Source organism: Melanaphis sacchari, unplaced genomic scaffold (genome assembly GCF_002803265.2).
Source record: "Melanaphis sacchari strain LSU unplaced genomic scaffold, SCAv2.0 Contig8_pilon_pilon, whole genome shotgun sequence".
Taxonomy (NCBI): domain Eukaryota; kingdom Metazoa; phylum Arthropoda; class Insecta; order Hemiptera; family Aphididae; genus Melanaphis; species Melanaphis sacchari.
Window position 1 is genome coordinate 5,845,235 of NW_020271635.1, and position 144,179 is coordinate 5,989,413.

The 144,179-nt window shown below is 27.1% G+C and overlaps 4 protein-coding genes across 6 annotated transcripts in view; 3 read left to right on the forward strand and 1 right to left on the reverse strand.

Annotated features, from left to right (window-relative positions):
• Positions 1-16,318: 16,318 nt before the first annotated feature.
• LOC112602522 (endoplasmic reticulum resident protein 44) lies at positions 16,319-20,449 on the forward strand. Its single transcript, XM_025350629.1, has 7 exons — positions 16,319-16,604; positions 16,678-16,750; positions 17,205-17,360; positions 18,895-19,073; positions 19,139-19,254; positions 19,321-19,616; positions 19,696-20,449. The coding sequence occupies exons 1-7, from the start codon at positions 16,545-16,547 to the stop codon at positions 20,043-20,045; spliced, it is 1,230 nt and encodes a 409-aa protein (XP_025206414.1). The 5' UTR covers positions 16,319-16,544; the 3' UTR covers positions 20,046-20,449.
• A 4,197-nt stretch (positions 20,450-24,646) lies between these two features.
• Positions 24,647-26,265, forward strand: LOC112602610 (BTB/POZ domain-containing adapter for CUL3-mediated RhoA degradation protein 3-like). The gene is made up of 5 exons (XM_025350781.1): positions 24,647-24,913; positions 25,028-25,287; positions 25,374-25,426; positions 25,498-25,705; positions 25,784-26,265. Exons 1-5 carry the CDS (start codon positions 24,739-24,741, stop codon positions 25,982-25,984), a joined length of 897 nt encoding a protein of 298 aa, XP_025206566.1. The 5' UTR covers positions 24,647-24,738; the 3' UTR covers positions 25,985-26,265.
• A 3,969-nt stretch (positions 26,266-30,234) lies between these two features.
• LOC112602475 (superoxide dismutase [Cu-Zn]-like) lies at positions 30,235-106,988 on the reverse strand. Its single transcript, XM_025350568.1, has 5 exons — positions 106,857-106,988; positions 72,281-72,365; positions 63,511-63,713; positions 44,846-45,096; positions 30,235-30,838 (listed from the first exon to the last, which is right to left on the reverse strand). The coding sequence occupies exons 2-5, from the start codon at positions 72,360-72,362 to the stop codon at positions 30,721-30,723; spliced, it is 654 nt and encodes a 217-aa protein (XP_025206353.1). The 5' UTR covers positions 72,363-72,365; positions 106,857-106,988; the 3' UTR covers positions 30,235-30,720.
• Positions 106,989-130,466: 23,478 nt separating this feature from the next.
• LOC112602709 overlaps positions 130,467-144,179 on the forward strand; it is a 35,333-nt gene continuing 21,620 nt past the window's right edge. For all 3 annotated transcript variants that reach the window (XM_025350934.1, XM_025350932.1, XM_025350933.1), the window contains exon 1: positions 130,467-130,639. The gene's annotated coding sequence lies outside the window, so the exon portion shown is untranslated. The remainder of the gene's footprint in view (positions 130,640-144,179) is intronic.

Consider the following 144,179-nt stretch of genomic DNA (forward strand, 5'->3'; position numbering starts at 1 on the left):
AGAACTTTTACACAAGTTTTAGTATAGTTTTTCGGAAATATATAAAAACATTATAAAGACAGGGGCTATTGTTTTATTTGTTATACTATATAGGTATTATACAAAAACGTTAGGAGTGATATTGAAAATCTCAGAATATTGTTAGCACCCGGGAATATTGAATGATTTTAAATAATCACTTCAATAGTTTTAAACTTCAGTGAAACAAATAATAACGAATCTCTTTTGAGTTTTATTTGTAAAAAGTTTCTTATCTACAAAATTATGTATTCAATTTGACTACAATAAAATGTGTTTCTAAACAAAAAATATGTAATATTATATTTGAACTGTTTTGATCATTATGAATTTTCAGTCACAAAAAAATCGAAATTGATCCTATTCTAGTCATTTTAATGTTTCAAACTTTTGATTTCTTGATTTTTCGTAGTCAACACAAAATATCATAGTATATATGCAAATAAAATAATCTACTTAAACAATACCATCAATAAAAAAGGTGAAAAATATTTAGAATGTGCTGCACTACCATTAGATTAAAATTAAATACTATAATATTTATTTTATTAGCCTAAAGCTCGATTGCACAAATACTCCCGACAATATCATGTGAAAATTATTAAGCAACAAAACCACACACAACCGTGAAATGCATTGTATTGTACATGACTTTACTTGATTAATAAATATATTTTAGTATTGGCTGTGGGATTTGGCCCAAATCACTGGACCAAAACCAAAACTAATTTCCACGTACTTGGCAACAAACCCGCTATAGCTCTACCCATGACGTGTATAAGTCGCAGAAGAAATTTGACATTTTAGAAATAATATTAGCACTCGACTTGAAAAAGGGTTATTTTCTTATATCACTATGCTCAGCATACAGCATGTAAAATAAAAGTGTAAATAAATATAGGAATATATGTTCTGCCATTTGTTGTTAGATGCTGTGTTCAATACTCGGTGACAAAAAAGACACCATGTTAATAATAATATTATATATGTTGTTAAGACTCTCGACCTATGCAGTACCATTAAAAAGATGGTGAAAACTATATTTTATACCTATATAATATATGTCTGAGTTTAAACCGGAAATAATCGATTCACTTATACGACACTTATCACTTGCGTTGTATGATAATAACATTACACCATCACATTAATATTAACATTAACACATTGTGCTCAGATCTTGAGAAAGTGCAATAAGTGAAAATTACCCATCGTGATCGCATATAGAAAAACTACTGTTTGCATCTATACTTTTAATAGAGGTAATTTTTAAACAGCTGACCGTTAAAAATATCCATGTCTAATTACTTATTCAGAAAAGTAAAATTATTTTTACTCATTCTACCATTTAACTTAAAATTTGTGAAACACGACACAGCTCCATCTACCATGTAACCAATACACTTAATAGAATTCTATGACAAAATATTTACGAAAAACTTCGACAACTATTTTATTGTTTAAATAGTTCACTTACATTTATAACTATTTTATGTTTAACATTGTTTCAATTGTGTAACGGAAAAGAGAGAATCTCATCTACGCACACTATTATTTCACAAACCTACAGTAGTGTAAAGCTATGAAGTACTCCAATTTAACAATGCCTCGTATTTTTGTTTAATCTTCAATTTGCCACTATTAAATAATTACGCATTAAATATGCATAGTTACTATGCAATAGTTTAAAAAAATAATAATATTTTACACTAAAATTTAGTTTATTAATATATTTTTATAACAAAAAATATGAGTAATTCTAAATTCTAATAGGTATAATCTATACCAATTTATGTTTTAGTTATTGTATTTGGAAATGAATAATTTAAATTAAATTCAAATATACATTCCAATAAATTTAAATTTAAATTAAAAACCAAAAGAAATTCGTTCAATTGAATAATAGGTTTCAAAACGTGTCATTGAGTAAGTTACTTTAATAAACGTGTTAAATTAAAATTCGATGATATATCATTGTATACAAAAAAAAAAAAAATTCTAAGCAGAAACACTCTGATAACCTATATTTTTAAAATTATTTTATATTTTTATAGTAGTAATACAATAGGGTTGTACTATTTTTTGCCTAAAAAAAAAACAGATAAGTATACTCAACTCAAGACTTAAGGTAATATATAATTTAATCATGGTTATATTTTATTTATAATCATCAGATGAAAAATAATAGATAAGTAATATAGAAAAAGATATTATTTAACATTATAAGCTAATAAGCTATAAGTTATTACTATTAAGTAGATACTGACAGACGAACATACCATATACAATTGAATGCTGTTTAAGTTTATCATATATAAAGATACATCAATTAAAATTGGTTTAATTATTTTAAAATACAATTGTATATAATAAATTAATAAATAATATTATAATGTTAACAAAATGTTTCAAATTCCTATAAATAAAATTTTATGAATTATAAACAAAATAACTGAATTATTATTTTTTTTTATTTAAATATACTATTGCATAATAATTTAAACTTCAAACGCTCATAAAAATGAATCTAGCTTTGCAAAACTTTTTTTTTTTAATTCCAGTAAGAACAACTTGATAGAAATTTTTTCAACATTTTTGACTAAGCTAAACATTTTTATCAGCATTTATAGAAAAAAACTTAAAACATTATATAGAAGGAGGTATTTGTTGTACAGTTGAAGTAGAATATACCTTGTCATTGAATAAGCCACTGTTATCAATATACTAAATTCGAATTCAATGATAAATTATTGCATTCAAAAAAACTGAATGGAGATAATCTGTCATCGTAAATTACTAAGTATATTTTATCATAATATTATGTTTATATTTCTATTGTAAAAATTTATTTTACTATTAATATTACGATATAATAGGCTATAACTTAAATTTAATCTAAATATATTGAAAATTTCATTACACAAAATGTAGAGGCAGCAGCCTAACTCGGTGAAACAAAGATTATCATAAACATTGAGCTAACACGAGACAAAATAGATATTCAACAGGCAATAATTCTATTTTTATTCATTCCTTTTAATTTTATAAAATTCATAAATACATAACCTTTTTACACATTCAAATGTAATTTTAATAAAAAATCGTCATATTTCCATGATACACTGTATATACAACTCTTATATAAAACAACCAATTTATAGAAATAGCACATGAAATAGCTAAAAAGGCAACTAAAAAACCTGCGTTAGTATAAAATATCACAACATATTCATACACAAAACACCTAATAAATCTAAATTTATATAAATTATGCCAGCAACAATGGAGTCTAGTTGATAACAACAAACTTAGAAAAATAAAATCAACTACCTTCCTTTATGAACACAACAAATTACTCCTATGTAAGCTATAAATAATTACAAATACTAACTACTAAGAATTGGCCACACCAACCTAATACACAAGCACCCGAAGACTGAAAAAGAACAACCTCTCTATGACTAATGCGTCACACCAAATAGGTACAGTCAAACATATTTTTACCGAATGTCTTAAATACCAAGGATTCTGAATGAAACTCGTTCAAGTCGTACAGCCTATATAAATATTTTGTACAAAATCCAGAAACTATCACTCTGCTCACAAAATGTTTACATTTATCGGAATTATACTATTTAACTTAGGCTATCATTACTTTAAAATACCTTTACTACTTATTTTGTATAACTATATCACTTATGTTAAACAACGAATTTAAATTGTAATACCTTAAATTTATAAAACACTAATAACCTTGCTGTTGATACGTATTTACATATAGAAAAAACAGCCATTTGTATATTCAAATATAAAAATGCATTTATAAAGATAATATAAATTTAAAAGTTAAACTACCTATGAATCATTTGTTTTCAAAACTTCAGTCAGTAAAATAATGGCATTGTAAGTTTCCAGTGTTTTGTGATTTTTTTTTTTTTAATTTTTTTGCAAAATTAGTAAAGATCGGTTTTTTAGAAACAAAACCAAACGTAAATTAAGTTTACCAAGGAAAAACATCTAAAAAAAATGTGTAATCAATGTAGAAAAAGAATTATAGATAATAATTGCAATGATCAGATGATTATACAAAAAAATACAAATTTAGAATAATATTCATATTGTGACAATTAAAAATGTTTCTCTTTTTTTTTTATTGTAACAGGAAAAAATACACATTTGCCAGTATCTGAATATTTTTTTATAGATAATAACAATACAAAAGTTACAACTTTCACTAGATGAATAAAATTGCTTCTACTTCGGTAAACTCAAAGTTATTTACTGAAGTATTGTTTGAAGAAAAAAATAATAAAATAATTTATTCATTTTATGGTCTGGATGGAAGAAATTTAGTCAATATTAGATATATTTTTGAATCTATTCGGTCATTAAAACACCAATCAGGGTCTGATTATATATTTCATGACTTGAAGTTTACTAAAGAAAAGATAATTCTTTTTGTAGTAATTTTTGCTTTACTTGCAAAATGTGTGGCTCAAAATAAAATATTAATAGTAAAAATACGAGTACATCTAATAATATAAAAATAAATGTTAATATGTCTATTGTTTCTGCTATTGTAAATACAGACTAAAGATATAATTAACTAGAAGAATTTGCTGTAACTTTAAATACACCGATAATTTCTAATAGAAGTTACCAAAAATTGCATTCAAAAGTATTTCATTATACCTAGTACCTACAAAATGGGTTTAAAAAAATTGCATTAAAAGAAGGTAGACAAGCAGTGGAAAAAGATGGTATAGACTATAGATACATCGACGTCCTAAAATAGCTGTTGTGCCTAGAATAAACGATCATATTCAACCAATTATAACATAGTATGTATCTGATATCGCAAGTGTAATTTATAAAATTCAAATAAATAATAAAAATAATTATTATTTTTTGGGTTTCAAATACACTTATATTATTAGAGCAATCACTAAAAAAGTTGTTTTTTACAGCGTAAGAATAAATTTTATTGTGTTTTTTTTTCGGTTAGGTTATGTTAAGTTAGCTCGTCACTTACATATAGCTAAACTAAATAAACACCATTGTATGAAAAAAAAAGTTGAATACAAAAACCATTTATTGTGACATTACATTAACCGATTACGAGATTTGATAAACAAACGGAAAAACTCAAAAGGTAAGTCAATATCAGGTTATCTCAGAAAAAATATTCAAACCCATCTGTTGCGATTACAATACGCTGTCACCGAAGCTATAAAATATAATCGAAAACCAAACAAATATACCATAGATACCCGATTAATGATTCTAAAATCATATTTGATAATTGGACCAAATCACGTATTTCAATTCACACTAACTGTAGATAGAATAGATATTTCTTATATGATCTAAAAAAAATTAATATCATTGAATATGAATAGTATATATTATATAATTAATAAATGTATTAAGTAAATATAGGTATATTTTATAAAGAAGTGATGTAGCCAGGGCTAAGATTTTTCTATCTTATGACTTTTTTTTTTTAGGTAAACCACTGATGTGTAAAAATTGATCATATTTATTTAATATTGTAGCTAGAGATAATCTTGTCGGTGAACTAAAATGATTCGAATTTTGGGATGATATTACGCATACTAGAAATTTTCTGATCTACCACACGGAAAGTCTTACGTATATTAATGTCTTATGTATTTTAATATTAACACGATAGAACTTTATAATTCTATCTTGGTCAAATCTATTGACGAAAAACAAATCAACTTTTTTTTATTAAAACTTAAAACGTATTTTATTTGTTTATTTTGTAACAATTCATTACATTCATGTTACATGATGGTTTAAAAATAGTAATAGTATGTAATATTAATTTTCTTTTAATATTTATCTTGTTTACTTTTTAATTTTAAACACAAAATGTTCAGGTCGTCGTGTATTGCGGTAGTTACAGCATGCAATAAAATATCAATATCTGAAAGTCAAATAAAAATGTTGGAAATGGGAATAAAAAAGCAACATCAATGTGATGAATGATATATTGAAAAAAAAATGGTTAGTACCTATTATATTTGTTTATTATTATATGTATTTGTCAGGTGCAGATCTAAATATTTAAAATACTATGTACTATATATATATTATTTAGTTAGAAAATAAAATATTAAATGTTATACTTTATAATTAATTTCTATTAATATAAATAATATACATAAATACAACATCTATCTAAAATTTAGATTTTAAACTACCTGCTATATTATATTATTTATGAATTATGATTTATAATTTATATTAGTTAATTTAATATTTTAAATATTGACAGAATTATACCATCCATTTTTGGGAAAATTGTAAAATACGTGATAAAACAATACATATTAAAACAGTGAATGATATTTTATTTGGCACATTTACTGAAAATTCCGCCACTAAATATGGAACTGTCAATGTAGTAAATCCTTAAAGAACAATTAGAAGACTTCCTAAAGCAAAAATTACAACGTGCTAGTTTGATTGTTGATAACAATATATCATTTAAAGCAGCCTCTCCTGACGGAATACTAGATAATGAATCTTTAGTTGAAATCAAGTGTTTAACTAGTGCCAAACAACTTGTACCCGAAGTTACTATAAACAATGGAAAAATTAAATGATGTTATATTATTAATGATTGGCAATTGTATTTAAAACGCAACGATAATTATATTATGGAGTGCAGGGTCAACTGCATATTAATCAAAAGACTTATTACTATTTTTATGTATGAACTCCAAAAGGTAAATAAAAATTATTTAAATTAATTATTTAAAATATACAAGTAAAAACTTATTTTTGCAAGTTTAACGCATAAAAATATAACATTGAGATGACAACATTTGATTAGAGAAGACCTAATGCAAAAAATCTATAATATTTTTATTTATTATACACCCATGAATATATAAACATATTTGTTATTACTTCTTCGTTTACTCTAAATCGTACGTGTCGTAATTCGTGTTCATTTCATTGTTTTACCTATGTCAATTTATCAATACCTATAATAATTTAAATTCATATAAGTTTATTATAAATATTACGAAAAGTATATTTTAAATTTAAAAAAAAAAATTGAGATAAATTTTAAATAATATAAAACGTTATATTTCAATAAAAGTATAAGAAATTTGTAATTATTATATCATCAAAATAGATGTCCGTATAAATTCTGTAACACATAATATTATACCATAAAAATCAAAGTGTACAACTACTATAACTGTTTATTTTGGTAACAATCGTAGTTTTAAGTACTATTTATATCTTGGTCGATGGTGAACGATAATGATTACTGGTAAAGTTGTAACACACATTAATGGTCATTTACTACTTACACATAGACTCATCCTAAATATACGTGCCATATTAATTGCCTAAATATTACTCCTTATAACATGCTACACTTTAGTCCTCTTATAACAAAATACTATACATTTAAAAGTCTATTAATAACTCAAATATAGAAAAAATTATATCATGTGTATAAAATACTAATATAAGGTGCATTTAGTGAAAATTTAAATTATGATCATGCTTTTCAATTACCTAACAATTAAATAAGATTTTGTTGAAAACTGATTTTGTATAAAAATTCCAGTTTTTCCAATTGTAAAAAAAAAGTAGGAAATTTTACTTTTAACTTACTAAAATATCAACTAGATTTACTTTCCTACCATTAAATATATATTGAAGTTCAAAATCATATCATTTATCGTGGCCTAAAATGTGATGAAAAATACAAAAATAAATAAATTAAAAACACATATCAGTGTTAAGACCAATACATCAAATGCAGAGATTCACTCTGCAGATTTTAAAAGCAAACAATTTATATATTTTTAAAACGATACTACGTCTTCCAAAGTATCAACTAGATCTAATTTATTAAAAACTACCCCTAAAACAAAAAAATTCAAGCATTTTCACTCTAAAAATGATAACAAAAAACAATTTAAATAAACACAAAATTGTATAGCCATATTTATTACTATACCTACGTTCATTGCTCCACTTAGAATCTAAAATAGATAACATAGACAGTTATTCAATTCTCAGGGATTTATTAAGTTACTCTTCTAACTCTATGTATTATATACTATACATTTTAATCAACTAATTTGTTATACATAATGAAATAATTATAATTTATACTTCAATCTTCGTCTATAATAATTTGAATGCAAATAATGTAGTTGTTATAATCAACAAATTATGTTTATAGAATGAATATTATTATGATATACTAACTTAATGCAATATCTATACTCTGCTGTCTAAAATACAATCCTTCATTTGACATAGAAATCAATTATTTGTACCAGTAAAATAATAAGTTTTAATTAAATATAAATATTAATTTGTATTAACAATAAATACACAAGCTTTTTTTTGTTTTTAATTCAATTTAATCATTTTTAGGTAAAAGCAGCAATTTTTATACAGAATTATTTTATTTATTATGAAATCATCAAAAACCCCTCACTAACGGTAGATACACCGACCCTTTCTGAAAATCGTCACTAACAGACTAAAAAAAAAAAAAATATATAGTGTCTGAAAACCATTTAATTTAAATTATTTTTATTTTTAGGTATAACCACAAACTAAGTGTCACTCAACAGTGACATCTTACACACACAATCACAATTTTGTTCCCCTCTTCTTATTGCAAATAATTGTAAATATATATCTATTATTCTAATTTAGCAGGCTAGTAATTAGTAAATAAATATGACTTGTAAGATATAAACAAATAACAATTAGAATATTTTAATGTTCCAAGATTTTCTACTAATATTTATTTGAAAGATACATATTTTATACAATTTATATTTTTATTTAAAATATATCAACAGTTAACAAATTATTACATGTTAGTACAAGTTTGATGATTTTTTACTTTTTGTAAGATCATTTGAGAAAAAATGTGTCATAGTGAATGTCAATAAATATTAGATTAAATAATTTATAAGATAAACGTTTGTGACTTATGTGCAATTATTACTTTTCGACGGAAAAGTTTTAAGTATCATCCAAAAGAAAAGGTAAGTACCTACGCCTTAAAGCATGAATCATAAATATCTATTTTTGTTTTAGTCCTAATATAAAGCTGTAGATTTCTACAAACACTTTTATAATTGCTTACAAACCCATCAAATTCCATTGATAAAGAACCTCTACGTCTACACTGAAACTATACCGGGAAACCGAGCATCGTCTAAGAAGGAACGTGCCGCGACTTGTTATAAATAATAAAAAAAAAAAAAACAACGAAGTTCTAGACTCTAGATATCGTTAATTTTCAGCAAAGTGTCATCGATGGGTGATTTCTTGATTTAAAATATTCATGTTACCTACTATTATAATAACACATATACTTATTGTGCTACGTTGTACAGATTGTGTATATCAAATTTTAAAATAAAAAAAAGTCCCTACCAACCGGTTTCTTTAGATGTTATAAGTTTCATATTATGAACATATTCGAATTTGCTATTTATCCATTCTTAAATGCGCATTTTAAATACCTACTTATTAACATACTGAATAAACATTTACTATTGTAGTACTGTAAGTTATATAAACTTTTTACAAAGAGAATTGATTTTAAGTTTCACTATATTTGTAAGTAAAAAGCAACTGAAATATTTATTTTTGACATTAGCAATAAATACTAAAAAAATCAAATTGCTGCAATGTTAAGTTAAAATAAATAACATTTTTAACCTAACCTAATAATTTTTTCCGCGTAAATTTTAGTATATTTTTCTAAAATCATAAAATTATTTTATTTTTAATATTTTTAAATGTTGTAATCCCCACGCGAACTGCCCGATATTGCGCACGCATTTTCGGATGATGCTCTCTATTATACTTATATTTTAAACCGAAAAATGTCGCTTCTGTTTCACTTGGCGGTTTATCTAAATCACTCTATACCAATAAACAATTTACTATTTATGCAAACTACGCCATTACTTACACTTATATCACTTAGTCTTTTTTTTTCTTTTTTTTTTCTTTTTTTTATTAAGAAAATATTACAATCTGTATACATAATACAATAAGTAAAAATGTCTGAACAATAAGTTACAACGCATGAATATCGTGCATGAAGAAGGAGACCATTGACACCACTTCAAAAAAAAAGAAAATAAATAAAATTGAAAACTAAATTTGTGCTAAGATGAGTTAGAGAAGGTCTCTAGCCCAGCTTCTTTTGAGTCGACGTAATGGGTTAATAGGGTTAGAGGGATTATGGAGATTAGATATTAGAGGGTTAGGATGGTTTTGTGTGTCCCTGTGGAATTTTTTAAAATAGCAAGAAGCAAGTTCAGGAAATGTTAGAATTCTTAGGTCTTTGTGGAGAGATTGGTTACTAACATACCATGGTGCTCCTGTTATTATTCTTAGGTTAATTGATTGAAAGGATTGAAGGATAGAGATATTTGATTTTTTCGCGGATCCCCAAATTTGAATACCGTATGTCAATTGCTTTTTTAGGTAGATGTTTGATAATTTTATTAGTGATTAGGTCGTGACCGGGAGACTTGTTATTTTGTAATTTTTTTATTAAAAAAAGAATTTCTGATGGGGAGGTGTGTTTGGTTGGAAGAGCCATAAGACAAGGAGTATCTAGTGATTCGGTAATACGTCTTGTGTGATCTACAATGTTTATGTCTGAGTGGGGACAGAAGTTGTTAGCAAGGTGAGTTGCAAATAAATTCGCTTTTTCAGAGTTAGATATGGCTAGGGTGTTATTTGGATCGCGTAAGGGGGGAGGGGAGGGTGATACTTTTTTTCCTTGAGTATGTTTTTAGTGGCTTTCCATAAAGACTTATTATTATTTGTGAGTGAATTTATATAGTGTTGATATGATTCAGTATTATATTTGTATAGAAGATTTTTCAAGTTGCAGGAGAGACGATTGTAGGTGGATTTATCACTTGGAAGGTGTGTGCGTTGCCATCTAGCTCGAGCACGGCGCTTTTCTGTTAATAATTGAGATAAGTATAGAGGGAGATTATCTTGTTTAGTTTTGGGGGAATGAGTATAGGAGGCTCTTGTTGCAGAATTTTTAATAATATCGGTTAGAGATAGTACTGCGTTATCAATATCAGTATGATTTTTAAGTGAGATATTAAGAGAGACTTGGGATTCTACGGACTCACTGAAGATCTGCCAGTTGATTTTTCCAGGGGTCAGGGTAGGATAAGTTGTTTTAAGTGTGACGTGATCATTTAAAGATAGTAATACTGGAGTGTGATCAGATGAAAGATCGCTTAGGTTGGAGATATTTCGATTGATATGGTTTGGTAAGTTGGTTATGAAGAAATCTAAGATATCAGGCTGTCTATTTTGATGGGTGGCCAGTAAGTAGGGTTAGGGGGAGAGAGGAATTTTAGGTTTTTATTTTGTATAACATTATGTAGTATTCGACCTCTGGTATTGGTAATTCTAGAGCCCCATTAGGTGTGTTTGCAGTTAAAGTCATCACCAATTAGATAATTATTCCCAATGGAAAGAAGATAGTTCGTAAGTTCGTTAGAGTTAAGTTTTGCTTGAGGAGGAAAGTATGCAGAAGAAATAATCGTTGGAATGTGGTTTAAGATTATTTTTATATTAGTTGCTTGAATAGAGTTGCTCTGGTAAGAAGGTAGAGTAGTGTTTGAGGTTTGATTTTATTATAATTGCTGATCCTGCATGAGCGTTACCACTTGGGTGATCGCAATGGTATGTTATATATCCAGGAAGTTTGAATGAGGAGTTTAAGGTAAGATGTGCTTCGCTTATAAGGATAATATCAACGTGAGAGAGCTGTAGAAAAGCTTTAAGTTCATTTTTTTGTTGGTTTAGACCATTGGCATTCCATAAGAGGATGGATAGTGATTGTTGGATATTTAAGCTAGTTGGCATTTGATTGGGATAGGAGTTTAGTGATAACAGTGGTTAGTAAAGAGATTAAGGGATTAATCAATGATTTAAAGTCTTCCAGGAAAGAAATTAGTTTGAGTGAAATTTGATCAGAGTTATCACTAGGGCTCGGAAGTTATAGGAGTTAAAAAAGGCAAAATATGCACAAAAAAATTGTAAAATATGCATGAAAATATGTTAAATATGCAAAATAAAATTTATTAAATATGCAAAAAAATGTACTACGTATATACAAAAAAAAATATTTTTTATGTTTTGGCTTGTATTTTGTGTTTGGTGGATTGTAATTTTTTCAATCTAAAAATATACATAGAATAAAAGTTATTTGAAAAATTATATTAATTTTTTTTTTAATTCATTAAACATATAGATTATTGTAACCGTCATACCCGTAAATGTATTGCATTGAATAACCAGAGCTTTTTTGATATTTTCTATCTCAAACGAACGACGGTTGTCTGTAAGTACATTTTTGTAGCGCGAAAAACTTCTTTCAATATCCGATGAAGTTATGGGTGCGTATTTAAAGTGTGCCAAGTCATTCCCATTTAAGTCTTCTGGTAGTCCTTCCATTGACGTTGCTTCACCAGTTAAAATGCTTGATATTTTTTTTAAATCATTAAAACCACAGTTTTTTTCCAAAACATTTTTTAATTTTTCTTTGATTGCAGTGCCTGCAACCTAACCATTAGGTGTGTGGGGAGTGATATTCGGATCTTTGGTTGCTTGAGCATATGATTTGGATTGAGAATTCGAATTTGAAGTGGTGTTTACATAAATGGGCTGTACATTATTTGTATTATTTTGTTGAGAATCCGAAGTTGTTTGAGTTTTCTTGGGATTACGAGGTAATTGAATTTCTTTATGTTTGGGACAACCTCGATAGTTTGCTGGATGGTTACCCTGACAAAGCGCACACTTGGCGGGTTGATCGGTGGGTTTTTGGCAGGAATCTGATAGGTGAAGTTCGCCACATCGAACGCATTTGGGTGTGTAATTGCAGTAAGCTTTTGTGTGGCCGTATTCTTGGCACCGAAGGCATTGGACTAAGTGACGTTTAACTCGAGGTTCTTCTATTTTAATTTTAGTGTAGCATAGGTATTCGATTTTGAAGATATCTTTATTGTTTATGGCTGGTTCTAGATCTATGAAGAATAATGGGAGTGGGACCTTAGTGTTATATTGTAGAACGTTTGTTACGTTTCTAGCGATGTGGCCGAGATCAAGTAACTCTTTTTTAATATCATCAAGAGGGGTTGTGTGATGTAAGTTTCTGATTACAATTCTATAGGCTCGATCTTGTTTTGATTGATAAGTATGATAGTCCGCTTTGTTGAATTTTAGAAATTTTATTACTTCTCTGTACGAGTTTAGTGATGTAGTTAGGAATTTAACTCCATTGGTGGAGCTCTTACAAGTGAATGGTTCGCCTTTTGTTAATGATTTAATTTGAGAGCAAAATGATTTGAAGTCATTTACTAGATTAATAAAGATTGGTGGAGGAGGTTTACTCTCAGAATGTTCTAGAATGTCTCCATTAGGGTCGTTATCTTTGGTTTCAGAAGAGTCATTGTTTTGATCGTCGAGGTTTGGTGGACTGAATAGAGAAAAGCGATTTGGCGTTACGAATTGTTTAGTTACTTTCGGTGAATGATTAGGTGAGTACTGACGTTTATGATTATTTTGAGTTTTCCAATCGTCGTTGGAGTTGGTTTCTGATGAAAAAACTGATGAATCATTTGGCACGCTCTGTATGCGTGACTTTTGGATAATGAGTGGAGATACAGTTTTATTATTTTTATTATTAGGCATTTTAGGTAATAGCACTGATTAGGACCGTAGTGGTACGGTCGCGTGTTGGTCAATAAAGAGTATAATGCGATAAGGCGTTAGTCCCGATCGCGGCGAGTCTTATATTTAGGTATTATACATTACCCGACGGTACTATATAGTACCGCGATGAGCGCTGGAAGCGATAGCAATTCGATACAGTACACACGCTATCGAGAGCTGATAAAAGCGGAGCGCGTGGCAATTAACGTGTGGACTGTACGACGTCTAAACACGAACTCCTATTAATTATTATACTTATATTTTAAACCGAAAAATGTCGCTTCTGTTTCACTTGGCGGTTTATCTAAATCACTCTATACCAATAAACAATTTACTATTTATACAAACTACGCCATTACTTACACTTATATCACTTAATCTTTTATTTCTTCTTAATCTTAAATAATAAAAAAAAATAATAATAATAACAATAATAAAACTCATACCATTACCTAACAATCAATAATTAGACAATTACAATGAATTACGTTTCTACCAACATTCATTTTTGAATTGCAACAAAACAACAAATAAAAATTCCCGTTCTTCCTTAATTTTATGATTATTTTTCCAATTATTTTGAAACATATTGGGAATTTTTATGTACCTAAATATACACATTCGAAGCCGCTTATTAGAAACACGAATAATTGATACAATCGCGTTATTGAAACAAAATGTCTCGGGACGGATCGGACGTGGACGTACATTAGAACTTAGAACATTGAAAATAAATCGGGTTATTGAAACATCACATTGGTTATTTGAAACGATTTGGAGAAAGTTGGTTGACATATAGACCGATTATCCGGCGATAACTAATGTTTTTTTATCTTTGCTGTCGTTACGTTTATTTTTACTGTACTTAGTACTTTATCGTAAGAATGCTCTTTCTGTACGACTGTACGTACCGGCCGTACTGTTTGTAGTTTAGCTCCATCTTGTGTACGTAAAGATTATTAGTGTTTCGTTTTTCTAAAAATCAAAAATGTCTAAACGCTAAGATTTTAGCCAATTTTCGTGCGGCCAATCGTGGTTTGAAACTCATTAGACCAATTTGCTAGCCCAATACTGATATTATCAATGCGGACGAAACTAGGCTTTATTTTAGAGCTCTACCTGAACACACATACGCACTCAAAATAAGTGACAAGCCAAAAGGGCAATATTACTCGTATGAAAATATGGTCATGGAGTTACTCGACACAAAAAAAACAAATTACGATTGATAAATATTTTAAATAATATCGTAAATATATATACATTTGTACATACTTTTTTAAATTATACAATATAGATACATACATACATACATTTTTCGCGTACCTATTATTCATTTTTTTTTTCAATCGCTTATTAGAAACAATCGGTTAATCGACACATTTCACCTGTGTTTCTAATAAGCGGCTTTTACTGTACTTAATATGTAATACATCTTATACGTGATATTCTATTTATAAATGTAGTCTGTTTGTCCAAGCGATGTCACGTGTGGTAAATTATTGTAATAGAAGTACCTCTTGGTCTCTTTTATTATCATTAAAAATACATCCACGGTAGATTCAACCATAAGGATTTGAGAAAAAAAATATACGTGATAACTGATATCTAAGGTTAAAATAAAAATAAAATAGGTACCTACTTCTACTGTTGAAGACTCGTGGTTTTATTTATTTACTTATATTATTTAATATAACGTATATATTATAGGCACATTAATACATTAGGTATCTACTTACCTACCGACCAGCTATGATGTCTACCGATATTTTTCTTTTATACATACCTATATAAAATTATTATGTGTAGTCATGGATTATATAGATATAATAAGATTAGTACCTAAATAAAAAAATTCTTTATACGTCTATGATGGATTATGAACAATGACTGAGGAAGAAGAAAGATTTTATTTTGTAAATTGTAACGGTAGGTAGATAGGTACTTGCAAATGTACACGTGACATATTATTCATTACAAATAATAAAAATAACTAAATAATTATGAAAAATGAAGATATGAGACCCTCCAAAAATGTTACCCTACTTATGGTTCGTTAACACGTAGCATAATTCATAATTTTATTTCAATTTACTTTATTACAAACGTCATTTGAAAATAAAAATATGTTACCTATTAATAATTTATTATATTAACTATTATTATCCGTGTTACCAATAATTACCATTGATTATGTACAACACCTAATGATATAATACTATAATAGTTATTATGTCACAGAATAGATGAAAAATGAAAACTAATAACAATTTAATTTATTCTATGGTCTTGTAAGTTGTAAACTTGTAATGATATAACTGACAGTGACAACTGTATAAGATTATGATTTTAGTGATTTAAGATTTTACTACTTTGTTATACCTATTGGCTATTGTCCTAGTCTTTGTTATAGTTTCTCAGATTGTCGCATTTTTTTCCACGGTTCCATTATCAATCTCATGGAATAAACCGACGTATCGTAATCAACGAACATTCGCCGGATGACGTCTAATAGTTTTTATGATAGCTTCAAATTTTAAGTATCATTTAACATATTATTCTCTAAATTTCTCATCCGTATTCCATAGCGCATTGTTCGTAATTCACCATCAAGTAGAAGACTTGTTTGTCGTCATTTCCACAGTCTATACTTCATAAGAAATTGCGTTTATTCTCTTGCAAAAGAAATAAAGATTTAGTCTATACCCTGATGTTACCTCAAGCATAGTTTTCAAAATACCATGAATCAAAATTATTGGAGAATATTTGCTAAACAATTGTTCCTGCTTATTTTTTCATTTGTGAGTATACCAACTAAGTTAAGCATAATCGTTTAATTTATGTATATAATTGTCTTACGGATTGTATTTTTAGGCTTATCTGTTCTACAATCCAGTAACCAGTAATGCTGTTAAACTCCACAGCCAAAATGTTGACATGACATTGGGTAATTATTAATGAATTTGTTAATATTGTTTTGATTGCGAACATCATTAGTTAAAAATGCATTAAATAATAATAACTTCATATTCCTAACTACTGATTTGAATAGACATCTATAAAACACTACGATCTCTACATAAATTAATGTATATACACTTACACTGAGAAACTCAAAATGACCAATCATCTAGTCCTTTTTTTTTTTGCCTTAAATCATATAATTTAAGCTTATATTCAAATATTCTATTTATATTATAAAATATGTTGTTTATCTTTCTGATTTTTTCTTCAAAATATATTTGCATTTTAGAGTTATTCTTTAGAATTTATGCTTAACCACAGTAGCATGTTGATAAAATATTAAAACTTTGTCTTTTATTGATAACTAATACTACACACTGTAACACTTAAATCGCTTAATATTTGATAGTAATAAATATTTAATATATTTTTTTTAGCATCCAATGAGTTAGTTATAATAAATTTCTATGCCGATTGGTGTCGATTTAGTGGTATTCTTACTCCAATCTTTGACGAAGCTGCTGCAAAAGTTTCTGAACTTTATCCAGACTCTGGTAAAGTTGTATTGGGAAAAGTAGACTGTGATAGTGAAAGTAAGTAATCATATTATTTTATACTACTCTGTATATTTAGTAACTAACCTAACTTTGTCTAAAAAAAATTTTTTTTTTTTATTAAAATGGTTAATATCGTATATAATTTTAATTAAATTATGACTATAAAATTATCGACCATAATAATGAGTTTATTTAATTGATATCTATTATTAAATTATTCAAGGAATAATCATGTAAGTTTTTTAATTATTATTAATTTCTCTTTTTTATATTAAAATAATGTTTTTGTAATATTTCTAATTTTTTTATCAAATAGTTTTTTAAAAATATGATTGATTCATTCTTGGTTTAAATCCTAGATTATTTTCAGACAATTTTTTATAAAAACTAAATTATTATTAAAGAAATAGTTATAGAAATAAATATATGCACATAATTAATTATACACATTACATACTATCGTTAGTTATTAAGTTTATTACTATCTACTATAAATATAAATTTTCTTATTTTGTATACAACAATGCATGATTCAAGATAACCCTAAAAGAGTTCATTTAATTTTTAATGTATATTTCAGTAGCTTTGCTGTGAATATGATTAAGGTACTTCATGTTTTTTTTTTTTAAATTAGTATTTTTATCTTTCAGTTAAACTCAAGTATCCCTTTTTATACTACAGTTATTTATATTCAAAATTAAAAATATTTTAAATTCAGTATGTATAATTTTAATTTCATATTATATTTAGTACTTAATATTTTAAACATTATAATTATTACCATTTAAATACTGTCAATTACAATCTAAAATGCCCTTTACATTATTATCTATTCTTATTAAGAATTCTTAGATATGTATATTTTTTAATTTTATGTTTATTTTAATGTAATACATTTAATTATATACAAGAATACTTTAAATTAATATGAGTGTTTAAATATACATACAATTTAAAACCATTATTAAGTACCATGTTTAAATTGAAATTTCCATCTCATTTTTATTGGTTTATTAATATAATCTCAAGTAAATTATAAAACGGACAATCTATGATTAGTACATTGTTATAATTTGAACTTGAGATTTATTTTAAGTTTATTGATATATGTTAATATAACAAACTATTTACTAAAGTATCTTGTTTTTCTTATATAGTTCACAGTTTATGGAAATATATATACATATATAATGATAATTTTTAAAAGTTTTGAAAATTTAATTTACCCCAAAGTTAATACAGGAAATGATAACAAAAAATTCAGACATAAAAATATAAAAATATTCAACTACACAGTAAATGGGGAAAATATCATTAATCTACCTTATACTTAAATGCAAAAAATTCAAATTTTATCGATTTTTTAATTTAAAATTAAGTTTTATATAAAATTAGTTTGTATTGAGCACCTATAAATAATTTAGTCATTACTTTAGCATCATAGTATACACATACTAGTTTAACAATTATTATATGCTGAGGTATATCAAGTTTAATATAATATATATACATTATAGAATGTGTACTATAAATTATCACATCAATTAAATAATGTAATATAATTTTTTAGCTTCCATTGCATCTAGATTCCAAATTACTAAATATCCTACTATAAAAGTATTAATAAATGGACAACCAGCTAAAAGAGAATATAGAGGTAAGCGATCAGTTGAAGCTTTTATATCTTTTGTGCAAAAACAACTTGAAGATCCCATTCAAGAAGTATCAAACTTATTTACTGCGGCTGATGTAAGTTGAACCATACAATAAAAGTGTATTCTTATTTTTTTTTTTACGTTAATTGTTGTCTATAGGTGAAGTCAAGAGTTATAATTGGATACTTTGAAACCAAAGAATCTCAAGAATACCAAATATTTAGAAAAGTGGCAACAAATCTTAAAGACGATTGTATTTTTTATGCTGGAGTTGGGTAATTATTATTATTCTTTCATGTATTTTAATACCAACAATGCAACTAAAACATTTTAATTTACAGTGAAGCATTCCGTGCTATGCATCCACCCAATGAAACAATAATAGAATTCAGACCTGATCGGGCATCTCCTAAATCTGAACATCATACTTTTACAGGAAATTCAGCCGATTATGACTCATTAAATATATGGGCAACAGACAATTGCTTACCATTAGTACGTGAAATAACGTTTGAGAATGCTGAAGAAATCACTGAAGAAGGATTACCATTTTTACTATTTTTCTATCATCCTGATGATTTGGAATCAATTAAATTGTTCAAAGAAATTGTTGGCACTCATTTAGTACAAGAGAAACGTTAGTGTTAACAGTTTAATATTCATAATAATAATAGTAACTATATCAAGTTAACTTCATTAATATATTATTGTTTCAGAGCGGGTAAACTTTTTGACAGCTGACGGCATCAAGTTTGCTCATCCTTTACAGCACCTGGGAAAACGACATACTGACTTGCCTGTAGTTGTTATTGACAGTTTCAAACACATGTATCAATTCCCAGCAAAAAGTGATTACAGAAACCATGAACATCTGAAAATATTCATTGATGATCTGTACTCTGGTAAATTACACAGAGAGTATCATTTAGGCCCTCAAGAAATTTCTGCTATAGAAATAGTTCAAGGTGATAACCAACCTGCGGAACAGACTATGCCACCCGAATCTACTTTCAAGAAATTAGCACCATCTAAGAATCGTTACACATTATTAAAAGAAGAATTATAGCTTAACAATACTATGTGGCATATCGAATTATAACTGCCCTACATGGTTTTAACTATTAAGTTATTGAATTTGTTTCCCATGTGAATCATTTTATTATTATTATTTTTTTTTTTTTTTTTTTGTTCATATTTTAAAATTTACCATTTACATTTTTACTATTGTTTTTCCCTCCAATTTTTTGTCCGTATCTCATACAGATTGTTCCAATTTGATCATATTGTAATATTTTGATTATCATCATAAGGTGCTGGTATCCATTCAAATTATATTATTATGTGTACATAATTTATTAACTATTTAAATTAAATGTCATTCTATTTTTAGGATAATATCTGTTATTTTGCCATTTCAATGCCTATGCACAAATAGAAATTAAGAGAATAATATTGTTATACTAAATTAGATAGCCTAATTGTTTTTTTTTTTTTTTTTTTAGTATTTTTTTTGAAATCTGAACGCTTTAATTTATGACTTTGAATATTCATTTTATACTACATTACGTTTGTTATGTATTGTATGCTAAGAAACAAAATTATGTTGAAATATTTTTTATATAATGCTAGTTTGGTATAACAAAAATGTATTAATTTGGCAGAACTGATAAAACTTTAGATTCAATTAATGAATTGTGGTCAAAACAAAGTTCATTTATTAATTTTCTCATTTAGGAAATTATAATTTACTTTTACTTATAATTATTAATTATTATAAATAACTGTAACCTAGGCACATACACGTTTATATATATATATATATATTATATTATATTCATTAGATAATTGAATACTGAAGTTATTATACCTGTGTAGCAGCATGCATCACATCTTTATTTTGATAATCATTGATATATATTTATATAAGTATGCAAGGTGAATTACTAAGTGCTTATACCCAGTATATCACCTAGCATTTCTTAAATAAATACACATTTATAATGAAGACTTCTAACCGCTATTTAATGATATGATTATTGTAAAATAATAAATTTAATTTTTTTAATTTTTAACAGAATATTAATATTTTATATCTTTGTACAATTTAATTATTTTACAGAATAGATATTATTTTCGATACAAAGTTATCAGATTGTAAAAAATAAAATAATATATTGATGAAAAATTGTTTTTTAATTACACTGTATTTACTAATTATTATGTAATAGGTATCTTCATGAGTGTCCCCAGATATTTTTCTAGGAGGGTGGAGCGAGGAGCCATATTAACTAAAAAATAAATAAAGATTTTTTTTATATATTTTATTTATAATACATTATCATGTTTTGTCATTGTTACAATTAGGTATTATTATTATACAATTTATTTATAGAACATTATTATGTTTTATCAGTATGACACTAAATTATTACAATTAGGAAAAAAATTTAAAACTCTAGGGGGGGGGGGGCAAGTGCCCCGTCTTGGGATGCCCATGGGTACCTTTACATTTTGTATAATTTAGTTATTGTTTTCCATTGTATTTTATATTTATATCCATAAAAAAGCTGGTTACTGAAAATCAAATATGATAACTGCACAGTAGACATAATAATATGTAAATACATTACATACCTACTGAAGGTCTGAACGGTGTATATTGTCAAAACTTTACCAATAGTAATAACTAATATTAGATCAAATATCAATGTTCGAGTTGTGAGTGCCTAAATTTAAGCATGCCGATTATTTTTTTTAACGTATTCAATTTTTTATCGTAAGTTAGAAATAGTTTTTATTACACTCTCATACAAACTACATACCTATAGATAGGTATACATTAATATAGTATATTTTATTGTACGCGTTATGATTTCATAATAAATTACGTTGTATGTGTAACCAATCTCTCGTATTATAATACACTACAAATGATATACTCGACAACAAATAATATGACGCACAAATCAAACAGTAGGTAGGTACAAAAGATCTTCACATCGCCGTACACACACCCCAACGACCAACATCCATGCAACAATTTTGAATAGACTCTTCGAATCACTCAATCTATTTTACATTTTGCTGTCTCAATTCATTTGTTACATGATCTAAACTATTATAATATTGACGAGTTTATCATATTTTTCAGTAGGTACCTAGGTAATATTTGTTATAAATAAATTGTACAGCTAAACTATTGTATTGTTATACAGTACACACTATATATACAACATTGAACGTATACTATTTTAACATTTATGCATCGACAGTCGGAATGCTAACGACAGGTTTAAATTATTAGGCCACTAGGGGTCTTATTTTTGTTCGTGAATACAGACATACCTACGTGTACATGGGTACACGTAGGTATCCTATATAGTGAACACGTAAATTTAATGTAACAAAATAAAACACGTAGATACCTATGATCAGTTAACGTGAATTGATAAATGCTAGATGCTAGAACAAGTGAAAACGTATCGGAGTCGTAATCATGTGAATTCGTTAATCGTGTGAATAATTTTCATTGGTTACCTCTACCGGCTCTACCTATCAACTAAAAACGTAAATTGTTAATTATTTACACCAAAAATAGATAATAATCGTATTTTATTTGAAGATTATTCATAATTTAACGGCTTACTTTATTTATTTGTTAAGCATACTTAAACATATAGACTATAGTTATACTTTGTGTTAGTAATAATTAAATTAATTAAATTTATATTTATGATATGAGTAAAATTATCTTTCTCCTAGGAATAAAAATAGATAACTAAGTGGGTAAGTAGGTAAGTTAAGGCGTAATACAAAATCACGGGTTTACGTGAACATAATTATTCACAGATGCAGGAGATTAATATTATAAATTCACATAAAAATTTTAAGTAACGCGTATCTTATAAATCGAACGTCAATTTCACATGAATATGTGACATAAATAGCACTAGTTTAAACTAATTACCTATACCTAGTTGTTTCAAAGTATACACTAATACTTCCCAAGTGGCGCTCCTGTTTGTCACTAGTCGAAAAAATACAAACAACTGATGATTGCTAAAAAAAATCATGAGTAAATGCCTTCTTCACGATGGTAAAAACACTAAAAACCTGATTATAAAGTACAGTGGTAGTCATCTTATATGGTCTATGTGCTACTTCAGAAAGTATAAAATCTGATTAGTAGATAAGGATTTTTGGATAGTTAAAATAAAAATTTTACACATTAAGGAGTCGTTATAAAATAAATCGTTATTAATCATTAAATGATAGATATTTAACTTAAAATCGCTATAAAAAAAAAAATTATGCTCAAGTATAAATATCCAATGTCGTAAAAATTTGAATTTCAATCTCTCAAAATAAAATGTGTTTATGTGTGCGAGGTGTGACTTACAACTACATTTATTTTTAAATTTCAGTAAACAAATCGTTTGAAAAATCTAGTAGGTATTAAATTTTTATGTTATTTTACTTAAAAAAAAAAACTATTCATATGATACATAAATAAAATAAAACTAAGTGCTAAGTTAAGGTAATCGCCACTCTGTTTCACAGTCCACCGCACAATAGGTATCAAGTGTAGATACCTACAACTTGTAAGTGTAATAGGTGCGTTAAATTTACATTCAATGATAAACCATCGTACACTCAAAGACAGTTTGTCAACCTTTATGGTAGATAACTAAATAGTAAATAGACTGCATAGTGTATGATACATTTATGATTTAAAATGCTAGTTTAGTAATAAATTTTACTTTTAAGTTTTAGCAATATGGTATGCTGGATCTTTTGTAGGTATTTATATTATTTTGACCTCTCTAAAGTACAAACTATAGACCCAATTTATCTATACGGAACCAAAAATGTCAAACCTCTAAGTTGAAAATTGAAGTATTTTTTCGATTGTTTATTGTGTAAATAAAAGTACTTCTCAAAAGAAAACACACTTCATGACAAAATTATTACAATTAAAGATTCACACAGAATCTAAAAAAAGGATAATCGAAAAAATAAAAAGACAAATTAATAATCATTACACATAACACATAAATATATGTGTCATACTTATGGTACATAATTCAATTTATTTATTAAAATATTTAGAATATGTTGGTTGACGTAAACGTGTAATTAATTTCTTATGTACCTGCCTGTCGTCTGAATTATTACAACTAATTAACCCATTATTTATAGGTACTTACATATATTTACTGCTTAATTTTTTTTTTAAGATTATAATTCATTTATAAAAATAAAAAATGTTTAAAAAAGTGTTTTTAAATTTTGATGCCATTTTATTTCATGGATATAAGTATATAGTAAATAGGTAGAACTAAATTTCGGTTTGATCGTCAAAAAAAGATAAATTGTTTGAAAAGCCTAGCAGACAGCGGTAGGTAGTAGGTACCTATAAATATATAAAAAATGTATACAGTTTTTATTTTGATATAATTTTAATCGTAAAAAATGACGTTTAATACTTCAATCCAAATTTTATGATTTTGATTTTTGATCATTACCTATAATATTTTAAAGTGTTTTTCGCAGCTGTTGCCTGTTATACTAATGAAATTTGGAACGTCTGTTCTCTTATCACGAATTCATGGTGGCACGACGCTGATACATAAAAATAATAATAATAATATAACTAATATCATTCAATGATAATAATAACAAATAACATACTTTTAAAATGAACTTTTTCGTCAACCCTCAAATTTCATAATTTAGTTAGACCGTGTGACTGTGTTACAATGGGCGCTACAGCGGCAAACGAACCAAAATCGGAAATTTCCAATTATGTTAAGTTGAACATCGGTGGGTCGTTGTTTTATACGACTGTGACAACGCTTTCAAAACTTGACTCGAAACTTCGCGATATGGTGTTGTCAGAAGTGGCACAAAATGCTGAAACATTGGAATCGGAAGGTATTGATTTCGTTGTTAAATGTTTAATTATGAGTAATATTATGTGATCTGTTGATCTGTGGGCAATTAGGCATTGGCATACCTATTTGATTTATTTAGTTTTTCTACCAACAGGCTGGGTGTTTATTGATCGCTGTGGAAAACATTTTGGCACCATACTCAACTTCTTACGAGATGGTTCTGTACCATTACCTGAAACGTGTGTGGAAATATCTGAGATACTGGCCGAAACCAAATATTACGGCATTTCGGAGCTTCACGATGCATGTGAACAGGCGTTGCAAAAAAAAAGAAGTCAAAATACAAATATAACATGGGTCACATTGATAACGTCACAGAATGAAGCTCAGAAACTGATATCCATATCGTCAAAGGTATTTGTTTCATTTTGGTTGTTCAAAATAGTTTGTTATTTATCACTTACATGTAATTTACATTGTTTTGAATTTTTTTCAACTAGCCAGTGGTGAAATTTGCAATTAATCGTCATAACAACAAATATTCTTATACAGGGTATGTTTGTACGTTACTATATTTTAATAAAGAACTATAAAGTTTATTATGATACGTTTGTTATACAACAGGGCATCTGATGATAATCTGTTGAAAAACATAGAGCTGTTTGATAAACTGGCAGAAAAACATAGAGAACGTGGTCTATTCATTAAAGATGTCATTGGATCAAACGAAATTTGCTGTTGGACATTTTATGGTCCTGGAGGAGCTGTGAAAAAAGTTGCTGAAGTGTGTTGCACTTCAATAGTATATGCTACAGATAAGAAACACACAAAGGTTATGCTTATATTAATACTATTTTTATTAAATTATTGTGCACATGAACCAAACAATAACCTGTTGAATTGATTACAGGTGGATTTTCCAGAAACACGTATCCTGGAAGAGACTATGAATGTCATGCTACTGGACACACGAATCAACAAGTCTGTACAGGAACACGAACTAATAGAAGCCACATCAAGTTCAAATGGTAATTGTCGTTGCTCGTGTTCAAGTCAATGGTCAGATGTACTGTGGGAGAACAGTACAGCTAGCACATTAGAACACAACTGAACACTATGATGCACTAACTTAAAGTTGTAAACTGTTGCTGTTCACTTTTAAATAATTGTCATGTGAATTTATTTTTATTATTGAAAAAGGTTTTAACTAAAAACAGTTTCCTTAAAATTATTGACCACTGTAACAAAACTGATGCAAATTATTACTTAGTGTAATCTTGTACAAGTTGTATTTGTTGAAGGTTGTTAGCTTAATGATCTTGATAACAACAATATTCAAACATATTATTATTTTCTTTAATAGTTAAATTTTTTAGTTAGGTATTTATAAAAATTAAGTCTTATATTATTTTCTTGGTTTTTAAACAAATAAGATATTTGGTAAGTTTTTAATTAAAAATGTCAAAATAATTATTTAATTAATAATATTTACCTACTGCTTTTTAATTAAAATCATACCATTTTTATTTAAAAATTTGGATTTAACCACTAATACAATTTAATAATTTGAATCATATACATTTTATTTAAATTCACATTCTTCCACAGAATATGATTTAAATAAAAGTTTCAGAAATGCATAAAATATTCTTAATACATTGGTGTTATTTAATTTATGAAATAAATATTTTGTTGGCGTTCCTAATGTTACATTATCAACACATACTAATCAAAATATTTGTATGACCTTTTATACTTTTTTTAGTTTCCTCACTCTTCTCAAAGTCTAAAAACTGTTTTAAAAGGTTTCTTTGATTGTTAAATAAATAGTTTATATTATATCTATGTTATGTACATTGTGTACTCAACTCAAAATTGTTCTCTATTTTTTTATTTTTTTTTTTAAATATTAACTTATCTGTATTATTGTATTACTGTAGTAAGGTAGTAATACAGTTAAAGGTTTTATCATTTATTTTGAAATTATTTTAATATATAAAATAATACAATTATACTTATACAAAAAAATACATAAATCAAGATATGTGAATGTCTGTAATAATTGAAAAAATTAAACTGCCTACTCTACAACTACAGTTAACAATGTGTATATTTAACTATACTAATAATAAGTATGTATTATAATATTATATATTTTTTTATAAAAAACATTAATTTTTATTATAAGTTTTATTTTGTTCATAAATTTAGTTCTGTATTACTTATTTTATTTTTCTCCAGTTGAAATTGACCTCTAAAATTTTGAGTAGAAACATAACTATTTAATTACTGTTGTAAATGCAATTAAGTATATATTATTTTATTATATTTTCAGTGGTACTCCAAGATTTACGACTGTATGAGTATACTATGTGTATAATAGTTATACTGCCTTAAAAAGTAAGTATTTGTAGAAAAAAGAAATATCTTGGTAAAATCAATAGATAAAAAACATTGATAAAACCTAATTGGTTACCAGTAGTGCAACTTGACTTTAAGGGGTCCATGTAAAATTGTCTAGATATCTGATATATAGATAGACAATAGATCCTTGACTGTTAATAAAAATGAAAAACATTCACACCTTATTATAAATAAAAATATTATTTTGTCATATATAATGGTATGCTGATATATCATTGTATAGTTTAAAGTTAATAAGTAAACAACGGTCGTCATTACCGCACATTTTACACCGTTCAATACCTAACGCACATATTAATTCTATTGTTAAAAAGGAAAATTTGAAAGGTTAATAGTTAAAAACCGCATACATTTGATTGAAAGTTAAAAATTCAACATATTTTATTGTAAAAAAAAAAAAAAATTTAATTTAAATAAAAAGTAATTTTAACATATAATTAAATTGAAATAAATTTATACCTTAATGTTTTTAAATAATCAATTCAATTTATTTCCTTGGTCATGAAACGATTATATATATTTTTCTTTTTCCTTATATATACCTACTTTACGTGTACGGTTTACGTTGTCGTTTTGTATGATTCTATCTTGATTAAATATGATTAACTGAAGTGTGCGGTATTAAACGATAATGTTATTTAAGATAAATGTATATTACGTTATTGATATAAATTAATGTGTGCGGTATTGAACGGTTTAATTTGGGAAAAACATAAGGGATTAAGATACAAAAATATGCAGTTTTGAACGATGACCTTTTTTTGAAAGTGTGCGGTTATGCATTCATGCCTGCACGCAGATAACGGTTACTTCCAATATAAATTTTTCATCACTGATGAAAGGGATGATTCAAAATTTAAAGATTAGGTACGTAAATTTTGACCCGTATTAGTAATAGTGGGGCGCGAGACGTTTGATATTCTTGTGTGCCACTAGAGACTGGAGATGACCAAAAAAGGGTCTCTACTACCAAGGAGAAAGCTAGTTTTTTGAAAACTCCAAGACCTTTGATGAAGCCACCAGCCACTTTGGTCGACTTGATCATGTAGTCTATTTCACCAGTGCATACGCACCAATAATTCGAGCAACACTTCTCAAACACCGGCTATTGCGAGCGACAAATGCAGGGTTTTACTTTTCAACGAAATAAACCAGTATTATATTTATTTGGTTTTATGTGTTCAGAGAGTTTTTTTATTTGTGCCACCTTCTTCTAATAAATTTAATAATATATACACTGCTACGGGTCGGTTAAAGTTCATGTCACGTGGTCATAACTCATAATATACTCTACATTATTATTATAGCTTATATTACGGTTTACTTGATAAAATTCTCAAATACACGACCTCAATAGATTTCCAAAGATCAGGAAGCAGGAAAAAACGTAAATCTGATATTTGTATCTGGGAAGTGATTTTATTTCCAGCACTTTAGGGAAGTATCTCCCAGATTCAGGCCTTATTATTCTAGACCTAGCGTCCCTTTTAAAACCCTGTTTAATCCTCCCGTCTATAATTTTTACTAGAAAATGTTATTTATTTTATTTTTACGTTATTACACTTGTCATAATTAATAACTATTAAATAAACATATTTTTTGTGTAAAAATTTAAAATCAACTCTTCTTGTTTTTAAGACAACAGGCAATTAAACTATTAATAATTTGTTTATATCCAATAATCCAATTGAACTATTTTTAACATTTCAATGTTCGATGCACCGATGATGGAAAGACGATCTTGCCTCATTGTGTTTCACATGTAATTCTCAATCAATTTTAATTTTGAGTAAGATCTCTCTGCGAGTATCGAAGAAACTGTTACATATAGCGTTACATTTATATAGGTATGGTTACAATTAATTTAACTAGGTATTGTTAGAAAAAATAAAATATTACAAGTGAAAATTCTGATGATAAATAATATTTTGTTAAATATTGATGTTATAAAGGGTAGCAGGAATTGTTGTACCTATCTGCACTCTCTGACACAATAACTTTAAACAGTCTAGCTTAACTGATTGATGAGTAGGATTACTATTAGGATATTTTTTATTTTACCCAGGAGTAAAAACAAAAGCAAATAGGTCAGGTACTCAGGTTTACAATAATTCGTTGACTTTTCACTCGCAACATATTATTTTATTTGTTTATTTGACTAAAATGTCTAGTACGGTTTAAGTCTACATTTATATAAATATGAAAATACCGTATATCTAGATAGCTTATACATGTATAGGTATCTATATATTATGGAAGATATATAATGTATTTAGTGTCTTACCTACGTGAATAATATTATATTATATAACTGTCGCAATGATAATAATAATAATTCTTATACATAACATAATTTATATAGATACATAAACATAATATAATATATTAATATATGATAAAATGTAGAGAGGAAAAAACAATTTTGGTAATTATTGAACTCGTAATGGGTGGTGTGGTGCCCGACGAGGATCTTCGCGTATTAGATGTATTTTTTCGGTATATAAAACAATAATGAGTACATGGCCTTAATGAATAGGTGTATATAATATAATATTATTATGTTTTAAGTACAATAGTTTTATTTTTTATTTTTATAAACGTATATGTGAACTTAAATGCATACAAATCTTAAAATATCTGTAATATTAATTATCTATACCTATGTATAATATTATTAAATAGGTAGTTTGTTCCCCGAATATCGTTTTATACGACGATTATACGCGTGATTACAATCGTTTAGTAAAGAAATTATTTTTTATGTATAAAAAAAAAATCTATATCGACTAATAAAACAAGCGAAAACACGATTTTAATGTATATATTAGTGTTATAATGTATATGTACAATTCAATATTTTATAATAATAATAATAATAATAATATAATTTATAATTTATATTTAGTGGTAAAAGTAATAGGTTATTATAATAATAAAATAATGTTAATTAAAAAAAAAACAATAATAACTAATATAAATAATTATATAATAGACATTTCCGCACGTGTTATATCAAATCCTATGTATATTCTAAAGCATCTATTTCAACGTTTCGGAAAAAAAATGTTATATAATATTAAAGTCATCTTTGTTATAAATATTGCAACGTGATATTATACCATTTAAAATATCGTGTTACATAATATCTACCAAGGATCTATGTACTCGTGTTGGTGTAATGTACTAATGTAAGTGGGTATACACATAGTCGGACAAGTGTGTATTATCTACGTGATATCTTAGGCGAAATTAGAATTTGTTTTGATGGGGAGGAGGGAGTCAGTAAAGTTTTAAATCTTAATGATATCTAGTAATGATTAAAAAAATAAATCATTACAGAAGGTTTTTGTGACGACGATCGCGTAGCGGTGGTATAGAGATGCAGGTGGTTAGGACATATCAATGGCGGGAACGTTTAGAAAATTAAAACGAATTGGCGATTAATTTGGATGCTATCGCGGCCATGGCAGTCAGTAATAAGACGTGTGATGTGACCGGACTTCGGTGACCCGCCGATTTGTCCCACGGCGTAATTGGATCACTGTGTAAACAGAAAAAAACAATTAGTAAATTATTTTTTAGAACACAGATATGAAAAGTCAAAAAAAAATTTCAAAAACAAAAACATATGTAACAGTTTTATATTATATATATATTATATAACACATTTCAAACACAATTTTAAATAATAGTTCCATACAAATAAATATCTATGGTTTTAATGCCTCAAATATTATGTTCGAATTGTATAATTTACGATGCAAATATTCGATACATTTTTAAAATTCTAAAAGATAAGTGTTTTTTTTTTTGCTTGTTATTTTTGTCTATCATTTGGAAAATAAGACCAATAATAGTAATCATTTACCGAAAATACCGTCATTTTGTATTTCATTAAATTAAATATTACACCAAGTTATATAATTATTGTTTTGCAATTTCTTAAAGGGGACTTCGTATTCTTCAAAAAAATGTCAGCTTTATGACCATAGAGAGTGTATAATATTATGTATGAACTATATAAACATACAGTGATGATAAAAACGGATTAAAAAGCTTCCAATTACACTATATATAATAAATATATATATAGATATGTATATTATATGCGCGTTCAAATTCCCAATGTTTCACGATCTTGACGATTTTGTCAAAGCATTATATTTTCGACGACATTTACGACACTCAGACAAAATTAAATTGATCCGAATTCCTCCGCTACAACCGTAACAATATAATAAGCAGTAACGTATATTATTATAAGTAAGCGCCATAAGGACGGAATATGATGGTTCCATCTGTGACAACTATATTAAATATATATATATATATAATATGTAATGTAATAATATAATAATGCAGAGAGAAGATCCCGCCCGCTCGACGACCGACGACAATAAATGCTCCGTCGTTGTTCCGTCGGCTTTTGCAGCGTACATTATATAGGAAACGCGAAAGTTTTGCAGAACAAACGAAAGTAAAATAAATACATACATATATACGTATATATAATACATATATGGTTTTGCTGGTCGCCGCTGTGGGATTATCGCGTACTTATACATACAGATATAAAGTGCGCGTCTGGTTTATAATATACACATGTGGCGGGCACATATTATAATATAGATAGGATATTCGAATGTGCGTTCTGATATACCTATAAAAATTTTCGGTAGTGTACAACATTATTATTGTTATTATTATTAATGTTATTATTACTATTATGCTAATAATTCGGACACGTATAGGCCGCGACCGCGAACAGTTGATTTTTGATTATAATATTATTGCGATTTTCCCGAATATCGTACACCGAATTATATGATTATGGTGTGCGTATAACGACGAATGTTATTGAGCGTCTGAGCGCGTCATAACATCATAGTAAAGTAATACTATTCGTACGGTCGAATTCCGGAGAAACTTGATTTAACATGGTTTCGGTTTCGAGGATTTCGTGATATCGTTTCCTTTTATTATTATTATTATTATTAATATTAAATGTCGCGTTTAAAAACCATTACAGACGAGTATAAATACGTCACATAATATATTATTATAATGTTAGATTAGGCGAACACGTATGGTCGGTAAATACTATATTAAATTATCATTATTATTACATTACAATAATAACACAGTCATTGCGGGATTATCATCCGGTATCCACTATTGCATAAAATTGCATACACGATATCGATATGTCATAAATATTATAATATAGGTATTATAATATATTATTTTATGATATTTATTATATTATCATGATATTTTCATATCTTTAAAAAAATATTAGGTTTACAATAGTATCGTAATACTTGCAAGCAGGCGACAACGTGTGATGTGTCTGCAGCGTGTATATCAAATGAAAACTAATGTTTAAATTAGAAGTCGAGAGAATAAAAAAAATTTCTCGGTCATTATAATAATAACAATACATACAAATCTTTTTATTTTAATTCTGACCTTGGAGGTATTAGGTGAGAAACCATATTAAGAATACGCAATATTGATCTCCAAAAAACGATGTTTACTCATTAGTGATTGCTATGATTTTAGGTTAGGTTAGGTTAGTATTTTTTCTATTCTGAAGTCTGACTAAGTAATCGCTATTTAACTAAAGCCAGTGCTCGCGAATTAGGAGTGGAGCTCTTATATTAATTTTTAAACTTAATGAGCATCTGTATTGATTAATTTTTATTAGAACATGAAAGCAAACGTTAATTAACGTACGAGACGTACGCTATTTTTACAAAATACTTTTTTTAACTTAGGTACATTATTTTTAATTTTTTTATATCACAAAAATCATATTGAATAAAATATTTAAATTCAATTTGATTGAACTAAATATTTTTTAATATCATTATACGATAACAACTACCTATGGATTACAATTCAATTTTTAATTAAAAAGAAATATATAAATTAATATTTATTCAATTAATCAAAATTATTTTTAATATTAAAGATTAACTACCTACATATTATTCTTCAAAAAAATGTTTTTTAATCGCTATTATAATGGTATTTGTTATTGGCACACTCGTATATTATAATTATTAATTGTTTGTGTATTTTTGCTAGGGGTTGCAAAGATTTTTGCTTCGTCTCTCACAAGTTAGGGAGGTCAATAATTTCAAAAGATCTATTTTTTTTTAATCTAGAAAACTAACTAGATACGCTTTTTCTATGTTTGTCAATATTCAAGAACTATAAGCAGTCGGGAGTATACGCAGAAATTTTCTAGAGAGAGGGGAAATGTGTATATAAAAATATTTATATATACCTTTAAAAATATACTCTATAGTCAATACAAACATTGAACAAAAAAAAGCGGTGGAGAGTAGAGAAATGTCCCTCTTACGCGCAGCATTCAGGTTATTGTTAATGTTGACGTTGTTAAAACGCACATGAACACATCGTGTCATTATCGCTATACACGCAAACGTATAATATATTAGTACATATAAACATAGGTACTTTATAGATAATAAACTGTTTGACCTGTTTGCGACAGACGAAATCAATAAAAACTTAATGATAAAAACATATTAATGTATATAAATGAATCAAATGTAAAAATAAAAATAAAGAAAAGGTCAAAATCGCACTTCCGTCACACGTACGTTATGCTCACAATAATATTACAAGCATATATGCATATAAAATCTCGCACCCTAATGAACAGTAAGTGCAGTAGTTCTTAATACTCTATGACCTAACCATAATAAATAACGCGAAAAGGCTCGACTTGTTGCCTTTTAAGTGAATCGAATAAATAACATGCTTGTAAATATGCAAAGCGGTTACTATATTTAATTCTCGATTGTTTTTTATGGACGCATATATTATAGTAACCACCCTGTAGTCGAGATGTACGTATTATTGTACTGTTTGTACTTATTCAATTATATACGTTTGTCAAAATAACAAACAAGTAAAAATAAATAAATAAATAATACAAAGCGCGTAAAAAATTGAGTGAATATTAAAAAAAATCGTATTTATTATTTTATTACTATTTCGCTAAAACGCCTCGTCGTCGACATAATTAAATTTCGTCGGTAAAAACTTCGCGTTTCGATTGAATCGAATTAACGGCTGTTCACGCGCGCCTTATGAAAATAACTAAGCAGTAAGCACCAGCCATAAGTACCTATAGCTATACAATATATACATATTATATAATATATGCTGATTATTTAAAAAGGAGGATTTGTCTTTTCCGTTTCTCCATGAGCGGGTGACAAATAATTTGCATAATCCACGCTCCGACCCGTCATTTTTATTAAGTTAATAATATGATTTTAAAACGAGAAAACCTGGGGAGCGCGACAGTTAAAAAGACAAAGTTATTCAACGAGGAAATCGAAAAAAAATATTACCAATTTATTGTACATTGATTATAAATGATTATAGTGATTATAGCTTTTATTTTTTTAAGGGTTTAAAGTTTTTAATTTTATAATTTTATATCAGTTTTGACATGGTCGTACTGATCGCAACAATGTACATAATCCATATTATATATACGAAAAAAAATGTTTTGATAAAAAAAAAAGTGATAATAATTATCTATACAATGTATACATATAAGGTTTAATATTATAAATTTTATGAACTTGTAATACTGCAGTCTCTCTCTCTACCGCTGTTCTCACCACGAATGACAATAACGGATATAAATATACATAACATAATATGAAGCGAGTAGGTTATGTGCACAGCATATTATACGCTAAGGATGTATGTCTATGTGTAGTGGGATATGATTTATAACATCTTTGGCACTTTATCGGGTTTCATTGTTATACGTTTTTAAGGGGTGGCAGTTTTCGTCAAAATTTTCTCGAAATTAACCTCCTGCCCTTCGTCGTCGCCGTGGTTTATACATTATAATATTATATGCCATTGAGTTTATACATAAAAAAAAAATATATATATAGTATATAGTATTATAATATTATTGAGTTGCCAGCGGTGGCTTGGTAGTTGGGTCTTACGAAAATTCATCTCTCTTTCTCTCTCTATGTACGTATAATATTATATATCATACACTTCCGACGTTTTCAAATTTCATATTATATAACATATATTGTTATTATTATTAAAACACACTCTATACAATGTCGACGGGGACGTGTATAGTGTTTGTGGGATGTATATACATATATTGGTACCTATATTATGATGTATATTGTACATTGTATACCATAATATAAACAACGAGATATGAATGGTCCTTACTGCCGCCAGTCGAATTGTACGTATAATGTAAAAATATAAATATTAATATATTTCTAAGCAGTTTAAGAGATTGTTAATCAATGCCCGCTGTTTATTAAACATATAAAAATATTTATATACTGTAAAACCGACATTTTTGTTTGTTTTAAGGCCTAAGCCAATAATGATGAAATAAATTTCATTATCGTATTTTAATTTATATAATATATAAACCTAACACACACACATACACATAGTTTTTATTAAAAACAAATAATATACTTAAGTGGATGCCACATCCGTATGTGTTGTCTCCGTCTTATAATCATAAAACATGTCAAATTTGAGTTCAACCAACTATTTATTGTTAACTTAGATATTAAATTGAACTGACCTATTATCAAATTCGAAAACTTAGGACATGAGATCATGTTCCCTCTTAGGTTTTTACAATATTTTGATTTTCAAGCGAGTTATGAGTATGCAAAATATTAAAATGCTCATAACTCATTAAATAATTAAACAAAAACAACAAGCAAGAGGTATCCTCATAATAATAAAATTTAAATTAATAAACATAACTATGGAAATCACTTAAGATTTTTTTTAATCGAATTTCTATATAATACTTAATAGGTTTGGTTAGTGCGTATTTGTATCAATAAAATTACTATACTGTAAGTCGAGATACAAAACAAAAATTTAATTTTTTTAAGATAATTTAAGGCCAATAATGTTAACTGAACTCACGTAAACACGGAGAATTGATTGATACTCAATGATTGCTTTGGAGATGATAGTTTGATTTTGACACGATTTACCAACAATATGGCCGACATATTAATAGTATTTTTTAATAGTTTTAAACTATAAATTAGTTATATTGTATATAATTCATTATGTATTTTGTACCTATATAACTTTAGGTTTATTGATAAATGCGGAACTCTGTGTAAATCGCATGCAACTATGGTGTATACCGAGATTTAATCATTTAAAAAAGAATGTTGGTTTGTTTCGAACTAGGACGCATCTTAATAGAGTATAACTTATCGATTTCTCGTGAGTACGAATATCGTATAAATATAGGTGTATGTATAGTACTACATCATGACGAACTTAAAATTAATGTAGGTAATCTAACCTATGGCTACAACTTTTAATCCATAATAACTATTTAAAGTTGTTTCATTTTTTTAAAATATTTTTATGATTATTTATAATTATATTTAAATATTTATTTAAATAAAAGTTAAATAATGTTAAATATTACATGTATTTTAACGTCTCATGCGATAAAAGCAATATTTTTTGACATAAAATTATTGTTTTTGAATAAATGTTGCGTTATTTTATCCTCTACGATGACTGCCTTAATAATATCAAATACAGCTTAGGGTTAGTTTTTTAAAATTGTGGATTTGAAAGGTTTATACAACAATGTTTGTCAAATAGTTGTTTAAACTAATTTCAAAGCATCGTCAATTTAACCGTGGGCGCTGAAACTGTTTAATTATATATCATGGTCGGATAAAACTACGAAATTATATAAAACGCGATGGAATATCAAAATATTTTAAATACGTATTTAATTAATCCGTGAGGCTTTAATGTTTGTCCTGTGCTGTCACCTTCAATGCTTAAACTTGCAACGTGACAGATCATAAATTGAGTCGTGAATTTAATTGAACAGTGATTGTTAATAAACACATCGAATCACCGACAAAAGAAGGATTTACAGTTTCCTTTAGAATATAATATACTCGCTCGTAAATTTTAATATTGAAATACTGCTTTGTAAAATTGTGGCATCGAAAACAGACGTAGATCTAAAATTAATCGCGAAAGTTTAAACCTCGTCTTCAATTTTTATAATTGTATACAATATCAGGATTTACGTTTGTTTATATAATTGTATTTTAAAATCCGAAAGCGCGTACTCCACTCAAGATCATGTTGGTTAAAATTTATTTGACGTTCTAAATGGGTCAAGGTCAGCCGATTCTTTTTTTCTTTTTATATGCATTGCAAGTTTTTTGATCGGTCTCAGAGCTGATTAGGTGTAGAAAAACTTCTTGGACGTTTTTCGGAACTGCAGTGAAGACAGTGTAATAACTAATAAGTAATCATGACCCACCGCCATGCAACCACAACCTCCGATGTGGCGCGCGTAGATTGCCCTCGGTTTGATACCGAATATACAATAAAATTGTAACTTTTATTTTCATTATTGTACATACAGTTTTATAACTATTATTTTTTTCTTGAAAACTTTTGTTTTATGTCATGAAATATATATATTATATTATATCACGCTTTGAGACCACACTGTGAATATAAAATAATTTTAGTTATTTTTTTTCTCTAACATAATAATAATAATAATAATCGATGAAAACGAACATTTGGGCCATTTTATGATGGTCTTGAATTAAAAAAAACTTTTGTTTCAGCGCGAGCCGATTAATTATTTTTTTTTTATCATTTATATACACTGCTCTCTGACACAAATGGTAAAAAACACTACGAAACGATATGCAATTATATTCGATTTTATTAATTGATTGCGTTCCGGTTATAAATACATGACAATTATTTATACTAGTGTTATAAATTATAATATATAATATATTGTACTTTCATTAAGCATTTCTTCTTTATTGTTGTACGACAGCAATTTTCAGTTATTTCGCTAGTGTAGATACTTGTGTCACACAGTGAAATAATTAATAACCATTTTTTACAAGTATTGAGTACAAACATAAAAATCGATGAAAATATTCTTATTTTCCAATTGCCTTTAATGTAATAATAACAACATGACGATCGACGTATAATTATATGCCTAAACACGAGTTTTTTTCATTAAAAATAATATATAATGAGTGATGACAAGATAATAATAATAATATGGTGTCCGATTCGAATTCACTATGGTACGATGACAAAAACAAAATTGTTCTTAAATAAATAAATGTATATTCAGTGATTTTTATATGTAATGCAATTGCAAATACTCTTCATTGAAATTCGAGCGGTTCGTTATTAGTACGAGTAGTTAGATTAATAAATTAATATAAAATGCATGATTTGTAGCTTATTGTAAAATATGAATTCGTTAACATAATATTTAAGTTAGATACTAATAAATTCAATTTCAAAAAATTTATTTTACAATTTCTTGTATTTTTTTTACATTTTTAATTTACTGGGTCATTTTTTGGCCATTTTTAAATTTTTTATTACTTTTTCCGATTAACATATTTAACAGTATAATTGGAAGAAATCAGGAGAACTAACTTGTTTACTAGCTTTCAGCTTAAAATTGGACGCTTGTAGTATTAATATTTAAACATTATTTAGATATTCTTGTTTAAAAATATAGGTAATGTTATATTACGACAATATTGAACAACTAAAGTGTACGGGTGATCAACCGGTAGAATTATTATCGAAATATGTATATATATTATTATTATTTAAAATGTAGGTAATTGAATGAGATAATTTATTTTAAATTTTATATAATTATTTATATTCTAATTATAGTTATTATAATTTTTAAGTAGGTAAAGTTAATCAATTAATAACTATTGAATTTTTCTAGACCAGCTAAAATGTGGTGAGTCCATTCAATATATGTGATGTACAATTTATGTAGTTTTGAATATTTTGTATACTTTTTCAATATTTGACATGTTTATTGGCAAACGATGTACCATATTTGGCGCAAGTAAACAGACAATGCGCATACTTATATGAGCAGAGATTATACTGATAGGTATATGTACTTTTATTTTCGCAATGTTTGACATTATACGTGTATTAATATATACCACTTATTATAACTGTAGCCTAAAATTTAGTTAATTTAGTTAAGTGCAATTGATTAATTTTATAAAAAGTTAACCAATTTTAAAAAAGCACGCAGGCCTAAGGTGTCATATTTTTGATTTGTTTTCGTGACGTGTCTTTTTTTGAGGCTGTGTCGTATAAATGCGTATTGTTTTTTTTATACATATATGAAGAAAAGAATCGCGAAAAAAAAACAAAAATACATTGCGCATACAGCAGCGGGAAGAAAATAATATCGCCGAACTTTTTTTGAAAAAAAAAAAAAACATAATAATGGTATAGGGGTGAAAAAAATATCGTCACGCGCCTTTTGCAGTGTAATTTTCAAACTGTCGTTATCGTATTATTATACATGTATACTTGCGGCAGTTGTGCAGAATTACAAAGTTCGATATAGTTTCAATCGTCACAAATATAATATAATAATATATAGTGTATGATGGTACTTGGACGTCGGGCGCAAGAGAGTGAGAGGTGCCTGTGGTAGAGTTGTTGCGTAGAAATTCGACGAGGGAAAATATGTTTTATTAGTATTATTATTACATAAATTGCATCCAACAAGCAGTCTTTTATAGCGCATTCGTATAATATGTACATATACGTATTAAATAACAATTTTCTTTGGCCAGCTTTTTTCCGATTTGCTCGTTAGATATATTTCATTTAGTTTTTTTTTTATTGGTTTCACGGTTGCACATGGAACTGAGCCAGACGCTTGTGTTTACCCGATTCAGGTGTGCTTTGTCTTGCTCTTTATAACAGTATATTATATTAAACTTTCGAGTTTATATTAAACTTTAGTCGATATTTGCGCGCAGATATATGATAATACATAGCTATAATAGCTATATAGTATAAATATCCACTATTCAAAAAGTACTGATCAAGTATTATTACAAATAAATGTGATATTCGGTTTTTAACTATAAATAAGTGTTAAACTCGGTAAAATAAGAGAGTATGTGAGAGATTGATAAAATAAAATCATAATATTATATTCTAAAAAAGTTTCTCATATAATATATACATAATAAAGCAGTGTATTAAATACAAAAAAATACATTAACATTAAATGTGATTTCACTGAAGATACTGCATACTGCCTGCTGTTTATGTATAATATATATTATACGTATAACAAAGAAATATGATAGGTCTTTAAACAGACTGAATAGTTATGTATATTATTATAATTTAATAATTTCAAATTATACAAAAACTCAGAACCTTTGAGAATAGATTACTAAGATAATATGTGGACCAGCTTTGATAAACTTAAGATAAACTCTTGAACGCGAAGAGTCAGATAATTCACTGGTTTGGACAATGGACATATAATGAAACGAATGGAAACAAATTAAGTAAGTTAGGGCGTCAATTGAATACCAATTAACAGGTAGAAGACCTAGAGGCAGACCCAAGAAACGATGAATAATGGAGTGCGCCAAGATCTAAAGAAACTAGAAGTAATAGTTTGGGAAGAAAGAATTCAGGATAGCAATTATTGAAGGTCGGTGACGGTGACAGCCAAAACTCTTGTAGTTATTATAGTGAGTAAGAAAATATTAGTATTTTATATTTCTAAAAATCATTTTAGTATAATAAAGAAGTACTAGACAGGATATTAGAATTATTTCATATTTTTTATAAATCCATTACTAATAAGAATTATCATCTAATATAATATAAAGTTTTTTAACTTAAGATATCGGTTTGAACTTTTTAAGTGTATCAATATTTTCGAAAAAAAAAAACCATTTACTTAATAATTTATAGTGAAAAGAGTGATTCTTTTTTTTTAATAAAAAAAAATTATCACCATAGAAGTATATTATACTTAGGGCATTCTTAAATGGCATTTTAGAAAAATTAATGCTTTTAAAAATATGTCTTAAAGTATATTCGACAATTTAAAAAATCAGAATTTGATTAAATGCATTATTAAAGAATTTAAGGGAGGCGGTGATGAGTATGCTCAGTGAATCGTCCTGCATAATATACTAAAATGGTAACTCCACAGGCAGCACGTAAATTGACGTTTAGTACGAGTAAATTATAATAATGAACACACCGAGTGTGCATGAGATTTAATCGGTCCGCGTTGACGTGTTTACCTACCTATACGGCTATATATATTACTACATACCTATATAATATTATATCCATCGTCATCGTTGCCATCCAATAATCGTTTCCGGGTTTACACGCGAAGTGATCGTTTGAATTGCCCGTTTCAAAAAAGTAGGTAATTATAATGATGTACGCAAGTACTATTGCTGTAGGACTGTATGTCTATTCAAAAAATAAACCTATTTGACGTCGATTATTAATATGGGCTTGTTTTCTCAACTGAAAACGGTCGATAAATGTACGTACAGGATTTGATGACGATTTGAGAATTATTTAAGGAAACGTATACAATAGATAACTAGAAACAGTGTTTTTATTTCTCTTAATTCTTAATATTATTGGAAGTATATTAAATCGGTGAAAACTAATCGGAAAAAAAATACATATTTAATAATAAATATACGCAACCGTGCGATTGTTATCACAAGAAAAATACTTAATTTTTTCTTTTAAAAGTTGTATGTTTATCACACTGCTGTTTGAACTGTTTAATTGAAATTACGGTTATTAGTGTTTGTATTTATCCCGATATCATATCATATTTTTTTAGGCCATATTGTTTCTCTTCTAGTCATACGAGTATAATATAAATATATAGTCTTGGCGGACCGGCGTCTCCGATACGCCACTTGCTCTTTGACGTAAAAACATAAAATTTATTAATTTCAAAGTATTAGGTACCTGGATTTCTGTGGGATACATTCAAATCTGGACTACGACAAAGATTTGTACTACGAAGGTCGTTGGACCTTTGGAGGATATAACTGTTGTCTTGCCGATACGCGACGTTTGCAGCGTTATTGAGGAAGGCAATAATGATAATATATGATATGGATATAAAGATTATACTAAATGTTATTACTATTATTATTAGATACTGTTATTAGTGACTAGTTTATTATATTTTTTCAACCGTATTAGGTCTAATATTCACGTCAATGTGGGATTTATTTCGTTTTCACATCAATCACGTAATATTACTACTACTAATAATAACATAAAATAGCTATATACAGATATTTTACATTTTATATGCGTAAATATAGTTGCAGGTATATTGTACACATTATATTTTATATATTTTAGGTGTGTAGATACTAGCGGATTTAAAATGAAAAGTAGTAACCCACGTACAATCTAAATCTATAACGTATAATATAACCCCTAACCCACAACCGAAGTGTTTTATTTATTTTTTTTCAAAAACTTTAGAAGACTATTATCATAATATAATGTACGCTCGTGCTTCAACAGTAGGTAATAATCATACATATTTCTGTCATTATTATTTATGATGGTAGAAAAAACTTTTAATTTTTAAATCACCCTACTCTCGATCTCGACCCGAAAACTTATTAAGCCGTTTTTACAACGTCGCGCCACGGCGTATACTCAGTACCGGTCTTTGTTTTATACATTTAATTGGTACCTACATATATATAGCGGACAGTATTATACAGTCTCGACACGTTGAAGTATAAAAATAAAATATTAATATCATAATCGTTAAAACTTTAAAAGCATACACACATAATTTATAATGTGAACACACATGCGTACAGCGTACATACGGGTGTACAACTTTCAACAACGTGTTTTAAAAACTAATACTGTTGATATTATAGCTAGTACAGCAAATTACCGACTAGATATTTAAGGTATTTTAAACATAGTGGATGTTCTTGTTTAAACGTAGAAGGCACGGTGAAATTTATTTTCTGAATTAAATAGCTAAATATATTTGTTTATATATATTTTACGCATGATTTTTTTTATTCAACTAATGTAAGGTCATTGAAATCGAGGAACTAGTAATTTAAATATTTAAATATTTTATATAATATCGTCAAGAAAAATTGACTTAAAAAAAATTAATTTAAGTTTATTATTATCTATTATACTTTAAACGAATGCTTGCGATGTCATACGTGTATATGGGAAAGCAATCACAATTCACAATCATATTACACAAAAAGCAGGAAATGTAAGTAGTGATAACTTAATAAGCGAATGTACAAGAGCAGCATATGTTACACTTTTGGAAGCGATATACATTTATTAAAGAAACGTGTGTTATACATTTTACATACGTGTATATTTTGTTAGATATTGTTCATTTGTAGCGAATGAGAATAAAATTGAATAATAATGCAATCAGTCTATACTAAAATATGTGCCAATAATATGCAATAAATATAACGAAAAATCAGTTGAATAATGAATGAAAAGTGAATGACATGTTGATCGAGCGTAATAAAATCAAGAATACTAAAAATGAATAATTTTTTTAAATGAAATAAATTTGTTGTACCTCAAAAACCGGAAATAAATAATAAAAATAGAGTTGATTAAAAAAATAAGGTATGGGATATATATTACATTTTTAAGGTAGAAAATATATGACTCAATAAACAAAAGTTGAAGAAAATGTACTTAATTTCTTTTCTGTGTCTTATAGAAAAACAAAATATGACCAATATAAATTGTTATACCTGGTTGGTATATAAAAATGATGAATGTATCAAAAACTTAAATGTTATATTTAATATCTCTTTACTTTACTATATCAACTAATTAGTATATTTTTGATATTTTATATACCTAAATTAATAAAAACACATCAGCTCATTATCAGAAAAAGAAATATTAAATCTTATAACTTATAAAATAAATTACTAATTTATCAGTTTTTTTTTTTAAATAGAAGAATTTATTTTGTTTTACTATAAAACAATATATTTTTTCTTATATTCAATCAATGTTTTTAATCGATCAACTTATTATGTATACCTGAAGCAGAAGTTAAAGTACGTCCACGTGCATTATTACTGCACAGTGTAATCTATCGTATTATACATAGGTATTTTACCTCTTTATTGGGGTAAAATATCAAAGTATAGAAATTAAAATAAATGCAAGATAAAATCCGCGTTTATTTGTATCAAATATACTGATATAAATAGTTATAAATTACAAACAAATAAATTATAAGACTTTAAGTACTATAATATAAGAAAGCGTATTAAACGTGAAGCGACGTTTTGAAAAAAAATAGAAAAATAATAGATAGATAGATTAAGTGTGAGGCAGATACAGAAAACCACAGTGAACAGAGAGCAAATGAAGATGACCGGAGCGGGTAAAATGTTGTAAAGACATTAATACGTATACAGATACCCTTGTAAAAAAAAATATCTCGATAACTATGTATGTTCACGTTTATAGTGTTTGTGTATAATGCGTGGTGTATAAAATTGATAATAAATTAAGCGAATAATAATAATATTAATAATAATAATTGCAGGTATATATTATTGTGCAGTGTGCCTACAGGATTCCGATGACTCCGCATGCTACCCTGGAACCGGCGTGTCCTGTGGTCAGGCTGTCGGTGAATCCTCCGCGGCCCATGTCATCGGTATCAGCGTGTACGACAACTGCGCGACCAAGGATGTTGTGGGCACCGACCAGCGAGATAAGGGGGTCCGAGAAAGAGAATTGCGCCACCCCCGTGTTGTCAGCTTGGATGTTGCCCAAGTCACCGGCGTGTCTGGTTTCGTCGTTGGGACCGCCGTGTTTGTTCTGCGAAACAACGATAAAATATAAGTTAGTATATAGACATAAAAAATATAACAGTGTCATCGTATTTAATTAGTTACGACTTTTGTCTAATTCACAGCAAAGTTCAGACGATATTACAATGAATGAATGCAGTTACGACGGCTGTCACTAAGGCAGCAAATCCGGAGATCGATCATCAAAAGCCTTCAATATGTTGTCCCCGTAATAATGGAATTTACAGCCTTTCCGTCGTCTACACTATCTGAGCCGTATTATGAAAATAAGAGACAGGAGTGGGAAAATATTGTAAAATGGATTAAAATTTTCAATTATTTATGAATGTTATGATAATCTATTATGTATACTAAACTGATTTACTCATTTATTTAAAAACGCGTTAACAAGATATGTAGATGATTTGGAGCGAAAAAGAATATTTGCTCCCGGATGTAAAAATTGTGAACCTGGCACTGCCACCCATCCTCATATTAACATAATAATTAACATAATAATATAACGCCTTCTTAGATTTTTTTTTTTCGTTTAATTATTACGTGTTAGTACGTCAGTACTTAAATTGTAATTTATTTAGAGACATGGAGTATACTACATACGCATGTTGCTGCAATGCTTGCAATAGACATTGATGAATGATAATTAATTAGAAAGCGAGTAAGGGTAATAGTAGAAATAGATTATGCGGAGATTTTGTTTCGTGTACATATAACATGTATATATATAAAGATAGATAAATATACGCTGGAGAATAAAAAACGTTTACCAACAAATATTTTATATGATTACTATACTGATGTTATACTTAGTAGTCTTAAATACGTTCATACAAACCATTATTTTAATACCTATATTTAAATTATAATCGTTACACGTTATTTGAGACTATAATACCTACAACGGTAATACGTTAATTAGGTTTCATAATTGAACCTTAGCTTGATAAATTAATTGTGATTAATGCAATTTTGAAGCTATAATACTCGGAAATTGCATACAAAATGATAGCGAGAATTAGACTTTTAGTTTTGTACTTTTTCAAAAAAAAAAAAACAATATATAGAAGTATTTTAAATTATGAACCACACCATTCACGCCTTATAGTCTTACTATATATATATATATTGTGATATAGTGTATATAATAATATATTAAGTATACAATTTTAAACAGACAAGCAACAAATTCATTATGAACACCTACTATATAGAATTGCTTATCGCTATGTATATTTTTAGTTATTGTTACTTAAAAATCACTTGAATTATAATATATTATTCATATTGGGAAACTTGTATATGAAACGCGCGCGGTTTTGGATATTTTTAACAAAATAAATTATTAACGTACAGAGCTATAGAATTAATAAATACATATTTTGACAGTGGAAATATATTATTATTATTTATCTAGGAGGCTAGGACAACAGAACATTTATGTGTACTCATGCGACTCACATACACACACAATACACATATATTATAAAATATTTTAATACGTCATGATGAAAAAAGTTCAAGTTTTTCGTTTAAATTACGTCATCGGGATGCCTCTGGTGTAGATAATAAGTGTCAAACCTATGACTACAGCGATATGTCATTTATATACATATGTAGGTAAAATGTATAAAGCTATGAATATTAATAAAAATATTTTTATTATTAGGTACATATATGCGAGCTTGTAAATCGAAATCACGTTTATTTGTATTCTTTATACATGTGTATTTATAATATGTTGCTCGAGCGAAGACGAATCGTTTCTAATTTCACATCATCATAAGTGACGGATGTGCTATATATATATGTATGTATACAACCCGATGACGACTATAAAAAAAATCGTATTTTAACGACATTAAATAAATAGTATGTTTAAAATACTTGTGATTCTAAAATTGATATCGAAGCCCTCGTGATGGTTGAGTGGTAAGAATGGAAGAGGGTCGTATTTGAAATATATATATCACAGATGCGTAGGAATTATATTTTTTTGGAAGAAATAAAGTATATCGAACGTGTAAAAAACCTACAGTAGTACACACTATAATTTATAAGGGCATACACGACAAAATTACCTTCGTTTACGGTTATTAGGTACTTTCAATGATACACATAAATACGTGTTTATAGGTACAGCTGAATGTGCCGAAACGTTAATGATGTCCCCCTGCACCTTAATAGCGATCACCTTTCAAAAATAAATTTAGATTATATTACTATATTACCTGTTACCTGATAAATATAGTACAAATATACGTTTATTTTATAAATATTATTCAGTTAGACATAAAATTCTTTTATCAAAAACCGTACTATGTTTTATGATAACATAATAATGTGCAATAATTAACTTTTGGGTTGAAAAACTTAAATAGATATATATTATCTACATATTATGGCAATATTATATAAATTATTTTATACGTTAAATAAAATAAGTTTTTAAATACATTTTGGAGAATTATGACAGCTCAAATAATATAAAAAGTTAAAGCATTTTAACTTTTTCGAACTGATAAGCATACCTATATTATGTTTTATGTATAGTTTTTAGATTTAGATTTGATAAATTATAGCCAATAATTCAATAATCATTAAGCATAATCGTCTCGATAGAAAAATCAGTGTTGTTCAATCATAAATAAATTTAAAACTATATTTATTGACATGTGAATTGTGAAATAAATGAATAATCGATATACCTTTTGGCTATTTATGAATTAAAAATGAGCAAAAAACAAAAACTAAAAAAACTGCGTCCAAGTACACATATATACTTCGACGTATAAAAACGTAAATTTCGTTCTCACGCACGAAACATTAAAATTTAAAAATACACAATAATAATTGCTTGGCGGGTCGTTACCGTAATAATAATACTTAATATTATATAGTTAATAATTTACTACTGCGTGGTACATTAAACACAATTATAGAATATATTACAATAATTGGTTTTTGAAAACAATTATAATATTCCAACTACAGTATACAATATACTTATATAAATTAAACATTGTTCTGGCGTGATCGAATTGGATCGTGTATTCGTATAACAAAACCTATCAACGCCGGGTAAACAAATACGTACGTCGTGTTATTATAATTTAATAAAGGACGCACGGAATTCGACGGTCGTTACGATATAATATGCTCGTGGTACATTTATGTTATAATAATAACATAATGCGAGATACAGAGAAGATGAGAGAGAGAGAGACAGAGAGAGACAGACAGACAGACAGAGGCGAGTTTCCGGGCACGCCGTCCAAAGACGACTTTAACGACCATGTCCTTATGTGGCGACCTCACAACGTCAAATTAGCTCCTGTAAATTAACTAAATGAAAAAAATCAATAAACCAAAGACGGTGGGCCTCTGTAACAAATAACAATGGACCACTACAGCCGCCGCCCTGTCGCACGTCGTCGCTGTATACAAAACATCAGGTACGTTCTATGTATTGTAATAAATGTGCAGCGGCGTTATCGTACTGTTAACGTAACGCGGCTCGAATCCAATAATAAAAATGCTAAGAAAGAAAACTGTTTAATAATTTAACGTAAACTCGCCGTCACCGAGTCCTACCGGGTGTATGTTCGATGAAGTAAACTGTTTTTATTTTCATTTTGGATATTGCAGCGACCGAAAAGCAAGTTCCTTTTAGCGCATTTGAAATGTTCGTTGATGACGGTCACCGTAATACGTTAAAACCAATAAGTTTTAAATACTTGTATACAAATACCAAAAGTATAATGTTCAATATAATTCCGAAATCATTGATATCTCGGACGTTTTCGTCAAAGGAATTACTTTGTATACTACAATATGACTCATCAATCATGCTCACTCTAATTTTCCATTTATTGAAATTTTGATTTTTGGAATTTTCAAAAATATCTAGCGATCGTATTTTTAAATTCTTGAAATCTATTGTAATTGGAGATACTTAAAGAATATTCTATGGGAACACAAACTTCTGTTTTTCAAATGAAAACGTCTATTTTTTTCAAAAAATTATTTAATAGATAATTTTTTTTAAATGTTGTTGAACCTAATTAAAAACGCAAACGAGTAGTTTTATAATCATAAAAGTGTCTAATTGTCTATTTCCATCATTACATAAAAATATAAAATACATGTAATATTGGATAAATTATTAATTATATTTGAACCGTTTTTTATAAATTATAAATATGGCTAGATTTATATGAATTACTTAAGTTTTAAAATATCTTCCAAGCTCATTAGTCATTACATATATTATAGACTTTTTTTCAGAAATACCCATACAAAGATAAATAACTAAAAAAAATTTCGTTTAAATTTTGATTTTGATATACGTTGCATTTTTCAGAAAGTTATCTACTGAATAATTTACAGTAGATAAAGGAGGTTGTCGTTTTAAAAACAAAAATTCATGTCTCCATAGAATATTTTTCAAGTAAAATTTTTAAAAAATCAGATTTCGAATAATTACAATATTGTGGAAGAAAAAAGTCATGAGCACTGAGAATGCTTAGTGAATCATTCTGTATGATGTGGGTGTATGTGTGTGTGTGTGTTTATTACTACTTACCAGACGATAAATAATTCGAAATAAAAGATGGGATGGGGGGTATGAGCGGGTAAATAAAAACGGAATGACAACAATAGCAGCTTGTAATCCACCATAATAAACAACACAGTATTAAGTATACGACGCGCGTCCCGCTTGTATGTACAATGATCGGTGTTAAACCGTACTCGTTGGCGGCATGCTCTGCGGGACGCCGTCTAACCAGCGATGCGAGAGCCGACGAGAAACGTCATGTTAACTGCAATATTCAGCTTTTCCTTCGGGTGTCAAAACATTGTGTAAATATTTTAAAAGAAATTTATTTATTATTTTATGTTCTACACGCCTATAGGTTACTCAAGGCGTTTGATAAAAAAAAGATGTTTTTTCGCTTAGTCGTGCATTCCACAGCTTCGAAATCGATGCGGCAGTTTAATATAGGTAAGCATTTTAAAATATCGTTTACAGGAAGTCCGCAAAATTCATACTAAAAGAGGCCTAGACAACTTGTAAGGGATCTACTTAATTCCGACCCTAAATTTTTTATCCCAATAGTTTATTTAAAAATGTATTGCAATAACTATCAGAACAATATATTATTATGTATGTATACGGAAACTTATAAGGTTATTTGGTTCAATCATAATTCATAACTTAAATTCAAATCTAATAATTCTGAAGATGTGATTTAACGTTAGTATTATCTACACAACTGAAGGGTCACTGAATTTACACTGAATGTTTCACTAACACTGAAGACATTAACCAACAACCGTAACTATGTAAGGACTTGAATGTTAACCCTGCTCGTGCACTATATAAATATATATATATATTGCGTATGTAATAGTAACACTATTGCAGACGAGCTATATACAAAGGCGATTCGATATAACGGTATAATACGTCGTATTATATGCATAACAGACCAGTGTGTAGTGATTTATGATTGACCTTTTTTTTTTGTCTTCCTCGACCGTTCTCGCACAAGGGACCTTTGAATTTGCATTCTACGCAAATATACGCCTTTAAAATAAAAAAAACTACCGGGCGAAACTAACTGCAGTGGCGAAGAAACCAGCAACGGTTCTTATTGAGGATAAAATATTTATCACGGCAGAAAAGATTTATCACTCGGCCTTGTTGATTTTTTTCATCGCATTTATATTACATATCATTCTTGTATATAATATAATGTAGTATATTGTGTATTTGTAGTATACGGCATGTTCCAAGACTACGCGATCGTGTATATATAGACGTCGAGTATAAAAACAAGTAGGTATAGTAACCGTCTAATAATTATTTATTTATGAATTTTCAACCGTTTTTTCAAGACGTTTGATCCTATTCGTGAAACGATTCACATTCGTTTGGTTGTCGTTAGTTTTAGATATAAAATTTTATTGAACGACATTATCATCGATTATAAGAAAATTTCGTATTGTGAATTAAAATTCAAATGCATCGTCAAAAAACGAGAACACATACACATATGTACATATATAATGATTATAATGTCCGACACTGCAGTTGTTTCTCGCACCAGCAGTTATTAAATATAAAATACTTTTGAAAATCGTTGGAAAATATTATTGCTGATATAGGTATAGTTTATACTATATAGTATACACTCCAGGCTATACGTTTAAACTAACGGCGCTCGGTGGGATAGCGTGCACGCCAAACAAACTTTTCGGATCGAATTTAATTAAATTTCCTGACGACGGATCGCCGCCTCCGTCGTATAAACGTCCGTAATACACATCGACGGAAAATTTTCTATTATATTGAATGCATAGTATTGACGTACGTGTATATAAAACTATATAAAATTTAACACAATGGCATTCTATTTGAATATAATCGACAAAAAGTCGCAATTCATAAAATGTGTGTGAAAAATATTTGTACATCGAATAGTTAAAACTTTTAAATATTAATATACGACTATGATTTAAAGCACGAATATTGAATGTCATCATCGTGTATAATTAATTTTAGTTTAGGTATTAGACACGTATATAGGTACAAATCGATTGCGTGTTTAAATATTTTTCGCACGGGAATAATAATAATATTTGGTCACTTATGGGTTACGCACATGATTAAAATTCAAATAAGTATATAAGGCTTGTCAAGAAAAAAGGACTTAAGTTCCCAATCGTACACGTGTTGTGTGGGTGCATAAGATGTACTCTAAAACGGCGAATACGTGAGTGTTAAGTCCCGATAACAATGGCACACAATTTGGTCATAGATTTCAATAGGTACTCTAATATCGCAATGACTAATATAGTATCACATGCTTTATGATTTCCGCTGTTGGAAGTGCTACTTGATGAAGATAATATTACAGAATATAGATATGCCGATCTGGGCAATTTTGATGTCGACTAAAATTTATCATGTGAACTTTTGTGACACGACGACTTTTCACCTCCTGCATAGGCTAATGACTTTCACGTGCTTGTAGTTTTGTCATTATTTATATTCGTGTACCATCCGGAACGGTAACGCTTTCGGTACCGTCGAAAAAGTTTTATTTTTTTTTCGATGACACGAAGTGTCGGCTAGAATTTGATTTCGTTTTTATTGCTATAAGTAGATACGTCTTGCGCATATGTAAAGTAATATTATAAATAACATCAGTATTCGTGTGAGTGTGTAGTTATATAGTACCTATATAATATTATAGTGTACATCCGTTTTCATGTTATAGTTTTACGCCGCATTCGCAGCCGTCACATCCATCATCGGCGGTAAGACTTATTAGTCGACCCATCGAGGGGGATAACAACTGCGACTAATATAATATATTATATAGGTATTTGGTACATAGGCATATAGCTAACACTATAGGCGGCGGTGTATACGAGACGGCGCCCGACCACGATAACGACGACGACTTACACAGATATAAGTAGGTACACATGTCAGCTCGTTCGGTTTAGTGATGGTGTGTGTTCTTAGTAAGCATATATTTTTATATGTACTATATATTGTACACGCGTAGTCGAGTCGTCTATTGGTCCGCTCATCCCTCGAGATCGAAACCAGTATTTACGAGAAGAGCGTAGTATAATAATAATAATAATATGTACTCGTGCGTATATTATTATATTGTTGCATATAGGTATTTTGTTTTTGTTTCATCGCCAAAGAATGTGCTATTTAAAAAAAAAATAAAAATTTAAAATATATCCTGCATTGCGAGTCCTTCTGGCATCGCATTCCGAGGTCTTAGGACAACTGCTGCTACCCTGCTGGTATCCAATATAATTTATAACACATATCATGTTATAATTGTACAAACATTTCCACGACAGAGCTGCTTAAATATGATCACAGTATCGAGAAGTACAGATTTTCTCCACTCATTGAAGTCGTGTATGTGAGCATTATTTTACCGGTCGTTTTGTAATGGGGAGGTAATACATAATAGTATTGTTGTATACATCCGCATGCTGCCTGTGTTGTATTATACTATTATTATATTTATATATGTATATACCAGTAAATGTGGGCAGGTATAGATATAGGTAGGTAAGGTACATTTGAACGTTTTTAGCTCCTATCGTGTAACTCAAAACCGGTTATTTCAGACTGTACAGAGATTATAAGTTACAATAATAATAATAATAATAATAAAAAAATCTGTAAATTAGATACGATCGTCTATCCGGACACCGTGTTCGGATTGCTTGTAATCATAATTTTTATCGCCGTTTAATTGTTACGATCACGGTAATAATACTAAACAACGTATTGTTTTATTATAATTTTTTGTAACGAATACAAATAAGACCGGGTCGTGTAGGTAGGTATAGATTGTAAGTATCTACTTTGTGAATAAATATTAATAGGTAATAATAAGTTTTGGTTGTATCCACAGCAGACAGTTTTAATACGATTTCGTGTCACCCGACAGTGAGTGTATTTAAATTTATGTTTTTCTGACTAAACGTTTAGAAAAGAAATACACCAAGTAAAATTTAATTTCCATAGGTGCTCAAAAACATTCCATTTGACAACTAAAATGTGTGTTATTACTTATTAGTTTATTATCTACTATGATTATTGGATTTCACACGCTACTACACTAAAATTATATGAATACATTAAAACGATAAATAATATTTTAATGAATAATAATAACAACGTTAAAGTTTTGATTTTTATTGGCAGTTAAATGGTTTTCTAGACATGTCCAGCTGCTCATAGAATAGATATTATTATACTCATAACGTTCGAACTAAACGAAATAAACGCATAAAAGGTTTTTTATTTATTTTTTATAAAAGCATTATAATGTTTTAAACAATTTACATTTTATTCTATAGTTTTGTAATGGTGTTAAAGTGGTGTTTATAATATTGTTATTGTTTGTCCAGGAAAGTATTTTTCCCAGACAAAGTTTTTTAAAAATGCGTACACAATGTGACCGATGGGATGTCAAAAGTGAAATAAACAGTTATCTATTGGAAAGTTATAAATCATTTAAAAACCCAAAGTGGGTTCTCACGTCCTATTTTGTATTCTTTTAAAAATATGGACAGCGGAAATGTAACGTATTTCAATTTAACTAAAAAGTATAGGAGCGAGTTTTTGAATAGTGACAAAATTTTTTCGTTTTGCTTAAATGTTTTATAATTGTCTTCGACTAGTCATTGAAAATGTATAAATAATAATATAAATATATATATAATAATGTGGCAATGAGTTAATTTTACATTTAATATTTGGTATTGAAACAAAACAAAAGAAATAACAATACCTAATTAAAATTATTTTATATATTATATGAAATCCATTGGGCTTAACAAAAAATAGTCGCTAATTGTTATACGTAAACTATGTAATTTTATTTTTAAAAACTCATAAATTGTTGTTTATTAAGTAAATCGCTAATCAAAAAATTAAAAATTTATACTTTTTTTTTTATCAAGTTTGTTAGCATTACGTTCTAATAAATTATTAATCAGTATATTAAGTAAGTACTATCTCTATATGGCTACATTAAAAATTAATTATTTCTCATTAGACTCTTTTAAATGTTTAATATACTTTTACCATAACTGTTCAAAGGTCAAAGTATATTTAGCAAGTTTAAAACAATATGAACAATAATTTAACGAAAAACAATCATTATGTAAAATACATGAATTATTATAATACAGTGAGTTTTAAATATTATGTAAAATACTTATAACAAAAATCAATATTTAAGATTTTAAGACGTTTTAAATATAATTTAAAATTAATTAATTTTTTTTAAATGGCAATTTAGATTTTTGGTTTAATATTCCAAAACATAATATTTTTTAGAAATTAAATTTCTTATGTGTGGTGATTACTTATTTTAACTACTTATAAGCGTAAGTTTAGATGAGTAAAGTTATATAGTGAAAAACATTTTATGGGATACCCGTATACAACTCTGCTGACTGCTTCACTTATAAATCATTTAAATACTATAAAAATTAATTGAATATTATTCAAAAATCTTTTTTTATTAATACATTTCTCACATTTGTTTATAAAAATGTTTTTTAATGAAGATTTTAAATGTTGTAAAAATTCAATATCAATTATACCTTTGCGTAATAAGGGTTTTGTGCATTGTGACTTATTTATATTAATAATGTTCTTATCCTAACATTATATTATTTAGATACTTTTATACAATATTTCTATAAAACTAAAACTTACATTGATTCGTTTTAACGTTCGAAAATTTTAAAATACAAATTTCGTAGGAGAATTTGCAAAACAAGTTGAAATCTAATCTTGTTATATAATACTGAAGCGTTGTTTTAATAAAATGTTTCTTTGGCTCTTATATGTTCACGTAATACGATTCACTTCAAGGCATTGCTCGAAAATATCGTCGTTTTGACCATACTGGTTATATATATAATATAATATTTTGCTTGTGTATATGGTGCAATTGAAAGATTGTGCAATTTTTTAGAGACCAACTTTTAACTTGTACGCTAGTTTCTGAAATATTGCATGATCCGTTCTCAGAACATGATATAAACGAGAATCATTAAGTTTAATGTTGTGTGAGAGAATAAACACTATGATTAAGCACGAGTGACAGTTGACACATATCGTGCCTTTTCCGAGAATTTTAAATCTTGACCCAAAAGTCGAGGAAACGGGAAAGAAGAGAAATACCATTTTATATTATAGTGTGGGTTTTGTATATAAAACATATTATAGGTACCTAGTGATTTGTTGAACATACATTTCAACATTTTTAAATCCAAATAAGTTAGTGGCATTGGAAGTTTTGTAGAAAAATATTAAATATTTGAGTGTTTTATTATGTAGTGTTCTTGTACCAGAAACGAGCTATACTGCGGGTTTAATTAAATATGAGAATTGGTAGTTTTCATAATAAATACAAATTAAATTCAACATAATTAACTAACGAATGATTTAATTTTATAGATAAATACTGTACAAAGTCAATAATTATATAAGTATAATCACTATGTATGAAATATTATATACAATATTGCGATAATTAAAACTATACTATGAAGTTTAATATTTCTTAATACTGACGAACTACGATTTTTGAAGTTTACATTGAGTTATTAAGTATGTACTATGTTTAATAATTACATAAATATATCCGTAGATTTATTACCATGTTATAATAAAGCAAATTATAGTAGAAATTAGTAATAATTAATTTTTCACATTACATTTTACAATTTTAATACAACTTAATTGCGGACTGTTATTTTTTAAATTTAATTAATTAATTTTACATGTGTTTACAAAGTTTTTAATAATTGTTTTTTACTATTTTAATTAAAAGAAAAAATAATATTTTTTGTACACATTTTATATTATGTGATGAATTGATTTAATATTTCTATAAGAAGACCATCAAAAGTATGAAATAATTACGTGGAATGAAAAAACAAAACTCTTTTTAAAACTATGTTTTTTTTTTATAATAAGAATTTAAATTGTATTCTTAAACAAAATGTGAATATATGATATTTAATTTAAAAGTTATTCCATGCCTTATATTATGTAGGTATTCCAAATGAATACTATTGGCTAGGTTATTAATTACATTATTACAGTGAACAACATGAATAGTTTTAAATTGTATATAAAAACATAAAAAATTGAAATTTCTTTAGTGTTATTATTGTAATGGGAGGTTTTCAAGAGACTGATATGTTTTAATCTTTTCTTTTACTGAACGGTAAATAAAAATGTTAGTATTATTTGTAAATTTTTCCTTACGATTATATATTTTATGTTATACGAACAATATATATTAAAACTAGATGTTCTGACATTCTGTAAATTGCGAATGAGAATGATACATTTTTAATTTGAAAGTTACTTAAAAATCTACTTGTATAATAATTTTAAGTTTTATCTTATAATTATAATAATTAAACCACTAAGTATTTAATTTCAAAATTAATTTTTCCAAGGAAGTGTTTATTAAGTTATCATCACAAATAATAATTTGTCTTCAAATGTATGCAATTTTATAATTTTTTTACATTGTATAATATAATGTACACGAATCTTGATTGAAATTATTAAGATGTCAAAATAATATATGATTTATAATAATTAACATCTGCACAAGCTGTAATAAATAATGTGAGTAATGATTAATTATGAGATTTAAAGCAAATTATTAGTACTTAAAAAATTAAGGAAATACAAAATCAAGAGGATTCGTTGGTGAATGGTGATTAACATTTAACAATAAAAATATTGAATTAATGATTTGATAAAAAAAAAAATTATTTTAAGTCCAATACTTGTATTTTGCATAGATTTAAGTTAATATTAATTTTTTTAAGACTTTAAGTTTCTGCTAATCTAATATGTATAATATGTATATTTAATAAACTAAATTGAATAATAAATAGTTATATATACTTTACATTACTATTATATATAGTATTTGAATATAAATGTTATTAATCTTAGTAAATCTAATTAAATATTAAATAAATTAAATATTCATAACACCGAACACGCTAGATTTTATCTCGCATTCTTACATATCATAAGATTATAACGTATAACCGTATAATATATGTATATATAATGGATATACGAGTATATATAGCATTATATTGTACATTTATATTTATATCTACGTGGAAATAGTATAAAATATATAAAACCCTAGAAAAGTGATCTTATACTTTAAGGACGAAAAGCTTCATATTAAATATATCTAAGTATGTACCTACCTATTTAAATATTACAAATGTATATATTATATACTATTATACTATTATATTATAAGGCCATATAATATGTCTATTTTATAATTTATACCTAATAACTATAAATATTAATAATTATTGGAACGACATGAAAGAAATTTTAAATTAAAGTAATAATACATTTCAGTAAAAAAATATAAATATATATAAATTATCATCAAAATTAAATTTAAAAAAAAAAAAAATAATAATAATATAAATCGGTAGGTATGTAAAAAACGTCAATGAGAAAATTATATATTATAGGATACCTATAGTATCTGCTTGGTCTTGGGAAGTAATAATGCAAGTAAAAAGTGTTCATGCTCTGTGGGGGTTTTCCCGATTTATGAACGTTGATGGATGCACATTGAATGATCGAAAACTACTGAATAAAATAATTTATAGAATATTATAAATTTATCCACGGGTGGTATCACCAATAACCTTTGCCCAGATGTAAATCGATATAGTATAACCAAATAAACCCAAAATAATATATTCGATTGTGAAAATGAAATAATTGATTAACAGGATTAGCTTGAATGCAAATTGTCGCCAATGACGTATATCAAGGCCGTATCCAGAATTTTTTTTTTTTTTTTGGTGGAAGAGGGATCCAAAAATTGTATATATTGTATTTTATGTTCATTGAATTTAGGTTTTGATAATTGGTTAAAAATAAGACATAAAAAATATTGTGTACGCGTTTAATGCCCTATATAGTATTTACATAAATATTAAATGGAGTTATAACGTTTTCCTATTTGCAGATTTATACTGTTCATAATTTCCTTATTTTATTTTACGTTTTTATAAATAGTTATTATTTTTGTTCATATTGAAAATCGCAGTATATTAATGTTATTCGATGTTATCAAACAAAAGAATATAGAATCAAATTTTTAGTTTAATATATGTGTTAATTAAAGTTTGCTTGTCAAATTGTAAATATATTTTTTAAATACGAGTATATATGTGAAACAAATTGTGTTTAAAAAAAATAAAATATAATTTATACAGAAATTTGTATAGTATATTATAAATATAAATTATTTGGATTTTGAATGGAGTTTGTAATTGTTTTCATGACAATATCTCTTTTGAGAGAATTTTAAATTTTCTACAATAATCACAGCTTAGAGGTATGCATATATATGTTACAAAATACAATGTTTTGTAATAATATGTTTTATAGTATAGGTACGTATTATATGTTATGATTATAAGTGGAATTCAAAGTGCACGAATATATTTTTTTCACGATTTAAAAGCATTCATACCGTGTACATATATTTGATCTGCACTTTTATAGTGCGGTCGTAAAACGATTGCAGAAGAGTTTTATATGCCATATAGGACCTATACATATTTATATCAGCCATGTATTTGTTTATCCACACAGATTTGTTTTACGATTGAAAATTGGAAAAAAAAGCTGCTTCCAGTTGCTAGCCGTAACATTAATATACTGTTATATTACGTCATTCGTTTCAGCTACCTACGACTAATATAAAGTAAGTATTACATTTGCTTTAACGACAACTAATAAATATGACTTTTTTTTCAACAGGTTCTTTGTGTTTTTAACGACTCTAACGAGAACGCGTCACGTACCAGCAATTAAAACACATGTTATTGGCGTAAAAACAATAATTAAGACAATTAAACGTAAAAGATTGTAAACATTTAACGATAATACTCCCACTCGATGATAAAAGATTTATCAAAACAATGAAAAACATCTATGATGCATATTATTTTTTCACAATATTGCAGTCTATATAAATTATAAGTATATTATGCATAAAATATGATTCAGCACTATAAATTGCAGTAAAAATATCATAAAAAAAATTAAAATTCTTTACGTTTTGAGTGCTGTGAAAAAATAATTGGTACCTAGGCGGTTAGGCGATGTTTGGATAATGCACCTACAATAGCATGGATAGGCGTGTAGCTCGTGTGCTTGTGTGACGACTGGACGTGTGATTAGAATACTCCACGCACACCGACTGCTTAGAACTTTTGTATACAAAAATAGTTTTTCACATCGAAAGTCTATAAAGCCATCTAGTTGAGCTACCGTTGAACTTCCGAATGTTTAGACGTCAGAAGGTATCTTCCAAGGGCTAGGAATCACGATATAGCTCAAAAATAATAATACTGCAGTGTATAGCTGACGTCAATAACGCGACGCATGCGGTTCAACGTGACGAAAAATTTGTTATTTCCAATTACTGCGATGGTTGTTTAATGTTTAAACGTATCGAAAACTACGATAACTTTCCCACGCCCACACAGATTGGTATTTTCAATTTGTTTTCGAATGGTTCTTTTATGTCGCTCCTCATCACGCACGCGTTTCTCGACCGTGCATATTATACCACATACATACACACACGTACACTACTGTATAGACATTGCGACGACTGCTAACTGTTTGTGTACCTCTATTATATCTTATTATCGTTATTGTTATTATTATTATCATTATTATTATGTGTCCATCGGCGATCGGTCTGCCCGCTGTCGTCGTCGCGGACCCGTGAAGAACACGCGCGTCGCACACATACACACGCATACTACACGTCGGGAATTATACAATTGAAATCGTTCGCTTTGTGGCAATGACAATCGTCGTCCTACTATATATATTATATAATGTAGACAAACAATGGCTAGTTAAGCACAAAACGTTTCCACAACACTTCAATACGAATACTTCCCACGCGGACCGACAACGCGACGTGTCTTCCTCCTCGTACCGCGCGACCACGATGGCAGGACAGCTCAGGGGCGACCGTTGAGTTTAGTCACGATCGCCGACTCACGTCAAGTGCGTATACAGTCGGAAAACGGGGCGGTGAGATCCGTTCATATTGCCTTTATATAAATTACAATAAATAATTTGGTATTTTACTCATCAGACTTTAAACAATCACAATAATAAACACAAATTTCAAAGATTACAACACTGTTGAAAAATCTAGTTTTTACAAGTTTTAACATTTTTTTACCTAAAAGAAATACTTATATTTTATACGTTTTCTTTTCATTAATTCACCACTTTTTATATTATCAAACATTATGTCTACGCTACTGATCGATCACATTAAACGCGTACGACATACTATATAATAAAATGTATAATTATTATAATATATTATTTACTAGACCGCTAGTTTTATTTTCAGTATTGACGATTTATCGTAATCCACATACGGGAAACGGAATATGTTTTTGTCACACGAAAATGCTTTTACCGAGGAAAAAACATCCAGAAAATCCTTTTAGAAAAGAAAGTACGCGATGCTGCAACGATTTATCACGTATCGCGGATATGTGTCGTGTTATCTGTCCAATAAATCGACGAATTTTCGGGATAGTTTTTCTTTCATGATTACTCGTGTACATTTGGTATCTTCGCCGGTGCAGTTATTAATCGAACTCTATTTGATCAAAAATAATCAATATCGTTTGTAAAATATGTGTTTATCACGGGGTACACAATGATGTTATTTAGTCTCATTAAGGAGATGGCAATGTTATTGCTATATTTTGGTATTGTATAAATTATATGACCCTATTAATTTGCTTTATTAAATAAACGCTCATTTTTTTTTTTTTTTGAAAGTTTACATTTGCAGTCTAATGAACATTATAATACAGTTCAAATACGATCTACAAAATAAGTTCTAAAGTCATATTATCCATACTGTATATTTTATATGTACATTATAGTTAAAATTATGGTTGGTTATACAAAAAACTTAAAATAAACATTTTATTATTTATTACTATTGTGCTTTAAGTTGGAGAAATGTTGAGTAATTTGTGCTGACATGTAAGTTTTATTGTATACGTAATATTATAAATCATATACATGACATTTTTTAGAAAACATTTGACATAGTTTTAATAGCTTACAGAATATATGTGAAATGTTTTAAAATTAATTTACTGATATAATTTTGTACTCACTAAATATCACATAATTTGAATTAAAAAATAATCCATGAAACATTATTCACATTTGTAACGACTCATTACTCATTTTATTAGAAAAAAAAATAAATATGAAAACGATAAAAGACTTTTGACTTTTTTTTTCGTCATTAAAGTATGCATGTTAAATATTTTTTCATAAATAATTGCATACTATTCTAACATTAATTTATGTTTGAAACCAATTTAATATTGTATTTTTATAAATATAAAATTTTAAGATTTTTTTTTTTATACCGAGTGGTTTTAAAAACTTTAGTTGTAATTTAATTTAAAAGAAAGTTGAATTATAAATGAAACAGAAATAAATGGGGTTTTTTTTTTTTTATACAAAAACAGTTATTACAATAATTAAAATCTATCTCAATTATTTACGATTTATCATTTGGATTGAATTTTTGAATAGGCGTGAAAATTTTGAAAACAAGATAGTAGTACAGAAAGTTACTTAAGTTCGTTATTATATTATTAAATTTGATTATTAATGCACATCAATTGGTTAAATAGCTTGGCGATTTATATGAAATAAACGTTTTTTAATGGACCTTCAAACTTCAAAGCCACATTTTATGACATCGTAAAATAATAAAAGTCCTTTAGGATGTATTTTTACAAACACGTATTATAGTTACGTTCTGATTTCTACATTATTCACACAAAAACGACTAAATTTAGTATGTCTACATATCTAAAACGGTTTTTAAATGTCTAATAATATGTTATACCAATACGCGGGTTAGGTAACTCGATTCATCGCATTAGCAACAAAACTACTGCGAGCACAATTATAATATAATGATGATGATAATAATAATAATAATAATATAAAAAACTTAAAACTTATCACGTATTATAATGTATAATCGTCATAGTTGAATAATCTCAAATTTATGGTAAAGTAAACCGAGGCTTTTATAAATTATGCTCTCGTATACGCGTTGGATCCGCGCTTTAGTCGCTTATATTTTACGACTGAATAACAGATTACATTATCATTGTATACGTATACCTGCTGCGGCGGCAGTGCATCCTGAATAGCGCGGACCATTAAAAGTACGCAAAGAACTATAAAATATAATATATAAACGCGAGATGTCTCGTCGGAAGAAACCTATTGAAACGTTTTAATAATGTTTTTTTCAAGTTAAATATGGAGAAATAAACTATAATATTAAAATTATGCTTTACCGCGCCGAATACTTATACTTATAATAATATGATATACCGGCTAATTTAAATGTAAATGCGACGCGTTCGATTCGTTAGGTATGAGAATTATTATACGTCGCGTTTATTTATCATGAAATAGCGCATCGTTATCATCATCATATTTTATTCTATATTATACTTTGCAAAAATATATCGTATAAAATGTGAAACGATCAAGCCAGTAGGTTTTGCAACACGAAATGATAATAATTAAGCAACTTATGATGTTATAGTGGTACTGTTGTAGGTACATTATATTTTAAATGTACTTGCGTACATTTGAATTGCCTTTTATAATGGCTAGTGTTCCTAATTTCATAAAACGTTAAGCTGTTGTGATATTTTATTTTATCGGATTTAACGTGTTATTACTCACCCCTTGCGGGTTGAAGTGCGATCCGGTGGATATGCATCCGTTGGTCACGTCTCCCTTCTCGTGAATGTGGAAACCGTGCGGTCCTTCGGTAAGACCGGACACCACTCCGGATACCATGACCGGACCACCGCGATTAGCCTGGATAAATGTCACGTTACCGTTCACCTGGCCGGGTCCCTTGAGAACAACTATAGCTTTGCGTTCTTGCTATACATTTAAAAAAGAAAAATAATTTAAATAAATGTTAATAAGTTTAAAAAAAAAAAATGCCCATAAAAGTATAAAACTCATTATTTTACAGTGCACGTATCAAAACGTACTTACATATACGTAGAACATAAATAGCCTATTTTATCCTAAACCTTATGAGTCAGAAACATTAGGTCTATTGGCTATACCTAACTACCAAAAACCACAATCAAAAATATAAAAATATCGAAAAAAAACTAATTAAATGACAAAACACAACATGAGTTGAAAAGTTATTCATTATTGTACTTAAGTCCTTAAACGAAATAAATATATATATTAATGAAATGATAATCAACAAAAAAAAAAAAATTAACTTGTTTGATGATAAATAAAACTTTAAATATTATGAAAGAGAAAGTCTTACATTTAAAAATTTTCTATTTGTTTTCTGTAAAAATGATTTATATCATTTATCCAGAATGTAGAGTAATATACTACAATAATATTGCGTTTATATATAGTATCCGCCGGCAATATGTAATTGAAAGTAATAAAGTAGGATAAGTTAAAGCTTTTTATATTTAATTACGAATGTATTAAAAAACTATATTATGTTGGTACGTTCTCTTTCTTGTATTTTTTTACTAAATATACTGCGAATATATGTTTTCTCTTTAAAAGATAGGTTATACCTAATAATTAAAATATATTGAAACACGTAATCTAATCTATATAATATAAGTAGCTATATTTATATCATATATAAAATATTTAGTGATTGTGAATTGTTTTTTTAATTTGATTTTAAACTTCATCACTCCATATAATTTTAAATGAAAAAACTAGTTTTTTTCAAAATTCTCACATTCAACGAAAATATTAATATCATACGAGTAACCCATAACTTCAGTGCAGGTAATTAATACCTATTGTATTATGTATAATATATATATATAGTCCTACACCTACGGTGAAGACGTGTATATAATATAGTAAATTCAAATGTATTTGTTCAAACGAGCAAATACAATTGATTTCGTTTCGAAAGCAAATAAAAATAAATAAATAAAAAAAACAACAAACCATACGCGGTAAGGTTACTACTACATATACGTATTATAATATATATATACATTCTTTCCGTGAATACTCAACGAGAGATGCGTGATATATAGAACTTGAAACTTTCGTAGAGCGCTAAAGTTCAATGCGCCGAGTACAGAATTACGATATTTTATTGCGAATATTATTATTGCTGTTGATGAGAGTAAAGTTGCGGACGATGTGGCAATAAAATATAAATATATTACTTTAGTAGGTGTATGTTAAAGAGGGAGAAGGTCTGTTTGAGATCTCGTATTTATTAGGTTTAAATAGTAACATTATTACATACATCATCAGATTGACATAAATATACAATTTTCGTCGATACGGAGACGATTCAATTGACCCGCCATGCTAATAACTATGCCTAACATACAGAGTGATTCATCACCAAGTATTCTCGCGCATTTTTCTTCCACAATAATGCAATTATTCAAAACCTAATTTTTGAAATTATTAAGTATACTTAAACGTCATAATTTTAGATTCTTGAAATTATTTTTTGCTACTTAAAGAATATGTTATGGTCTTTGGAGGTAAATACAAACTTTTGTTTTCATAAGACAATCTCAGTATTCTACTATAAATTAAAATTAGGACAAGTAGTTTTTGAATTTTTTCAACATTGTATATTAAAGATAATATGTAAATGTTAATGGGTTTAGAAGATGTGGGGCTATGATAATTTTAAAAGGTTAATAATTTATGTTTACAATTTATAAAAATGGTCCAAGTATAATAAATAGTAAATCCGATGATATTACATAATTTATTTTTTTATTTTCGTAAAATAATTTTTAAGGAACTGTTATCTTTAATATGAACATTTTAGTACCTAACTGAAAATCTGTTCGTTTGATTTTTGAATTAGGTATATCAACGTTTTATAAAAAAATAATTTACAGTGAAAATTGAGGTTCTCGTTTGAAAAACAGAAGTTTCAAAAAAAACCTCAAGAATTTGAAAATATATTTTATAAATATATTACTTAACATGCTTGATGAATCACCCTGTAAGCTTGTATATACATATATATGGGTGTGTTTGTATGTATATCATGTATGGAGAACTGAAGGGAAATAAAAATGTCGTATAACAACAAAATCGATTGGCATTGCAAAGTAGAAACGTACTACCATACCGCAACATATTATTATTATGTATAGCATTGCAAATGACGTCATCAGTGGAAATGTCAAAACGAGAAATAAAAAAAAAAATAGCTGAAGAAAAAACTGTATATAAATAAAAAATCATTTTGCCGGTGTTGGCTGGTCGTAGACGCCGCTCTGACACTACGGTTTTTCTCATCCGCAACAACATTTTAACCACAACCCCTCCACCTGCAACAATCTGCTAGGTATACACCCGCTGGCGATGTGTCCGCGTCTTTAAGTCTGCTGATCGATTATTGTTATTATTACTATTATTATTATTATTATTTTTCTTACGACGACTGCAATATCGCGCGTAACGGATGTTCGACGAAATATAATAAGCTTGAAAAACGCTTATCACAAACACGTTACTTAATATTATCGTTTCACGTTATCGTGTGCGCGAATATTGTATAATATTGTGTTATGTTCTCTTTCTCTAAAAATTGTAGATTATGGCAAAAAATGGGATCGTGGGGGGAAGGGGCGCATAGCGCGTTGAATGTTATAAAAGTCGCACATAGATATTTATGCGTCATATGCCTAATGTATGTAATAATATTATTATATTATATGAAATAAAAAATCATAAATAAAAGTAATGCGAAATATCTCAATTTTGCAACAATAATGGGGAGAAGGAGGGTATTTTTTTGTCGAGATAGCAGCGACTACTGCTTCAATACGAGTGATATTGTGCTTTCATTGTGAGATCACGACAAGATTTCATCATGATTCATTTCGATTTTTATTTCAATTCACAACCTCTTAGTGGTTTTCGAGAGTATACGCATTTATGGAATACAATTGATACTCTTCCCCGAAATAAAATCTGAACAGAGATCAACATTTTTATAAGTATTGACTGTAAATAATATAATATAAAATATTAAACAATGTGAAGAGCATAAAACTGTTTTATATACAATATATACGTATTATAAGGAGTCTTATATGATTATATACGCCAATATAATATAAAAGCCGATTTATTAAAAAAATCCTTGTCGTTAATGTACAATAATTGGAACACTTGGAGTAGTAAGCAATATCTTAAATGCAATTCCGATTGCAAGATTTCATCTGTTTGAATAAAGCAATAATTATTAATTAAAATAAATGAATAAACCTCGCCTAGCACGTTTTCATTTTAATTAGAATTACTGATTTTAAACGAATAGAGGTAAGATAGTAAATATTAATTAAAGTTATACCACAAGATAATTAACAATTTAATTTATTAATTTTTACTTTAAAAACAATTATCTATTGTATTGTTATTACCACGAATACCGTTTGATTAATTATTCGCCAAAAAATCGTTAACGTGTATTTTTAATTGATATTTGAAATATTAACATTTTGTTATTGTGCTTTACTTGAGCAAATTGTTTTAAAGTCAATTTTTCGAAGTATAATATTCTATTTCTCGATGTGACAATGGTTTTTTTCTTTCTAATTAATGTTTTATTGCGCTAGATACACCTTATACCGACATATTTACAGTCTTCATACGGATAAGAAAAAAAAAAACGTGCAAAAAAAAAAAAAGAAAAACTATTTTATAAAACAACAAATCAACGTTTGTGGTTGAAACTACTGAATGACAAGTGCACAGTTATAGATACGTATAAAATATATAAATCGTATACTCTCGAAAACCGATTATGGTCTCTGATCATACAACACGATCATACGCGTAATTAATGTTCAAATAATTGTTTAATAGATGAAAATATAAACGAGATACCACCAAGAATTATTAATTTTATGAATAATTATTGTACCTTGCCGCGTATACACATCATACGAATATTTCTGTTATTTATTGTCGACGATTCTGGCTATAATACAATATTGAGGCGGTGCAGCGCGCGTCGTAGTTAAATGATAACGTAGTGATTTCTAGTATTAAACTGGCGTGGAATTCTGTTGTATGTGTGCTATAACTTATTACATTTGTCTTTAGGCGTTGTACTGGTATAATAATATTATTTTCACGAGTTATTGAAACTCACCACGCGCATGAGAACATTACAATACGACGAGACCGTTAGTCGTTATATACCCAATCGATTGATATATAATATACGCGTAGGTACTATTTAGGCACCGACGAGCTGCAGCGAGTCTTGACTATAATAGTTTATTTCGTTTTTTACTGCCATCCTCGGTATAATAACTTTGAAGAACACTAACTATTGAGGGGGATAATTTTTTCCAAAAATATAATATAATGTAACCCTCGTAAATTCGACAACGGACTGCAGACGCAGAGTACCTGTATAGCCACACCGGGCACGGCCGTTGGATTAAAATACATGTTTATTGAAATCCTTCGAATGTATTATACTGTAACATTTCAAAATAGTTACAACGTTGTGATGAAAAACAATTCACGGTGAGATGTGTTTTTTTACGATAATGGAAACCGTTTAAAAACAAAAAACTTATTCAAATGCTTCACCATATACATTGTGTATTACCTATATATTATTATCACGTTATCATGATGCAGTTTTTCGATCATAATATGAACAGACGATGGAGATGTATGCTGCAGATAAACGTCTTTATAGTTATTAGTTTTGTTTTTATCTTTAATAGTAAAATATGGAAATATAAAATTGATACGTTTCTGAACCATCTTCAATGACGAGGGGGTGGTTAACAGCGGAGTCACTATTGCAGCTCCACTTCACTAATATATACACTTATATTTTTGACTTTTTCATTCGGGGATTTTTTTGCATTTTTTCAACCGTGACATCCGTCAGTCAACGTTTCCGGACCATTACACGAGCAGCGTGCGTCCCCATCATTCGGCTATCCTGGTCCTGCACAAGCATCTCGTTCGTTGTTTTCAAGAAAAAGGGATATAACCAAACCGTTGACTTATGAAATGTCGATTGGATGATCACGCGTTTCCGGTGGAGAATTTCAAGACGGAATAACGCAAAAACTTTCATTTTCAATACTGTCTCATTGACACCTTATTCGTGCACTACACAAGCATATAGTATTATAGTTGTGACTTGTGAACACGTCAGCAAAACTATTATATATACAATACAGCTATGTATACGTGGCCATGTATAGGGAGACATGGTAGGTAATCGTTTCGACACGTTTTCATTTCCGTTTTTATTTTCGACCGAGGTGGTAATTCTACTCACCCCCGTCCAATATATTTTCATTGCCGATCGATTTATATACATATATATATATATATATATATATATATATATATAGGTATATATCCGAAACGTTAGACTATAACGTTTTGTCTGCGTAGACTGAGTCAAATTAGAAAAAAATGCACTTACTACTGACTTCTCTTCCATGTTTATGCATATACTCCGATACTCGTATAAACGTTACTATGTAGAGTATTGACCTCATATATGTATATAATCATATATGAAATGTATACAATATACATGTATATAGGTACTCACGATACAATAAAACTTGAACGGCCAAACCGCACGAGATTAAAATAAAACACTGCAACTAGATCGATACTGGTCGACAACGAAAAAACCACTTCAAATAACCGTTTTGATTTTTAATCCATTCGTTGCGTAGTGTATGCGTAATGCGTGCAGTGTATACCATTGGCGCCAGCGGTGGTCTCCGGTACAAACCACACCCGTGACCATAAATTAATCTCGGCGAATGCCTTTAAAGTTAAACATAGGTACACAATATTACATTATGTTTACACAGCGAAAGGTCCGTCAAAAGTCCCATCGCGTGACGTGCGTATATGTTATTAATTATTACAATATATATAATATATATATATTGATAATATCATCACGTACGTTTCGGTTCACTTTTAAACGACAGAGATTTGTTGACGGACATGAGTGCCAAAACCAGAAAATTCGACGAAAAGTCAAACCGCTATTATGAATATTATAAACACGTGCCACTTGCGTTATATTTTAAAACTCGTACCTACTATAGCAGCATATCTTATATAAGTATATAGATATCGAAAAATTATGCAAGTTCGTTGTGGCTCTTAATTGATATTCTTGTATTACACTCGTATATAATTGCAAGAAAAATCCATTAACACAGCCCGCCTTGTTAGTTTCAGAAGGCGCTTTTTATTTTATAAATTACTATACATATTATAATATACAGATAATACTATTAAAACTCTGACATCTCACATAAATTATTCAACATTCACTATAGTAAAGTTACCACTTTTTATACGGAATAGATCAAAATAAATTGTACTGTCACGGAATGAAATTGTAAAATAGCGACCTTTTAACTGTATAACATAATACATAAGTATAATAGTATTGTGTTATTACAATAAATTTTAATTTCAAAGCATAATAATACATGCATATTGCATATATTATAAATTATAATAATATTATGCGAAAATACACAGGTGTGGATGGTCACTTATACTATAAAGCTTATAGAAATTAGGATATACGACTGTAATACGACAAATTGTGTATACATATATTATACACACACGACATACTTATATACCTATGCAGTAGATACAAAGCTTTATAGTTTATGGTTTGTGTTTCGACGTATATAGTTTAGAGAATATTACGTTCAATGAGAAAATCTTTAAAACTGAATGAAAGAAGAGCTGCTTGTCATGACTTTAAATAACATTCTCATGTTTCTACTATACTCATGTATACCTAGTTATACATTTGTCTAATGGATTATGTTCTAAGTAAAAAAGTTATTTATTACATTTTGGTACGTTATAGTTTATTTCATTACATAATATATAACATAATATGACAGACCATATTATTACATTATATTTTTTCCCATTATTTTTATTTTATTATTTTTTTTTTTTTTGATGAAAGAATTCGCTTTTTAAAACTTAATCTGTAATTACTATAGCCAACACTGCAATAACGTTTATACACACATAATTTACAAATTAAAGTTGAAAACATTTAATGTTAATTCCCGTGTGTTATACGTGACATAAATTTCACATAGTGATATATAAAATTAATTAATAACACATTAAGTTTACTTAAAATCAGAAAGATAAATCATAAAATATATATTTAAAAAGAGTATACTTAAAGAGCATTTTATACATTTAAAGAAGGTAATAAAAGTTTCAAATTTCATTTAAAATCAATTCATTTGTAGATTCTTACAATTCATTAACTATGGAAGTATTATATATATCTATCATTGTGCCTAATAATATATACTGTTTACTTCAAGTATTTAATTGCTAATATTTATTAAAAAGTTAGGAGTTTTATTGAAATTGTTTATTATGTACGATGACGTCGCGGGTTTGCTTTGCATCCACACAGATTACTTATAAAATGTCTTAAAGTACGGGTATTAATGACACCTCTTCTCTCGAACTGGGTACTATTAATATTTTATCAAGATACATAATAATATAATGCGTTTTAAATTTTAATGTCGAAATGATAGAATTTTATTATTCTCATAAAAAATGGTTACTCCTCCCGCTATATTTACTTCGCTACCGCTACATGTATACGGCATACGGCATGTATATTAAATATGTATATAAATAAATGTATAGGTACGGACTACACCGCCGGCAAACCTAATGGTTTTCAATGTCAAATTCACACCCAACGGCGGCCAATATTATTTTATATAAAGTGCATTCCAAAACGTGATCCGGTCTTCGAGGTGAACACGGCGTGTATGTCATAATGTAATTTGTTATAATAATAATATTATAACGGACGGTCCAATATTTTTCGAATCCGTCGTCGTTTTCAGCAAATCGTTATTATTTTATTTCGTTTATTTCTCCGTCTTAACTGGTAAACCGGTACCCCGTACGATTCCTTTAGCGTTTTTACAGCCGGTACCATATATTATTACAACACAACAGTAGCCGGCAATCATTATTTTTCTATTACACATAATACAATGTATATATATATTATATAGCGCGTACGTATATTTTGATTATATTAAATTTACGCGTATACGTATATGTATACACATCTACATAAATTATGAATTACGATTAATTAAACGTATATAGATAATAATGTCGAGAAATAGGAGGTCCGCCTGGGAAACGTGACGAACTATATGCTACGGTAGAGGTATTAATATTAATAATTGTTAATAGTCGGTCGCCTCTGAGGCAATTAAAATTTAAATGAGATTCCCCCGTGGTGCATGTGCATGTTTTCAAAATAAGGATTTTTTTTTTTTGACAGACAGAAGATTTTTATTACGTTTAAACGGTAGATAATGTTTATATATAAATATATATATATATATAAGGCTCAACTATGTACCTTGGAAAGGAGGGGAAGCGGCGGAGACTAATACTGCGGACGCAACTGACAAGGTGATCAGCAACATGATTTTGGGTGTCATTTTCTGTAAAAAAAAAAAAATAAATAATAATAACAATAAATAAATAAGAAGTCCTAAACCAAAACAATACGATTTGTCATAACATATTGTGTAATAAATTTTTTGTCGATTAAAACTGCTTTTAATAGTCTTAACTTTTCGGCGATAAAATACCAAATTTATTATTATAAATGGATGTATATAGTATTATATTATAATATTACGTTATTATAAAAACTATTCTAGAGATAAATAGTAGTTTTTTTTTTATTTAAAAAAATTTAATTTGTTGTTTATAATAAGAAACTATCCTTATTTGTTACAGAAAATAATCATAAAAAAGCAGGATGTGAATATAATATCACAATATATACCTATCGTGGAACCTTTTTTCTAGTTGAATCCTCAAACATAAAAGTATAAAAATATATAGGCGCGTACGTACGTTGATTCGGTAGGTACATTTTCAATAAAGAAGAAGAAAGACTACTTTTAATAATAACACATACACACACCATGTAATATCATACTATATAGTTTAATTAAATAGCGGGGTAGTATTTTTACGCATACATATGGAACGGTGCACCATGCACGCTATGTTATTAGATTATTTTTCACGAACGCCGGAAACGCCAATCCGGACGGACGAACGTCGCTGGGTCGAAAAAGAAAAATATAATAATCCTGGCCACATTGTCGTACAATAATACTACTGCGTTTGTGTGCGTCTGAGAAAGGTTTCGTCATATTTTTTCTGTCAAGAGAGATTTATTTCGATTTTTGTATTATATTTATCGATAATATATATTATACACTCGTTATGTTGTATGTTATATTAAAGGTATATATGTATATTCAACTGTGCTACCTACTATACTCTGGGGTAATGTACTCATGTTTATATTATTGTATTCGTGCTGATATGACGTCTTGATACGGAGAAAAATAAAAAGCAGAAAACGTTATTATATACAAATATACATAGAGTGATGAGGGTGACGACCTTTAACGCTGCATCGACTGTACGGGATGATGTAAAAGGACCAGCGCAGTACTCGAGGACCGTCTGAACTAGTACTCTGAAGTGCTTGTGAAAACGCAATCGTCACTTCTGCACCCCCGTGGCCTTTCTCGGAGGGATCGCATATAGGGAATAAATCCTCCCTATGACCTGTTTTTTATAATCCCGAATAACAGGTATAGTTTTTATAATGGACTTGAGTGTCAAAATCAACTGTTTGAAAAACTTGTTACGTTTTACTTCGATTCAGTTATTCAAACCGTAATTGTGCTGAACTACGAATATGACAGGATAAACTAAAAGCAAATAGATTCAATACTTCTTAGTATGTCATATTTATCACATATCATATTTGCTATTAAACGTCATTATACCTCAGTATATAAGTATCTATACGACAACGAGAGAACATTTTCATGTATCTATGAAAATATCGTAAACCTATAATAAAATTGAAACACAGTGACTGAAGAGTAAAGATTATTTATATTTACTTATTATATTTCAAAATGTAATTTAATTTTTTTTTTTATAGAAACGTTTTAATGTGTTAACATTGTTGACTAACTAGCGTGATTATTTATACAAAAAAAAAAAAAAAAAAAATGCTGATTTCATGGTACAAATGTCAAGAAAAATCTATAAACTTTTATAAAATAAATTACAATTATAGCTTTTTTTTAATATGAAATATAATATTTATTGAGAATTAATGTACATTATGTTGTAATTGTAAGAAGTTGTGTAAGCTACGACCATACAACTAACTTAGCAATACATTTTTTTATACTCCATCAGAATTCCGAGAATATCATTCGGCGTCTTATATACTTCAAATAATTAGTTATAATTGCACTTTCAAATGACGCAGGTTTATTATGTAAGATAAGTATTTAAAATGTAATTTGCCATTACTACTTCTTATGTAAAAATATTACAATGTGCAAAAGTTTATTTAACATAGCATAAAATACTTGTATTTCAAAAGATTAATATTACAATTCCATTGAAGTTCAAGAATAAGACGTATATCTAATACATTAAATCAAATATACTACAGGATAGATAACAAACAAAATAAATGAAAGGTATTATTACTGATTTTTCGAAACCTTCAAATTTTCAATTTAGGTAGCGACTTTTTGTAAATATGACTAAACAATTGAAAAGAAAATGTGTTTAATCATTTTCTTGAGACGTAAAACATTATAATAACAAAATATTTGATATCTCCTGTGCAATAAAATTAATGAAAAAATTTTTTTTGTCAAATAACTCTCCCCTTTCTAGTACCTATACTATATAGGGAGGTCGAATTTTGTCGCTATTGTGTATATGATTTACACAAGGCTTGTTGAATTCAAAGGTCTGTATCGAGCAACATTATATTATATAATATAAAAACATTTTTATTTTATTATTATTAATTTAATATTTTAATCTTCTATATATTTAGCCACCTCGCACCGTGATATGTACACGAGCGGCATCATATAATATACATAATTTATAAATATATGTATTTATATTATATACATCTTTATAAGTACGTATACTTGCACATGCAAGATATCAATAAAAATCATTTCGCCCATTCTAATACATATTTTATTATTCACTATATTAAGTCATACAATTGATATTATGTATATTGTAAACGTTGACACATATACCACCTGTGATAAATGATAATATGTTATATATACATATATACTTAGGCATGTATATTATCATAAACCTCACACATATTATATTATACGCACTCGAAACCTCATATATACATAAATAAATGATATTTAATAAGTAATATAAATATTATGGTATGCATATATACATTACTTTTACGTTTTTTATTTATTACGTTGCAGTAGTTTCATATTTATATATATATATATATTATAGTCTCCGATATATGTTGTGAAGGTATACCGTGTAACATGTGTATAATTATAATATTGTAATGGTATTCGTGTAAGGTGTGTGTCACCAGTAGGAGCCGTGGTGATCAATAGCAAAAAATAATATTTTAAGACGGTATAGACATATCACTACATTCAAATGTTAACGTGGACTTTTTAAACCATTTGTCAACATTTTAGGGGTAAATAATAAAGATAATAATAATAAAAATAATAATGTGCAGGCATGGGCGGGAGGATACCGGCCTACTATTCTCAATAAGCAGGCGGCCCATAGTTTCATATATATATAATATAAAAAAGACCTTTTTTATTTTTGCTCATTAATTGTTTAAAAAAACTCAAGTATTATTTTATTAGAAAATTGAAACGTACAGCCCACTGTGCTGTAGAATAGTAGTACAGTAGCTCAGTCCGGGCCTGATAATGTGATAAGCTGATGCGCACCATTATCGAAAAAATGTACCTACACTGTGTTTGCTAGGACGCCCAGGACGTTCCTAGTTTGCGCACAGATTATACATAATACACATTCTCAAAATTAAAATTATTATGAAAACGTATACAAGGAATTCCATTTATGACGTCATGTATTATAAAAGTACGAGTCTTCAGAATATCATATGATAATTTAAAAAAAATATTTCAATCACAATTAATATGTACGTAGAAATATACTCAATGGAACCAAGTGTACGATGTATGACGTATGTATTTTTTTTTTAATATTGCAAAAATTTAAGGTATAAGATGTTATACAGCGAAAGTATAATGTACAAATTATTTTAAATTCTATACGTCAATTAATTCAAATATGAAATTCAAGTTCGCCGTTACTATAATATGTTACAGTGTTTTATTATTATCGAGATAGCTATATCTATAAAATCAAATTTTAATCACAAAAAAACTTGTAAGTTCGTCATTTTACATTCATTTAACACTGACATTTGCATAATTATTGTAAGTATTACATAGGTTTATTTGGATCCTACATACATTGTATAATATACTTTATTACTGTTAACATAATATTTACGTTATATATCATATATTTATAAATAACAATTAAACTTGAATAGTTATTTATAATTATTTACTTCATGCTAAACGGAATTTACTAAGTTATAACTTATAATATACTATAGGTTGGAGTACAATATGTATTAACTTACATGCTCGATCTTTTTGGTCGTCATATCTCACGTCATGATGAATATTTAAAAAATATGTAATACCTATTTTAGATTTTCGGTTAGAACAAGTTCATATCTACACAATCAAAGGCCCATATAAAAATAAAAACGCATATCATCTCAATCTCTATTCTCAGAGATAAAAATAGAAGTAGAAGATAAACATAGTTAAGTGCATAATCGTAGATCGTTGGACAGATATTACCCATTTTATTGGAACAAAATTACAACGATTCGACGACGGCCCATCATCAATAAACTGGAAAACGAGAAAAATCTGTCTACGAGTCGCAACTGGAATCCGATAAGGACGTACAACGGGCAACTTTCTGACGGATTACTATATGTCTATATATATAGTTAGCGTTTATTCTTTACGTTTAATAGCCATAATATATATAGCTACTCATTAAGAGCCAAAGAAAAATCTTGTGAAGAGAGGATATAGGTAGCGTGTGTGTGAATGTTGTATACACGGCATCCAATAAAAAAAAATAAATTTATAAGTTCTGCGCTGCTACCCTCCTCGAACATATCCACTACATAAAATATATCTATGTAGTTATACCCAGTAAACGTATAGTGAAAGTCTCAGTCTAAGTGCGCTCTGACACCGCAATCAAACGAATTGTAAGTTATCGATTGTTTTTTCGCAGAGACAAATTACCTAACATACGATCAGTATGTTTATGTGTTAGGGAGCGCGTATTCCACTGCATACATGATAAATACCAAGACCCACATGATAATGTCATGACAATGATGTAAAAGCATTAGGTTTCGACCCACGTACCTATACACAATAATAATTATAATAATACATAATAATTAGAATAAATATGTGAAACGAATAATGCAATCAATTATGCATGTTGAATTTTAAATAAATCCAACACGAGTTATTTAAAAAAAAAAAAATTAAAATTTATTACGCATAAATATAAGTGTACGTTTGTATTAGGTAGTTCGTAGGTATTGCGATATAAATTATACTAATAGTGTATAATATGCTTGTCAAATTTTCATTGTTTGACTTATTCTTTATAAAATATATTTTATCAGATATAAAATATTGGTTTGTTCACTGTTTTAATCCCTATGGGCTATGGTTTATTGAACATTACATTCAAAATATGCGCGCTTGGTGTATATTATAATATATTAAACCACGAGACTTTTGCAGTAGACTCTGAAGAAAATGTATTCATGTATGTATAATAAAGCATGGGAACTATAATTCCACCGACCAACTGAATTGTTTTTTTTTTTTTGTCATGATAATTGTTGTGAATGATGGTAAAAAACGAGGAAAAAGTTGATGAAAACCAAAAAAAAAAAATGCAGAAAAAAGTAATAGTTGAAGATGTAAAATGATTATGTACAGCATACAGACTTAATTTACATATTAAAATAACACAACGAAGCACAATAGAATATGATAGATTAAACGTTATGTCTCGTATTTATAGAACTAATTGAATTGATCAACCGATGATTAAAACAATAGCAAAAAAGTCATTAATATAAACGTTTTATATTTTTTGTTATCCAATTTATTTTAATAGTTAACATCAAAACTAATTCCATAAATTTAAAATTATTATTGCATTATGTTGTATAAAAAAAGTTTCAAGTTTTATTATGGTAAAATATTTAAATGAAAATTAAATTCCAGTTGTCTCTATGTAGGTACTTTTTACACTTTAATCTAAACGCAAAAATTATCAAATCATAAAATGTTTGTTTCATCTAAATAAATATGGCGATTAAAATTAAAATTAAAAATGTAGTTTATTAATTACAAAAATAAAAATAATTAAATATGTACCTATTTACTGTACAACATACTTATTTATATATTATTACCTGTACATAATTTATTATTATTATTATTTATAGTAAATAGCTCAACATTTTTTGATAATAATATTTAGAAAAATTATTTAAAATATTTCAGTGATCAAATAAAAATAAATGTCATACTGTAATGCACCGGGCATATAATATATATCATATAATAATAATACAAGAAAAAAAATATAAATACGATGTATCTATCAAAGATATACTGAATATTATGAATTAAAATTATTATAATAATAAAGTTACTATGATATACACTAACGAAATATGCTTTGCCGCAGAGATCCGGTTAGCAAAAAAAAAAAAAAAATCGCAAAAAAAATTAAAAATGTTTATATTATTATAGTTATAAAACGATTTAGTAGCTGATAATATTTTAATAGACACCTGTTCTGAATCTTAAATATGCGTAGATATATTATTCTTTATTGTTATATCTGACATAAATTATTTTCATACAATATGTATTTTATATTATAGGTATTGCAGTCGTTTAAATAAAATCGTGAACAACCTCTCCATGCTTGCCCATCGAAAACTCATCGCCTAAAGGCGATCGTCATGAAAACTATATAGTACCGCGGTGGGGCGCGACGGCATTTAGAACAAATAGATAGAAAAAAAAAAACTAAAAGTGGAAGGAGGAGAGTAAAACAGAGAGAGATACGTACATTATTTTCTCGTGATCGCCGCGATCTGCAAAACATCAGCCGACGGCACAGACTTATCACGAACGGTCATCTTTTGCAAAAAAAAAAAAAAACGCGATTGCTGCGACACGAACGGGATAGCCGAGGACTAACAAGTCTAATGACCCTATAGCGTAAAGCACTCGTACACTCATATACACTACATATACAGAGTGATCAATTTTATTTAAGTTGAACGTGACCAACTAATTTCTTCGTCAACTTCCTAGGAATATTGAAAAATTAAAAATTATACGTTTTTCTATGTAAATAATATATATAATATTATATTTATTTATACATAGTTATAAGGCGTAGTAAAATTAAATTTTCGTTTTGATCTAATTTTTTTATTGCATTGAAACTTGGAATGCTTTTGAATAAAAATAACTTGCTAGAATACTTATAAGATATTTTTAGAAAATTATATTTAATAATATTAAATAATATACATATTTCAGAGCATAAAATTGAAACGTTATGATAAAAAAACATATGATTAAAGAATACATTTTTTTTTTTTTTAATATTGTGTTTTAATGCAAAATGTCATATAATGTCTTTTATCTTGAGAACAATTTTTTTCTTAAACCCCAAAAGTCGACAGAAAAACTTTCGTACGACATAGTGAAAATAATGGACCACTCTGTACATTATACACAAATATCACACACTGCGATGTTAACGATGACACTTCATTGGATAAAGCACAGCCGTGGTGGCGGCGAAGTTAGTAGAAGGATAAAAATATTATGTATACGCGTGTACTCATATACGATGATATGGCGTAGAAATATATATGTAATATATTAAAAAGATTTATCGGACACAGCGCGCTGTTGGATCTGGTCACGATCGGGTCCTGTCGGATGGAAAAAAAACCGCCTCATTCCGCGTCGTTTCAATATATACCCGCACGTATTACATAGCCACATACGTAAGTACCTATATACCTGTACTAGTATATACACATATTGGAGATGTATATAATATATGTATATATGAACCTCCATCACCTGTACCGTCGTCGTATTTCGTATTAAAGTCGCTCCGTGTAAAGGCAAGGTATGTGCATACGAGGTAATAATGTAAAGTACTATACCTAATATTATGATATTATTTCTCATATCTACGTACATATATTACCCCCGTGCATTGCGGATGCGTTTGCATTCCTCATACGCTTATATTATGTACATAATAATATTATGATACGCATTTTTATTATTATCATTATTATTATTGATACTAATAGCCGTCGTTCTGACACGACCACTGCTTTACCCGCCCACGCACGCCTAACAAGAGAGAGGGTATGGATAAACATCGACGATAATATCGCGCGTGTATTGTGGACGCGTCGGGCAGTAGGGTATGTTTTTTATTATTATTATTATTATATTGGTTTTGTTATCCAGCTTGTAATTTTTCAACGACCCCAGCAATAATAATATTATAAGACGTGTACCTATTGTGCATAGGTAATAGGTACCTCCTATATAGTATATATATTTATGATATACCTCGTTACTTATAATAGGTTCGAATGGAAAACAACGAACGGCATGCGGGTTTTGAATTTAAATGAAAAGCGATTTGCGATCATTATTTTTACGGTATAATTGGAATATTAATTAACTGGTATTTTTTTTTTTTTTAGAGTTAAGTGTCCTAAATGCTAAATGAGTGTATTTCATAATTTGAAGTTTTATTTCACCGAGTAGAAAAACATACAGGTGGACGTAACTACCTAAATAGTAACAGCTGCAGCTAAAAACTACAATCGTTTTTATTTCTTAATTGAAAATTTGAATTTAATTTTCCGTGGAACTATACGCTTGATATACATACAACAGTAGTTATAAATTATAATCGTAGTGGTTATTTTCACGTCGAGTGTGAAAACAAATACTTTCAAATCAGACATGAAAGTGTTTCTATAGAATATAGACATATTATTTAACTATGTAGAATGCGATTATGGATAAAACAATAGTAATTGACGAAATAAAATGTTATTTAACTGAAGGAAGTTGGCTTGCAATCCAGCAAATCATTTAAATTAAAAAATTGATACCTACTTGGATTTTTCCCATATGTGCTAAAGATGCTGTAACTAAATCCATTTGTTTTAACAGATATTTAGAGTGGTCACACTTATTTGTGTTAAATTAAATGCTAATATGAAATCCAAACTATGGTTTTGTAATTTTTGCAAAGTCAATAATACAAATTTACACAAATTAATATAAAATTATAAGTTTTATCAATATACTACTAAATCAATATTTAACCAATAAACAAGACAGCATGTTTTTTTTATTAAAAAGTAGGTAATGAAATAGGTATATAAATAGCCTTTAGGTATTTTATAATATTCAAAATGATGTGGATTTCAATACTTTATCAATATTTTTCTTATAAATAATTCAACCAATCACAGGGCTGGACGTGAAAATAACCACTGTGAATTATAATATCTAAGATATTATTTAACGATGGTTGCCATTAAGTGGCGCGTAATTTATTTTGCATAAATTATACAATCTTAAGTTGTCAGATAATATAGATTTTCACGTAATACAGCCCGTCTCTCTGACGATTAACCTCATACCAAATTACCGACGCCAATAAAATGTATAGTAACACATGATGTAGATTATAGAGTATAAATTATGTGGTGCCATAATGAGATTGAAAGCCTTGGGTTTGTTTTAAACATTACAAAATACAAGGTAATTCAATAAGCGCATGCCCACCCCGTTTTTTTCAATTTAATAATCCAGTTATTTAAAACATAATTTTTGGAGTTTTCAAACATATTTAAAGACTGTATTTTAAAATTATTGAGTTTTTGTATACTACCTAAGGAGTAGTTAGAGTTATTTAACTTTGTACACTAAAGATAATAATTCCATGATAAAGGGTTTGGACGACATGAAGTGGTGACTTGAAAGTTTTAGTATTTATTATTAATCTATTCACATTTATAATTTTTAAACATGGCCCAAATATTATAAACACTGGATCTTATATTATACATATTTTGTATATTATTGTAAAACCGTTTTTAAGGATTCTTATCCGTAGTATAAATAATTAAATAACTTAAAAACTACTTGTTTTAATTTTGTAATAGGTACTTAAACATATTTTTAAATAAATTATGTTCTAAATAATTTATAGTGAAAAAGAGAGGTTCACGTTTGAAAAACTTATTCTTAAGTAGTTAGTAAAAAATATTTTAATAATTTGAAAATATAGTCTTTAAATATATTAAAATATTCTAAAAATTAGAATTCAAATAAATGAAAAAATGAGATTGAACATACTTGGTGAATCATTCTATATTGTGATACATAAACATAACATATTATATTGAGATGCATCCACGTGTATCATTTTATAAAAACAGAAAACAAAAGGTGCGAATTTTTCAAAAATATTGCTCTCCATGTCTAAAAACACAAACGTGTAGGTACGTATTGTTGTTGAAAAAGATACTATTACAGTATATATGTGGTTTTTCCGTTGTGTAATATTGTTCTGTAACACGAGAACTACTAACATATTATTTGTTTGTTGGCCGTGTATCCGAAGCTCGTTCAAGCCATCTCTGACGTAAGCTCGAATTGCGTGCATACAGTATATTACAGTATACGTATGTGTACGAGTGTGTGAGCGAAAGTGATAAAGATAGAAAAAAAATACAGTAAACGAAATATAAAAAGTAACTGTTCTTGTTAACATCGAAATCGTGGTAGGTACCATATTATATATGTTGCAAGAGATGGTTACCATTCACGAACCAATATAATATTGAATGGTCTGTATTACTATGTTAGTGAACAGCCGAAATTAAAATTCCCCGAAGCTGAAAACGCAGAAGAAAGAAATGTTGGGCAAGTTTTCGATTTCACAAATTCGATAGACCATACAATAACAAAAAACTATTATATTAAATCAGTTTAAAAACTGTAACATCATATGAAGTTTCTATGTTAAATTAAATAAACAAAAATACAAAAACATATAAAGTGTTTACATAATGTATACACAATATTATGTTATATTTTAAATTTACAAAAACTTTTATTTTCTACCATTAGTTATATCTGAATTTAAAATTCGTATTTTAGTAAGTAATACTTTATAGGTAATTCTAATATCAGATAGGCATTATATTATATAAAAACATATATACGTTTTATAATAAATACTAAATACTAAAACAACTACGTAGTATGTTTAAAATTTGGAACAATAATTATTTAGGTCATATTATGCTATACGTAGATTTAGTATTATTTTGAACGATTATCTGGTCACAAATTAACACACTAAATATATCTACTTGAAAGTGTAGCTGTTGACCGAAAACAACGATATACAGCGAGCACCTTTCGTCGATCGGAAAGTCTAAAAATTGTCTATATACATGGCTAGTTGCGTATTTTCATTGTCAGTAATGGAACTGCAGAAAAATATGAAATAAAAAAAAATTCCCTTCGCATTTTATTTGGTTCTTATTCTTGATGAGGTAACGATTGCTGTCTATCGACATCGTACATTATTCCTTAGGTAGGGCACGCGCTGCTAAAGCTAAAATGCCGAGTGTGAGGAATGGCGATCGGAGCCGACTGCTGACCTAAGGTTTTTAGGCACACGTCTGGTGTATATAACTATTACCAATACGTATTGAGTGGGAGTTGCACACACGGAGTAAAAACATCAAGCGAAGAAGATTCCACGACGATCCGTACGATCATCATCAAATATCCACATTTACGGCACGTCAACATCTATCCGGATTGGTAACCCCATATACTTATATATTATTTAAGTATAATCTATTTACAAATTATCTGATAAAAAAATAATATACGTTATACTTGTGATTATGTGTTTTACTTAAATAAAGCAACCCTGATCCCTGATATCAATATTACACACCGAGGTCGAGTCCCCAAGACCTCGTTAATAAAAATATAACTTGACCAGTAGGGAACGCAAGGTTTGCAAGCACCCGGTGAAGAGGGGACGTTACAATGATACGCAACACGCGCATCTATTGAAACTGCTTGCGATGACGATAATAATGCGTATATAATACTTGCTCTCTACAGGACGCCGCCTAATAAAGGTATAGTAAGTGCAGCATCGAATACAAAACTAGAGCTGACTGTACGACAAATGGTAATTAAATTGAGTCCTCGGGGTTCCTATCACATATATGTATACACGATTGTTCCAAGTGCACTATAGTCTGCGTATAGATTGATCCTGTTTAACATGCATATTTATTTGACGATTAAGGCCGGGAATGATAAGAGTGGAACAGGGATGGGGGAAGGGCCGAGTGTGAGAGCGTGAATCGGAGGTTGGATCCGTGAATAGGGTAATTACTATATTATAATGTGTGTACAATGCTATTATGCAGTTTTTCGTGCACGTATTGTTTTATGAAAAAATATATATATCGAAGTCTTTGCTATATACTCACCGCCGCGACTAGGGTGCATACAAAAAAAAAGTAAACAACAAGGAAAAATTCAAAACAAAAGTGGTCTCATGTCACATGTTCTTTGTTTTTATATCGGACATAAGGGTAATAATAACCCCATCCGTGCATATAAAGAAGCCAGCGTGTAACGCGAACCCTTATAATGTATAGTATATAACGTATGTGCACGCTTGCTTCGCGTTTCAACGGACAAAAGCTGGATATATCGGAGTACTTGAATTTTCGTTAGCTACAGCTCGTTTAATATATAAATATAAGTACAAAGGTGAGTGTGTGGATCTCTCGGAGGGCACACAATTAACCGCACTACTCTATACATCCGGTGAATATACAATAATACCATATGCATATTTATGAGCTTATTTAAATGCAACCATGGTGGTCGTCATACGGGTAGTACATCATGTTTCGAATATATAGGGATTGCACCATACTTATGTCCGATTAAATGTAGAAACAACGTTAAAAATACGCATGCACAAGATAAAGTTGTGTGCATGCGGCTGTGTGTAATATGACCATGCGTAATAGGTTAGGTTAGGTTAGGTATCTGTAGCAGTATAATATGGTCCCAAATAGATATTAAAATTTAGTCGACAAAACGACACACACTTCCACTTCTGCAATGTTTATATATTTAATAGATCGTTCGACTATAAACATTTAATTTTAGATTTTAATTGTAAATATCGTTCAATTAACTATAATAATAAAATATGAAACCGTTGGCCAATTTACATAAATAGTAGTGATTGATCCAAAATTTTAATTTATCTAATTTTTAATACAAAAATATGTATAAAACACAGTGATATCAAAAGTATAAGCGTATCGTGTAAAATATAATTTTATAAATGTCTGAATCTAAAAATATTCTTATATTCTTGTATTTATTATATTATATTTTTGGGTTCTAAAACTAGTCACTGCAGCTGCAGAATAATGTATCTTATCAAAATTTGCAGTTAAAGCACGTTTGGATTTGGATTCTTTAGACAAACTTTCTAATAAGAAATTTCAAAGCACAAAACTACTCAAAAATGTTTGTATTTGTGAATCACTACAGTACTTTTTGATTTCTATATGTATGGAAAAACCCTTGAAAGAAAAAAATTATTTAAAAAAAGTTTTTCATTCGAAAATAAAAATAAAAGTTTGAAGCCTCTGATATTCTAAAGTGTTGAATCCGTATTTTTGAGAAAAAAGTTTTTAATTTGAAATTGATTTTATTTATAAATGGTAAAGTAAAAAAAAAAATGTTTAGTTATCATATTATAAAGGTACTTTGAAATTAAATACCTTCGAGGACAAATGTATTTTAAACGTATAAACGTGTGCACTTTAAGTATCTAATAACTTTTGAACTTATTTTTATCAGTGTTAAGTATAATACAATTATTAAAATATTCATAAAAAACTTCATGAAATAAAAACTATATCTTATATATTATAAATAGTGTTTCAATTTTCGTTTAGAATTTTCTTTGAGAGAACCCATTGCAATTTCCATTTTTATAATATAGTCTATAACTACAATATAATATCATACATTTTATGTCTACATTATAATCTATAAAGTAGTAATTAATCATAAAAGAAAATAACTTTTTGAATAGAACCCTCAGTATACTACCATTACCACGCCGAAGTAAACTATGGTGAATCGAGTGCCCGACCATTAACCTCTATACAGTATCCGGATTGACTTTTTAAATTAATTCCTTCCAAATGCACTTATAAGAATTAACCTCCACATCTTCTCCCCCTCCCACCTATAGACATCAGTATTAATGTTTACTTTGGTAAGGTATGCATACGCGAATCGATTAATTTTCGCTGCCAACAGTCTACGAGAAACATAAGGAAATTAATGACATACAAGTTTACCGGAAAGTTTACCAATTTAAAATTAATACGATAAAAGCCAATCAGTGTTGCGTGTATAACTGTATAAATATATACTAAATTTCTGTAGGCCTAACAGAATGTTGTAATCTGCAAAAGAAGCAAACGTGAAATACACACAATTTATTGCATTCATTTGCACGAGAATTTGCATATGCATTTTTTTTCAATCAAACAACGCATGAGTAAACGAGGAAACTTATTAAAAGGTTTGATTTTTTTATCCTCTAAATAGTATATTATTATATATTTGTTATATTATGTTACGCCGCTGAAATGTTTTTTTTTTCTGATAGGTCATCGAATTTCAAATGAATTGTAATAACACTAATAACCATATTATTAAATACGTACACCTGTTATTCACCTAAAACGTTTATTACGTAAAAGTGTATAACATAATAATTATTTTAATTATTGTATGCAATTTGTGTCGAAAAAGAATATTAAGTGTATGTACAAATCTTTTACACAATTTCGTGCCGTGGTAATAAAATGATTTTGATATATCATGGTTAGTTTTGATTATAAATATAAAAATAGCAGCTTATTTTATACTTATTAACTGATGTTAATACTTAAATTGAGTTTATCATAAACATATTAAAGACGCATGGGTGACATTTTGGTCCTGAAAGTGGAGTCCATTAGATATTATAATATATAGGATAATCTTTGGATTGATAATTAAACTATGTAACTAGGTCAATGAAATTGAAAAAAATGCATTTCTTTAGATCAATGGTCGGCAACCGGCGGCCCACGTGACTATTCTGTATGGTCCGCTCTAAAATAACAATTAATTTGAATATTTTATATTTTTAGCTATTTCTTTTAGAGCGTGCACAAGTAATTTTTTATGGAAATCGAAAAAATAATGAACAATATCCAACAGCAAAAATCACTTTAGGTATATTCATTAAGTATTCAAAAAGTTGTAATTTCATTAGTTTCTAATTTGTAGCTATAATTATAATAAAAATTTCTAATTATTGTTCAACACGACCCATGAAATTTTTTAAATTCTGTAATGAGGCTCCAGAGTCTTAAAATGTTACCGACCACTGCTTATGGTCATATGTATTTAATTACGGATTATATAGCTTTCGTCAACAGTGATGCTGAAAAATTCTTATGAATGTATTTTATACATTAAATTTACTACTGTAGATTGTTATTCAGTTATTGTACTGAAATGTTGCTTATGCGTGGTAACGGTTATATTAAACGACAACCTCATATAGTATTTAGTATTAAAATCTACCATATACTGACATCCCACATTCAAAAATCAAAATAAATAAACACTCTGATGAACAATACTAAATTAATATTATTGTTTAATCTTACACAAACTATTAAGTTTTACAAAAAATAACTAATGATTTTGAGTTTTCTTACTTTTTTTAAACAGAAATTATTCATTAAAACGTTTAACATGTTTTTTACATTTACATCATGGATATATTATAGCCACACTATAACTATATTTTAGTTTTAGTTGTAGGTAGTAGATGCCTGTTTCTCAATAACATACTTGGCATCTGAATAATTGTTGTAAAATTGACTTCGGTGCAGATAACTTTTGCACAAGTTGTCCTAGCTTATATATATATCGTTGATATATCAACGATTTCCTTGCAGTAATTGGACCTTATCCGGCCAGTGATCGCTGCCGCCGAGCTATACGTATCCTATCTCTTTTTCTCTCTCACACAATCACACACACACACACACACACACACACACACACACACACAGGTCTCCAGAATTCCTAGCTGACACACATAAAAATAATATATATTGATAACGCGATTAAAACCGTCGCTGTGTAAACGACACTAATTAAACGTGACGTTTATTTATTGGAAGTACCATGCACGCGCGTGCGTTTAATCGATCGTTTTGTGGTGGCCCAGCTCTCTCGATAATAATATAATATAATAATAATTGTGTTTATTTCATTTCGTATAAAATAAATATAGTATAGTAATGAGGCATAGGATGCAGAGTAAGCACGTTACTGGATCCATGGGGAAACCGGTCGACGAAGGTTCGGACAGTGGCTGTTTTTTTTTCAAATATATTACACAATATAACAAAGAGTATTCTAATAATGTATGTTAAAAAATCCGATATAAAACGTCAGCACTGTCATTTGCATCCCACATGATCCGACTGTATTATAATGTACGCACGTTATACAGCAGTGAGGTAATATTATATTTATGTATATGTTTCTGTCTGTCTGTCCATCTTTTTCAGTCTCCAAGACTTACACCTACGTCGTAAAGCGTTCTGCTACACGCGAACAATATGCGTTGACCCTTGACAGATTCCATGGTTGGTTTTCTTATACAATCGTCGAATTTAAATCTTTTGAAATTTAATCACGATCAAATCCTTTTTTTGTTTTTTGTGTTCAATTTTTGACCATTTTGCGTCTACATATCATGCACAGTATTCCCACAGACTATTTATGTTTTTCATACTTCATTAGTATATATTTATTATATATATATATTATTAAATTTCCACAATTTTCATAGTATGGAAGTAATTATGGAAAAAAACTTAGTGAAACGTTGGACGAGAGATATGGTTCTCTTATATCCTCTTTAAGGCAAACTTTAGATTTCTCTATGGAAACTAATTTTTTATATAACCACGTATTACTATTTCCTATCGTGGTCCAACACGTCTCAGTTGAGTTGGAAATGTTTTTCTATTATTATTACAAAGTTGATCATAAAATAAAAGATTCTGACTTTGGAGACATAAAATTCATCGATCACAGTGAAAATCGACATGAATAAACACTTCACGGCTAAATATTTTGAATATATTTCTCTCCAATATACCTTTTACCGCTGTCAATGTCTGACTAACGTTTTTTGAGTGGGTCCTTCTTTTAAACTTATAATATATTTATAAATATAAATATATATATATATAATATGTACATAATTATACATCAGATTCAATGACCTACCTTCGTTTTTAAACCAATTTATTTATTTGCATATTGTTCTGGATGAAAAGGTCAACAAAACTTACAGCCTATATTGAATGGCTGAATATTAACATAACAATGTCTGCATTAGAATTATTAATGAAGTTATCAGTAAGTATATTTATATTCACATAAAGTAACAATGACATTTAACGTACTTAACTTGATCGATGATGTAATTAATTTGAATATATATTTTTTATAATATTAATTTTCAGTAAAATTATTACATTGAAAAAGTAAGAAAAATTTTTAGAGAAAGGTTGGGGAAAAATCGGAATTTATAAGTAAAGATTAAACAAACGAATAAAAACACATTAGAATTTTAAAAATTAATTTAAATCATAGTAGTTTATTGCAATATGCGTTCTTTGGCTTTTATTTGATGATTTGAAGTATAATCTTATACAAAAACGATCATCATTTTTGTCATATTATTACGACTTAAAGCATATATTATTTGAATTATTTTTATTAATTTACAGTTATTTTTTTTTTTTTTTTTTGTTTTGTTTTGAACACTTTGGCAATGAGTCATCTTTCCTGAGAAGATTTTCTATAAGTGAAAGTTGATTTATAACCACATTCATAATTATAGTATTATTATTAAACAAAAATTATCAATAAATGCTTATTGATAAATAAAATATCTACACAAATTATCACGTAATACGTTGTCGGTTGATATCCGTAAACATAAAACAATGCTTTCAAAAATGAAATTGTATAAAGAATAAGAATAATATCAAAATTAATGTTGAAATAAGTTATTGTTTCCTATATTATTATTTATCAATGTTTTATAATCCTATTGAAAGTGTGAATGTTTTTCAATTGCACAACTCATATTTTTTTACCGTTCATTAAATTCATAGACCGGTTAATACTAATTTATTAAATTATAATAATTATTAGTTGTACTACACGTCTGTCGTAACGTTTTGAATTACAAAAATTAAAAATCAGTTCCTAATTACGGCCATGACGGTATATGCAATAGGTGACTCTGGCGACAACTTATGCCATATTATATACTGCATTATATTAATACATCGAATACTCGAACAAGGCGATAGCAAGATGGTCTGCAGCAAAGGGCGGGGTTAAAATAATATATGCATTTAAACCAGACATTGAAGAATGATATATCATCGACCGCTTTCCGAGTCGGTTCCAAATGTAAAAGGTAAATCATCAGCATACTGCAATTAAACGCCGCGTGTGGCTGTATTAAAGACCACAATTATTGTGTCCATATTATATATATATATATCAACTGCGTTGTAATTGAAAAATTTCCAAACTATATATATATACATAAATATAAATATAATACGAACACGTGCAACGTAGTACGCCATACACAACTTTGTGTGTATAATAATTTATTAAAATTCATCGATGGGGGAGGGTATCAAGACTTGAATAAATTAAATAATAAAATAAAATACGCCATGTAGTGTTATGCATAAAATCATAAATTCTACGATAATATTGTTATTAGGTATATGTGTGGAAAACGGTCGGGCTTGGCGTTTCGCGCTATTCCCATTCAAAAGCGGTTACGATAAAATGTTACGATACAAATATTTCCGTTAAAAAATAAACCGATGACAGTCAATATAATATAGTGGTGGAACCCCTATGTTTATATGTCTATTGTATATACAGACGGTCCAATAAAACCGTATAAGCAAAAATTATTACCAATCGTAAAAAAATGAAGAAAAAATGTTGCGAAAAAAAAATAAATTATATTTTTATACCACTACGCATATAATGTATATATATACACAAATATAATATTCCCACAGTATAACTAGTATGCGAGTTCCAATAATGATCGACTGAATTCACTTTTATTTCAAAGTTTAAACAAATGTATTATATATTTTGTATAATGTTTATATAATGTTTTGAGTGCACACTCGGATTAATGTAATTGCAGGAAACAAAGCCTATTATTTGGTCATTGTTTAAACGGGCAGCAAAAAAATTAAAAATCCAACTCCGATAAATTCTACGTATATGCATTTTAGGCCAATTATTCCGATTGTTCCGAACGCTGAGACGTGTAACCGTAACCTTTTAAATTTGAAAAAATATATTCAAATAATTTTAGATTGGATTCAATAAAAAATTAACACCACAAAAATGGTTCTTATTGAAGTCGGAATAATTTCAACTGAAAATATTCGTACTAGAAAACGATTTTTATTTAAAAATACTCTATACAACTTATTCTAGAAATGCTTTATGAACTTTATGTTAAATTAATAAAGTATAATATTTAATTATAACAAGAGTCTGTATAGCTGATTTTTTTACCTTGATCAAAATTCGATTTGTACAACAGAAATTCCAAGAGTGGCAATAAAAAAAAATTTTATTTTGAATTTAGAAAAATAAATGAGATCTAATTAACAATATAGTCCGATCGAGTACCTAATACATTTTAAAAATATTAAGTAGATAAAAAGTAATTTCTCTGAAAATTACAAGTGCAGTGAACCACTGTATACATTTTTATGCATATTATTTACATATACCATACATACGTATATACTGGAACGTCGTTATTATAATTTTATATAATAAACACAAAAATACATTATGTATACATTGTTAATTCACGTATGGTATTGGGCAAGTACATAAGTTGACGGCAGAAAAATTGCGAGCATGCAAACTATCGAAAAAACTGGTAGATTTATCTACACAACGTGGTTACGCGGTGCAAGCCAATTAAAATCAACACGTGCGTAATCGTTTATAAATGTTTACCGGGAAGACGCGAATATTCCTACATGGAAATACAAACGAAAAAGCTAAACGAAAAATTTAACTACCTTAACAGTAATGACATAAAATCGATAATCGTTTAAAAAAATTTAAACTACTAAAATTGTATATTTATAATATGCCTTCTGCATTAAATACTCGTATATAATATTTAGTAGAGAGTTTGACTGTTCTCGGGAGTCTCGTGATTATTGATAGTTGATAGTCGATATTATATATTATTTAATATAATTATTGTAACCAATAGTATAGTCCAGGAAATTATCATTAATTTTCTTTTGAAGAAATTTTTGTCGCTTCATAAAATATTACACGAGCTAGATAGACATAATGACGGTTATAAAAACTAAGTTCATCGTTTTCCAGGACTCGTATTTAAATAATTTATTTTAAAACGCATTAAGTGTTATACCTTTCAATGTCCATCTGTAATACCTACAATATAATATTATGATAATAAATTTATGAGTTTTTAAATATTTCTATTCATTTTTTCTTCTTTAGAAGACCAAAAAGAGTTCCATAAGTATACTTATTTATCGGTATATTACATATTATCTACGTCGATATAAAAACAAGTCAATATATTTTTTTTTTCAAACATACATTTATTTTAAAAGCTTAAAAATATTATTTCAATACTAATGAGTTTGTTTAATAATGTTAAAAAAAACGTCATTATTTTTAATATAGATTATTAATTATAATTCAAATAGTTGTATTCATAATACAGTTTGTTTAGTGCAGAATTTTAGGAAACATGTTATTTATACGAGTATACCAATAATTGGGTAGGTATACAATTAGTAAGTAACATTCATTTTAATTTAGCTTACTTTTATAATAATACAATTACGTAAGTAACGTGTTTTTATAGAAAAAAATGGTCTTCGCAAATATTTTTCTAGGATTAAACAGTGTAACCCTGGTAAACGATAGTTATGTATTAGTATAAGAAATTTAAAATGTTTGTATACGCGGTATACGAAAAACTGATGGATCAATGAACGATAAAAAATATGTATAATTTATCGAAACATACAGAAAATAAAACACAGTATAGATTTTTCATGTCATATATCAATAATGTATACCTTAAAAATTATAATTATTGTTCATCATTGGCCTATAGATATTAGGTTTACTGTGAAGAAAACTTTAATACATCGAATTATTATTCGCCAATCGTGAAACGCCCACTTGTATATCAACTGAAATCTTGACCTCATTAGTTGTTTATATTTATTCATAGAATAGGACTTTTAAAGACAAAAGTGACTTTAAGTCTTTGTATAATAGTTATTAGAATTTAGAACGATAATAATCAAACTATTATTTTCGAGGTTCATATAAATACGCATTGAACTTATTATTGTTTCTTCTCCAAGGTATGTAGTTTTTCTATAGTTTTTGATTAAATAATTTTCAATAAACGTTAACATTTTAAAGCTAAAGTGATAATTATAAATGTATGCGTGTATTTGTGTATTAGTATTTGTGAGTTCACTAATTTTTTATAATAAATCATGACATTTTATACTGCTCTCACACTAATGACCTATTCACGTTTTAAACCGGTTTTCAGTTACATTTTAAAAATTTTTTAAACATTACAAATAAACTGAAAAAAAGTAGTTTGCATTTCAAAAAACTTTTTAATTAAATAGTATTAAAAACTAAAATGATTATTAAATCATTTGATGTTTATTATTTTAATAAGGCGCAATACGAATGTTAGAAAAGGCTATCATACTTAAATGTAATAATATTAAAATAAGTATATCATAGTTTAAATATAATAATATTTTTTTACTTTATTTCAAAGAAATATTGACTCTAAGTTCAACAAAAGTTCAAAACTTTAAAAATATCCCACATAATTTTTTACTGGTAATAATTCAACTGATATTAATACTTCTTAATTATAGAATAAACATGATTGATATAATGCTGAATTTAAAAATGATAAAATATAATATATAAATGGAGATTATTTTTTACTGTTACTTATTTTTTACAGTTTAATCAAACGCAATTTTATAATAACCAAAACTGATTTCAAATCGTTTTCTAACGCTTAAGCTTAAACTGTTTTATAATTGATGTATGAAAATTATTGGTTACATTCGAAGGTTGATTCAAAATCAATACTTTGTGTTATTAATTTATGACTATCGTCAGGACTTACGAGCTCCGAGAACAGTTATTATTAATTTGTTAAAACACAATATACGTATTACGTTTCAGTGTATTCGTTTTTCGCTATACTAAACAATTTCCTAATTATTATAAATCGGCAGCAATATACCACTACATTCATTTATTATATACATTAACTAATAAACGAGAACAAATATGGTCATGTGCATGGGTTAAATTACAATTATTATAAATGTATAAAATTACTGTTAGATATACTTAATCGTTAGTATCCAATGATATCTTCAAGATAATGATATTTAAATTTGAAATTTTGTATAATTTAGGTATATTATGATGATATAGTATAAATACTATATATAAATCGCAATCAATGGGTTTACCATAACTGTAAGCTATTTTTTATATCTTCGCACATTTATATATTATAAATACTATTTGAAGTTATTATAGCAAATAGCATATTCAATGAAGCTATAGGAGAAAATTACACTTTTTTAACTTTGACTGTAAATAACTATTAACTACAATAATTGTTAAAATTAACTACAAATAATAATTACTATTCACTTTGACAAAAGTGTAGAAAATCTTATTATTCTTTTTTTTCACATAAATACACATATTTTTTTTTTTAAAGAATACCAGTTTTGAATGTCTACAAATAAAGAGTTTACCCAGCGAATTCTGTAGAAACTATTTGTTTGTCCTTTTTGATTTTGACACGTTAACTGTTGGGTCGGTAGGACATCAAACAAAATCTTACAATTCAAACACGGTTCAACGTGATTTTAGTAACATGAGATTTATAAGTGCGGTTATCGAAAGACGAATAACTAATTAAGTTTTGCCAATGGACAATTTTTGAACTGATAACAGGTAATAAATAAAAAAGTAAAAAAACTAACTTTTCACGTTTGTCAGTTTTACTTTTTTTATTCATTTTTTTTTTCGCACATTAAACCAATGTTGACATTTGCAGTATGTTGAATTATAATTTTATATTTTATTAAACAGAACAACTGCCTATTGAACTACACATGGTTTTACCGAATATGATTTTTGTGGATATAGTTAAAAAGTTTTTATTTTATTGTTTTCCGAAGGCAATAATTAGAATAACCTACGGTTGGTATTTTGTTCACGCGGACCTCCCATAAATCCTGCACAATATGTTGTGATTACTGCTTGGCGTATAGCTATATAGGAAACATCTGTTTTTCATTATATTAGGTGTATCTACAGGAAAGGAGCAAAACGTGCAACGTTACAGCACGACGTGGACAGTATTTAACATGACGATAAATCTTCACACGGAAAGGATTGGGTAAAATACGTATCTCCTTGCGCTCATTTTCTCTCATTCTCTGTCTGTTTTTTCTTACCAACCAGATCAATAAATCACGATTGTGTTTTGAATGTCGATGCGGTGACCAGGAGGCATAAACGCTGACACCAAAAAGTCACTCAGAAATTATAAAAACAGATACGCGTACATACGAGTTTTTTTTTAAGTCGAATAAAATCTGCAACTATTTCGTATAAAAAAAAAGATTTCATGGTAAAAATTAATTTTGTAAATACAAACAACTTACAATATAACGATTAACTAAATAATCATGATTAACTAATACCTATAATACATATAAAATACTTATGTAGTTATGTACATAAAGTAACTAAATGAGTATAAATAAATTAGCTATTATCTCTCGCATATAATATAATGATATATTTCATTCATATAATTTGAGTTTAAAATTCAAAATATTACTATGAAAACAATTTGTATAACGACATGCCAAAAAACTACGAAAAGATAAATATAACTATAATAACTACAAGATAATATTAGTTCAAATAAGAAATTTGAGTAATAGCATAGATATTATACGTAGTATATTATTTAAGAGTTTGAATTTTATAAAAAAACGAATAATTTATAAATCGATAAAAACCTGGTTTGCTATATAAATCTATCGAGTATGTTAATAATTACCTATTATTTTCTATCAGAAGTTTTTTATCGATTGATTTATAGCAACGACATAAAACAAAATTTCGAAAGTATTTCATAGTCATTATCGAGATATATAGGTTGCCTGTATCCCGTGACGTATCAGCTTATAGCTTATATACACATAAATGCATATATAATCATTATATGCATATTGTATAATATTATGGATGATCGTTAAAATTTTCCTATGAAAGAAACCATACTATCAGACTTACAGAAAATCATAGTTTGTATCAAAACCGAATAGTTTTCTGAATTATATAGCATAATAAGTCTGCTTTTGTTCACGTGTATTATTATTTTATATAGTTCACAAACAAAGGCGAAAAATTCTAAGGTCTGCCCCGATGGAATCGGGTCACGAAGAAACTGAATCGAAATTTCACATCATAATAAATTATGTACGATGTACAACAAAAAATAATTTAGTAAAAAACAACCGAGCGCTATCGGTGTGTAACAATAACTATAAACATATTATATGAAGTCAGAATGATGTACACTACCATTGAGAATTTGACTTCGATAAAAATTCAACGATCTTATAATGATAAATAGATGTAGAATTAAATTATACAGCAATATTTATTTTTATTTTTATATTTTGATAAAAATACTTTTAACTTTTTCGATTAAAATCGGTATACTACTTGGTTTCGTCGTTTCGAAATAAAAACTTTCTATGGTTACTTGTAATTTCGACACGATTGGGCATCACTATTCAAAGTTGTATTCTCGTGCAAGAGCTGGAATTCGAAACAATCGTACGACCGTTGTATATAATGATAAACTACTAATCACAGAAACAGTGCAGTCACATTATACTATATATATATATTTATATATATAGCAGTTTATGTACTTACACCACTTTGCCATCAAAATGATAGCCACGTCAAAATTACACATATAATATAATATTCAGTCTGCAGTCGATAGTGGTTCGGTGTGTATATATTATATTTGTAAATATATGGTAGAGACTGCAACAAATACCTAGTAAATACGTATAGTGAGAGGATGGGACAGTGTCATCATAAATCCCTCGGTGTAGGACCGCAATTAGTTACACGCGACTCGACCTTAATACGCGAAACATTATCCCTTCGTATCGCCAAATTCCAAATGCTTGATGTCAAAATATAATGTGACATACACTTTAGTATTTAATATAATATATAATATATTGTGTATAATATATTTTATACACAGTACCTATCCAAAACAATCTAATATATTTTTCAGTTTTATCGTATAATTCGTATACATTACATACATAAAGATAATTAAAACTATGCACAGATTAAGGATTGATAAAAGAGTGGTATTACCCTTCGCATCCAACAAAAATATGAGAAATACACCCTTCCTAATCAGCTTTAGTTTAAAGAATTTATTTTTAGTTATGTACCGGTAAACAACATGCTTGTAAATCTCCGCTCCACGCTCATAGGGCTATAGATTAAAAAAAGAAGTCTTGTCATTAATAAAATGATAAAAACACAAACAAAAATCAATTCATAAATCTGCTAGTGTATGGATTCCAATTAAAATTAATTATTTTATAATAAGGCATTTTTACGGCGAGTACGATGGAAAAATAAATAATTCTTCCAACTTAAGGTGTTAACGTTATACTATGAAATTAAATGCACAGTAGCCTTAAAACCTAAAGCTTAAAATAATAAGTATTATTCAACGCGTTAACAGATTTAGAGGTTATCGAAATGAGAAATCCGTCATTTTTACATATGTCCTTCAGCTGATCAAACTTAATCCAAACTCTCACAGATATAATATAAACGCAGATTTTTTCATATGATACGAATTTATTACACCGGGACTATAATATCGCAGTATGAAAATATCCACTGTCAAACTATACCTAAAATAAACATTTTCAGAAGATTCGCGTTCGAATTAATTCCACTAAATATTATTTTTATAGCCTTATTCAAATTAAATTTAAAGCACTATGTCCATTAAATAAACCGTTATAAAAAATAGCCAACAGCTTGAAGCAGATTTATCATTGGTGTCAAACAATAATAACTGTTTAATCAATCAAAACAAACATATTTCTTATTATTTTTTATTTTTATAAACTAAACTATTAAAATTAAAATTAATAAAAATATTATTAATAGTATTCAAGTTCTCGTTTTACTTTTATTGTTAAAGTTTTAAATGCAAAAACTTAATTAATAAATATGCAGAGTATTTATCTTTAATTATAATTTTCTTGTCTATCAAAAATAAAAATAAATAATTATCATAATACACAAGTGGGAAAATTAAAATAAAACCAAGTTATTTTCCGCCAAAGCACCCGGAAATAAGAAAATATATTTACACACCGCGTACCTAGTAATATTTAATAATATCTACACACCGCAGACGTTGTAAAAGAAAAATTTAATTTAACTCGTTTCATCCTTTCCATCATAATATTATCATCGCGCCCGCAGTAAGTCGTTTTTCCTCCTCGTATACACCTAACCTGCTGTAAATACGCATATACAGGGTGGATCTCGTCATTTTTAGCGTTTAATCTTATTTAATGGAACGGAGAAACATATTATATCATACATACCATGTTATTTTTTTCACAGGTGCACACTCATCGGCGGCTCAAAGTGATAAACGGATAGTGAAACAAGGCTCGGGGCAACGCACACATACATACGCAAATACATTATAGGTTGGTAAGATGGAGAGGGTTCACGTGAAACAAGAAGGTCGAGGAGAATACCTTCATGGGGCCTAACCGCTACAGCGAGGTTACCGAGTATCACCGGTCCTACCACTACCGCATCACACGCTTCACGACGGCCCACGTCTGAATTAATGAAAACTCCAATTATAAACACCTACCCTGCACTATGCACACCCTCTCATAAGATACATACGAGCGCATAATTACCACCAAACGCTTCCTAAGTCCCGATAACGAAAGTCGTATAAGCTATTCACGGGCACGTCGTGGTTCTACTGGATTTTGCCACAACAGCTACATGGGTGCATCCCGTTTTCAATCAAAGGGTGATGTCCAATGGTGTGGGGGTGATATTGACTCAACATGTACAATACGGGGTGTGGGCTATCGCGTTTTTTGGCTTTCCTATAAGACTGTAAGATTGACACTTGGTCAGCGACCTATTATACGTATTATTATCTATTTTTGCGTACATAATATAAATAATAATGTGTGTGTGGTCCCTAAACTTTAGGGATTAAAGCCTGCCTACTAATGTACAATGAATAATGTGCAGTGTTTGCCACGGTTTCCGATTAAAACATATCTGTTTGCACTTGACTTGGTTTGAATCGACTCTATTCGGTAGCTACCGTCGCAATAGGTATTTGAATAAATATTATATTTAACATAACAATAATGCATTTTTCGTCAAATATTTGTTACAAAAAAATAAAAAACAAAAATTAAATCGATTGGACAAAATCGGGATACTGACTTCACAAAATTGTTGATTCTACCTCTACCTGTAATAATATTATACATGAACCATTCTACCCAATCGCGAAAAATAAGAATGGATGATGTGGGTTTCTTGTCTACGACTTTAAAAATATATTGAACAATGTACATATTACACGATCATTCTCGTTATTATAAGTAACAATCGACCCTTTTGAATTTACAATGCACGTGTAACATAAAGTATCATACGCATAGTATGTTTTATTTAAACTTACATCGAGTAAAAGAACTTTTTTTTTGATTTGATATATAAAGTAGTGAGGAAAAACGTCCATTAAGCATTCAACGTGTTTCCTAAATCTTAAATCACCTGTACATACATATATACACTATGTATTATACAGTTATTATATTAGTTTATCTATTATATAAAAAAAAAACCAATTTAAACCGATTATTCATATAGCAAAAGCAATAAAAATGGATTTTGACGGAAACCCTGCGAACAATGCCCGGGAACAAAAGAAAACTATAATGAAAATTGCTTGTAATGTAAATAACGATTTTCACCAAAAAAACTTCCTCTTTTATGTTTTTAGTTTTAAGCATTATACATTTTAAATTATTATACAATATATATTATTCATATTTCTTATAATTTGATACATTGAAATTATCTTATATGGATGACTATAATTTGAGGTCATATTAGATCGATAACTGCATCCACTTTGTTTCCCACAACATAAATATAGTATTTATTTTATATTATATTATAGTAAATCTAACATAAAACTATAACCTACAATATATCACCTTGGAGCAAAACTAAATTATTATACAATATCTACTCATGTTTAAAAAAAAAAAATCTCACTAGTTCTATATTACGTACAATAACAAAAGCTAAATAATTCAATTTTAATTTTAATATCCGATTACGGCTTGTAATATAACAAACGAAACTACAACATACATTATAATCGGTTCGATACCTAACAGATTATAGTAATTACAGTCTTCGGAACTTTCTTATTTTCGATTTACCGTTCCTAATCAAATTTCCAACAACTAGGTATACAAAATGTCTCGATCAATCGAGAACGATAGTCTAAATAAATTATTCATGATTTATAGTCAATTACATCAACACACGGATAGTCAATAAGAAGGTAATAATTTTTTCAAGCTGTTTAAAAAGTAAATTGATTAAAAAACCTTTACTTACAAAATATTTTTTTATATTTTGATATTTATTAAAATAAAAGTTTGTTTAAAATTACGTCTTAATGTTGAATTTGTTTTATGGTCAATTTATAATTACCTGTTATTATTTAGGACGATAAACACGTGAATAATATAAAAATATACGGGAGATTTAATTAGGTAATACTTAATTATCCAATGACGGCATTAACGTCAATACGCTGTCGTTATATAATACAAATTGCGATCTTAATTTAAAAATATATATAACAAAACTTATATCGACCTTTTGTTTTCATTGTAAGGACGACCGGATCGTCACGAAATTAGAACAAAATCAATGGTTTAAACTTTTCAAGGTACACGATTATTTATTTTAATTGCCACGAGCAATTGTTTTCATTTACCTTGTAAGTCTTTCACTAAATATAACCGCGAAAATTTACCAATACATTTTTATTGCAACCTTATAAATATTATATGGTTTTAATGTTAAAATAATTAAAATTTCTATTACCACTTTTACTGCAGTATATAACCATAAATATTATAACGAAATTTCCTATAGTTTAGACTATGGTACATAGTACCATTGTGTATTTAAATTAGTTGCAAATTAATTAATCTCATAAATACTATAGTATATTGACATTCATTCTTGTAACAAATGTATTATATTTGTTTTTTATCAGAACTTTACAGTGTGTACTTCATTAATATAGTGATAATATAGATATTCTATAAATAATAATATTTATATATAAATTTAGATATATGTACTACATTATAAATTGTTTTAATTTGATAAAATATATTCATATAAATTTGAATTATTTTTTAGACATTCTTATAGAATTATATTTATATGATTTTTTATAATATAATTAAGCAAAATAAAAAAAACAAATTAAATATTAATTTAAAAATAATAATACCTAGGTATTACGCAATTATAAAAATAAATATTAGATTTTTAATGGACTTTTTTGCATGACTTTTTTCACAGAACTTTTATTCGCAGGACTTTTAGGTAGAATACCGAGTGCTATGGTGACTTTAAATTTTGGTAATTAATATTAATTCGTCAACATTTATAATTTATAAGAATGGTCTAAGTATACCAGAGTGTTATTAAAGTTAGTGTTCGAATGTACCAAGAAAACTTAGTATAATATGCATGAAATATGTATGCTCGAGTCAGTAAAATTAATATTTTGGTTTTGAATGTACTTTTTAGACAAGTTTTGAGATTTTTCCTAGCGTATCGGTGTAGATAAATAAACAAAATATATAGCAGTACGATGATAGTGGTAAGCGAATGGGGTGGACACTGATTTGTATAGATAGCTTGTTAATGGAAGTCGGTGGTGTGTACATTATATGGTCATTGGTCGTCGTGTCCCCAAGATCCGTAAGGACGCGAGCTGGATAATAACATTATATATTATACTACATGACTACCGCAGGCTATTATACGTATATCGGTATGTACCAAAACACGTTAAAACCCACCCCGTATTGTTAGTCTGTTGTTACATACGTTGCTTTAAACATCATTACTCGGGAATAATAGTTACAGGTTTATTAAACACATTTGCAGAACACATAACCCACACACGACAACAGCACACGTTCGACTTGTTATATAATAGCGTGACTGCGTGAGCACATACCTGTTATTGGCAGGATTTCCAATTGGTCCTACTCGATATCGGGGATTCGGGGAATTTGTTTTTACTCAAACACACACACACTAAATCGTATTGTTATTGTAGCTTCCGTTGACCTGATTATTTCCCGATCGTCAAATCACATTTCCCGAACTATATTCACGGCCTACGGGTAGAATATAATAATAATAAATAGGTGGATACCTATCAAAACGTTATAATAGTTTAAAAATGGTAGAGAGCAAACAAAATATAAATTAAATATAACGACAATGATTTACAGGCCAGAACGAATAACGTTTTATAATGACCTCGCAGTAAAAATCTGTATATAACCTAGAACACTCGTATAACTATGTGTGAAAAACAAAAAAGTATTGTTTACACCACAACATCGGTTAACATGACTAAAACTGATAACCCATCATACCGTATCTAAATACCAAGGAGATTGATGGTAAAACGTACATTTCATATTTTAATAGCGTTACAACCAACCATTAGCATATTATTGTGGGTGATAAGATGAAAACTCAACATTTAACGAAGTAAAAAAACTTCGTCAGAAGGACATAATTAACGGTTTTTTAGTTTTTAATTATTAAATTATTGCTTTTCACACGAAATATTTATTAAATATTACTATGTTTACTGGTCCCTGTATTATGTCGTTACTAACTATTTCTATTGTATTTATATACAAGTGATAAACTTAAATATGTTTTATAAACTCTTATATTTTTTATTAACTTAGGATAACTTTTTTAAGTATAAAGTATTGTATTTATATATAAAGACTACTAACTATTCCGTCAAATTTAAATCTCATTTAAAACTTATTGTCGAGACAATTGTGACAATTAAAATAATTACACAGAGAACGTCTGTTTTGCGATTATTTTATTCATCAAATCATTTATTGTCCTCGCATTGTATAATAGTTATCGAAATATCAAATGTAGTATAATTATTATAAGACAACAGAAAGAGTTACAGCTAGGAGAGCGTATGTCACGAAATATAATACCTGTTTGTACTTAGTTATTATACGTATACAATCATTATAGCCATTTCTGTTCCGGTAGGTATAATAATGGTGTTCCTATCACTGCGGGAAATGATATTGAAACATTGATTTTCGGTGAATAATTACGTATGCAGACCAAGTATTGCATCCAAATCCTGGTATGACAATTGACACGTACGAAGACTGATGATTTCGAATAGGCAGTGTTTATGAAACCGGTGACTGTAAATTATGAGAATAACAAGAAAGGGTCGACCGAAACCTTATAGTACACGAATGTTTATATAATGGATACAAAATTGAAACCTAAATGCGTAAGTTACAATGCATACTTAGTGGTTCCACATTTAAAATGAGGGTCATTAAGCTTATTTTATTTAGGATATTTATTAAAAAACTATAACATATTGTGTTCGATAGCCTGTAGATATAGAGTTTAACAAAGAAAACTGAATATTTTGCTTTACTGCACCTATCAGGTAGAGAGTTTTTTATTATCTTTCGAAAGTTTATTCGAGTAAAAAAACAATAAAAATTTGTTAAAGTACTTGATTGTATTTTCTATTTACCACAAACCTAAATATTTTGTTTTACATTCCAAATGATTTTACATAAATAAATAAGCAACTTGCTTTAAATAAACTACGATAAATTTTTATTTTCACAAGAGTAAATCTCAATGTTTTTAAACATATTAGGATATTCGGTTTGTTTAATATCGTTTAAAGATTTATGATAAAATACATATCTTATATTGCAATTTTAAAAATACCTATATTTATAAAACAAAAACTTTAACCAGTAAGGTTTTACAAAAACCGTTTTTAAGTCTATTAAGATTCTAAGTTTAATATTGTACTTAATAGTATTATTATAGTTTATCAAACAAAATTATTTTAATTTCACAATATTTGTGTATGCTAAATTTTTATTCAATGTTTAATATATTAATATTTTTTTTAAGTATTAAAAATATTACAATGATATAAGTGTAATATTTTAAAATCAAATTTATAAGACAATAAATGATTTTGATAAATTTAGGTACCATAATAAACATACCTAAAGTAAGTATAAATCACAGAAAAACTAATTCATTAATACCTAGAAAATAAAAATTGACTTAAATTTTTAATCGTTAGAAATTTGTATCATTTGCGGATTAAAATTAGTAAATGTATTAAGTATAGTCTGGATAATTTGTGGAAAAATAACTAATTTGTCTAGACAAAAACTAATAAAAATAAAATAAACTGCTTTAAAAAAAAATTATATATTTCCGTGTTTCTACTTCCTACTATCTATATATAAATGAAAACAACTGAAATACCAAAATGAGATTTTAATTTATATAATAACACCTTTCTACATTATAATTTTGCCTCCTTTAGATGAGGAATATACCCATACAATAACATTCTGTTTACATGAGAGGCGGTTAAAATAAAGTAGCGAAGGACAGTAGTAACCGTTACTATCACTCTGTAGAAATTACTATACAGAACTAACGACATTGGAAGAATTCAATAATAACTATCAACTTAAAGATTTTTGAATTACTGGCTGACGCAAAGGATGCAAAAAGTAAGAAGAAACTACAGCATTATATTTCCTAAATATAATGACATTATGAATAGAACATGAATAAGATATCGAAATCTACCAATCTCAAATGAAAAAAATCGGATAAATCACTCTGCTGAATATTAAATTATGTATGTACCTCTCCATTAAATGGGTTACTGTAATAGATAATATGTTAAATTTGAATTTAATGATAAATCATAGCATAAGAAAAACGATTTTGAGCGGAGATAGCGTGCCTTTATGTTTAAGAATATTTTATAATTTGTTTATATTACTATTTGTCATAAAGTACGTTGTGGTAATTTTTATAATAAATTATTATAATATTAAGTGTATCAAATATTATTATTATTATTATTAATTTAAAAGTTAGTATCACATAAAGTAAAACGCCGTATAATTAAAATCATGTTATATATATAACTTAAAATACGTATACATTTTTAAAATGCCGTTTTTTTATAGAAAATAAAAATATTCAAAAATTTTCATGTCTCTACGATTAATTTATTTTTTAATCATAACAACATAACTATTTTTGGTTTAAATATTCAATTTCATTTAAATTTAAATTTCTAATAACCATAAAAAAAGAAATTATACAAAACATGAAGCATTTTTTATCGTTTTCACAATGTTGTACCTTTTAATTATTTAAATTAGTCTAAATTTTCGTGTTGTTGAACATTTTTTACTTAAACACATAAAAAATATTAGGCTTATGTATTTTCTTTATATGTATTTTAAATTTTCAAATGTTTATAAGTACAACCTATGAAAGATTCTGTTTTAAATTTCCAAGCGCTTAACCGGACCTAACATTTTTAGTAACATGTGAATAGTTTACAAATTTTAATAATTTTGATGAATTTTATTAGAGTTTTTAATTACTCTAATGTTTAATTACTATAAGAAAAATATATTAATTTTGAATTAAATTCTTAAGTTTTTGTTTTTACTTAAAATAATGTTAATATTTGTTAATTTAAAAAACATTTTTATAGATAAAACAAAAAGAGCTTAAGTTTAAGGTTTAAGTATGTTTACTGCAAAGGTGATGTCAGACCAAAAAAAAAGAAAAAAAGAATAAAATCACATCGTTGTAAAATCAATGCATTTATAGCTTACTACCGCTGACAAAATAATATATTTAAATATTGAATAAAATATTCGATTGATTGCAAATTGAAAACAAATAATTTTAATAAACAGGTACTTAGGTATTTTTTCTGTGAATTAATGAGCTTCTACTTATATTTATAATATTCCTATAAAACTAAATATCTATTTGTAATAGATTATTAAGGAATTTAATTTGTCTTAATATATTTTAAGTATAATAAACAAATATTTTAAAATGTATATAGGTAGAATAAAAAAATATTGTATTTATATGATTATTAAGTTAGTTTAAAATTATTACAATTATTATTAAAGAAGAATTTTTCTAATGGAAAATGTATTTATTTACCTTTTTTGTTTGAAATTTCTGGAACTCTGGATACGAAGAAGTACGAGTATTTTTATAGAATGGACGGAGTGCACGAAAGTATATACGACCGCGTCAAAACGAATACTACTGTCTACTGGCCATGTGCTGTCGGTCAGAGTTCTAAAAACACCGCGTGCGCTTTTATCGATAGTGGCAACTATAGTAACCAACAATCGACCGATGTTTACATAATAGCTCAATGCATATCGGAATAACTAATTAACAGTATTTTTCTTAGTTTCTATAAATTAAATTTAATAATAATATTAAAAATGTTAATATTTAATTTAATAATTTCCTATAACAAATAAAATAAAAATATTACGATAATTATTTTCGAAACATTTAAAATATAGATAATTGATTTTGATTGTATGATTTAAAATAATGAAGTCTGGCGTAATCAGTGTTTTCATAAGAACGTTAAAAAAAATTGTTGTAGAGGTGAAAGGGCATTTATAATTAAACAATATAGTTTTCACTGAAAATCAATTTGATTTTACATACGTATAACCTAATTTTTGATATAAATTATACAATTAATAATTACAAAAAATATTTGTTGTCGGATACACTCGGATACTACATGTCAATTGTACTTATGGAAAGATGTCGTACTACAATATTATTATAATTTAACATCGGTCGATATAAAGCAAATAATATTTTTATGATTATTTTATAAACATCGCTTAAATTATTATAAAAATTGTAGTATAGAAAAACAACAAAGATTTTTTTTTATTATTGATATTAAATTAAGGTTCTACATCACAAGTTATTATGTCTAAATTATTTAAGATATAAATAAATAAATAAAAATAGAAAAAATACAGTTTATGATGGTTTAAATATCGGGGTATTGAATTTACACAATAGAAATTATTTATAAAATTAATTATAATTAAGAATTTAAGAATTTTTGAGGCAATGTTTTTGTTGAGAGTTTCTTCCATGTTCTACGGTCAGAAAGATTGGTTTGTATTTTATAGTACTTCGTGTAATCTTGAATTATTTGTGAACGATAGGTCAATTTTACATTAATCACATATGGATTGAAGATTTTTTCTGATAAGAAAAGAGTGAATGAATCCGATTCTAGTTTTTATAAAGATTACTTTCAGTCGTCTGCTGAAGTGGAGAAAAAAGAGTTATTTTTTTGTATTTTTCTTAATTGTTTTAAATTTAATAGTAAAAGAAATCAAGTCCCAATAATTTTGCCAAAACGTGTATATTTTATATTTTATATCAATAGTTGATAAGTTAGTGATTGTTAGATAGGATATTATTCTGATTGTAAGGTATGCTGCTTAATCAGTCATCTCAACAATGTATTAATTTTTAATTTTTAGAATATAAGAAGAACATACAATTTAAAACATTGCCAACATTGCCATATGCCACACTGGAACTTTATATTTACCATATCAAAATTAAATTAAATAAATATTTTATTTATGTTATTAAATGGTTACATTTTTAAATACATAAAAAATATGTATTTTAATCCAATTTTTTTTTTTGTCTTTATGTTAAGTAATTTAATAACACCAAAATATTTTTTAAACATAGATACTCATACCAATTGACTATAATGAATTCACAATAATATTAATTAATTAGATTATATTATTATTTTATTACAACTGCACTTATAATTGAATGTCAACAATCGACATTTTTAATAATAACTTATAAGTAGGTAAGTAGGTATATAGATGCATTTAGTTTAAAATAAATTTAAAATAATCTTTTTATTTACAAAAAAACTTAATTTAATCATTCTTAATTTAAGTTCTATAATTTTAAACGATAACATTCAGTAATTGTATAATATATATGCATGCATTATATGCATAATAATAATTTTTATTACAATTATTGAATTATGTATACAAAGGAAAAAAAAATAATCAAAGTTTAAAACTGTTTAAACAACCTCCCTAAAGAACAGTACTAAGTTACTAAAGTATATATCAAGTGCGAACGCAGGAAAAAATTTCGGAGGAGGGGGGGTTGAAAAAATGTTCATTAATATAATACTATTCATATTGTATTTATGTAAGTCAGGTAATTCGTTTTTTATTTTTGATATTTTAGGAAATTTTTAAACAACCAAAGTCCTCCTTGCGTTCGCACCTGATATATGTTATTAAAAATGAATTTTTTTCAAACTTAAGAATTTCCTTTCAGAAAATATTACTATGTTGATTATGGTTTATGATATATCAATAACGTGTTATTTTAAAAAAAATATTCACGATTTAGAATTTGTACCTATTATATTACGTGGAAACCAAATGGTTAACCCTTAAGACGTTAACTAAATTAAATTATATGTTAATACCTTTAGATACTTCAGATATTTAGAATACCTTGAAGTTGTGAACTCTAAAATATAAAGTAGTATTATTAACTATTGCATTTATAATAAATATAATAAACAAGTTACAAATAAAGTTATAAATAAATACAGATATAGTTAATTGAATATGAAATACAATAATGAAATCCGTACATATGACTTACTATCCGTTCGCCATACCTAACCTAACTCAACCTAACCAACTCCGATATAGTTAGAACCAGCGGTTGCACATGAATACCTACATGTAATAAATATTAAATACAAATTACACACAAAAAACTGTTTATCCACTTTTTCATCATACATCGTCACACACCCATCTGATATCTAATATCATACAATAAGTACCTATCTGAAATGTATAGTACACTTGGTATAAAACAGGAGGTTAATCCAATTCTGCGCGAGTCATATAAATATATAAACTCTGTTCGCATCTTTATTCGTTTACTAAAGTATATCTAGAACACATGTTCTATGTGTAACATGGTAATATGTAATGTGTATACAGTGTTTTCCTAATTAAAATTGATAGAAAGATATTTAGAAAAAACCGGTACAAAGTATAATAAACTTTAAATGAGGAAATAATTACATCAGGACTACTGTGACGAGATATCCACACCTGTTACGGCAGTAGTTCCAACAGACACGATCTTTAGCCACTAGGCATACTAACCTTTATAATGACACCATCGTAGGACGTCCAAACTAATGATTTGCAACACGTTGTCTACCCCTTAATCACCCATTTAATTCAAATGTAGCGCATACAATATTATCAAAGTACCCAAATTATTTATGATTACCGACAGGCGTCAGATATATAAACTACAACTACCCTGCTTCTCCATAATACGAGTTTGATTACTAATAAAATATATTTTGTATTAATAATAGCTGTCACTGTTTCTATGTTAAATAATATCATTACTACATACATAAATAGTTTAAAAAAAAATTAAAATTCGTAAATCACTATTCATTTTTATGATTTTTATCACATGATACAACTATGATATGATTCAAAATGTAGTTTCTCAATTTATGGATATTTCATTTTTAACAATTGCGATACTTTACTATGTTAACAATAAAGTTTATTGAAAATTAAATATCTCATCAAATTTAATATTTTATTTACTTATATATAAATTGGTATTAAAAAAAAACTTACAAATTGTCCTAGCTTATAAATTTTTAGTGAGCATAGATAGAAGTTTTTATTCAAAGAACAAAACTTTTATAAATATTTATATAAAATCGCATATTCCATATTGATCATATTTTTCTACTCCAATATAAATCCTTATATCTTTTATGTCATCTCATAAATATAATTATATTTATATTTTTAAATTAAACAGTTAATCAAATACGGTAAAAATTGAGTATTTGAATATAAATATTAATTTTTAATTTATATAATACTAAAATGTTATTGTTGATAGAATTTATATTATTTTGTTGTTTCATATTTATACCATCCAATGAGAAATTTGTATAAGTTTTAAAACAGAATTTCTGATTTTCACATTTAAATCTATATAAGTTTAAACCGACTATTGATTTTCAGAGAAGAAAATGGTAGGTATGTTATTTTCACTTAAATTTCAAACACCCAAGAGAACAATGTCGTCTCCCGTTATCCAACTAAATTCGTTTCAATTTGTTTTTGTTTTTTCTGGTCTTTCTTATATACTTTGAACATTCCGAACCTCGAGTACGTGCTATACTGTAATGTTGGTTTTCGAAAATATTCAATTCCCAGGACACCAACAAATATACGCCTAAGATGACTTTGAATTTAAAGGTCTGTATAACAATTTAATCCAACTTACAATATTTTTAGCCAAATTTCAAGTATAAATATTTTAGACATTATGATGATCCAATAAATTTTAAATTTTTATAAATTATCATTTTATTATAAAAGATTTATAAAATGGAGTTGATTTTTATTTGTTATACTATTTCATATTTACCTGAAATGTAACACTTAATATTAAAATAGTTTTTAAAAATATTGTACAAATATTGATAAAAATATACAATATATTAAATTATGATGATAACTCATCAAAAATAAATTTTTAATGAAATTACTAGTATGTAATAAAATCATCATAATAAATCAAATTATAGCTAATTAAATTAATTAATGTGTATGCTACTATATTATAGGTATATATTATATACAACTTTAATGTATATCACGTTATCAATAATTACACTAAAATTTCTAACACTTAAGTTTAATCATAATGAAAATGTTTAGATCTATTAAACAATAGTATTATACATAAATAATATGAAATTTTGCTGAATGCAAGCTATCATCGGGAGTTTTTGTAACTCCCAAAATCAGTGAATCTGCATCGAATATAAATATAAAAAAAATGTATTTGGATGTTATCTGTTTTTACAGATATTGAAGGGTAAGAAAACTTAACCCGGAAATTCACTCTTATGGAGATAAATCGTTCGTATAAATTATAGAAGGCCATTATACAACAAAATAGGGAGACAGAGAGAGAGAGAGAGAAACTAAACTTAATGCCAATCCAACGAAACCCGCGTGTATTTCATTATTTTCTTAGCCCTGGGGTATTTCGCTGACCCATTTTTTATACTTCTTCTCTCTTTAGTATAATTCATGATTTATTTATAAGTCGACCGTCTACCGCAATCCTTATTGTAGGTACACCAAACTAACATTTTCCAATAGAACAAGCCGTCATTTCTGATTATATATAAGAGGGTTTTGGCTAACGCAAACTTTAAACTTGAGATTTGACTAAAAATTTAAGTTCAAAAAATAGTTTATTTGGAGAATTATTTTTTATAACATGCGTAATAGTAAAAATAAATAAGAAGGTGAGAAAGTACCTATTTTAAAATTTAAAATTATTTATTTTACCTTGTTAGAGATATTATAATCAAAACTTGAACCTATTCATTAAAGTTTTAATATCTTTATAAAAATTATAAAAATTTAATAAATATGGCAACACAATTATATTAGGTTATTACCTATAGTTATTACATTATTCACATTCAATAAGTAATTTACTTTAAGATAGCTTAACAGCTATTTACTTAGTTTTTTACAAAGTAAAAGAATAACAGAAAGTTATTTTTACACTTCATTAACGTATTGTTCAAAACAACTATCATCACTGATTTAAAATGACTTCATTTTTTAAGTTTAAATACTACTGAGAAATTAGAATAATAACTTCTGTATAGTCGTTAATTATAACTTTTAGTTTTTACTATCTTAAAAAATGTTTACTAAAACACTATTGAATCACTATATAAAACTAAAATAGCTCCCCATAGATCCGCTCTGAATCCGAAACAAATATTTATTAAACTTGGTAAATTAACGGAGGACCCCAGGGACGTGTGGTTCTCTTTGTAAGTACGCCTCGTAAAGTGTATAGACCAAGCTAGTATTCAAATAAAATTACTGTTCGTATATATTTATTTTACTAATTTATTTTAAGTCATAAACAACGAATTAAATATTAATTAAACAATTAAGTGAAAAAAATATTTTTTATAAATTTTGTAAAGTTACATAACAATATTGTATAAAAAATAATCGCATATAAATAAAAAATTATTATAAATGATTTTATAAAAATCCAAACTTATTTATTTTAAAACATTCAGTAAGTAAACAATACAATTAAGATTCTATATAATAAATAAATAATTTTTTTTTAAAAAATTGAATTTAATTGCTATTCAAAAATATACCTAAGTCTTAATACCTAAATGAAATACTATGTACAATTGTTATGGTTTTATTGATTATATTTGATTAAAAACGGTTTTATGCCTTAAATTTTATTTTCATAATATTTAAATTTTAATTAATAATCTTAATCAGTGAATTTTATTATACTTTATGGTTATCATCATTAACCTACAGTGCATCATATATAGAAACAAGTATAATTAAATATGCATAAAACAAACAATAGCTGAATAGCATAACAAGAAAAATACTTATACTCATCTATTTTAATATATAAATAGTATACAAATAAGTTTGTTTGGGAAGTTCTACTGTTATATACGATGACTTTTTTTTTTTTAGAAAAAATCTATGCACCTTAAAACGTTTATTTTTTTTTTAACAAGAAGAAAAGAAAAAACCACAAAACTCAACGTGTGCCAAGCTTGTTTTTTTCACTCCTATATAGACGAACTTGCCGGGTCATTTCATTGGAAAAACAAAAAACCCTTTATTCGACCCTAACACAGGAAACGTGTATACATTTTTTTCTACGTCGACACAATAACAGATTGCAATCGCGTTTATGCAAAATAGCCCTTCCTGGTTTAGCACGCATGTGTTTTCAATCAAATCGAAGTATAGACACAAAATCTTCCCGTCTCATTTCGTTTTTAACGACTTATCGTTTTTCATCGGAAACCAGTGCCTGAAATTTTCTAACGAAAAAATGGAAAATTTATTAATAACGGTAAAGTGTAATATCTGCAATCCTCACTGCGTTTGCAGTAATAGTATAATATATAATTAAAAAAAAAAAACTGAGCAATTAATATTATTCTGTTTTATAAGCTGTGAAAGCAAATATAATTAAACAGATATATCTTTATAGAAGTCAATTTAATCATAAAAATCGCTAAGTTTAAAAACTAATCTTCCATAAAAAAAATTTATTAAATCAAATAAATAAATCATAAAATTTATGAATTAAAAAATACATAATATAATATACAATTAATATAGTAATGAATTAATTATACAGTAGTTTTTTGTAGTAGTTTTTCGGGATTGGAATGGAGTTTTCATGTATATTATTAGCAATTATAATCTACAATTGAATAGTGAACGTAAAAAATAATATTTTTTCCCGAATTTCATGGCTTTAAAAAAGCCCATTTGGGAAATCGACAATATAAAATATAAATTCAACTATACGACATGGTTATCCTAACCTAACCTTGGTATTCTAAAAACAAATAAAAATAAATAATAACTATTTACGCTAACGTAGGAATTCGGACAGTAGTTGATCGATAGGTGGTATATATATTATATTATATCGTATAAAAGAAAGAAGGGCACTAAATTATGTAGGTGTATAACATCATCCACATAGTAAGTGTATTTACTCAAAGTGTATTATTTCAACAATCTAAAATATTTAAATAAACCTTGATAAGCTTAGATTGTATTATTTTAGTATTTGATCACGCTTTATAAGTTTTTAAATCAAGCCATACATGAAAGTTGGATAATGATATTTTTCCAGTTAAGCACTTATTGACTGTAAGCTAAAAAAAAATCATTCAAACAATTACACAAACAAATTTAAAAACTATTTAATTTTTATTTAATTATCGATTGAACTATAATAAATATTTAATACTTAACAATATTTTTGAACAAAAATAGTTAATTCTTCCGTTTAGCACTTAAATTTTAATAGAAGACAGAATGAAAAATTCAAATATATTATATTGTTGTTTTGGAATAAAAGTATGTTTATTTAAATTGTATCTCATGTTCAAAGTCGATAAGTGACTGCAGTTTATATTTTTTCTTGAATGGCATTAAAATATGGTTGCCTTCAAGTGTCAAATCTATACCCTATAAACCTTGATCTAGATCACAACGATTCTTAGCTATATATGAGGTCATAGGAAAGTCCAACATCCATCAATATAGGTACATTTAAACACGTTAAAGAAATTTTAATATTATCTAAAAAGTTAAGTTAATTTTTACTAATCTATCTTGTACCTATCTAGTACAATAGCATTTATATAATATAATCTTAAATATTTGTCAGTGATCATTATATTATTACAACATACCTATAATAATATGCTATTTTTATAAATTAAAAAAAAAACCTTTTTTTTATCTTAATCGACAAATATTTGTTTCTAACATTCTCATCAAAAACGATTTCATACCAAACTAAATTCTTAACCACTATAACAATATAATGCAGAGTAATTTTAAGACTTATTTTAAAACAAAAAAAATGGATTTAATTTCACTGAAAATATGTTAAAATTACAATGAAAAATATCTAAAACTTACATAATAAAATCATATAATCGAAATAAAAAGAAGTGGAAAATGCAAAATAAAAATGTAAATTGCGAAAATATAAATATAAATCATTTACAAATATAAAATTAATTAATATATTTTTAAATTGTCCCATTAAAAACTATATCATCAATTATAACCTTAAAATAAATTTATACAGAGAAAAAAAAGTATGTTAGACGTCTGCAACACGTATTATTATTACATATTACTGGCGTATTTAAAACTCAAACTAATTAATTAAATAATAAAATAAAAATTTGCCAAAACTTCAGAACACATTTTTATTGTATTATGTTGTCCTTTATTTTTTCCAAGACATATATTAATTTATCTTTTATTATTTTCTGCGAGAACCAAGAATATTTAACATAATATTTTCAATTTCACTAAACATGGTATGTTTTCTTGGTTGCATAAACATTTGCTTTATGAGTCATAATAACCTAATGGTCTCTTAATAGTATGTAAAGCCCGAATGTGTTGTCTCTGTCTTACATACGCATAATATACTAAAATTGAATAAGCTTGGCAGTTTTGTATAATTAGTTTTTATATTAGAATGAATTGACCTACCAGAAAACTTTAAAGAAAAAACAATAGCTATAATATTTTCTCGTTGGTTTTATATGTTGTTTCAATTATTTTTAAGTGAGATATAAGCATTTTTAAATATTAATAATTTATATACTTATAACTCGCTTACAAATTAAAATATCATAAAAATCTAACAAAAGAACTCAGAAAATATTCATACTTTCTACTTTTCAGTTTGATTATAAGTCAAATAATTTATATTTTTAACTTAATATGTAAGCTAAAAACATGAAAAAGAAACTAACAAAAATAAATATTAGTATTTTAAGCGTAAATAATACATGCGAATACGACGTCCATACACTATAATTTTATGCCTTATATGATTTTGTAGCTAACGATTGGTCTATTAAATTTTAGTTAACCGTTTAATAAATATATTTTTATACATTCTTTACCTAGTTATTTTCACATTATAAAATTAGCAAAGAAAAATTAATTTATATACTTAACCACAAAAAGTTACAAAAAAAAAAAATGCGTAAGTTACAACATAAAATTAGATAAAAGAGTATAACGTAATAAGTCTAATTTATATATTTATTTAATCAAACTTTAGTTAACTGATGAAAAAAGTCTCTAATACCCTCTTTTAACTTATAACTTAAAACATATCTAAAGCTAAAATAATATCTGATTCTTTATAAATATATTCTTGAAATAATGATACGACAAAATTATTATTTATTTAGTTATTAAATTCATGAATTGAAATAATACTGCCAACAATTTTAATTTTAGTACTCCATACTTTATTATATTTTACGTTATTAGATATATATATATATAGTTTATAATTACATTATTTAAATTTGCATAATTGTGAACTTAATTAATTATTCTCCCAAAATCCTAAACCCTATTTAACTCTCACAATTCAACTAAGATCAGAATGTTTGTGTGAGTTAATTTATTAGAATTGTTAAACTACCTACCTAATTCGATTTATATCAAGAAATTACAAATAAATTATGCCAAATCATAAATATGAGGTTAGTTAACAACTTCAAAATAAAATTATTCATAGTATTATATAATATATTAAAAACTATCATGAAGAGTAATCAAGGATTGGATAAATGATTTGACCACTTGAACAAGATTATTTAAATTTGAAAGTGATGATAAATCAACATGTAAAAAACTATTTAGACATAGGCTCTATATTTATTCAAAATCGGACAAGGTTTCATTAAAAAATATTAAATGGGTCATCGAATAACTTTTTTTATGATTTTTAATTAATATTTTGAAAATGAGTTGTATCTTTAAACATGTTTCGAATTGTATGTGATCGATGTGAGTTTCTTTTTTTTAGATTAAAAATAATAATAATTTCACAGGCAAGTGATAATGAAGTGAATACCCATTGTCCGGTCATATCTATTTACAGTTTAAACGTATGTCTCATGTACGATTCTCTATGTTTTAGTTATTTTCTAGATGAACATGTATCATATTTATTAAATAAAAAAAATAACATAAAATCTATTAAAATCTTTTTAGAGTATACGTATAAAAACCATAAGTGGACGTCCGAAATAATACAAACAAAACCGACACTTTTTTGATTATGTAAATTTAACATTTTTATGGCTATTATTAAAATATTATCATGATAAATTAATTGAATAGATTCATTTAAAAAAAAAAAAAAACATGTAAGCGAAATTATTTAAATAATTATATTTATTAGCAACCAAGATAAGGTGAACGTACTTATAGTATTTGGCAGGAACTAAGCAAAATACTTCCAATGTTACTTTTTTAATGTGCAGGCCCCCCAAAACTAATTTAATTCATGTAAATTGATATTTTGTTAAAAAAAATATATTACTAAGCATATACAACCTGTCATGAAGAGTCATGTTATATTTTCAGATAAATTTGTATTGCTACTATGAACGTAGTATTAAAATTAAGTGGATATATTTTAACTGACGAAACACTAATGGGCGAGATGTGATGTTGAAATTACATGATCATTAAATTGTTAAAATAATTCATAATGAATAATATACTAATAACAAATTTAATAAAATAACAACATAAACAACTTTCATTAAGTTTAAATTTAAATGGCTAACCATTAACAAATTATATTTTACAATATTTAATCCAAAAATCTAAACTTTAATTAATTATAAAAATATTTAAAAAAAACTTAAGACTATAAAAAACATTTTTTAAATTAATTTATTTTTTTAAGTATTCAATGTTAACAAATATTTAATGTATCTATTTACATTTATACAATAATAGGTATAAGTACAGTTGAAATTTTAAAAAATAAAACCAATAAAATGCAAATGACACAGTAACATAATTAACACCAAATATGACTAACAACAAAAAATAAAACATATAACTGTAAATAGATAATATGTAGCTCTTAACAGTTTTAAACTAATTATATTCTCCTTATATATTTCTGGAACCAATAAACCACCATCAACCTTTGTTTTTTGAATAGCACCCAAACTAAATAATAATAAATTTCATAGTCTAATCTGTTAATATTAAAACACCCAGCATTTTTTCTTCAAGATAAAATAATTGAATTCTTATAAACTTTTATATTATACTTTATAAATTATAATACACACAGCAATAGTAACTAGTAGAGCAATAATAACAATCGGTCTATTTCTTTTGATATTATAATGTATTAAATATCATTACGATAGCAGCAACATGAACAGTATGTATAATTTTAACCAAGTTTGACCTCGAATTTCGGACAAGGTTGAGTCATCTCCTTGCCAGCTATACCTCAACATATTCCACCACCATACTTAATATATACAGGTATATTATATGATTTTCACATGTTGTATATTATATCCGCTAATACTTTATATATATGTATTATGTACTTGTGCTATAATATCGTACCTTTCACTCTGGCTGTACACCAACTCGATTGCCTTGATTACAATAAATATTATTTTTATTAATCAGATGTAACTCGTCCACAAATTTACCGAAAATTGCTTACACTGCGACTTATTAAATTACCATCGTAGATCATAATATGACATAAAACGCAATATCCAGTAGTTGCTTGCTTATGGATATGCAGTTATAATCTTTATTTTTCGTCATCACAACTAATTATTGTTTATAAATTAAATTATGAAAAATAAATTCAAAGCAATATGTAAAATATCAAATATGGCTGAAAATATAATTTATTTAACAGTCGATTCGCACATCAAAATGTTTTAAAAGGGTTGAAATACTCTTTAGTAGTTGTATACTCGCACATAATTATCATAGTTCTTAGTAATTATTTTCAATTTAATTATGAAAAATGATGAAGAAAGTGAGAACGAATATAAACGAATAAAAGTATAACTTTCTTTTACATTTTCAACATTAAATCAATAATTTACAGTAAAATTGTTAAGGTTTTTTAAATTAAATTGTAAAAAAAAAAAATTAATATCGATTTTGTCATCAACTATTTGGTTACAACAGAGTTTAATTAAAATATATGCTTAAATAACATGAATTTAATGAAAAATAAATAGTATTATACATTTTCAAGTTAATATTATTCGTATAACAGTAAAACACACATATTTTCTGAAACTGCAGGACTGTTCAGTTAGTACAGCAGTTACACTACAATTTTATCATAATATAATATTATTAGTATCACATAATAATGACACGCTTACCTCTTGAAGAATCTACTAAACTATCGTTAGAGGTTACGTTTAAACTTGTTGTAACTCAAACAGTAAATTAATCTTAGAACGAATAGACGTCAAAACAAACGTTAAACATATTAAAATTATTCTCATAGTAACATATCCGTGAAGTTGGCCCCCAATTTAATCAGTTCAATTCAAAGAATAAGCCAATTTTTTGCAAATTTATTTTTAAAATTTGCAGATAAAACATTAAAATATCAAAAACTAAAAACTATTGCGGAAGAGAAGGAAAGGAACAACTTCATAGGCATGTATGCGCAGCAATAGCCGAAAAATAGCATTATAATAATATCAACGTTGCGTTTTATTATCGATATTTACATCAGTATCAACTATCAAGAAGTATAAACTTAGTTACTCATCAATGTCAATAATTGTTGAAATTAGTTTCTGGAAAATATTAGTTTGCGTATTTACCACCATAATTTTGCAATATAACAATTAAAATACGAGTTATAATAGACAATGGTATATCTTGTGGATTTTTTATTATATAGTGTTGTACTGTTATGTGATAATTACATTTCTAGATCTATGTGCTGTGATCATTAACGTCTTAGTATATAAAAAATTAAAGATAAAGATAAAATGACCCAATTTATACTGTAGTTGCACTTCAACAAAACTCAAAAAAGTACGTGTTCGGTAAATTCATCCTAAAAAACTCATGTATTAAAATTTCTAAATTATGAACATATAATATGATGTTGTACAATATCTAATGTATATGGTTATTGGGTAAATGGGTGTGTATGTAATCAATTGAGATATTAAACGGTTTCCTCGTCGATCCACTTAATTTACAGACATTAATCAATATTGTAATCTGTTTTTCATTTACCACCAGTGTGTACAATTTTTTTTTTTTACAATAACTTACAACGTTTTTAATAAAATATCCCGCAGACTTTAATCAATTTATTTATTATGTTACAAATAAGTAAAAACAAAAAAAACAACTGTCACCGTTGCCGATTATTACAAATCATCGAATATTAGGTCATTTTTATTAACTTATAATAGCTTCATTCGTTGATTACGTAATTAATTTAAATTAAGTTTGAATAATTTAACTGGTACAACAATTTAAGAACTAATGCAGTACTCAACTACTGAGTACTAATATTATAATTTTTTATATTAAGTACTATGCAAAACTTTTTTTTACAAATTAAAAAACAACTAATAAAGTTATAAATGAACTTTGATTATATTATCAACCATTATAGATATTTAGTCTATAGACTTAATGAACTATTAACTATTCCATTAACACAATCCTAACGATCAGTAAATCATATAATATTATATCAATATAGTATTAACAAAAAAAAAAAATAAGCAACAAATCAACCAAAGCTATCTCAGATCTAAGGATTTCATAAATATCCCTGGAAAATAGTGGTGTTAAATTCTTATCCTCAAACATTTTTTGACACCAAAGTCGCATATTTGACCATAATTTTGTGTTAAGCTAATTTAAATTATATTTATATATTTATTTATAATTTATAAATAAAGAACTTTAAAAATGTTAACATTTATGATTTATAATACCTATAATAAATAAATTATTTATTCAAGAAAAATTCCATCGAACCGAAAAAACCTTATATAAATTTAAAATAATCATAAACCTATTACCAGAGTCGGTCGGCCTAATGCGATAACAAAGTAGGCAGCAGCCTGGGGCGGCAAATTTTAAATGAAAAACATGAAACGCAAAAAAATAAATATGTAATAATAATATCTCGTTTACCGATGATTCACTATAATTGTAATGCTGAATTTTTTAGTTAGTAAGAATTAGTAACAATATCCGAATTATTAAAACCTAATAATATCCCATTGGAAGTGTTACATTTTATTATAAATTTATAAATAATAACCATTTTGTACCAAACATAGCTGCGACAAATAGAATTATTTTAACAGTAATTAAAAATTAGTCAAGATCTTCTATGAACCAAACAGGTTAAGTTATTTTGCTATAATTTAAATTGAAAAAGAAGTTATGAAAAATCTTGAGTTTAAAAATGTATTGATCGATTTGTAGTGTACAAAATAGGCTCATAAAATAAACTAATTTAATATATTTTTAATTTTTTAGTTATATTTTTCCAACAATAATTAAATATTTATTATTAATGTATTATATTGTACAAGTACTTGAAAATGACTTGTTCTATTTTCAAAACATTTATTTTTATTATTTTATATTATTTTTTACAGAAAATTGAGATCACTCAAAACGTTTTTTTTCTTTTTGATAAAAATAAGAGCTTACCGTTAAAAATGAATACCTTAATATCTCCTATTCCCAAAAAAATTAACTATTTAATAGGAGTGATATAAATTAGATTTGCCTAGAGTGGCAAAAAATCTAAGGTCGGCCATGTATTTTACGTACATAAAAAATGATCATAAACTTATAAATACCACATTCTTCATAACCTTATTTCTAGTGTTATCTTCAATGTTATCCTAGATGCTCATCCCCAACCTTTATCCCTAGTGTGATCTATAAATCCTTACCGTCAACTTTTATTTCTAATGTTATCCCGGGTTCCTAATTCTCAACGTTATTTCCCGGTTTTTAACCTATGTTATAGGGTTGATATCGACACTAAAAATTGCCGATCAGCAGTTTTTTTGGATAGTCTTTCATTTAAAACTGCATTTAACATGGTATTTTCGTTAAAAAGTATTGTGTACTTTTTCACAGTTATATATTACATTGTCAATTGTAAATCAAAGTAAAGTTTAATTATTGTACACATTTACTTCAAGCACATAATGCATTTATTATAAATATAAAATGTAAATAAATCTGTCCATGTAGTACACAAACTAGCAAAACCATTTAAATATTGTATTAAGCGTTTAATGTCCATTACATTTAAATCAGATTCGGTTACACGCAATTCGTAGAGTTATATACCAATCATTTTGAATCGTATTTTTTAGCCTTGAAAATAAATATTTAAGATGTTAATCATCATTATAGCCACCCACATTTTGCACAAGGTAAAATCTGTAAATATATATACAACGTCCAATACGAATGTTTATTCATCACGTTTATATAATAATAATTCGTATCTACCTACATGTCAAATTGTAATTACATGTAAACACTTTAACTAAAACCGAAAATTACTCACTTTAAATTATAATAATATGTGTTCAGCAAACTATTTGAAATTGTTTGAATTTTAATTTAATCATTATTACACAGATTTATGAATTTATTTAATTCCTCATATTATATTATATTGTTCAAAATATAATAATATGGAAGCTGTACATTATGCTTGAAATTGAATACTGTACCTAAACTGACTACACTTATGTGCTTTGTTACATTAAGTCTATTATCTAAATATTAAAATTATGTATACGTTGTACGCACAATAAATTATTTAGAAATTAATTATACTTATACACAACATGGTACCTATACATATATATATATACTTATTAAGTTATATCGATTATAGTTATTACCTATTTATTTAATAATATTATATTTGATTTAAAATGTATTATTTATTACAAAATTTTAACTGTCTGCACATTCATAGTGTAATTATTTTATATTTGAATACGAATGCCATTATAATATTGACAATATCGATATCTAATACAATGATATAAAAATAAAACATGTTTTGAACCAAATTGTACAGTAAAAATTTAAAACATTTTATTAACAAATAAACAGTTTGTTTATTTAAGCACAAAGTAATAACAACTTGAAACAAATTCTTAAGAACAACTATTATCGTGTAATAAATCGACAATATTTAAAAAAATATATTGGTTGTGCGGATGACATCCAAAGGATACACGATTACTGTTTATGATCAATGTGGCAGTGTTCTATGATCCATGGTCTTAAGTTTTACTTTCTTTTTTTTTTTTTGGAATCTCATCACAATGAAAATTGTCGACCATACTTTTATGCGTAGTCATGGTGGATGTAAGTATCTTATACGTTTATGTTTAGTCTCGGAAACTGTAATTATTCGTATGTACCTTACAAAATATAAAATAATACCTATACTAATGTATTTATACATGGTTATCGGCTGATTACGATACACCCAAAATCGCGATGCATAAAGATTTAATACCCATTTAACACAGTATCGATACACATAAATTAATTATTTTAATATAGTTCATATTGTTTATTTTTTCACTGAGGTCATTTTATGTATTTTGTGTTATTATTTATTATTAAGAAAATAATTGCATTAACTGGTTTTAACACAACATTGGTTATAAGACAAACATAAATGAATAATAGCTATTGGACATTGTTGAATTTAATCTATTCAATAACGTACGTTATTGTAAATCATTATACTATACTATTGTCCTTACGGTTTACACCCGTCTGAGTCAAGGTGGACATCATAGACACTAAGATGACGTACTCGTGACTAAGATTTGCTTACTTCCCACATTTCTAATGAATCTCTAAGACTTTTATGTCCTTATACATTAGAAGTGCCATAAGTATAAGTACCTTGATTCTAAATAATATTGTTTATTTTGTAAGTTGGGTTGCTGGAAAAGAAGTATACTAGTTGCGCCCAATAAAATAAATAGTGATCTTTTTAATATACATTTACGTTGTCACACATTAACAATATTAACAATCAGATACATAAAAAATTAATAAAAATAAAAATGTCTATAAATAAGCCTTAAATTAAATTGTTTATATAAAAATTTAAAATTATTAATAACATTATTATATCTTAACGCATTGGTCAACAAATATTTTTGTTCTTAACAATTAAGTAATACATTAATATGATATTAATAAAATAATAAAATAAAAAATACTTATATATTATTTTTATGTATCTATTATTTACAATAATAAATATATATTGATGATGATTTCATCTAAAACCCCAAAACGTCAAAATATTGCTGGGTACTCATACATATAAAAAAAAGTTTAAAACCTAAAATCTATAACAAATGTTAATTGAAATGCAACACATTTATCTCCCTATAAATAATATATTCATAAAACATTTTATATAAATTATATTTTTTTTTTTACAATTTGTCCTAACAATGTTTAGGTAAAAAAATTATTTTTTTAAAGTAGATATACTTTTTATTTTTTTCATAACATTGAATGTCACCACATAGCCTAAGAATCTTCTAGATTTTTTTCATGTGCATAGGTATCAATATTTTTCTAGTTGCAGTGTATACATATATTACACTATAATAACTTTTGCTATCAATTTTTAAAATTTAATACCATTTTATTATACAATACTCCTTTGTACAAGAATGGATGAGTAATAATATTGAAATGTAGTTTATTTGCAACGAAGAAAATTATTACAGGTTAAACGAATATTAATAACTCATTATTCATTAAATATTTCTAAGAATTTATTAAATAATACAAATCAAAATCCTATTGTAAATATTAAACTCATCTAGATAAAATTAATTTTAAATCGTTTTCTTGTAGACAATTATTTTTTAATTTAAATATATTATTGTACTAAAATCTACTACTACATAAAAATATTAATACCTTTTACGGTTGTAATGCTGTATATATTAGTCTAGTAATTAAAATATTTAAATTATAATTTTTAACTAACTCAAAATATCAATAAAAAAGAAAGTTGCTTAAATTTAATACCGTTGGTTCATTTCTTAAAAATTTAAATAAATTCAATAATAATATAATTGAGAATTAAATCTTGCTACTGACTAATAATTTTTTGATACATATTTATAATATATAATATGTTACAAGCAATATCAGCAATAAATAAATAAATTAAAATTAAAATAACCAATTATTAATTATATAAAGATGTAATTTTACATTTAAGAGTAAACGGTTATTATTTTGTATCAAAACATTCATGTTAATGTTTATCAATCAAATCAACCAAAGTAATGAAAAAATATAATTTATGAAAACAGATCTGGATTTCTCATGAAGTTAAATCGAGAATAACTTCCCCAAAAAGAACTTAACTTAACCTAAATTACTTTAAATTTGATTTTTTGATTCTTAGAAATCCAGATGTTTAAGACATTTACTTTATGAAATTAAAATAAATGAATGAAAAAAAAATTAGCAACCGGTTATAAAGTACAATTAATGGTAAATTCAGACCTGTTTTCTGAAATTATATCTGATAAATATATCAATTGGTATGATAATAAAAAAGTAAGTATCTACATTTTTTTTAGCAAAAAAAAACGCAATAAACGTTATCCCAAACAATAAGCACTGTATTGATGTATTATGTGTATGTGCGTGTAGAAGTTGCGTCTTATGATAGACGAACACACACTCTTTTAAACATTTACCACTAACATTTGTGGTTACGGATCTAAATACGCAAATCATTCTTTATATTGCCTATACCGAGTTCCTTAAAAATGAACCGTTTGCAATCCCTTCAAGCAAATTAAAACAAGTACGTTTTTATAGTTATTAAAATTTTGAATTCTTTGTTTTTATCGTTATTCACAGTGCCCTCTCACCACCACCCCTAACGACTTTCATAATATACTTTTGTTTAAATCATTGAAAAAAAATATATAAGTTTATAACAACTGTTAAGAAAATTACTCTGTACCGAAATTACTTTCATGTAATTAAACGCATCCACTCAATTTTCTAATTTCATTCACTATAAAAAACGGAATGTCATTTTTTACACATCACGTAGATAATTACAAAATGTAGATTATTGCTTTTCAAAAAATACACACCAAACATTTGTCATTAGTCTAGGGCTAGGGACATCAAACTCTAAAAATTCTTAAATATATATATGCATTAATGCATTTAAAAATTATCATATATGCTCTAAAAATATGAAAAAATACTAAGATATACTATAAAAAATATTTTATTTTTCATTTAAAAATCAAAAACTATAAATTTAGGCATTTTAAATTTAATTTTTACAATAAAAAAACTACATCGATTCTAGAATATTATACGTACTAACCAGGTTTATTAACGCCAAACAAAAACACATACGATACCAACAAACGAATTGACATCAACTGACCGCATTGGGTTTATTCCTAATCGACCTACTATATATTTTTCACTACATAAATAATTGAAAAAACACACGGTAAATAGCTCATTAATTAACTATTAATATATTATAACTATTATATATTTAATCATTTTAATCTATTTTTTAGAAAAAATTATTACTAAATATTGTATAGTACGTATAAAAAAATATTATATTCTATAACATAATATATTGTTTTGCATTTTTTTTTTTTTTAATAAAATAAGTAAAAATGTACTTAAAATATAAACATAACAAAATACGCACTTAAAAGAAAAAAAGAGTTGAATATGCAAAATATACAAAATAAAAATAATTGATTTAAATATTTAATACTATGAAACAAATATCTATATTACCTAGCTATATTTTAAATGACTATTAAAAACATGCAAATTTTTATAAATTCATAGCCTTGGTCATAAATTGTCCATAAGTCTGCATGTAATTTTTAATTAATTTAATTATTATACTATAAAAAATGTGTTAGTAAAGCACTAAATATAGTTCACATTTTTTAAATTTTTGTACTTAAATTTATTTAATTGTTTTCTATTTTATACTTTATAGTAGTACTACTACTTATAGTATCTACCTGAACACATTTTTTTGTCCGAAATTTCATTAAATCTTTTTGCATTTCTAAAAATAGTTTTGTCTGTGGGTGCCACGAGTTCTCTGCATATTTGTTTTTATTATTATACTAAATTATATTATATTTTTTGCATTTTTTAACAATGTAGCATAAAGGCACAAAGACACTTCTTCGGATTTCTGAGTAAAATTAAAATTTTATATAAATGTTTTGAATGATAAACTAAAAGAACCCATGGCAGATAGCTGGAAACCTTAGAATACATTATGCCTATATAGTTGTATAGTTCATTTTATTTGTTTTTAATTATTAAAAATATAGATTGTGGGTGCAAGGGACGTTCAACCATTTTTATAACTTTTGTATTTTATTTTAAATTTATTTTTTGAATTTTAAACCAAATATTTTACAATAGCCGGACATCTAAAAAGTATAAATAGTCCTACGTAGTCATATATCTATTTTTCCTTATGTAAATAAGTAATTTTGTCTGTGGGTGCCCGAAAATCTTTGCATTTTTTTTTTTTTTAATCTCTCTCAAGAAAATTATTTTTTGTATTTTCAAAATACGTAGTTTTGCCTGTGTGCATTATAGTGGTAAGGCGCAGGGATAATACATATATATATTTCTTAAAAACTGAATTGTTTAAAAAATGTACTTTAGTGTCCTTATTATAGACTAGGTTATTAATAATATATTTAATATTAATTACAGATACATTAAGTAAAATAATTTAATTTATAACATTCATTCAGACGATTTTTTTTTTTTTTTTATTACCATTGGTATATAATCGACGACCTGTTCAGTCTTGATTTTTTACATTAGGTACTCCAAGAAATTTATATAACGACAGTAAATTGTTTATACTTCATTATTATTAAAACAAATAGAGCTATCCAATGATTTATTGTAGAATTTTAATATATTCATATGTGATGAGAAAATATCTATCATTATTCATTATTATTGTTAACTTGTTTTTATATAACTAGTATTTTTATTATTCAAATAAATAAATATTATTTCACTATTTTTTTAATATAAATTAAGATAATAATTGTCCAAATTTAGTTTATTTAAATTAATAATTATTGTATACTTTTGTTTTAAGATAAAAAAATATCGTAAACTTGAGATAAATAATATAAATAATAGAAGTACAACTTCAAATATTAAAATGCTTACAACTTAAATAGCATTTGTGCATATTTTGTTGCCTACTCAAACAAAAAAAAATGATACAATAATATCCCGTTTTTTATACATTCTACCCCCTTTTTTTTAACAACTATCATGAAAACACTTACTATAAAATTCGTTAACTTTTAAATCAATTAACAAAATAATTACTAAAAGTAAAATAAAATGAAAATAATTGAACTATAACTTAGATACTTATATAAAAAAAAATCAGTTTAATAATGAATAAAAAATTTTGTAATGGACTAAACTCAATATACATGTTCATCGAACCAAATTACTTGATTTAATATCAAAGCAATTTGATTTAGTACCAAATAAAACAAATTTATGTAGATACATTATAAATAATAATTATCATATTAGTAAGCATTGAGTATGATAAATACCGGTTTTTAAATTTGTAATGCTTTCAAACGAATCATTAGAGGATAAAATATTTTGTAGTTCAGCTCGGTATTATAGATTTTAAGCTGCGTAAAATTGTGTTCGGATTTCCAACCCCAATAAAACGGTTTTTATGTCATATATAAATTAATAAAAATAAATCAACTCTCAAGTTAAATATACTTCCATTATTGTGTTCTGTACAAAGATATTAAGACCGCAATAATACATATTATAGTACGCACATTATAATCAAAACTTTAGTTTCGACGTTGCTATAGAAAACGAAAAAGGTTTCAATTAAAAATTTAAAACTAGACATAAAATGTTTTCATAAAAACGATAATATTTAGTAATTAGTCATTAATCATTACTCATCTATGAATATCGTAAATGTTCATAACCGCAAATTTTTGTTTGACAGTATTCTTATAATAATATACCTGCGCTCTGCAATAGGTATAAATAAATATTTGTTTTTGAACAGATGAAATTAAAATAAACATTAATAATCTACATAACCTATGCATATTGCATATATATTATATATCGTATACCGTGAGAGTAAGCAAATAACCAATATTACGATCATGTTCATATAATTATAATATCACGTAGGTACATACTACATACGGACATACGTATTAATTAACAAACGATTAACGAAGCCAATGCCAGCAGATGCCTCTAAATAAATGTTGATTTGTTTTTTTCAATCATAAAATAATATATTATATAATAGATATCTAATAGTTTTTAATCATGTAAAATATTTATAATCAAATTGTGTATACTTAATATGATAAATGTAAACAATGAGTTCCAAAGTTTCAAATTAAATATTACCTATCTGATAACACCGTAAGTAACTTAAATTGCTGGTAATATTTCGTTATATACTGAATTTGTCCTTGCAACAGATTGTCACGTATATAGCTACTAAAATTTAATACATAATTGTATAGCGTACCAGTAAAGATCGGCAAAAACCAAATATTTTACTGTAAGTTTTGGGTATATAGTATCGTTATAAACGTTTACCATTAGGACTGTGTATAATATTATTATTATAATACCACACTCGCGCTAATACATATTAGCAATTAAATATGTATCATATTGTCAATACATAATATACCGAATGACTTCCGCAGCGGCCGATTATCGTCCGTTATATTATAGTCGTCATGAGCTGCAACAACAACGGCGTGTAATAATAATAATAATAATAAATAATATTTTAACGGACGCGTTCTGCACAGGGAAAGGATCAGGAAGCGAAGAGACCTGGGTAGACGTTTATAGGCCGCATGTGCGCGTATATTATGTATATCTCCCCACTCGTCGTCGCCCCTTTCAACGGACACCCATCGGCCGTCGCCGTCCGCCTACCCACCGAGCCGGAACGCGGCAAAACGTGTGTACGAGAAAGACCGTTGACGAACAGCTGCCGACACTGCTGCCGCCGCCACCGCCGCCGCTCTTTTACAACATTACATTATTATGTGTCGTGTTTTTTTACCGACGCACTCGCTGCACTCACGGGTCCGGCGCGTAACGTGCGTTTCGGTTCTAACGACGACGACGTGAAAATCTATGATAATATAGATAGTATAATAACTTACCTACTACTGCCCACGAAATCAGCAAGTTTTCGGCGGACGGCGGCGCTCGCGTTCAATATTACGACAGGTAATTATTAAGGTCGTTTTCCAATATCATAATCATAAGTGTATACTTGACGTATAGTTCAATAATAATAATTTGTATACCTATAATGCGAGAAAGCGACGAAACAGAGTCAGTCGCGGGAGAACAGAAATTTGCAATTATATCGAATTACTTAGTTATTAATAATTATAGATACTACCAGAGACTCGTTTAAGCGTTTTAACGATTTAAATTTTCCGTATAATTTGTTGTTTCATTAATAATAATAGTTTATAATAGTTATTATTATATTTTCACTTATACTTAACTATCATAGTTGGCACAATATTCGCATGTATTTATCTCGAGTAATCGAATCATAACATTACTCGTATATATGTCATCGTCAAATTAACATATTATGGACAACCAAAATCGGAAAAAGATTTCCAAACCTTACTTAGATATTATAAAAGCACACTCTATATTTCAAAATTGTCGTATACTATAACTTATTTGCAACTGATTGAGCTTTTATTTTAATTTCAAATTACAATATAAAAAATGTATAGGTGTACTTACGTTTAAAATTTAAATAATTTGGTTTTATTCAAAAATTACGTATAATATCCAACTGCGGTGCTAATTATACCATACTAGAAAACATAGAATGGCATTGAAACTGTTATGTATTGAAAAACTATACTCTGCATTACGGTTCCTTTTAAACTTTTTGTTAATTATTATGTATATGATATAAAGTTTTTTTTAATCAAAATAATTTGTATTAATGTTATTCAAATAATAAGTACGTAGGATAAATATTTTTTTTTTTTTGAAACATTGGCTCACACCATTTTAGAAAATAGACATCTGTCATCTGCTGACCATCCTATAGGCATTTTCTTCTATAAATGACCAATTATAACTTATATTATAACAATATGACAACAAGGAAATTAATAATAAAATATGTTCACACTAAGTTCCTACCTACTCGCGTTAAGTTGAATAGTACAATAGCATTAAAAGCGAGTAACTATACTCTAATTTCCGATCCGGAAGTATATTTTTGAGACTTTTCCGAAATGTTAACACTTATGAACTTCCGTCTGATAATTTGTTCAAAGTCTGTACATCTGACAATAATTACTATCTATACAATATATACCAATTTTAATGAATATTACATCATTTGGATTCAATGTACAACGCGACATAATATAATTTATTTATTTTGATGTTTATGCGACAATAAGCTATAATTCTACGAAAGTATACAACCTATCGTAATTACGGTACAGTAAGATAGTGCAATACAGTAATGAGAAAAGAACTTAAATGTGTTATCAAGTTTAATTGTATTTTATAATTATTCAGTGCTAATTATTTACAATTATATAATATGCATTTATTTATAAATATACTCCATTGTGAATATATTTAAAATGTGATTGCCATTACTTGTTTACTTTGCGTTTATTTCATTATGTTTAAACAGTGTTTAGTATTCAACACATACATTATATAAAACGTATTCGCTGTATATAGGATTACGAAATATTCCCTAAATGCTAAAACCGTAATCAACAATTTGCAACCCGGGCAAATTTAAACTAAAACATTACATATACACCCACAGTAATTCAATGCGCTTTCGACGCGTGTTAATTAGTTTGAAACTGTCTTTTAGCTATTAATTTTAACTATAACTACTGTACATAGATACACTGTACAGGATTAAAAACTCTAATACCATATTATTAGCTAAGAATAAGGTAAAAAAAAAAATAAAATGTTTGTGTACCATGAACAAACGTTTACTATATAGGCTGTAGCCGTTTGTATATTATAGCAATATATCATAGCCTATTATAAAAGAATAATATTTAAATTTTCACTTCTGGTGCAACCATATACATATGTATATATATATATTTATATGTATATGTATATAACCCAATTCTACCGTGTAATTTTCCGTTCCATCACGTAAATGAATGTCCCGTGGAAATCACATCGATAATTTAAAATTCGTTTCGGTTGGGTCACTCGGGTGGGTTATTATATTATGATCTTTAATAAAAGATGTAACATTATAACAATACACATACAACGTCTTTATCTTCTACACGCGTATATATACGCTTATATTATAACAAGCCAATGTTGATTTATCAATACTATGGTTATCATGTTCGCCATACGTAAAGTCATTCAAGTCTATCGAAAATTCAGTTTATTAAAAGCCCAAGTCATTTCTACATAGATAATGTAAAATATTCAAATGAGCTTTCAAGTCATCTGTAATTTGTTAATTGATTTTATTATACAGATAGAAATATAGAAGAGATCACAAAGTTAAAATATTTTTAAATCAAAATCGCAAAATGAATTTTTAAATGATATCATAATTTATACACTAATATAAACTATAAAGTATTATTTAGTAGAACTTGTAAGGTGGTAAATTATATAAATACTTATGTAACTTATTAAGTATACAAATAATGTAAAATATTGGAAGATATTAATTATAAACTAAAAATAAAAATAAGAATAAAATGTTGTATAATATAATAATGCTCATGCAGTCTACTTAAATATTTATTTATAAATTATTATGTATTAATAATGTTATAAATACTTTGAATACCTCTAAACATGTCAAAATAATTGTAAAAATTCAATTTTAAAATAATTTACTGCAACTTTATAACCAAATTGTAAGAAAAGTAAAAAAAAAATGTCTAAAAAAATAAAAAATTCACATCTACCCATATATTATATATTATTAAGTTTAATATTAATACATTCAATATACGATCACAACACTTATTCATATTTCATGGTCGTTTCATAACATTAAATTATATTATATTAAACATATATAAAAATAAGTACAAAAACTATAAATGGATTTAATAAAACAAGAAATGTACTCATTACTTAACAATGTGAATTTCTATCAATAAATATATTTTTTATAGCAAACAATTTCGCTCTCAAAAACCTTTTAAAATAAGGGGACGGTTGAGATTCTATTGTGTAAGTATACAGTATATACGTTTTACTATGTGTAGCTGATAGTGTAATAGTATACTTGTTAACGATATGTATTCAGCAAGGACGCGAGATATAACATTTTCATTTTTCAATAGACAATAATATAATGTATATCTGGGTCAACGGAAAATTCCATTCAAAACTTTAAAGTGAGACCAGTTTCAAAGAAATGACGATCCACTATAAAAACACCATTTATAAATTGCTTCATCAATTTTACCCAATTTTTATGTGTATGAGTTGTAACTTTATGTCGTTTACCTCGTCGAATGCTAAACAGATTATTATTGTTCGATACACGTATGTGAGCTTATCGTGTCTTACGGGATCATGTTAGATTCGTTTCGCTTGCATTATAAATATAATAATAATAATAAAAAAAAACGTTTATGAAGAAAAATATTGAATACAAAAATAAATAAGCATAAATAGGTACATGGGTGGGCGACATTGAAGGAAATCGCATAATTTGACTGCCATGATGCTATTGTGAAATCGTGATCATACAAAAGTCCACATTGAATACATCACATCTCTCTCTATATATACCTACTATTAGAACTCTTGTATACTGTATTTAATTTTTATGCATGGGCTGTTTTTGTAGTTGATTTAAAATATGATCAGATGGTTTAGCAAAACTGGATACTATATTATACACCAAAGATCCAAGGATGAAAAATAATTAATTTAGTGGCAATAAAAAATTAAAAATTACAATTATCTCATAATATTATTTATTTACAATTATGTACAATACCAATAACGTTTTATGTTTTCCCTTGCAATTTATTTTCGGGTAAATTTAAAATTCAATCATTTTTATGTGATAAAATTAAAGTTAATCTAATCGCACTACTATAAACATTGTGTTGCCTATCTATTATTTAATAATTTTAATTAATTTTCGATAGCTAGTAGATAAATTTCCCGTTATAGACATACCGTAAAGATACTATTACAAATAAGAATATAGGTAAACTTGTTTAGTTACCAGTAAAACAAGATAATGCAGAGAATTACCAACATCGTAAACGCAATGTGATAAATAAAAATTAAAATGTGTAGTAAACAAAAAAAAAAAAAAAAATACATAATATAATAAATAGATAAAAAATCATTAATTAGTTACTATTTTTTAAAAATAATATCAAAATCTTGTCTCATATCTTTAAATATGTATTTAATGTAGTTTATATACACAAATATTATAAAAATTACTATAAAAAGTATCATTGTATATAGACTAAGTGTCTAAGTATAACTCAGTAATATTTTATATTAGGTAAATGCTAAAATAAAACTTCTAGTTAAATCTTAAAAAAAGGTATTTTATTGATGAAAATGTAAAATGTATGTATTCATAAACCAAAGATATTTTAATGATAATAATTATCGAATGTGCAATGATAAAATATTGGAATTACATTTAAAAAAATATTTTTATAGCTCAGAACGGCGCTTTCAACCGCCATATAAAAACGTCGATATACCCTTATATCGCGATTGACCATTACAATAATAACAATACAGATCAATCTAAAATACAAGCACTTTTATAAAGAAATAACCAAAACTAAAAAAATTGATTTAATTTCCTTCAAAAAACCATGATAATTTTTTTTTTTAATTGAATACTTGTACAACAACCAATAAATAGTAATCATTTTAATATATAATTCGCGTTTTCGTTTAACAAAATAAATTTTAAACTTTTTATTTCTTAATTTTTGGCCGGGCATGTGCCTTTTACCTAACCTGCCCTGATACCACTTCATAATAAGTATATCACATATAAAGTGATATTTTTTTTATTTTAATAACTAAAAGAATTTGACTAATATTTTAGTTAACTTTAAAAAAGCCAAATGTGACATTATACTTTTACGTTTGTTAAGTCTTGATAGACACAAACTGTCGCAGGAGTCACCGCAGAGACTTTAACGCTTAAAAAAAAAACATTTTAAAATTATACGAAAATTGAAAACAAAATAATATGGTTATAAAAATGTCTATTTATTATACGTTGCAATCGGTTTCAATTTTTATTCGTACATTTTATTCATTATCATAGTTATTTTTGATGATTATCAGTTATCACCAAAGCTCACAATAATTATTTAATCTATTTAAACACTAAATCACCTTTGCGTAGAATTAACCTTTATCGTTAAAAAGTATGTAAGTAAACTATAAAATAATATCATGTATACGTATTATTGTAATTTGTTTTGTTCATACGTCTTATCCACAATTATTTTACATTGCGAAATCGAATCGTACTTCGAAAACAAAATTGAACATTATTTTATATTACCGACCAATCTACGCTATTGTTGGCGCACTGCAATCGTCACGTTCGATTCGGATACGAATACCTACCAGTTAATTAGTTTTCGGCAATATGTACCTTCGTTCGTATAATTACCGCCACCGCCATTCGTTATCCGATCGCCTGCTGCTCGATATGATTAATAGGACGAAACGTCGACATGAGTTTTTGCGCCGGCACAATTTGAACGGGGGATACCCGGCCCGTACCAGAACGCGTTCCCTCAAAAATGCACAACAACAATCGTCGTTATGTTATTATGATCATTATCATTATGCGTACCTGGTCCATAGAGTAATAATACTCCATGGCTTGGTTGTTGTCGTCGTGATTTCAACCAGCGAATGTCCTTGCGGCAGTACAGCGATGACTCTGGGCCTAATGCCGGGTATACCACAAATAATATAGACGGTATATAATATATTATCATGCTTAATGTATAAAATATGATTGTGCAGAACGACGCACACCATAATTTACTAGTGCAGTCTTCTCTTCTTTCTATCATCGTCGATTCCTTCCAATATTTTATAATTGTACGTTGCTATAGTTTTACTTGTAAAAAAATAATAACTACAGCACGACACTGTCGACACTGTAGGCGGAGGGAAACGCTTCGCTATAGTATTTTATGTTACAGCCTGAAAAATGAAAAACAATTAAATAATATTATGATTGTAGAAAAACTATAATTTTGATTCTTTTTTTCTCAATATAGTTAAAAACGTTTTAATATAAAAGTAATATCATCGACGATTAGTATGAACCCTCCGGAGAATTTTTGACGTGGAAAGTGGAGACACTACAATTACTCTTACAAAATCAAGAATAGAACATACAAAAAAAAAAAATTAAAAAAAAATACACCAACTATTTTTCCTATAATACCTATATATAATAAGCTATATGCCTAAATAGACTAATCCTTCGTAAAAACTGTACAGAATAAACATGATTGAACACATACACACATTTTATATTATATATCATAAATAAATTATAGCCCGTTATTTGCCGCAGACTTTTTGCTTAAAAGTTAACGACCACCAGTTATAAAAAGTCCCTCAGGAGAACAAAATACAAAAAACATATTATTATTGATATAATAATTCAAGGGTATAAAATTGAACAGGCGTTAATATTTGCTTGAAGTTAACTAATATGTATATTAAGCATTAATAACGGGCTATAATAATAAAGTTATATTATTACTAAACCTGATTTCAATAAAAAAAAATATACAAATAGTATATGTTGCAAGTATGACGTTTTCTAGACGTTAGCTTGCCAAGAAAATATTATGAAAAACGTACTCTTCATCTACTGTGCTACTTTCTTTAGTTTGGACAATACTATAATTCATTAAACAATATACACATAAATGTAACGTTTATTTCACATGCGACTTTGTCTAGCGGTAATATTATTATATAGTTTGTTATTTTATTCATTGGTTATATGAAATCTACAACTGCACAGTAATACATAATATGATACTATATTTTAACAATAGTAAAATATAGTTTATACTCAATATATATATATATATTATATAAATATATAAAAATGTAATGGTATATACTCGTACTATATAATATATATATATATATATTATACACCTATACGGTAAAATTTTGTAACTAACCGACGCTATGGTATTTCGTTAAAAATTAAAAAACATCGTCATACCTAAAATAACAAAATTAAACCCGATAAATATATATAAACACTTAGCACACACGCACCTTATTTTTCAACATTTCAAGTTAATTAAAATTTAGATTCATATTTCTTAAGCAGAAAGGCCCGTTGCGAATTCTTAACTTAATAATTCGTATATTTAAAAAATAAAAATAAGGATTTTGAATAATATACAATTATTTATGTAATATTTTATTCTTATTAATTTCGTTATTATGCATAGAAATTTAACAGAACTTGTAAGTAGGGATGTGAGTTTATGAGAAACAGATTTTGTTTTTACTTGTAGTGAGCTATTTTTATTATAAATTTAAATCATCATACCATTAACATTTGAAACTTATTTTACAATTTGTCATCATTTAATATGATATATTATGTTTTTGTTCTTATATAACAGTACCCGTCGTATACAATGATTTTCAGCTTTGTGGCAATTAACATAGAAATTAACAAAAAATTAAGTAAAATTATTTAAAAATCCGAATCCGGGCATCACTGGTCCAAACGAACAATGATTTGTTCTGTGCTTGGTAACTAAAAGATAATTGTATTCATGCGCCATAATATGTTAACCATGAAGGAAAGAATTATGTGTATCAAATTCAATTATACACACATATATCACAAACACGCTATTTGCTAAAATATGTGTAGGTGCATTCATAATTGTAAGCATCAATCATATTATGTATTTCTAATGTATCCAAATGACTAAACAAAATTTTTTATTACAATTCAAATTATAACGTTATTAAACATATTATAAACATACCAACATTTTATAATGTACCTACTTACATTGATTTTTTACTTAAAATAGATTTTAATTTTCTTTGGTATTATTGAGTCAGTATGATTTCTTGAAATATATAACTTCATCATATTGCAGTTTAGTTCTAGTAAAGATTTCTTAGAAACGCGTGCTATAACAACTAACAATATATAGGTAAATGTAACAATGAAAGTATTATATAATATAAGGTTGTATTCTATAATATACAATTGTTTTAAATGTAACAATAATAGATGAAATAATTTTTCAAGTTAACTTAATTTTAAATTATTCTCAATTATTATATGGCTCTATATCAAAATCATGAATTTAAAAAAGTTTATTTTCCTACATATTATGTGCATATAAGTTGAATAGACACAAACTATGTCGAACGCAACATAACATAGGTAATTGTGCCTAAAATTTACATGTTATGATTCGAAGAGTGAAAATGTGTTAGTCCGCTAACTATTAGATACCTATATTATCCCAACACATACCTAGTACTTAAATTTATATTTTCTAAGTGTGTGTGTGTGTACGTCGTGTGATACAAATAATATTATAGAATAAACATTTTGTAATAAGTAGGTATGCGTCAGGTATAAAATAATAATAATGATATAATATTATACATTAGACAACTTTTATTCTTTCGTTTGTTTTCAAACGATTTACCTTTTAGCCCGTACAAAGAAAACGCACATTCCTGCATTTTAAATATATCTGTTGTTGCCATTTGTGTTGGTGCACCAAAGTGTACCGGATGCAATTACACGTATGGAAAAAAATAAAAATAACAGGTCTTCTTCCCTATCTCAATAACATCTCATCATTCATTCTTGTCCGCCGTAATTCCGGCTCACGGCTTTGATATTATGGGACCACGCACAACATAAATCAGTGTACCTCAAATAGCATAATAGTGTTCAACGTATAGAGATATTCGTCGTCGACGTATTATATGCGCGAGAATAATATTATGTCAAAACCGAACAGTCGAAGGTTAAAAACGCTAGCGACAACTTAGGTACTATATAGCGAATAGTCTCCATAGATCGTATTATAATAGGGAACTGTAAACTGTAAATCGTAGAACAATACTGAACAGCCGACTGAATAAAAAACGTATAAAGCGTATACAATCGCATTATACTCGTATAGGATGTTGTATTTCATTTGAATATCGACCCTATAATGTGGTAGTAGTAGTAGTAGTAGTAGTAGTAGTAGTTTAACCATTATCGTGATTTGATTTAGTTTCATCAACCATTATCGTGATTCGATTTGGTTTCATGTTCTATAGAAGTTGAATGCTATTAGATGAAAGTTAAATGCAAATTTATGAATATTTTAAATTTGGGCTTACGTAAAATATATAATTTTATCATAATATCCCAGGATTATAAAATAAATATCTATTATTTTTTTTCTTTATTAATAGCTTATACAATCTGTAAAAATATATTTTTTGTAATAATTATAATTAATGAATGAGGCTAATATAGTGACTGTAGGCCTTAGGGAATCATCTATCCAGTTATTCAAGTTTACGAAAGCGAAAATTGGTCCTTTAAATAAACATTTAAAAACTAAAAATGTTAGCAGACAACAAAATATTTAAAAACAAAATACATTTTGTTAGAAAACGCATTTTATTAAAAAAAAAAAAAAAATAATAACATTAGATTAATTAATTGCAGTATTATCTATATCATCATGACTAATTTATCATTAATAAGTTTGAACAGTATCTGCTTTTATACAGATGATTGATTGCACATAAATCAATCTTACATAAAATTATATTATTATAATGCCATGTTACCATTATTATTTTTTTTTTTTTACATAGTTTTTTAATTAGTCACAATCATTATGCTTTTATAGTTTTTTAATTAGTCACAATCATTATGCTTTTATACCTACTCATACAACTTATAAAGTGATAATATAGTTTAGGATTGAAATTAGTTTTTAATATCGAATAATTTTTAAGACTTTGAAAGTCAAAAAAATATATATAGTTATTATTTTTTACACCTCATTATTTTTAAACCTCACTAGATATTTCAAAGTCAATAAATACTCTCATTCAAAATATCTAATAAATTCACGATTCTTTGTTGAATTCATTTGAATTGTAGGCAGAATTTGTACATTTTTTACTTCCTAACGACTTTATATTACAAATAAAATCCCTCTTCGTCGTAATGACGTAATTTACGTAATAACACATGACGAACGTAGGATATCGGATACCGGATCCGTAAATTAACTATATATCTATATACTAAGTAGAAAATATATGTAGGTATATAATACTGCAAGTTAAAATAACTTATTTAATCCTATTCTCCTTTATAGTAGGTAGTTGTATCGTATTTAATAATTAATAGACCTAAATTAGAAACATCCATTGTATATATTTATTGTTTTTTCGTTAAGTCGTTGTATAAGCCATGGGGGTGGGAGTAAGCTCACCACAATAATATTATAAGTGAGAATATACATTTGATATTTGCAACAGTTTACATAAAGCCAACTGTAGAGGTTAAGGTTATGCGCCTATAAAGCTATAAGTAACTGTAGTCATGGCACCGTGACGGTAGATTTCAGACAGTGGTGGGTAAATGTGTTGTGTGTATTTTATGTTTTTTCCGGAGAAGAAATGACGTTTGAATCAAAATAATAACGAAAAAAAATTATTTGATTAGCAATTGGATTTCGTGACGGTGCCGTGACATTTTTTTGTCCAGTTTCCGGCAATTCAAACATTTTGTTAAAAACTACGTTGTAATTGTACCGGAAAATCCGTACAAAACAAATATGATAATGAAAAATCGTCTGTACTATAACTAGGTATTTGTTTATTGTTCTATTACAAACTTAAAATAATTGTAACAATTGATTTTTGATAACAATATGCAATAGTTTTTAATATTTTATTCTACAATGCCAATAAATATTAAATAACAGAATACGCTATAAGTAATGTGTGAATACTACACATATGTTTTTGATATCAATATATTATTTCAAACAATAAATTTACAGTAAAAAAATTACGGTTATTCATTGGTGTTTACTACTTACAAATAATCCAATTTTCTTCTGCGCCACGGATGAACGTCTTAACCGACCGGATCTAATAACATGCGCACACCTTTCCGCCGTCAATGGTGAATAGAATAATAACTCTACTTCCGTTAATTAGGGTCTTCGGACAATAAGCTATTTATGTTATCGTAAAAAACATTAAACATAGTTTAAAAGTCTCCTGACCGAGCGTATTTTTTGTTTTATAATCTTAATAACCATGTATTAAATTTATCCATAACCGCTACGCTCGAACCATTCAACACACGACACATTCAATTTATATTTCTCTACAATTGTACCATATAAAGTGTATCTATAGCATTGAAAGAAAAATTTTTAAAATCAATTATTCCTGAAATGCATGTATTTATAATGTATTATAATATAAAGGTATAATGCAATGTTCAAAAATACGTCGTTATAAAATTAAAAAATAATTTTTAAATACATTTTTTAGTATAAACTAGGAATAATGTTACGATATATAAGTTCTAATAAGTACAATAAGTACATTATACACAACGCATAATATACCTACAGTATAATTTATATAAATGACTGCATACCAGCACGTAAAAAACTCGCGCATGAATTTTTAAATTTTTTTTAAGAAATCGACCGTAACATTTGTTTTTACTTGGTAGTATGTGTTGTAAATTTATCTCTATACGGGTTTATGTAGACGTTTTTGTGAGGCATATACAAGTGTTTGAAGAGAAAACATGTTTGTGTATAAGTTGCAATGGTAATACAACGAAATAACATTAATAAAATATATATATATTACTTAAGCTTGACCGGACTCAATTTTTTATGGGATCCTGTTGCTTTTTTATCAATTTTTTACGATTCCGACCTCTTTGTGTTTCATTTGAAAGATTGGTCCTATTCATTTCATCATCATACCGAAAACGCAGTACCTATCCAAAAAACAAGTTTATTGATGAATTATTGTATAACGAAAATATCCTTTCATTAGTGTTCAGTTGTTCGTAATTGATGTGTATGTTTACCGGTAACAAATAACAAACTTACAAACATATTACCTATATAATGACATCAATTCCCTAAAGTAATTACCTACGTCTAATATCATATAACTCGACATGAAAAAAAAAAGATATGGTATAAATTTTAAAAGAACTTAAATGTATATGAATATATGAATATTATGAATACTTGTATAGTAATATGAATATTCATTAATTTTAGTTTAACTCTTATTCCACCTATAATAAAAATAAAAAAAATAATTTATTATACAACAATTAATATAATTGCATTCAATCGTATGCGATAATTTCTGAAGTAAATAATATTCCTTTTTTTTTTTTTTTTTTTAACTAATCTATTTTATTTACTGTAACATATTGAATGGATATATGTAGAACAGTTTACACTATACCTTGATCCAAATTCAACCGGCTGAAGCCTGTAACTGATAAACCGTAATGTCGTGAATGGTCATTATGTTTCGTCTCGTGGGAATGAATTTGAACCTTGATTATCAGTTTTGTAAGATAGAATAATAAAAATCACTGTTTTCCTTAAATAAATCTTGTCTGGTCATAATAATTCCGTTTACGCACTTCATAACAAAAAATATAATCCCACGCCATAGTTTAGTAACTGACATACGTGTCAATAAACAATAAACTATTATCATTATAATATGAATGTTTGTGTGAATTTGCAGACACCTGTGGAAAACCAGTTAATAACCTCCGCGAAAAAATATATTCTTTTAAAGCTTCGTATAAGTATAATATTATACCCGGTCAATCCTTATTTGACCATCAGACACGATTGTGATCAGATTGACCATTGTGACATTACAATAAACTGTATTTAACAATATCAATACCTATAAAATGTTTCAAAAGTATTCTGTTAATTAGTTACAAACAAAATAATGCAACTTAATATCGTTGTTGTAATCGAAGTCGATTAAACATAAAAAATTGTCTATTGATATCACATATCTACTAGTAAGTAAATATGAAAATGCAAATATTTATTACTAAATTACTGTAGTTTACTTCTGCATTAAATAATGCCAGGCATTAGGTACGCAATATGTGCAGTTTATATCGAACTAACATGTTTATACATTACTTGGAGACAATTTACTCGCTTAAAAAAAGTTTGATTAACTCTGCTTTTAAATTATATGTAAGTCACAAGTTATTAAATCAATAAATATTATATAAATATAGGTAGGTATGATGTAGATATTCATTACGCAGTTAAAATTAACAACGGTTACTAATAGGTAATAATAATAATATATAACTTTCATATAACTGTATCAATAAAATATTTATCAAAACTATAGAGTATCATAGAACCTTGTTGACACAAAAACAATAAATTACTGAACTGCTTATTTGCATTTTAATACAGTTACATTGTTACATATAAAATATTGAAACGTCGAAAGTATTATTTTTTTTTTCAAATTATACCAATAAAACATTTTAACCATATATCTATAACCTATATGTGTAGGTACGCCAAGCTATTTGTTTTGGCAGACAAAAACATTTTAAATACCTATAAATAATAATAACTAACGTAAAAAAACAATGTCAGTTTAATTTTGT

Bases quoted from the DNA above. Each gene is read 5' to 3' on its own strand.
- LOC112602522 (XM_025350629.1), top strand. From the start codon at position 16,545: ATGAATCAAAATTATTGGAGAATATTTGCTAAACAATTGTTCCTGCTT. The intron at 16,605-16,677 runs GTGAGTATACCA...TTGTATTTTTAG, and splicing joins TCCTGCTTATTTTTTCATTT to GCTTATCTGTTCTACAATCC. The intron at 16,751-17,204 runs GTAATTATTAAT...TATTTTTTTTAG, and splicing joins AAATGTTGACATGACATTGG to CATCCAATGAGTTAGTTATA.
- LOC112602610 (XM_025350781.1), top strand. From the start codon at position 24,739: ATGGGCGCTACAGCGGCAAACGAACCAAAATCGGAAATTTCCAATTAT. The intron at 25,288-25,373 runs GTATTTGTTTCA...TTTTTCAACTAG, and splicing joins TGATATCCATATCGTCAAAG to CCAGTGGTGAAATTTGCAAT. The intron at 25,427-25,497 runs GTATGTTTGTAC...GTTATACAACAG, and splicing joins AACAAATATTCTTATACAGG to GGCATCTGATGATAATCTGT.
- LOC112602475 (XM_025350568.1), bottom strand. From the start codon at position 72,362: ATGACACCCAAAATCATGTTGCTGATCACCTTGTCAGTTGCGTCCGCA. The intron at 63,714-72,280 runs GTACATAGTTGA...ATGTATAGCAAG, and splicing joins CGCTTCCCCTCCTTTCCAAG to AACGCAAAGCTATAGTTGTT. The intron at 30,839-44,845 runs GTAGGCACACTG...CTGTTTACACAG, and splicing joins TGCGGAGTCATCGGAATCCT to TGATCCAATTACGCCGTGGG.